The 142449-nt window shown below is 41.3% G+C and overlaps 6 protein-coding genes across 19 annotated transcripts in view; 3 read left to right on the top strand and 3 right to left on the bottom strand.

Annotated features, from left to right (window-relative positions):
* The window catches only part of mib1 (MIB E3 ubiquitin protein ligase 1), a 58355-nt gene extending 28133 nt beyond the window's left edge, over positions 1 to 30222 (bottom strand). For 4 of the 7 annotated variants that reach the window (XM_069157636.1, XM_069157637.1, XM_069157638.1 and 1 more), the window contains exons 1-12: positions 29232 to 30220; positions 27909 to 28080; positions 23927 to 24056; positions 19345 to 19449; positions 18282 to 18348; positions 17623 to 17827; positions 16142 to 16325; positions 15042 to 15186; positions 14784 to 14917; positions 13765 to 13872; positions 13452 to 13649; positions 13088 to 13239 (exon numbers count right to left, since the gene is read on the bottom strand). In XM_069157636.1, the coding sequence (XP_069013737.1) occupies positions 13088 to 13239; positions 13452 to 13649; positions 13765 to 13872; positions 14784 to 14917; positions 15042 to 15186; positions 16142 to 16325; positions 17623 to 17827; positions 18282 to 18348; positions 19345 to 19449; positions 23927 to 24056; positions 27909 to 28080; positions 29232 to 29460 (1829 nt within the window). In that variant the 5' untranslated portion in view covers positions 29461 to 30220. Of the gene's footprint in view, positions 1 to 13087; positions 13240 to 13451; positions 13650 to 13764; positions 13873 to 14783; positions 14918 to 15041; positions 15187 to 16141; positions 16326 to 17622; positions 17828 to 18281; positions 18349 to 19344; positions 19450 to 23926; positions 24057 to 27908; positions 28081 to 29231 lie in introns of all 7 variants that reach the window. The other 3 variants (XM_069157640.1, XM_069157641.1, XR_011178690.1) reach the window with 2 other exon arrangements.
* Positions 30223 to 32272: 2050 nt separating this feature from the next.
* On the top strand, positions 32273 to 44090 carry abhd3 (abhydrolase domain containing 3, phospholipase). 2 transcript variants are annotated; one of them, XM_069157630.1, is made up of 10 exons: positions 32464 to 32555; positions 33889 to 34052; positions 35717 to 35817; positions 35976 to 36158; positions 37126 to 37171; positions 39959 to 40071; positions 40502 to 40675; positions 41003 to 41051; positions 41140 to 41305; positions 41442 to 44090. In XM_069157630.1, the coding sequence occupies exons 2-10, from the start codon at positions 33942 to 33944 to the stop codon at positions 41621 to 41623; spliced, it is 1125 nt and encodes a 374-aa protein (XP_069013731.1). In that variant the 5' UTR covers positions 32464 to 32555; positions 33889 to 33941; the 3' UTR covers positions 41624 to 44090. The 2 variants fall into 2 exon arrangements, with proteins under 2 accessions (XP_069013730.1, XP_069013731.1); XM_069157629.1 differs by lacking the exon at positions 35717 to 35817 and having other exon boundaries at positions 32273 to 32555.
* Positions 44091 to 47228: 3138 nt separating this feature from the next.
* greb1l (GREB1 like retinoic acid receptor coactivator) lies at positions 47229 to 90246 on the bottom strand. Of its 4 annotated transcripts, none has more exons than XM_069157624.1 (34): positions 90165 to 90246; positions 71655 to 71766; positions 68619 to 68778; positions 67696 to 67875; positions 66642 to 66818; positions 66073 to 66249; positions 65803 to 65925; positions 64410 to 64526; positions 62729 to 62866; positions 62472 to 62624; positions 61834 to 61971; positions 60373 to 60558; positions 59835 to 60134; positions 59583 to 59711; positions 59135 to 59269; positions 58652 to 58849; positions 58327 to 58507; positions 57595 to 57784; positions 56875 to 57011; positions 56366 to 56708; positions 56059 to 56174; positions 55476 to 55708; positions 54662 to 55221; positions 54292 to 54397; positions 54041 to 54187; positions 53776 to 53915; positions 53422 to 53583; positions 53117 to 53321; positions 51990 to 52152; positions 51613 to 51840; positions 51394 to 51535; positions 51073 to 51273; positions 50273 to 50411; positions 47229 to 50026 (listed from the first exon to the last, which is right to left on the bottom strand). In XM_069157624.1, the coding sequence occupies exons 3-34, from the start codon at positions 68773 to 68775 to the stop codon at positions 49863 to 49865; spliced, it is 5865 nt and encodes a 1954-aa protein (XP_069013725.1). In that variant the 5' UTR covers positions 68776 to 68778; positions 71655 to 71766; positions 90165 to 90246; the 3' UTR covers positions 47229 to 49862. The 4 variants fall into 4 exon arrangements, with proteins under 4 accessions (XP_069013725.1, XP_069013726.1, XP_069013728.1 ...); XM_069157625.1 differs by having other exon boundaries at positions 56875 to 57008; XM_069157627.1 differs by having other exon boundaries at positions 62499 to 62624.
* Positions 90247 to 93260: 3014 nt separating this feature from the next.
* rock1 (Rho-associated, coiled-coil containing protein kinase 1) lies at positions 93261 to 121597 on the top strand. Of its 3 annotated transcripts, none has more exons than XM_069157621.1 (33): positions 93265 to 93406; positions 102857 to 102938; positions 105017 to 105117; positions 105253 to 105390; positions 105561 to 105736; positions 106493 to 106577; positions 106780 to 106924; positions 107025 to 107163; positions 107390 to 107481; positions 109018 to 109177; positions 109453 to 109525; positions 109632 to 109720; positions 110134 to 110182; positions 110345 to 110480; positions 110905 to 110996; positions 111096 to 111342; positions 111844 to 111950; positions 112070 to 112220; positions 112854 to 113014; positions 113100 to 113284; positions 113873 to 113942; positions 114031 to 114134; positions 114352 to 114517; positions 114649 to 114742; positions 114828 to 114916; positions 115016 to 115210; positions 115304 to 115469; positions 117330 to 117400; positions 117520 to 117608; positions 117729 to 117807; positions 117930 to 118191; positions 119023 to 119230; positions 119497 to 121597. In XM_069157621.1, the coding sequence occupies exons 1-33, from the start codon at positions 93314 to 93316 to the stop codon at positions 119546 to 119548; spliced, it is 4146 nt and encodes a 1381-aa protein (XP_069013722.1). In that variant the 5' UTR covers positions 93265 to 93313; the 3' UTR covers positions 119549 to 121597. The 3 variants fall into 3 exon arrangements, with proteins under 3 accessions (XP_069013724.1, XP_069013722.1, XP_069013723.1); XM_069157622.1 differs by having other exon boundaries at positions 93266 to 93406; positions 119960 to 121597; XM_069157623.1 differs by lacking the exons at positions 117330 to 117400; positions 117520 to 117608; positions 117729 to 117807; ... (1 more) ...; positions 119023 to 119230; positions 119497 to 121597 and adding an exon at positions 116221 to 117323 and having other exon boundaries at positions 93261 to 93406.
* Positions 121598 to 123170: 1573 nt separating this feature from the next.
* Positions 123171 to 131326, top strand: usp14 (ubiquitin specific peptidase 14 (tRNA-guanine transglycosylase)). The gene is made up of 16 exons (XM_069157620.1): positions 123171 to 123395; positions 124792 to 124937; positions 126548 to 126580; positions 126680 to 126784; positions 127101 to 127204; positions 127380 to 127438; positions 127526 to 127656; positions 127784 to 127861; positions 127983 to 128065; positions 128201 to 128315; positions 128462 to 128527; positions 128649 to 128741; positions 128857 to 128985; positions 129091 to 129151; positions 129504 to 129611; positions 130312 to 131326. Exons 1-16 carry the CDS (start codon positions 123380 to 123382, stop codon positions 130455 to 130457), a joined length of 1473 nt encoding a protein of 490 aa, XP_069013721.1. The 5' UTR covers positions 123171 to 123379; the 3' UTR covers positions 130458 to 131326.
* Positions 131327 to 131362: 36 nt separating this feature from the next.
* Positions 131363 to 136850, bottom strand: thoc1 (THO complex 1). 2 transcript variants are annotated; one of them, XM_069157618.1, is made up of 21 exons: positions 136771 to 136850; positions 136467 to 136540; positions 136312 to 136372; positions 136133 to 136202; positions 135488 to 135606; positions 135339 to 135387; positions 135149 to 135244; positions 134951 to 135033; positions 134790 to 134863; positions 134554 to 134662; positions 134275 to 134409; positions 134023 to 134123; positions 133868 to 133934; positions 133736 to 133786; positions 133576 to 133646; positions 133350 to 133445; positions 133104 to 133169; positions 132907 to 132990; positions 132629 to 132776; positions 132417 to 132501; positions 131363 to 131818 (listed from the first exon to the last, which is right to left on the bottom strand). In XM_069157618.1, exons 1-21 carry the CDS (start codon positions 136816 to 136818, stop codon positions 131541 to 131543), a joined length of 1965 nt encoding a protein of 654 aa, XP_069013719.1. In that variant the 5' UTR covers positions 136819 to 136850; the 3' UTR covers positions 131363 to 131540. The 2 variants fall into 2 exon arrangements, with proteins under 2 accessions (XP_069013719.1, XP_069013720.1); XM_069157619.1 differs by having other exon boundaries at positions 131705 to 131832.
* Positions 136851 to 142449: the final 5599 nt, after the last annotated feature.

The following is a 142449-nucleotide window of genomic DNA, read 5'->3' as shown; positions in this document are numbered from 1 at the left end:
TCAGGCGTGCACCCGGCACACACGATGGCTGCAGCAGCTGGAGCGCTCTCTAGGTCATTATGGCTCTCTTCACTACGGGGAAGAGGAGGAGAGGAGGGGAAGAGAGGAGGAGCAGCTCAGATAAGAAACTGATCTGACAGGTAATATATGCTCTTCTCTTCGCTTTTGGACGGAGTTTACCCCTGATGGGCCTCGATGTCTCCCGTCCTGTTTCTTTGCTCTCTCTTCTTCGGATGCGATCAGTTATTAACCGCATGGCTTGCCTGTGAGTCGCGTAGTCGAAAGGGGGAGTGGAATGTACTGTTCTGCAGCAGCAGCAGCAGCAGCAGCAGCAGCTGCAGCTGCAGTAGCAGCAGCACTGGGACAGAACTTAACCAGAACCACCTTTGGGCTTTTTTTTTCTCCTCCTTCTCTTGTTCCTCTTGTCTTAGAAGAATGGAAGAATTCAAGGCTTTGCATATAAAAAAAAAAAAAAAAAAAAAAAAAAAAAAATTAAAAAAAAAAAAGTATGGAAAGGAAGAGGATGCAGGAGGAGGTGAAAAGGGAGGCTGGGGAGTTGCTATGGTCCACATGGATTTTTTTTTTTTTGCACTCTCCACTCTATCTCTCTGATCTTGTTCTTTCTCCCTCCCTCCCTCCCTCCCTCTCTCTCTTGTCTTGCTCCCTCTCCCTCTCCCTCTCTTGTGTTCCTGGCACTGGCCGGACATGCTGCAGCAGCAGAGCTCTTTGGCTCATTAGGCTTCATGGTTGCAGCCCTGCCGCTATCTAATGACGGACTCGTTAACTCAGACCTGCACTGGTGTGGAGACACATTCCCGTATCAACAATGCGCCCTCTGCATCCGACACCTTCCAAGATGTTTTTTGTCACCATGACTAAAGGATACTATAATTACTGGGACTTTCAATGTGTTATTTTTTTTTTAAATTTTTTTTTTTTTTTTTTTTTTTTTTATATATATGTATATTTTTGGTTCTTTCTCGGTAGTCTCACCGGACCAATTGTTAATTAAACTGAGGGGCGGGGGTGTCCACTGCCATTCTTAATTGACGGGAGGTAAGTTTGAGGAGACGTTGCACTTTTGAGACCAAGGTTGGCCGACTGGAGAGGAAGGATGGAGTGTGGCGACCAGAGCGATGACGAAGCATCAGAATAGTGAACAGCGGGCAGGTCATGAGTTCGGGACAGGAGGAAAAGCGGATTGACGGCACACAGCTGTGAGAAGTGTATTAAAACAGATGTGGGTGGTGGGGGGATGAGAAAGGGTGGGAGGGGATATTGGGCAGCGATGGCTGACTGAGTAGATGTGTGTCACCGGCTTGAACCCACAGCACTTAGGGTAGTAACCCAGATTCTCTCTCTGTGTGTGTGTGTGTGTGTGTGTGTGTGTGTGTGTGTGTGTGTGTGTCTCTCTCTCTCTGTCTCTCTCTCCCTATGTCTCTCTCTCTCTCTCTCTGTGTGTGTGTGTGTGTGTGTGTGTGTGTGTGTGTGTGTGTGTGTGTGTGTGTGTGTGTGTGTGTGTGTGTGTGTAACAGACTTCTATAGGCTAGGCAGGGCATGCAGGGCACACAGTACTGCAGTACTATCGCCCAAACCAGAACAGACACAACAACCACCGGGCCAATTCGCTGGCTCACGTTCCCCAACCTCCATCCAGCGTGTAGGAAGGAATTTCACCCCCTCGCTCTCCTATTTGCTCACCCTCTCGGGCAGATGTGACATTTCCTAAACAGGACGTCACACCTTTAGGACCGGGCTCATCCACCTGCCCAACCCTATCTTTGTGCTGAGAGCAACGGCCACCTCCAGTTACACCTTCTCTCATTACTATTCCAAAACCCTTCCACTGCAAAAAAAACAAACAAACAAAAAAAAAAAACCCAACACTGCACCAGTTTTCCCATTTATTCACTTCTCTGCCACCCAGTCTCCAAACTCAAACGTGAGCTGGTCTGCCATAATCAATTCTTCATTTATACACCCATTGCCTCAGCGTTCAGCCAGCTGACTAGCTTAGCAATGGTTGCAGGCAGTGTCAACTTGTGGAATGTGCTGGTCTGGGGCAAAGATTCATTAGAGACTTGCTGAACAATTCTCGCCACCATGCAAATGCTTATTGATCTGTCCCACCCCCTCTGCAATAGAACAGCTGGTTTGGCTGTAAACACATGCTAGTGAGGTTTGATCAGAGGAAAAAGGAAGTGAGAAAAGATCATAAAAACGGTGATCTATGTGTTGGAAGGGACAGAACGCGCTACAGAGAGAAAGAGAGGGGAGAGGGAGAGGGAGAGGGAGTGGTGGTGACGGTGGGTGGGGGGGTATAACCAGGACCAATCCACAAGTGCTGAGTGGGCATTAGCGCCTTCATGTGACCTATGGCCTGCCTCTGTGCCTAAAGCCCAAATCCTGCTCACAATAGTTTCCTGTTCAACTTGGATCACCCTCATTTTCAAACATCAGCAAGCACTCCGGTTAGCCGCTGGGGACGTTGCTGACACAAGAGAGACGAGGGACGGGCAAGAGAGGGGCGCATACTGGTATGAGTGAGACGCAGGAAAGGAGAACGGATACAGAAAGTGGGGGTGAAATAAGAGAACCAAATCACGGTGAGGAAGACCGACTGAGAGAGAAATGGGCGGAGAGAAGAGAAAATGTTTAGTATGTCAGCGGGACCATTCAGCTTATAGGTGCACCCCTGCTCCCGGGACACGGCATATGATCGTCATACAAGACTGGGTGCACCTTACGACAAGGACTTTTTCATCAAGGAGAAAACTCTTCCCTCCTTTGCTGCTGTTTTTTTTTTTTTTTGTCCAACTCATTAATCTATCTCCTCAACATTTTTTCCTGGAAAGAGAAAAAGACAACCTTCTAACTGCTGTGAAAAAAAAAAAAGAAAAAAAAAAAAAGAAGAAGAAAAAAAAAAAAAAGCCATATTCCTCCCCCCTGAACATCCTGGTTTCTCCAGCTGCCTGGAAGACAGCGGGGGTCACTGGGACGGTCGACTATGATATGGACTGCAAAACTTCTGCTATGTTCAGGGGCGGGGGGACTGGCTGTTCAGCCTTACATGGCAACCAGAGGAAAGCCTTGAGTGTTGAACTGAATTTACACTCAAAGTCACCTTACAGTGCAGACTACCATACTTGGGAGAGAGACCGGTGAGGAAAAACGTTCCGCTCATAACTTCGTGACCTTGGAAAAAGGTGAGGAAAATTTCATACCTAAGAATACCTCCTTGGTGTACATACTTCTTTATGTACCCATATGGACATATGATAGCTATGGAATGTAAAGAAGTATGTATTCTTGGTGAGGTGCGAGTCTTCGTTCTGGAAAATTGATGTTGGGCAGCGCTGTCTCGGGATAGGTTTGTGTTTAGTAGGCTGTTAACATGTCTGTGATCATGCTGAAAGAAAGAAATTGCGAGCAAAGCAGAAGTGAGGGAGGGAGAGAGGAAAAGAGAGAATGAATGCGAGTGGTGAGGCACATACTGTACATTTCCTATACTGTCTCTGGGCAGTCTCACTGCAGCAATAATCGCTGTAGGGAACTTACTGCTTTCTCAAACCGGCTGACTTGGCCAATAAAAATCTCTCATCCAAGATACGGCAACAATTCATTGGACAATTACGTAAGTTAGCATAAAATTATAACAATCATGTTTTAGGCTTCCTCTGACAGCAGTATGGTTAGCTCACCACTTTAGCCACCCATGCCAGCTATAGGCAGTCGCCTTGTGACATTGCCATACTAACAGGGCCTCCTTTCATTATTGGGTGATTTTGCTGCATTACAGCCCTTGAAATTCAGCCAGCTGCAACTTAGCATCAACTTCAGCAAGCAGTGAGTGGTGTGCTGGAGCTGTTCCTGACCATTAATACCATAATCTTTTCCAGTGCTCCTACATGGCTCAACAGGGCAAAGAAAGCAAGGTGAATTGGACCAAAACTCTGCCATTGCAGTTAAGAAACATGCATCTGAAAGAGCAATAAATAAACAGTTGCTGAGGTGGCAGAAAGAGGCTGCTACTGCTGCCATGAGCTGACTCTGTCCTATCGCTGTAACATATGGATTCTATGTTAACGGTCTTGTGTGTTTAACTATGGCTGCCCTCCCTCCATGCCACTGCCCTTATCCACCCCCCCACATCAACCCGGCTGCCCCATGCTCACCCCCCCCTTTCTCTGATTCCTGCTCTCATTGTTCACGTTTGCTATGCTTGCCAAATGCTTTGCTGGGCTGCATGGCAGCCAGATTAGACCATCAAAAAGTGACAATGCAGGATCAGGGTCAACTTTGGCCTGTCAGCTGATTCCAATTGTCCACTGCTTCAAACAAATAAAGGCAACAGAATATGGACAGAGGCACAGGGAGAAATGAAGCGAGGGGGGAGGTGGGGAGGAGTTTGCATGGCAAGCTATTCATATCTAGCACTTTCGCCTATTGCGACCCCCTTTCTGGCCTATGCCTGGGTCACAAATAAGGCCTTTCCAATTTTAGCACAGGTTTACCTCTCTTTAAAACCCTTTAATGTAGATTCTCTGATGAAGGTTAATTTCTACCAAATTTGGTCCCAGTTTGAAAAAGTACAATTCAGTTAATGTAAGCACATAATGGTCATGTGCATTTCAATCATTCTCTCCAACAAACCATATGCCGCTGTAGTACAGACAGCTCTTCTCTAATGACATACCAGGCACTTCATTCTGAATTAATCAATATGACAAATGTGGAGCTGATTTATTCTATTTCCCTTGAATAAAACTAATATCTCTGCTGAGATGACAGGAGTGACACCAGCAATCTCCATTCTTTTTATTGAGTTTACTAATATGGTTAACAATTTAAGTCAGAAATAGTTTGTATCCCGCAAATCCCTTTCCACTGTGCCTTATTTTGCTTTTTCTTTGATGAAGTCGTGTTTATCCGTGAAGAATAACACTAAATCTCCCGACGAGCGCTGTACCAAATCCATAGGAATTTACACAAAGTTAAATTATTGACTGTGATTCTTAACAGCTGCTAAATAGAATCAAATTATGTTATGATACGTCAGCAGGGAAAATTGGCCACCTCAGACCAAATTAAAATTTAAAATGCAACAAATATTTTTGGTTAAAATTTAAGAAAAGCATAAAAGCGAAGCTGCCTCTTCAGTCCTTTCAGTTTTCGCCCATTTATACCCATCTGCATGATATTCTGTCAGTCTCGACATCAGAGGCGTGTGGGCCTGTGCGGCTTGCGCTGCATGTTTCACCCGGGCCCTCAATAGCAATGACCTGCTGTCTGTCTGAGTGACAAACACAGCAGATGCTGACATTATCAAATGCTAAGTGCCTGTCGTCCCCCCCTGCTTTTGCCCTGTTATGGCCCTTAGATGAGGTGAGAAGCCTGGCCACCTGACTCTGAGCGACTGTGTGTGTGTGTGTGTGTGTGTGTGTGTGTGTGTGTGTGTGTGTGTGTGTGTGTGTGTGTGTGTGTGTGTGTGTGTGTGTGTGTGAGTAAGCATGAATGTGCATGTGTATGTTACAAATAGACCTGCGCCTGGTGTGCCATATCAAGCCGGCCCTGTGCTGACCTCCATCCTGTCTACAAGCAGTGCCGTCTATCCGTCAGCTGTCGCCGGCCACTCTGAGAGCCTAATTCGTGCCTTGGCAAAAGAAGTCAATAATTATAACGGCTCACTACATTTCGTAGCCCCTCTACAAAACAGAGTTAAAGGAACATTTATTGGGAAGAAATGAAAGCTGAAAAAAATGCCAAATAAATGTCTCTTAACTGCAACTCAATGCATGGACCAAGTGACACAGTAACTTTTTGGGAGCTGGCACGGGAGCTTGAGTTGAGTGTTTTATAGTGCAGCAATGAGATTAAAAAGGAAAAAAAATATATAGAGCAACACCAGCAGGTCTAAAATATGGGAAATGTTTGATGTTTTTCTAATAGCAGAATTGGTTTACTGATCGTATGATTAACTACAAATACCATAAGCCTAAAAAAAAAAAACATACCTAGGAGCACAATCAAAGTGATCTTCTTTTTTTTTTTTTTTTTTTTTTTACTAACACGGGGATGACTTTTAGTAAAAAATGTTACAGTACTGTCCAACTGTAGAGCCCTCGAGACAGACGTAAAATAATCTGCCCTCAGTCACTGTTCAAACACCACCCTCGCCACTGCAAATCAGTCTCTACGACTTAAATGACTGGTTTAAATTAATGTTGTGACTTGACACCCCTGAGTACAGCTGTAGGAGTATGAGTGAGAGAGCTTGTGTATGTGGTTGTGCCCCTGCATTTGTCTGTTGGCCGTCTCAGTGACCGGAGCGGCAGCGTGCTTGCAGCAGGGCCCATCTGTCAGAGCCTGTAATTGCTTCATGACTCCGGGACATTTGACTCAAGTGCACTGCCACAGATTATTATTATCCTTTTCTCGGGGAACAATTTTTCTCACTCTCTGAGAGGGGGGTGGGGGGAAAGCATAAAACTTAAAAAGATAGCGAGGAAGGATAAATAGACTGCCCGGGAGGCAGCAAAGGAGAAAGTTAGGTAGGGTTGATCAACTGTACCTGTGTGTTATTGGTGTGGTGGTAAATGGGGTGTAGGGTGCTAAATGTGCCTGCGTGTCACAGAGTGGGTGAAGGTGAACAGGCAAAGGGAAAAGTAGACATGGTGGACATGGTGTCACGAACCACATCGAGAGTTTCAAAAAGGTGTTCAAATGCAACTCAATGTTGATCTATTCTTTTTTTTTCCTTTCTTGTTTATCACTTCACTGCAATGGTGTTTGAGCCGGTTTACTTCACAACAGCAGTTTTGGTGTCTGCCTCTGAAACAGGGATTTCCCACAATGCTTTGCTAAAGCTGGTAAAATGGAACCAAATCACCTCTTGAATGGATTTGGTCCCCTTCAACCAGCTGTAGCTATGCTTTGATGACTACAGGAGCCCCCTTTTGCTGTGATGCCTTCAACACGATCCCTGTTAATAACAGCAGGCAACCTCTTGATGATGACTGGCTCATGGCTTTTCCTCTCCCAACATCTGTTGTGTTCGGTGCTTGTCATATTCACTGTTAAAAACCTGTCTCATGTTTGACTAATAAAGAAACCAATCCTAGCCTCCAAACTCTTGTATGGTCCCCTTTTCCTGACTGAGTGTTGCCTGTCCGCCTCTAGAGGCATTGATATTCTGACTAGACTATCAACGGCTGTTTCAAAAATAGCAGGGGTAGACGTGTGCGGCGTGCGCTATATCAGAAACACAGCGCTCACATGTCTGTGTGAGAATGTGCGGCTGTCTTGCCGAAACACTTTCTAAACCGACTGTCACTGGATGCTAAGAGTCAATTACACCGTGGGTGGGAATGGGCAAAAGAAAAATAAATAAAAGAGACAGCTAATGCAGCTCAGCAGGGGTACAATGGAAGTGGTTCTAAGGAAGTAACACAACAATAAGACGGCAAGAAACCAAGAAGGGGGCAAAACATCGGGGGGGGGGGGGGGGGGGGGGGTTTAGAGGATGTACACAAAACACATGATCTCTTTGGCCTCCTTCCCCCTCAAGCCTCCTGCAGCAGTGTTGGACATGCCGGGGTAGACGAAAGCCAGATGCTTCGGAGGACAGAAGCCGAACGCACAAATCACAAGAGCAGACACTCGCGAACACTCACGGTCTCACACATTTGCCCGCTGCTGCCGCAGAACAAGCAGGCAGATCAAACTAAGCTCCCTTCACACAGTTGTCTCCTGCCCTCCCTAATTTTCTACTCTATGTAGGTCTTTTGCTTTCCTAATTTGGCACTTAACGCTACGTCAAACTGATCTCTTTTTAAACGCAACATAACCACCAAAAAAACACTCCCAGAATCATTTGTTGCAACACGGATCTAAAAGTTTTAATTTGTCTCATTACTCAAACCAATTTGAGGATGTGGCTATAGCATATAGACATTGATTATTAATTTGGATTTAAAGGGTTTGCCGTTGGACCAATAACCATGAAATCCATTTGCGCACTGTAACAAGCGCTAGTTTACTCAATCACAGGGGGCTGACCTGATTAGATTAGACTGAAATGAGCATGAGAGGGTAAAAACCTCCTGTTCTAGCAATGCCAGCCATGAATAACAGCATCAAACCTCTAGAAATCAAACATTTCACCTTTGTACTCTGAAGGCCAACAACACTATTTTCTACCTAATTGTGATCCCTATGAGAATACTACAACGACACCGTTGCCTATTAGTACTGACATTATATTGGAAATAGTTGTCTGTGTTTCAGAGCACAGTGTGAAAGTTTGCAGAGCTCTCCGCTCTCCTCAGGTGAGACAATTACTATACGGGGGTGGGGTGGGGGGGGTGGGGGGGGGTTGCCTGTATGTTACCACATTAAATGAAAGCCGAGAAGTATGCGGAAGAAGGAGGAGGGCAAATATTACAAGGAGGTGACACGTAAAAGGGTACAGACGGCCGCCGAAGGGCTTGTTTGGAGCCCGTTTATGAGTCACGGGCTATTAATCGTATTGTTTACAGTATTGTAGTAGCTACTGGCTTCTAGCAGCCCGAGGGAAAGACACATAGATGAGCCAGGCTCCTCTTGCAGGCTGAGGCTGCGGTAAACACACAGGGAGAACCACACAACGCGGATGCCCACGAAAATCCTGTCCTGCACACCGCTGGTTATATCAGCGCTTTTTAATTTACCAGCAAATGTAAAAACCTTAACAAGTAGGTGTAATTTATGAGGGAAATGCCTTTACACTCTGTAGTGGTGAGTATGTGAGTAATGAACAAGGTAAAATGTAGTAAAACTCCCTGGTTCCTGCCGCTCCCCTGCCGGTAGAGTTGATTTGTCTCCGTATTTGGGGGCCTCAAGTTGAAAGATTCATCCGTCACCCACAGGGTTCTTCCTATGTGTCTTCCTCAATCTTGTTTCCACTGCTGGAAGACCCACCCACGCTCTTAAAACACCCAGGCACATAACACATTACACACACACCAGGGACTCTAACGCATTCTCCACTTGAACCCGAAAGCTGGCATCTGATGTTGATAACTTACATCACTTAACAGAACACAAAGAGGAGACACATTTTGCTTCCTGTTATCCAGCGGTTGTTGAGAAATTATATTCTAAACTTGTTTAGGCCACGAATGCCAGAACAGTGCGTGTCGATAATCAACCTAAACACAAGGAAAACAGCAGACCAGCTTGTAAAAGTCACCAACAGGAAGCAATGAAAAAAAAGTCATATCTTTTATCTGAAGCCTTCTGATTAGCTTTTTATCTGCAATCATCGAGTAGTGCGCAACGGGTACTTTTTTAGAAATATGGCTCCATGTTAAGAATTCCTCTGAGCACTTTATCGAAAACAACTGCCTCTCCACTAAAAACACACCGGACGAGGTACTTTCACTTCAACCTGGGGAGAGATTTTCGAAGGCTTTAGGACTCGCGGACTGTCTTCCCGATATTGCGGGAACTCGAGTGTGAAATAAAAGTAAATGGGCAGACTGGAGCAGGCGACATATATCTTCGTTTCTCTGAAGGCGAGGGGACAGAGCGCGGACGAAAGCGAGCAATGTACACACAACACGGCAGGGCCCCTGATACAGAAAATACTCTACTTCAGCACTTTTCGTCTGCGAATCAATGAGCCCTGCAGCAGACCATCTCTCTCCTGCGCGCTCCTACACCTGGTTTAAATACACACATTGCTTTTAAATATTTAAAAAGCAAACAATTTTTGTATGAACTCATTCTGTGACCTTTCCTAAGTATGTTTACTGATACTCATTAAAGTTTTAAAGGCTGTACAATAAAAGACAACACAGTGGCTTTCTAATATATTTTTTTTCTCTCTTCGAAGTCCGGCTGCTGACCATATGGGCAATTTTTTTGGGTGTGATTTTCATCTCTTGCTTTCATTTTTATATATATATATATATATATATTTAATTCAGAAGAAGAAAAAAAAAACACAGACCAACCTGGATCTATATGATTACACTTAATTGGAGAACAACAGTGATCATCATCTCTGTAATTACATGCTGGAGCAAACCAGGGGAAATAAATGTATATCGTTTGAAAATATAAATAAACACAAAAAAAGAACACATTACATTAATTAACTGAAATTGTTTTAATTTATGTATTTTATCTGCACTGCAGTTGCTTTTCGTAAAAGGCCAATTCATTTATAAATTAATGTTATTTGTAGTCTATACATTTATAATATGCAATTTGCTTTTGAAAAGTATCACAGAATTACTATTACTATTACTAATATTAATATTATTATAATTTGATCATTTGACCCACAAACTGCTGACACTTATTTGAAATGTATTTGCCGATACAGTCGAAATACAGAAAACCCTACTTGATAACTGATCTGTATTGGTATAGTCAATCTGCAGATCAGACTGATGGACACAGTAAACGGGCCCTGGCTTCAGATCATCTATTCTGCACCATCGAGGAGGGCCGGGTCTGTCCGGGCTTGCAGCAGGTGACGGGGGCTCTACGGCCCTCTGACCTCAATTCCATTTGTCCTCATGCCAAAGAAATAAATTCCGGTGAAGGGGAATGACATTTCAGCCAGTGATAACCACGCTCACGCGCAAACACACGCACACGCACACGCACACACACACGCACACGCACACACACACACACACACATCAAAAGCACTCAGCACAGGAAGCAGCTGTTAACTATTCTAAAAACCGTCATGTAACATCAATATCCATCACCTTAAGAGACCCTGGGTGATCAACCTGATACAGGCAGTCATCTCTCTGAGCCATCTCTCATCTCCCATGTTTGAGAGACAAGAATAAAACAGCCGAAGAGTGGAATAGCAACCTGCTGGCCAGAAATAGCAGTGGCCAAGGACAAGATGAACTAATGCTGCTGCTGCTGCTGCTGCTGCTGCTGCTGCTGCTGCTGCTGCTGCACAGGCCAGCCACCTCGGGCCAGACTCTGCTCTCAACACATGGTGATGGACTAGCATAACAGTAAAAGGAAACAACAAATGAACTTTAAAAGGCTATTAGCGCTGCCAATAAAACAAAGTCAACATAAGGGACTATACCATCTGTTGGGAAGATGGATGAAGCCTATAGGCGCGCTCCAAACTTCAGTGAATGTCGAACCAAATTGAGACACCAAAGTAAAGCTAATAGGTGCATAAAATGCCTTCATTGAGGCAGTGGAAATAAACTTACTTCAGTGTTAATGGTTTTAAACTACTTTAAAGTTGAAGTGTAATCTGTGGTGAAAATGTCCGCATCCATTCACACAAGACTGTTGGAAATGTTTGGAAGATGCTGGAAAGACTTTAAATTGTTAAATTTAAATCTTTACAACAAACACGACTATATGTGAAATGAAGCACTTTCTCTCTGCCAGGTCATCTAAATGTTGTGACTGTCTCCTAGTTCAGACCTGTGGGTGGTGAGTCCACATCTTTCACTCCAAGGGAGGATGATTAAGTAACAGATTAGTGATTCTGCCGTGGCCTCTGTCCTCCGGCTGCTAAGATGCAGAAACTCTAGTAGTTTGTAGTTTATTATGAGCTTTTTTCAATAACATATTATTCAATGCTTGTGGCTAAATACATTTTCCTGGAGTCCTGTGTTTTTTTTCCTCGATACGATTTTATATAATCACAACCATGTACGATTGCAGAATACATGTTCCTGCTCAAAATGTTTTTACCTTTTCTGATTCAGGTTTGATCTCATGCCGGGAAGTACAAATACGATTTCTCAAAATAATCCTCTGACAATAAATAAGCAAAGAAAGGGAAATAAAATGCATTCTCCAAATAAGACAGGTTAAAGAAATACAATTTGTAAATAAAACTGAAACCTAAAATAATACAGAAATAGTCCAAACTTCTAGCTGCCAGCTACTATATGGAGATGATCAAGTGCAGAGTCAAAAAGCAACTGGGCTTAAAACTTGAACAATCAGCTCACTACAAAAAAAATATCAAGTCAGGCTGAATTTGGTGCAGGGCAGAGGAACAGAGTTACTAAACTCAACACGTGAACTCGCTTAATTTCTTAAATCAGAAAATTAAAAGATACCTTCAATACTATTCAGTGGGCATTTCATCCATAGCCAAGCCTCCTGGCAAATAGTCTGTCTTATTTTGCTAGAAAACTAAATGGTCCTCATTATGGATCAGCAGCAGACACTTTAGCGAGTTAATTTCTTAATGTAGAAATATGGCATATGGAAACTAGCCCTTGTTCCTGACTACAGAAAAAAGCTGTGGGCTGGTTGTAATAAAGTTACAAACTGCTTTATTTATTTCTTAAACTTTTACACTGGTTTGTGGAAGAGAGGTAGCAAATGATTTTAGATCTGTTGTTTGATCACGTCAGTCTTTTCTGTGTGTCCTTTGTTACCGGGGAAGATGAGTATTCATGTTTGTTGTGTTAGCTGTTATGTTTAACATCATGTACTGTAATCCTTGCACAACATACACATAGTGTTGTCAGCAACACTTTCAATATATTTCTCCATGTTTTACAGGAAAGCTGCAATACTGCCACACCCACAACTCCAATAGAGTGGAGCATTTTCTATCTCACTATTATGAGGGTTGCCTCCTACTGCAGCCACCTTTGCGGAGTGTAAGGTCTACAGACACAGCTTGTATAATAAATGCGATTCTGCTACTTGAACAGTTCTACCGAGTACAGAATAGGTGAGAAAAAAGATGTGCATTTGACTGATTATCATGAGTTTGGATTTTTGTTACCGAGAGACTGCATCGTAAGACTCTCTGCATCAGGGCTAAATCTTTCAAGACAAAATCAGAAACTCCCCAAGAAACAATCCCTTTTCTCACCTTACTCATTATCAATGAATGTCATGTGTGGAAAGTAGAAATGTCCAAGGATTCTGAAGTAAATATAAATCTTGACTTTACTGAGAACATTAAGCAGACGCGTATCGTGATCCTGAGGATACTGCCTCCACAGATTCCACTTAAACGTGCCTTTACTCCTCGTAGACACCAGATAAGCGCGCCAGCTTGCAGCGGCAGCCAAGTGTCACATACCTGGGGTTTCCTCGTAGGGCAGCATGATGCAAGGCGTTGAACCCGTTGTTGTTGGTGATGGTGACGTCAGCGCCGGCCTCCAGCAGCACTGACAACATGTCATCTCTCTTCTTGCTAATGGCATCATGCAGAGGTGTGTCCCCTTCTGAATCCTAGAGGGACAACCTTGTGTTACTTACAACTCTTTAAACTAATTCATGTTTAGTGAACACTACACCATCATATCATGCTTCCAAAACATGTCATTTACAATCAATGAATAGCAGACGCTCTATTTTTGACAGTGCTGTTTTATATATAGTCATTCTAAATTGCTTCTCTTGTATTTTTTTCAATAGGTAAATAAGTGAAAGTGATAAGATACCTGGAGGCTGGGGTGGCAGCCGAAGTCCAGCAGGGTTTTAACCACCTGTAGATGGCCCTTGTTGACGGCTATGTGTAGTGGAGTCTGCCTCCGCTTGTTCCTTGCGTTCAAGTCGGCCCCACCTCTCTGCAGCACCTCAATCACGGAGCCCTCATCTCCAAAGGCTGCGTGGTGCACTGCCCGGTCTCCGTCTTTGTCCTGTGTACAGAGACACAGCCAATTAATGTTAAACCTATGAGTGGATTTTACACCTTTGCTGTGAAATGCCATATAAATTAGATGAGGAAGAACATACGAGTTAAAATATACCAACCTCAGCCTCCAGGTCCACGTTGTGCTTGAGGAGCAGCTTGAGGACATCGACGTGCCCATTCTGACTGGCTGCCTGCATAGCAGTGTGTCCAGCACACTGCCCGTTCACCTGCACACACATCGAGAGCCAGTCAGAACATGGCTACTTGTCAATGCCAGGTTTTATGAGTAGATCTGCATCTACTGAATCAGTTGTTAGGAGAGAAGCGATTGCTGAGCGCGTGCTTAAGCGTATGAGTGTGTCGATGTGCATGCACGGCTCTGTGTGCATGTTTCATCACCAACTGCAGCACAGCAAAAACTGAGAGCATAAATATTAATGTGGGCTCCTTTGGGAGTCTCGAGACGTCTCTTGTCCTGGCAGTCGGATCACTTGGCCAGGCTTAGTGTGCTCGGCTTTAAGCAAATAATTCCACTGAAAGGCAACAGGGCATCTGGCCAGCTTTCACCGATGACACACACAGACACACACACACACACACACACACACACACACACACACACACACACACACACACACAGACAGACACAGACACACACAGAGTCTTTCTCTGAGTGAAGACAGTATTGCAGACTTGACGTAACCATTTCTAATAACCTCTGCAAGGCAACGATTTTATGTCCTGTGGCAAACGGGTGTTTTCTCTGTCCTGCAGCCTGTGTCAGAACAACCGACAACCATGTGGGGTTTGTAGAGCTCCACTTGATTCCGAGAGCGAATCAGGGCCCGTGCTGCAGTGCACACCAGCGCTCCTTGGTGCCTCCTCTGGGCCCAGCCTTAATGCTTTTCAGATTGAGAGAGGTGCAGTGGTGGGAGGATCTTAGAGACCTTTCCTGGGAGACTCTCAGCTTCCTCAATACACTGAGAGAAGCGCAGAGCACAGCCAGGGGTTTTCAAGCTCCAATTATAAAGCTACTCAGATCTTCTGTGGATGTTTAAGGGTAAAAATCATTTGGTCTTCTTAAAAAACGAATCTAGAAATCCAGCAGTTGTTTATCCCAAAATGCTGGAGCACTTACATCCACGTCAGGTCTCTTCAGAATGTCCTCCACTTTGGCCAGGTCCCCGTTGGCTGCTGCCTTGACCAGCTCCTCATTGATGTCTCCAGATTCTTGTGTCTCGAAAAGTTTCTTCAGCAACTGAGAGAGACGCTCTGGCCAAACAAAGGGGGAAACCTCAGAGATTGATTGCATGTAGGTGCCAGAAAACAGAGAGCAGTGAGGACAAAGAATTAAAATGATACTCTCTCTGTGTCACTAGTTCATGTTCACACATACCTCCAGAGGCATTGCTGACAGCAGAGCCAGAGGGGGCGATCTTGGTGACAGCGGCGGGGTTGTACGTCCAAGAAGTCCCACAGACCTCGACCTTCAGGTCACTGTCGGAATAGATTTGCTGCACACGGCCCACCTTGCCAAGGGTCTGTTCATAAATATTGGGACGAACTCATTAGTATATGCAGGGTTTTTGGGTCTATGTGCTGTGTAACACAGTCTGTAAGTGGCAGAGGACAAATGGGGAGAGACTGGGAGGAAGAGGAGGTGGGCGGTACGGATAAAGTGGAGAAAACATCAACTAAACAAAGCAATTATCCTACAAGGAGCAGAAACTAAGCTCATTGCAAAAATAAAAAAAAGGGACAGGAAATATAATCTTGTGCTGTGTTCTTGTTATTCAGAGGACAATCACTCGCCCAACAAAGAAGATGGATGTAAACGAAACAGAGCCTTCTACTTGCTGAGACTATTCCTCATCTATAAAGGCAATATGGGAGGACAGAGCATAATGCTTTCCAATTTTGAAATATAGCATCTCGATCCTGGCTATACGGGAAAGAGGCACTTTGAGTGTGTTGAGCCGGGTCTGGTGCTGTCCTGGAGGATGTCATCAATAACAGCGACTGCTGCAGTAGAAGCAGCAGCAGGCGGCAAACAGCCATGGTTAGTGATCAAAGCTACAACCCATCTCAGGGTTTTAAGGCTCATTAGCTGCTGAGGGGGGCCAGTTTGGCAGGGACAAGTGGCATATTGGAGTAGACTGGCGTTACATAACCCACGGCAATGCTGGGCAGCAATGAATAAACTTCATAATATGGGAAGAATAAAAGTCGTGTCAAAACAGCAAAAGACTGATTTAAGGGGAGGAACTGTGTCGCTGCATGTTGACATTGATGTCAAATCCTGTAATACTTTATGTCGTTCACACAACTTTAGAGACACAGTTTCATGAGATGTTGTACTTCATCGATAAATCCAATTATTCAACACACATTTTCTGAAAACAAAATAGTTACATATTCATATTCACATACATAGGGCTGATTGTGAGCATGGTCAAATGTGCACAAATCAGCGTGAACACCTATTAAAACTCTTACAGGCAGCATGGCCTCAGCCCACTCTCCATGGCCTCTTTGTAGCAGCTTGATGCGGTCGATGTCGTAGCAGATCTGGACCAGGTCTCCCACTAGGAACTGCGAGCTGCCTCCCTCTGCACCGGCTGCAACTTCACCACTGCGCACCACATTGGCCTTCGTCAGCACTGCGGGGTTGAACGTCCATCTGGGGATACAGGAATTGATGTATTCAAGCAACACAGACTAACTTACAATTCATAAGCACTGATAGCTGACCGAGTATAGATCTTATGAAAAAAATTATACAAAAGAAAAAAAGAGCATTGTTTAGAAAATGCATCAGTAATAGGAGACATCCCAGGGTGGTCCTCAGTAGAGGGGCATATTTTAATATAACATATTTATATAGAATTGATCCAAATCCTATCCTTTCTGTACTGATGTTCACTGTGTGAAGTCTGCTGCTGTGCTTCTCTTCAGAATGACCGCCGGTCTCTTTATTGCGAGTGTTTCCCTTCACATGTGAGTGAATGATTGTGAAAAATGTTGGCAGAATTTGCTCACCTTCTGATCGTTAAAACAAATCTGCCATATCTTGTCCACAAAATGCTCAGCTTTAGCCGTGGGGAACACTGAACAAAGTTAACGAGTTAATATAACACCCACAGCCAGCAGCAGTTCATATCATCCATCACTGATGTTAATTCTATGAGTAACTTAACAACAGACCAAAATACAACTCGGCTGATGTTGGCTTTGCAACTTTGCTTGCTCTCTGTACGTTGTATTCTGTGCTCAGAATTGATCTTTATATTGCCTATAAAGTGAAAAAAGCATCAGTGTAACACTGAGTGCTTCTGTACTTCCAACAATCAAAGCAGTGTGATATGTCTTCTCTCTAGCAGATTGCATGGTATCAGTTTCAGGAGTCACAATCTTCTGGGTTAATGTTCCTCATCAACTTATTACTTTTGAACCAGGTCCTTTAAGTGGCTTGTGAAATATAAGGCGTGTTAAATTTAAATGGCTTTCACATTCTATCCATGTGTTGGATACATATTCTAAAAACATTTAGGTAATTATAAGTCTTGGATTGGTCCCACCAGATGCACATATTAAAGGACTTAAAAGGGCCCAAGAACAACTTGAACAAGACATATCTATGATCAGTTTTTATGAATACTAAAAGCAGCCTGATAATTAGCCACTAAGGTGCTAAGATTAAGAGGCATTTTTCCATTATCAGAAAATCCACTAATTATATATTTTATTACAAATTGACCCAAATATTTTTTTTGAGTCTCTTCTCTTGAGTGTTATAAACCATAATTATATCTTCGAATGAAGATGCACGGAGAGGTGTTTTGCCATTTTTGACTGACCTGAGGTGAAAAGGGTTATATAAAACTCCACGCATCACGTGGTGATGAAATGATCACGTGGTGATGAAATGATTACGTTTCATTAGGAGATAATATGAGTGAGTCTATAAAAGGACTCACCTGTTCCCACTTGGGTACTGAACCACAATGTCATGATCCTCATCGATGCCGCACACTGTGCCGGTGGTGGTGAGGGTCTCAAACATGCCGTCAGTCCATCCCCCATGGCCGTGTTGGAGCGACTGAACGATCTCGAGATCCAGATCAATGTTGACCAGGTCTCCGATCTGAAGACCGCCTGGATTTCTGTTCCCATTCTGCTCACCTGCGAGATAAAGGTAACGAATGGTTTGTCAATAATATAATTGCATTTATAAAAGTGTTTCACAGCAAGATTTAGAGTCTGCAGGTGACTTTAAACAGGAAAGGACATTTCAGATAAAGAATTATTACACTGTCCGACGCTGCACTGCATTACTACCTGTACTATATATAGTAATGTTAAATGTTAATGACAAAATCAAAACTAATGAGGGGCCTCAGCTGTAGTATTAAATCCAGAGATTTATTCCTGTAATATTTGCAACACTGTAACTGCATGACATGAGTCTGTACCTGGATTTGGTAGCCAGGTGACTATGCAGTGCTGACATCTAGTGGCCAAACAGACTCAACTACAAGTAAAACTCCCCTAATGCCCTTGAATTCACTGCACCACAACGATAGGTGAGAGAATTGGTGCAATAATGACGATAGACACAGATCACGGCCTTACTTACCTAAAACAGGACAGTGGTCTCTGTAAAACGAGCCTCCTTTGGCATCCTGGACACATTTCAGATCCGACTGAAAGGAGAAAATAAAAGAGGGAAAGGGTGAGATAATTACCAAAGGTAATTCCATTAGAAGGGCATGATCATGAATAATGAAACTGAGAATTTACACACTTCAGCTGCAGTGGCATAGGAGTTGCCTAGAATACCAACAATATCAGTGCCCTCAGGGTAAGGCAGGACAATGAAACACTATACTGCTACAGAGAGAAAGCGTCATATCATTTGTGATGAGTCAGATTCGCAACCACTGTGGCAGAGTTAGAGGGCAGAGATGATCATAAGGCGGAGCAAACACTCCTCTGAACACTAAAGTCCTGACTACAACAAGTCTCAACAGATTAATAACTCATGTCTATCACACTGTAGGACATGTTAGATCTCAAGGTACTTTGCACACAAAGCAAACGTTACAAAAAGAGGAAAGGTTGCGGCCTCTCGAGCTGCATTCGGAACGTGCACTGAGCTGCAGTTCCTGCAGGATTTGCCCACTGTCTTAATAAAAAACAAAGCCAAAATAAAACAGTCAAGATGGGGGGTCTAATCCATGATTGACTTAATCCAGAGGCAGATGCCATCCACCTTCCTTTCAGCCTATTAGAATAACAAAGGACAAATCTGTTAGACAACTGAGACGCCCGATTGGCCCCTTTCGTAAAAAGGCAAGGGCAGTCTCCACCAATGGAGGAAAAGCTTTTCATGTGGGACTCGTGTGTAGCCGTGCCCACAACAGCCCCAACAGAATGGCCCCCTCCTCTAAAGTTGACCTCCATGTTCACTCTCTCCCCCGAAAAAAGCAGAAGGAACAGATTGCCTTTATCATGCAGATACCTTCCCCTTCCAGCTGCCCGCACAATGCTGCCTTCCTCATACTGGCTGCATGGCTCTCACAAAGGCCTGGCAGCCAAAGAAAGAGCCTGAGCGCAACGGTCGAAGACAAAAGCCACCTGACAGCTGATCCTTTGTGCGAGTTGAGTAAGTGACTGAGCGCGAGGGCCAGTTTGCTCACCATTCCCTCGAAGCCAACTCTGTACAGGTTCTTGGCCCCGTTGTCCCACAGTACGTAGGCAGCGCTGTGAGGGCTGGCCGCGCTCCAGTCCTGGATCTCTGTCACCTGTGGAGGCGGAGGAGGGATCAGATGAGGAACAGAAGGACACACTGAAAGCAAAGTGTTTCAAATTGTTAATCAAAATATTAGGAAAATTAAAAGTTTCTGCCTACTATATGTGAAAATAAAACATTGATCAGAAGGGGACTGTTTTCTCAGTGGGAGATTTCAAACAGGTGTTTTTCATCTTCCTGAGACATTACAGTGATCTTAGAGACACTATTTTATTGATCCCTGTTGGGAAATTATCATTTCACCGGCTGCATTCAAATGAAAGGTCAGAGTGAAGCTTGAACTATTGAATAGCAACCCTGGAGCCTAGTAAGCATCCAGAGCCACACACGAAGACAAGATTTTTGCTCACACAAGAGTTGAACGTGAGATTCTCACAAGGGTGAAGTGTCAAGTTTCAACATTATATTTAGGTTTTATCCAAAATGGCGGTAGGTTACGCGTGTGACAGGAGAGAGCAAAACACATTGGCAAGTCGATGTAGCAAATCTATACAGTGTTATGTCAGATGCTCTACATGTTTCACAATGTCTCGAATTCAAGTAAAGATTAATCCCTTAAACACTGAGAAATAATAAGAGTGGGACTAATCGAGAGCAAATGTTATTAAGTTTTGATTCATGGGATCACAATTAGAATTTGTTTTAGTCCTCCCTGCAATGGATTCTTACAGTCAACACTAAACCTTTTATTGTTTTCCTTTTTGTTCACCAGTTAATCTCTGAGGATGTTTTAATTAAAATTTGTTCAGCAGTTACTGTTTGTTTGCAAAGAAAACAAAACAAGACAAATGCAAGCCGAGTTCAGCCAAATCGCAGACGGAGCCTTTGGGAGAAGTTGTTTATGAGAACAAGAACATTTTACGTGACCTTCTGTCCAAAAATGTTACTACATTTTTGTTTTCTTCCCCAAAACAAAAGTTTCAGAGGACTCTTCTTCCCTACTGACAGGCATTAAGTTGTCTTTCCATCAGACCCCAGGTTTGTGTAACAGATGGTGTTCTCTCTCCATCACAAGCAGCACGTTACTTTCACAACGCTGAGAAAGTGTCAAGAGAAGAGCTGCAGTGGAGTAAATGAATTCTTTAATTAAAAGCTGTGCCCTAAGTAAATACAGAACTCTAACGTAAGATTATTTTCAGGCCCCTTCCAGAGCTAATTGATTAATGGGCCTTAGGAGGTAATATTCATGCTAACCTAACAGAACATCTAAGCTGCAGGACCTGTAATAGTGGTTTTCTGGAGAGTGTATTGCTTACAGCATCATAAAACAGTAATGAGATATGCCATTAAATAACACAGCAAAATGAAGTCTTAAATTGCCTGGGGGGGGCTCTTAAATTGAATACTCAGGGGTCTGGATCAGCGTCAAAATACAAGCACTTTACGGCACGGTTACAGTATAAATCTAAATAGAAGGTGCTAAACAAATGCACCCTCATCAGACATTGTATTACTTTCTAATGATGTATTTAGGCCTTGAATAACCTGCAGCCAGAGGTCTGTTTATAGCCACAGCGAAGATGAATAGGAATCAACAAAATTAAAGCAAAGAAAAAAAAAGGGGGGCTTCAGTGAAGCGTTCCACAAGCTCTTATTACTATTCCCATGTCGAACGCCTGACAAGCAAACTGGAGGCTAAAGTTGTTTTTTGGAGAAACAAATCATGTTTCTCATTTACTAGTCGGGTATATACAGGCCTCCCTTTTCACTTTAAAAGCCCCTTTTTCACTGCTGGTACCGGCACAGCTCGACTCTACTTGCTCCTTTCCATTGGGCTTGAGAGGTGGATGACACCTGGTGCTATTTTTGGTATCGCTTCCGCTGCGGTTCCAAGTGAGCTGAGACGATACTACGAGTTGATGTGAAAATACTGCAGGCCTCCGATTGGTCAGATTCGTACCAATCACTGCGTCCCTGCATGCGCCGCACGGACATCCTGCACAAACCGGCTATTGTCAGTCCCTCCAGGAAATCTCGCGATCCCAATAATTAACGCAGATTCAAGCAAACTCGGTAATATTTGCGGGAGCTTGCAATCTTTTTTTAAATCCCGTGATTGTTTCCGCAGAAAATGTCGTTAGCAGAAGCTGTGCTGAAAGTATTGGGGCATGAAGTAAGTAACTCGCTTTATTAACACCAATAAATGCGCATTTACAGTCAGTACGGCTCTCCTCCTCTCATCTCCTCACCGAAACAAACTCCGTGGACCGGAGGAAACCGGAATAAGCGGAAACAATGGAAGTCGCCGGATTTGCAGAAAATGTGGCCTTCACAATAAAGTTTTCTGATGAAATGTTTATTATCAATGGAATTAATTACATATTACCGCATGCTACAGAATATTTATACACGCGTCAAGTTGTAAGAGACTGCACTTTGTTTTTGTGAAAACAGTAGGCCTGTGTTGAATTCACATCAATTAAACAGCCTCTAAATCTCTTATTTTGATGGCTGATGTCGTTGTTTCCATATTACAGTCACAGACTGTCTGTTCTGTAAAGCTGTGTCACTTTGCTGATTTATTTTTGTAACTTTTAGCCTCATGGTTCTCTAAGTATAATAAATAAATAAATAAAAAGATAATAACTCAAATATTTCTGTGATGTGTAGCATGATTATCATCACAGGCAGTGATTACATATTTATTCCTTTATCAGGTAGTGCTTAAAACCCCTTTTTCTACATCCCTCAATTTTACACCAAAAAACAAATTACGTCGCAGTTTTTGAGAAAATGGAGCATTTTTGATCGCAACAATTACAAAAAACTCCGCAAAATCCTGGAGGGACTGTATTATTAATTCGCCAAGCTTCTATAGCAGCAGCAATATTTATTTATTTGTATTCACTGGACTGCTCCATTAATGGCAACCAGCAAAACCACACTGTGGTAAATTGAGATGGTGTCTGGTGATCAATGAAAGGATCCGGGAAGTGTGTGCATGGTGGTGACAATGATGTCACCGCAGGTTCATGCACATTGAGGGAGTACTATCTGCAGTGGAAAAGGAAATCCAGAAAAAGTACCTGGTCACACAAAAACGAGCAGAGTCGAGTAGAGAAGAGCCGCAATGGAAAAGGGGCTAAGGACCACAGTACAATCAGCTTCATCACAGCTGATGAATTCCTCCTTCATCGCTGTATCTTATATGAAAAGGTGGGATGGCCCTCCATAGCTGACAAAAGAGCTGTATTGTGTATTATTTATCTATAAGGCTTTATTGGAAGAAATGCCTCATGAGTACTGCTCTCTGGTCACACGCTACTCTAACATTTGCTTTACCATATGTTCAAATTGAACTTCAAAGAAAAGGTTTCAGCTAATATTCTTCTTACAAACAGAATGAGCTGCAAAGAACGATTATCTCTATTCACCCGTAGATCTCAAAAGGCTAAACTGTAATTGCTTTTTGGAATGAACAAATGTAGCACGTGTGAGCAATTTCTCTGTCTATCTATACTTCATATGTAGATGTTCATTTTTCCTGTCCTCCCCTTGTTTAAGTAAAAAAAAAAAAAAAAAGTTTAGAAAATATTTTTCAAAATCCTTATGTCGACAAAAAAAGTCCACCTCTTAACAATATGAGGGTTACACGTGTTTCTATACAGAAATCTATTTATGGATTATTTGCAATAAATGTCTGTTTAATAGAGATATTCTTTTTAATCAAAAATAATGCAAAAACTTTACTGTCAACAGTCACTTTTTTCTAATTTTGCTTTTCTTTTATAAATTTGTTGGACTGAGCCACAAGAAAAGAACGAGTCATGTTCAGCTCATTTTCACTCTGTTCCAGTTATATTTGGTTGATTAATGAGTATAACACTGCCACTGACATCTCTATGTAACAAAATGTCGATTTTGGTTATTGCACTTTTCATCATAAAACATTCCACAAAAAGTATTTTTCTGAACTTAAAAAAAAGACTGCTGAACAATGGTAACGTTATGCTTAATACAGGAGTATAGCAACGTGAAATACAGAATAATGCAGCGCACACAGCTGGACGTAACACAACTGGTCAGTTTGTGTACTTGTTTATCTTTGTATGTCCTTGCTATGAACATGTTGAGTCAGGCAGTGCCCTTCCTGTTTTGGTCGAGGCTCTTGCACATTTTAATCAAGTCATATCCTGGGATGCAAGTTTGTTTTTTCCTTCCAAAGATTTTTTTTTTTGGGCAAAAGATCTTTGTCCCGTACGACTTATCATCCATTTAATTCTGCAGCTTTGAAATAATGTTGATACAACTTTTCCCATATTTTTCCAACAGTCCCCCCTCCCCCCAACCAACCATCTCAATGCTTCAAGCTCACTTTTAAAGTAGGATTTAGCAGAGACACATGTTCTTTGTTTTTACCACTGATCTTTGCATCAAGCACTCTTTACTTATACTTAATACTGATGCATTGTCTTCTACAAACAACTGTAAGTGACTGACAGGTTGTACTTCACTGGCTGATAGCTTACCTTCCCTCTCCTCCCGTTGCCTCCATCCTGGTCCTCCCATTGCCAGTCCACTCCTCTCACGACCCGGCCCCCGGTGAAGATCCCTCTGGCTGTGATTTTCTTTGACTTGCGACGTGACTCCAAAAGCACTCTGCTCAGATAAAAGGTTCATGAACAGAAACAATTACATTGATTTGGACTAAATGTTAATCACTCGCGTCAAACTGAGAACTGAACTGTGTATTTACAGGAGCTCTGTTTACATGGCTCAATTCACTTTCATTAGTAAATATGCATTGCAGAGGAGATGTCAGAGCTTACTCCACAATCTTTTTTTTTTTTATATTAAATATTACAAATCATCCCTTTGTCACCCTCCCTTCTGCCACCTCGTGTCCTTAGCCGCCTTTTCCTGTGTTCCCACTGTTCTGGAGTCAGGGTGTATATTACTTTCAGCAAATTGGACACGGCTGCAGATGAAATCTGACTGTGGCCACCAAATCTGCTGTATCAACCATGCAGTCCCTGACAACCAGAACAGTTTCGTCACTGAATGATGTTTGAGCGTAGAAAACCACATCAAACCAGAACCATTTGTCAAGAGTTGTTACAGATCTTTCCTGGCTGATCTTCGCAGTTGTTTGAAATCACAAACAACATTTCACAGTTGCAGGGAGCGTGGAGATGAGCCTTCTCAGGGTCAAAATAAAGTTTGGTTTTCTTTTGCTTTTAGGAGTTTCACTTTATCCAGTTAAATTCAGAAACACGCTGTGTGTCACCGAGTAGGTGTCATTTTGTAACATTATAAATAACAAGTATTTTTGTGGTAGCACAGCTTTACTGATAATCCCTTCTCTTTTCATCTGTACTCAACAATCCATGGCACCATAAATGCAAATGAAAAGGTAGTAGATAAGTGTTTTGAAATAGGGGTGTGCCATATCGTATCGTTCACATCAATATTGATATCATGTTTAATATGATTTAAAAAAAATACTTATATATTGATGATGGCAATAACTGGCAACCTGTAAAGGGTCTACATTGCCTTCGCCCACAGTCAGCTAGGATAAGCTCCAGCTTATCCAGAGAGTCACTCTCTACAGGATAAAGCAGGTATAGATAATGGAACGATGGATAATTGCAATATTCCAACCGTCATGCAGCGTAGCATCATGTATGACATACATTACATGCGCAACAACAACAAAGATGCTGGAAGCAGCTCCACAGTGGAGGAGCTCGTTCCAAAAAGGGGGAGTGACTTCAGAGTCATAGTTTTAACTGAGTATTTGAGGGCAAACTGTTACTTTTATGCTGACATTTAAAACACGTATTTCGTTGGCATTGCATGTTCTTGAAATGAATGATAAAAGACGTATCTTTATATCGTCATGACTATCGCCAAGACAGAAATACCCTGAAAAAAAAAAATCGCGATATGCTTTTACAGCCATATCACCCACCCTATTTTGAAATCCCTTCAGTGCTGCGACCTGCAGTCAAAACTCCAGCATAGCTACAAGTCTAAACAATTAATATATACAATATCCAGCTGAGTGCAAACCATCAAACAACAATGTGAGCCTCGGTAGACATAGCAGCTGGACGGTGGCGGTCTAACCAGCACAGACAGCTTGTGGCCTCTAACCACTCCCTCCGCCGGCAGTTAGTGAAAGAATCTAATGTGGTGTAACAAAACACCTCACCACGCTGCAGGAGCACTGAGTTAGGGAGACCTCCAGCACCCATTGTGAATTATGCAATGTCTGTCTCGGGGGGGGGAAATGAAGTCGCACTCAGTTGAAAAGGCTGCCAGCTGTTGGGCCATGTGTTCATTCACTAAACTATGGTGTTTAGCTGAAATGAATAAAGCATCATCACAGTACTGACAGTCAATTTGAAATCACAATCAAATCTAAGTTGTGCTATTTAGTAAGTGATGTGAATATGATACAAACGCGTACATTTCAATTCTTTGGCGATCGATTTGACTGCTTGTTTTTCCAATAACACGAGCTTCCTTAATCTCCACCTGGAGCACCCAGAACAATGCACAGAGTGAAACTGTCTTCAGCAGTTTGACTTAATCTTGAAATTGAGGAGCGGTGAGGAAAGAGGAGGTCATTTAAAAAAAAAAAAAAATAATAATAATAATTTGACTATTATTGGAAAGTGAGAGTAATAGCTCAAAATTAAATGAGTTACTCCATATGAATGAAGCCACCTGTAAACACCTGCAGTGGAACATCAATTTGTCTTGGCACTATTTTAACATTTTTGTAATATATTGGAGTGTAATGCACATATTTTTACTTTTTTATATATATATATATATATATACTGTGTATTGTACCTAAATACTGTGGTATGATTCACATATTTATACAAATTTCAAAATGTTCCTTTTTTCTATTTTTTAATTTATGTTAAATATATTTCTATTTTATAATATGAGCAGCTGTGACATGACCAAATTCCTCATTGGAGATCAATAAGGTATTTCTGGTAACTTTTTTTTTTTTTTTTACCATAAATTCTAAAAGATAGATTTACATCTGAACCAACTCTCATCTGTTTAATGCACACAGCTCCTCAGCTAGAATTAAAGCATTGCACACAGAGCCCTTGGTCTGATATGCAATTGATTGCGCTCCTTCCTGAGGTTTTTCCAAATTTTAAAAACATTTGCACCAACCTAAGATGTCCAGGCTAAAAACTCAGACAAAGTCCAATACAATTTACAGATAAACTTTCATGATGTCAAGTTTTGGTGATATTAAGTAAGCTTGCTGTCAGTCTCCAAATATTTCCTGCAGACTTTACAGCAATCCTACCATTACATTACATTACATTTAGCTGACGCTTTTATCCAAAGCGACTTACAATAAGTGCATTTCAACCAGAACAACAAGAATCAAGAAAATACACTTTCTTCAAGAAAGCCAAACTACAAAGTGCTATCAGTAAGTGCCATTTTAAGCGCTACTAAAGTTACTGCCTTCACAGTAAACCACGTGCACTCTAAAATACATATATTGTGTGAGGTACATGCAGGACATCCGTAGTTCATATAAAAGGTAGTTTTAGATGTCAAAATGAGCTTCGGGCTACAAATAAAGAGCAAAAGCGAAAACAAACGGGGCGCCCCCATTGACAATGCCCCTTGAGTGACAGAATGACTTCAGGCAGATAGTGATAAATAAAACAATATGAAGCAAATAAATTGCTTTGGCAGTTTCTGGCAACTGAATAATGTAAAAAAAAACAAAAAAAACACCGGGCTGTAAATGTCTAATCTTATTCTTTTTCCTTCTTGTGTTACTATCATTTGTATATGATTAGTCATTTCAGAGGTATTTATTACACACTTATGAGGCTTTCTATTTAAAAGAAGTTTGTTTCCATAATAATGTGAGAAGTTTTCACAATCTCTGTTCATCATGTGCAATTACAAGGTTTTCTGGAGAGTCAAATTCTCTCAAATTTTGAAACTTTAAACTCAGCTCCAAAACAGACTTTCAATCAATCTACCATTACCGTGTTTCACCTTACGCACACCAACGGGATGGAGCTGTATTATGCAATGGTTGCATGTAGACTTCAAAATAAAAAAAATTCTAATCAAAAGAGGAAATTCAGCACAAATTCACTCTATAAATGGGAAACACTACATTAATATCGTTTTTTTTTTTTTTTTTTTTTTTTTTTTTTTTTAAAAAGGTCTGAGTAAATCTTAAAACGAGGCTGAGTTGTTGCCTGGCAACTGAGGGCCGGGAGCGCAGAGCTAGATTCTGTCTGCCTGAGAGGCAGTGTGTACAAAAGACTTCTCAAATGTCACACACTCACATAAGGCAACATGAAGCCAAACTAAGGCCGTAAAAGGGACAGGCCAGCCGATCCCAATGAAGTGCAGGGATTACCTGGCTACTTTGTGTCTACTATATCAATGACAGGACTGAGCTGATGCACAATAATGGAAAATGTTGCAGAGCGAACTAACCTCTCACTGCCTGGGGTGGTGATCCTGTAGAACCGGTGTCTCAGGTGATGCTTGTCTCCATGGTAACAGGTTGTGCAGAGGTCGTAATTGGTGCATTCTGCACATTTCCAGCGAATACCAATGATGGGCTGTTGACGGCAGGTGTCACACATGGTCCCGTCATGCTTGATGCCTGAGGTAGGGAAGGGCAGTATTAGTCAAAGTGAGATAGTGATAGCGTGTGCAGTGCACATTAGGAATACTCCCAGAATAACTTTTCAACATTTTGCGATCTGTTAAAAAAAAAAAATACAGTTATTGAACATGCAATCTGAATTGTGCTTTTTACATATTGTATTCTGACATAGTGCATACACAATAAAACAAACCTCATGTATTCTCAATACCTTTTTAGAAGGCGGCATGCATCATTGTTAATGTTAACACAGTTTAACTAAATTTGTCTTTACAGCTTTTAAATCGTTTTCTTTCCAGATGTGTCGGACATTTGACAGATTATATAAATAACTAGGAGGAGGAAACCACTCTTCATCCAGTGATTGAATCATCGGGTACTGACGTGTGTCTGTATTGACATCTGTTGTGATGACAAGTATTAAGAGATTAAGCTAAAACAATAATGAAGAAGCCCTTCAGTGTTTATGTTTACATAGTGGACATCCCACTTTCAAACCTTCAAATATTAAGCAAAAAAAAACGTTTTTTCCTCTGTGTTTTAATTTAGAGTCATTAACAATGCAGACATATTCTTACACATCTTGTATATCTTCTAAAGAGAGCTGTCTTTGACATATTTTTTTTAGGCAGGTTGTATTTAAAAACTAATTTTGTTTACAAACAAATTGGGGGTAGTCAAACAGAAGTCGTTTAAGTTTTGCACACATTATAAACTAGAGTTTTCCCTCAAGTTTCTGGAGGGGTTTGACGAAAAACTATGTATTTTAACAAACTTTTGGACTATTATCATTACAAGCTTACAGTGACGCTACAGTGGCTTTTGTGATGTGGAAAAAAAAAAAAAAAAAATGCTAGGATGCTGCAATCCAGTGTTAAAATTGTAGGGGGAAAAAAACAACCACAAATGAACTACAAATAAGTTGCTGCTTACAAGAACTTTATACACACAAAGTTTCTTCAGCAACCTACACATTTTAAATGGCTGATACTATCATTGATTACAGAATCTACATCGAATTAATTCACACAAACACGAAAAGCCACAAACATCAAGGCCAAAAAAAAAAAAAAAAAAAGAAAAAGGACCCCTGTATCTTGTAACGCGAGTGCCGGCAAAAAAAAATAAATCAGCTGATGTAAAGTTACCTGTTGGAGCACTGTCTAATATCCTCACGTCGTAAGCTCCAGAACAACGATAGTTGGCAGCCGTCCCATTATCCCAGACAACCACCACCTCCTCCGGACTTTCAAAACTCCTCACGGTGCCGACATGTCCCTCTCCGCCGTCCTGCTTCCCCCACTTCCAGTCGGGTCCGCGGACCACCCTCGCCCCGACTCCCTCCATCATCGCCCGGTTATTCCTGCCGGTGGTCATCGAAGAAAAAGATCTCGCAACGCCACAACGGAACCTTCACGAGTTCACGAGCCGGGCGGTGGTTCCGCCAGCCAGCTGTTAAGGTGCGCTCGGTTTACAGTTCAAGTCCAAACAGGAAAGAGACGGGGGACGATCCACGGAGCCTAGCCTGCTAGCTAAGTTAGCTTCCCGAGGAGGCTGCTGGATCCTCTTCACACACACACACACAATAAAAACAACTATTACTACAAGCTAGCGTCAACTGTTAGCCAGTCAGCTCCTCGGCGTTGCTTCTAGGAACGAGAAACTAAACACCCCAAACCCGTATAAAGTGGCCACATCGCCGGCTCAGGCAGATCTCTCGACTGCCCTTCTCCTCCGGTTCAACACACGAGAAATGCCACCTCTTCAACTTAGCAAGCTAGCGAGCCGAGTGGCTAGGCTAAGCGAGATACACAAAAAAAAAAAAAACCACACACACACAACCTCTCCCGGCTCCGCGTCGCTGAAGGTAAATGTACTCTTGTTTTGGTGGTCGCTGGTCCTTTAATGTCGTTGTCTGCGGTTGCAGAAAGAAAAGAAAAGAAAAGAAAAGAAAAGAAAAGGGGAAAAAAAAAAAAAAAAAAAAAAAAACAGCATCCGATGTGTTCCCTTTTTGTCAGACAGAGAAGGTTTCCATGGACTCAACTCGGAATAAACGCGTCGCCATTATAGTCAATCATCGTTCAAAGCTCAGACGAGCAACAACTGAGCTCCGGAGATACACGACAAAGCACGAAGACGCGAGGCTTGGAAAACAAGCAGGGCCCCCCTCCTCACCCCTCCTCACCCCTCCCGGCGCATGCGCACCTGTCTCGTTCAGGACCACTGAAGTATGTTTTGAATAAATAAATGTAGATCCAGATTTGAAGTGGGGTTTTGGTTTTTTTTGTGACGTAGTCACAGAAATGTGAGTGGACATTTTTTTTAAATTTTTTTTTTCAAATAGTTTTACCAGTATTTTCCACTCAAAAAAATTTATTTTTTTTCTGATGCCATAATTTGCACAGACAAGTACAAATTTCATTTATTTGAAATTATTTCCTAAAAAAAAAACAACTTGCATATAATCTAGGCCTGTGAATATACATGAACTAGCATTGATAATCTGATAAAAAAAAAAAAGAAATGTTTAGGTTAGGTTAGGTAGTTACTTTATTAATCCCCGAGGGGAAGTTTTTTTTCGCTACAGCAGCATACAGAAGCAATAAGATAATAATAGAACAATAGAAAAGCAATAAAATAGCAGTAAAAATATAAAATGCACAGTATATACAGTGTATACAGTACAGTATATATCTATATATATTATATACAAACAACCAAGAAACACAGTCAACAGTATTATTGTTATGTGATGTATTTTGCCAGAGGTGAGTTATTGTACAGTCTAATTGCGGTCGGCAGGAATGATCTCCTGTATCTGTCCTTGTGACAGCGGAGCTGGAGGAGTCTTTTGGAGAACGTGCTTAGTAAATCAACTTTTTAAATATAACCTGTAAGAATTAGGACTCATGCTTATCAATATCGCCATACATAGATGCTACATGTGTTGTCTGCAGTTTATAGAATGGATTCATTTTGTGGCATCATTAGAGCTGATGGCAGATGACATTAATTAAAAGCTTCACTATTAAATGATATCCAACCCACGGAGAAGATTTGTCTTCTCCATTTATATGTGCACAATTATATTCATCTTTACACCATAATCCAAATGTTAACTCCATTCAAATGTTTTTCATGCTCATCACAATCATATCAGACTCAGCAGATCCTAATATTAACCTAATAACACTAAACCAAGTTTGGTTTTTTTAAATCAGACTAACTAATCTTCCAGTTGACCTGAATTAGATTAACCACCTATCATCTATAGGGTCCTATGCGCTCCTCCAACGCCATGTTTTCCTGCTTTTTGTGCAATTTGTAAAAGTTAGGCAGAAATTACATGTTAAAACACACCATATCAGCATAGTATAAACTGAAATAAAGCATGGATTATAACTCAGTCCCACTCTGTACAAGATGAGGCCCCAAGATAATAGTTTTGCCTTAAGGCTCCTTATAATTTCATAACATTTTCAGTTAATTAAATTACTGCAAATTGCCACGTGGAGAACCTGGGGCATTTGGGCCCCATGTGGGTCTGTATAGCCCCTGGGGCACCAGCGTGGTATGACTGGTTAGTAATTCAGTTTCACCGTGGACTATTTGCCGCAGTAAATCCAAACCTGTTTTTCAGAGGCTGAATGTATTCAGTGATGCTCGTGCTTTCTTTGCAAATTCTTCTTTATTCTTAATTTAGACCAGATCGTCATAGCTTCCACAAAGTGGTCGCTAGTCTTCCCTGGGGTCCACACCAAAACAGCAAACAAAAATCAACACTGCATAAATAAAACAGAAAAGAAAAGAAAAGTAAAAGAAAACTCAGAAAATGTGTTAAAAAAAAATTTACCCTGCATGAAATTTGAAAAAAAAATAAAAATAAAAAAAAAAAAAGAGAAATCTACACTCAAAACAAAGAAAAAAAAATAAATAGAAATAAATTTACACAACAACCATCAAAAAGTTCACAGACAGGAATAGAAACTCCTATTACTTTTAATTTATCAGTTATTTTTGTTTTGGCTCCCGCAGAAGACCTCCAGGCTTTATTGCTGGAGCAGAGTGCACGTCCCCTCTGCGGACGGCAGGGGGCGACTGAGTGACCCCCCCGAGCGGCTTTGCACTGATAGGCGGTCAAAGAGCGCCACCGCTCGCTCAGACTTCCACATATCTCCCCCCGTCATCAGTCCCCTTGACTGTCTCCTTCACAGCGGGCTCGCAGGCAAAAGACACGGCTGAATTCCAACCGGGCTGTCCGCTTGTCCGCTTGTCCTCGCAGTACTGGGAGACAAACAGGGACCTTTGCAATGATCTCGCTGGACTTAAATTTCAACATTTTGACAAGGGACCTGTCACATTATTTGGAAAACCAAGTGAAAGTTGGGCTGTTCGGCTCGGGAGTGGGTCTGTCTCTGGTGCTGGGCTTCAGCGCAGCGTACACCTGCTACTATTTAATTTCAGTGGCGAAGGTAAGTTATCGGTTTGTGACCTGGCGAGGCTGCTTTGAAGGGACTCTTCTTTGCCCACCTCCCCTGTGACTTGTAATTAAACCCGGTGTGTGGGTGAGTGCTTTTTCCACGGAGGAGCATCATGACGGTCGTGATGATGATGATGATGATGATGATGATGATGATGGTGGTGATGATGATGATACTCGACCGGTGTATTTGCTGATGGAGATTTAAGATTAGGTTGCATCTCTCTGCTCACCGGCGGGTTAACGTTACGAGCGCATGTGGACATGCGAAGCGAGACGCGCGCACTTTAATCAGCATTTAATAGATATGATCCACAAATGTCCACGTGCGTCACGTATTTAAGCAGGTTACATTATATAAATCCGATAAAAAAAAAAAAACAGTCAGTTTCTCTCAGTCAGTGATGTTGGCTAAGCTAGGCTAACATTACTGTATGTTAGCAATAAAAAATAAAAAATAAAAATGGTTTTATGTAATACATGGGAAGTTGCCCAGATGAAGACTCACGGCGACTCCACTTTGTGTCATAATTAATAATAGGTTTTGTCATGTATCGGTTTTAATATATAGATAGTATATAGATATATACTGTACTGTATATACTGTGCATTTTATATTTATATTTTATATTTTCTACTGCTATTTTATTGCTTTTCTATTGTTCTATTATTATCTTATTGCTTCCTGTATGCTGCTGTAGCGGAAAAAAAAAGTCCCCTCGGGGATTAATAAAGTAACTACCTAACCTAACCTAACCTTAATATTAATAGAAGATTAATTTAGTTTTAAGTTCAACTAAACGGGAATTTGTTTTTAAGTGAAATATAATGTGAGTGGATTGAATGCTAGTCAGAGCAACATTTTCTCTATTAAAAGGGTTTCCAAGCAAAATTAGCAGACTACACAATAAAGATTTTCATTCGTGATATGAAGTGCTAATGCATGCCTGACGTTTATAGTCAGTGTGTTCAACTGTAATAAAGGCTTGTAATTCACATTCATACACTAAGCCAGGCTAAAAGTTTGACTTTGCTTTCTGTTACGCTTAAATGCACAAACTCTTAATCATGTTTTGCTGCTAAATCCCTCTTTAGATACATTCTCAGGGATTTGACATCAATATCATGAGGATTTCATGTTAAGTTCAGAGCTAATAACCCAATAACTTGTGCAATTTTAAGAATATTTTTTTACAGCATTTGAGGTATCAAAACTTCAAGCTTTAATTGTTTTAACAGAGTGATGAATCTGTTGTCATTTTAAATAACATCATACTAAATGATCCCTCAGGTTACTCAACCCTTCACTCGTTTGTATTCTGCAGAAGCCACAGCTTATCTCTGGGGGTAAGAAGTTCTACCAGTTTCTGAGGGAGCAATGTCCCGTAGTGTCAGAGACCTACTACCCCACCTTTTGGTGCTGGGAGAGCCGCATCCAGACTCTGCTGAGACCCTTTGTCACAGCCAAACCTGGGGTTGTCTACAGAAAGTAAGTCCTCACCACACAAGGTTGTTTTTTTGTTTTTTTTCCCCCCATGCAGAGAATGTATTTCTCCTTCCCAAGCAGTTATGATTCACCTGGTTCAAGAGTCCATTAGAAGTAGTTAAAGTCAAAGAGCTTATCTCCAATAATACATTGTAAAGTAATTGTTAATTCAACATGCCAGCTGCCCTGTTCTAGCGTTCCAGAGTTATTGAATGTTATAGGAAAAACCCTCAGACATTTTCCACGCCAACTGTGCACAGCTTTATCAAGAAACCTTTCAAACTAGCTGGGTCAGTGAGAAACTGCTGTTGGCTGTTTCTTGATTTCTTCCTTTCCAGTGTCACAACTGGAAACAAATCCCAGTCTTGTTCTTAGCTAAACTCTAAAGCTCAGAGGAGAAAGAGATCTTTTGTGCCACCATGTTGGCTCGGGCCTCCCGACCAGCTGTGCGATAATGTACATTCTGTTAGAGATTAATTGGCACTGCATTCCTCACCCCCCACCTTTATAAAGAAGATTATTATGAATTAAGACAGATTTGTGTTTCATTATTACACATGTACAACTTATTTATTCATTTTTACTTTTTATTAAGTTCTTTAAATGTATTCCAACATAACATCATTGGTATGTGCATCTTTTCTGGTTAGGTCTTTGTGTATACTATAAAATGTACAAGTGATGTGACTGTGTGTGTGTTTGTGTGTGTCAGCCTCGTACTAAAGTTTGGACTGAAAGAGAAAAACATATCATAAATGTTTTCTCTTTTTGTTCTTCCGTGACATAAAACAAAAATAAAATGATTTATTTTCAATCAACGAGGACAGTGGAAGCAAAATAGTGTTCAATATTGTAGCTGGAAAAAATCTTTCTCAATCTATTTATTTGGATGTGTTCCATTTATATAAGTAAAAACTGACCCATTGGACTGTTTATATTGTTTTTTTTTGTTGTTTTTATTGGCATTTTGTGAATCCTCAGCTGAATTATTAGTCCCATCATTTGTCTGTCCCAAGGACACTCACACCACCTTTGCTTTGATGGTCCCCTTTGTCAAGGAGACAAATATTCCCATAATGCAGAGGGACTGTATCCATCCTGATGCAGATACATGTCATGAAACCCAGCAAGACTGATAGTCACATTCACTGAAGTTATTATCACATTTCTCCGGGGACAACCGGACACCCCCACCTACAATGAAGTTATCCAAGGTTGACCCAAGGACGGACACTGTGAAAACTGTCCTATTTATCGGAGGCTGTCTGGGTGAAATTCCACTCACCGCGTTGTCCGAGTGGAGGATTAGCACCAACGCCCCTCCCACTTGGTGCGCTGGTCACTCTGAACCGGCCCCTCTTTGGACTTTAAAGTCTCGCCTCAGGTGCATATTTCATGGCGGTTCTGTAATTTCATGCTGATGTCTTTACCGCTGGCCGGCCAAGTTGGCTCGGTGGCTGCTGTGTGTGTGTGTGTGTGTGTGTGTGTGTGTGTGTGTGTGTGTGTTTGTGTGAAGTGCAGGTTTTTTTTTTTCTTAATGCACTAGCGCTGGGACTCAATGACCTCATCTGCCAGGCACGAGCTGTATAGCCCAGAAATTGATTGACCATAAGAGCCCAGTGGTGCAATGCCCTCCTCTTCATCATGACCTGCTGTGTGTTGCAAAGTCCACTGACGAGATGATCACAAGGGAAATGAGGCAGCTGTCAGTGAGCGCTCTACTCACATATCCAATTCCCTGTTGGCAGTGTGTGATGGATACAATGAAGTAATCACTTTACCTGAAACTTACCTAACATTCATTAGCTTTACTTTTCGTCTGTGTCGCACGTGCATGAGTGAGACGAAGACATGGATAGACACAAATTGAAGATCATTTCCCCAAAGACCCGCGTTGCTGACTTGCGTGTTCACCCCTCTCCGCAGTGAGCTTATTAAGGCAGCAGATGGAGGACAGATATCTTTGGATTGGTTTGACAACGACGACAGCGTCTTTCATCCCGACCCCGCCACCAGGCCCACGGTCCTGCTTCTCCCCGGTCTGACTGGTACCAGCCGAGAGTCCTACATCTTGCACATGGTCCAACAGAGCCGGGATCTGGGCTATAGGTGGGTGGTCTTGGCCGGACACCCTGGCTGAGGTCCAACGCTGAGCTCACATTCAGGGCACGGAATCACAGAACTGACACTCTCTCGGCCTTTCTAATTTGCCATTCATCAGAAATACAGATTTCTTGTCTGGTCAAACTCAAAACACTTCCACAGTCATATTAATATCGATGGCACGGTATAACCCAACATCGACACTCGCACTGCTTTCGTCGTTCTTTTATATAATGGGCGCATTAGTGACAGGAGCGTGGGGTTATTTCAGGTGAAGTGCACACATAAAGTGAGCTCCGTGTCAAGAGCTGCTTTTGTAAATAGCCAAACGTAGCACAAGCTCAAAGAGTTGCAGAGGGAGGCAGTCCCCCCCCCTCCCTCCTATTTCCCCCCCTCTCCAGTTGGCCCTTTCTGTGTTCTCTGCAGTCATTCTTTCACCCACATTTGGGAAGAGAGCCGGCAAACTCAGCATCTTCCACCCCTCAGCCTTGTCTGTGTAGCTTAATTAATTACAGCTTATCCTCAGTACAAGCTTTGCAGCTTAGACCCAGACCAGCCCCCCCCCCCCTCCGTCACACACACACACACACACACACACACACACACACACCGTTTCTCAAAAACAGAGTAAAATGTGAATAATAGCTCAAATAGCTGCTGATTGATTCTCTGTTAATGAAGTCGGCAATCATTTCAGCGCAAAGTTTACAATTAACTTCATAATAACATTATCATGTTATATAATTATTTTCTTCATAAATCTATAAAAATGGCCAAGAAACAGCAGAAAATGCTGATTCCTGATTCTCTTCCCTAAACTCATGGTGATGTCTTGAAATGTTTACCATTTGACTGACTTATTATTTCAGCTGCTGCTGAACTTCTTTTAGTTGCAATCAGTTGAAGAATCGATTAAAAGAAGGATTTGGCAGACCATAATAATTTAAATAAGTGCCTGTTTTGTGTGTTTCAGATGTGCGGTATTCAACAACAGAGGGGTTTCTGGTGAAACACTACTGGTAAGGAGCGACGCGTGTCATAGTTTTCAACCTCTCCTTCCTTATTAATACATTTCTTTATTCACCTTGTCCACATTCAGAAAGACAGACATGTGTACAGCTTAGGAAAGGGACTGTTAAGGACACTAGGTTTTGCCTTCGGCGTCCCAGTAGAGTTGTTCTTTTCTTTGGTCCGGCCAGCACAGAGCACGTCTGCTGCACACGTGTCACGGAGCCCACGGGGAGCCTAAGTGGACGCCGCACAGACAATGTTGTCGCACAGCGGGGATTAAGTTGCAGGCAGATACTGTATTTTAATACCGATCCAGAGAAATATGACCTCGGCGAACACGTGCTGCTCCGACACCTTGCTTAATCTGTCCTCTTCCACCCGGGTATATTTAGCCATCAAAAAGGGCCCAAACTCTGATAGTGCATAGCATGCCACCTATGTTTCTCCTGTCTCCCCCTTCTCTGTCTGTACGTCTCTGCTTCAGAACAGAGGCACGTTCTTTACGGGCGACTGTATCACCCCGATCTAAACATACCATCACTACCAGACAGAGATTTCGTTACAGGTAGGGAGTACCCACAGTTGATCTAATGTTCATATTCTGTCTCACCTCTGAAACTAAAAAAAAAAAAAAAGGGGACACCAAAGCAAAGTGTCCTGTGTCACTGAGTGTGATTTAAACTTGTATTGTAGGTCACATCCAGAATTTAGTTGGCTCAGCTGTATTTAGAAGAAAAACAATGGAGTTGGACCCTGTAACCTCGGCACCGTACCAAGTGGTGGTGCTAAGGAAGGAATTTTCTCCCCCATTTCAGCTGGGATTTGTGATACAGTATATTCTATGCAAATGATTTAGCATTTGTATGCCTCTGTGAGTGTTTTCTCTGTGTCCAGTTAGTGTGAATAGCCTCCTTTGTTTAAATAGGCCAGTGCTTTAGAATGACCCGCTGTGTATAGAGATGCTCCCTGCTACAAAGACGATCCTAAGTGCTAGTGCCCTATTTCTAGACCTCGTAAAAAGCCTATTACATTACACTTTCCTGCGGAGTATATTTGCAGTGAAGAAGTTTCAATCTGCTCCCCTAACCATTGGTATTTCATTATTCTCATTCAAGTCATTATTAAATTTAATAAATTTTACTTAGTGAGTTCTGCTGTCCCTGTAAAATTCCACACTTAAATCTATTAGGTCTATTAAATGAAGGGTAATAGACGAGAAAAACAGGAATTCCCTTTGCCTGAGTTTCTTCTTGCATCTTAATGAGGAGCCTTGAAGAGTCGACACTACCCTGAGAAATTGGACTTGTTAAATAGGCTCCTTCAAGTTAGTGCAGGCTTGTTTCAAATGTTAAGTGACCTGCTCTGACAGATAACACAGCTTTAAGTTGAGAGAGATTTTACCCCTTTTCCCCCCAAAAAAACATTCTTATCACAGTCAGAAATAACCGACTAAACAATAATATTAAGGAATTTGTCACTATTGAGTTCAAATTTGCACCTGTGCAACATAAGAGGAAGAGGTAACCATTGATTGGCCTGCAAAAACTATTTTCTTTATATACAGTAGGTTGTATGTAATGAAACATAAATCCTATGCTCACGCCTTTATACATTTATAGAGTAGAAAACCAACTTTTGCAATCCAAAGGAGATGCTTCACACCAGTGTCAATGCAGAGAAAAACACAGTATAATTATGTCTATTATATGTAGTATATGTCCATAATATTTTGCTGTTCAAAATGCCCATAAGGTGACATCTTTAAATGTGTTGAACATAGACTATATAAAAATGGACGTAGCCAATGATAAGTGAAAGCAATTTAGATAAAGTGCAATGCCACTGAGGGCCACTAGGGGTTGGCTCTCAAAAACACCTCTGGCTCCAATAGATTCCCATTCAAAGGGTGTTATTAGCTAAATTCAATCTTTCTGGTTATTCCTGAAATTACTTCCATAATTAATTACATATTTGGCCTCAAAAAGAGCTATGTTTGGGGGCATGTCTTGTTTGATTTACATTCCTGGGGTGCAGTCAGTTTCTGGTATAGGTGGTTGGGTATAGTGTCCTCGAGTTCTCATTCAGACTGAATCACTCCTCTGCAGCTCTTCCAAATATGGTCACTTCTGGCTCCAAAAAAAACAAGATGGCGACCACCAAAATGCCAGACTTGGGGATTCGAAACGGCAGTTAAAAAAGTAATGTCATAGTGGGTTGCCACTTGGGTCAGACACATATATTTACACAGTGACTTTGTGTAAGGTAATACCAGGCTAGCAAATTACAGCAAAATCACAGCGTAGTCACAATGATGATAACCCCTAAACCGTTTTCTAGACATGTTACCTTGTGTCTCAGATGTACATAATATGTATATATTAAGTTGAAATTGCCTACGAAGTGATGTCCTGAAATGTCCTATTTCTAATGTGCCAAAAGTATTCTGTTAATATAGAAGAGGAGGGTATTCATTTAGTCTTTGTAGTTGCTTCTCAACTACTCACCCCAGATGCGAATGAACCCACAATCCCTGGTTTAGGAGGCCGATGCCTTCTCCATTAGGCCACTGGGGCTGCTGCAGGTGCCGGGGAGCTACTTTAATAAAGGCAGTAAGGTGGTGTCTTTGGAAGCAATGTTGGAACAACAGTCAAGAAGATATTCAGATTACTATCGCAGAAAACGAAGGAAAAAAAAAAAAAAAAAAAAAATCCAACGATGGGTCTTTATTATCATTTTAACATTGATAGAGAAACACAGAGATAAGAGGGACTGTGTTGTCTTGCTGTCCCTCCCAGACGCCGAGGACCTACTGCGCAGCCAACACAGAGGATCTGGAGACTGTTATTGAGCACATCCAGAAAAACAATGAAGCTGCTCCAATCATTGCTGCTGGAGTTTCCATGGGCGGGTAAAGATGCTGCGCACCACCAGCCGGCCGCACATTTCAGTACCGACTCCCGAATCGTGCTGCAAATGCATCTGAGAATGTGAAAGTTTAAAGACAGCTTTACACGTTTGTTGGTGACTCAACGGCAGCTAAACCTGAATCTTAAACATGAACAGGAACACCCTGAGTAACGTAATGCAACATTAGCAAACAAAAAGATATTACACATTCGCTCAGTGTTGGTTTGGGCTTGTCAGTGCTTAAATTTAGTTCCGGTCGTCCAGTGCAGCATGCCAAAGAAAGTGTTTTTTTTTTTTTTTTTGCACAGCACTAATCCCTTGAATTGAGGGATTGGTCCGAAATGGAATCCCTGTTTTTTTTCCCTGTCTGTCCCTTCATCCCTTTCTCTCTCTCTCTCTCTCTCTCTCTCTCTCTCTCTGGCCACATTCAGGATGATGCTGGCCAACTACTTGGGGCGAAAGGGCCGGGAAACCTGTCTGAAAGGGGTTGTGGTCTTCTCAGCAGGCTGGGATGTGTTTGAGTGCACCGCTTCACTGGAAAAACCCCTGGACCGTTTCCTCTTCAACTCCTACCTCACCAGCTGCCTGCAAGCCTCTGTGCACAGGTCAGCCAGGGTCACAGCGGGATTAACACGGCCGCAAACTCGCTTCCTAGCGCAAGAGGCTGCACGTTTCACAAGCTTGAGTAACTAGGTTTTATGTTTTAAATTCTGATCTAAAGTTTGCCTTTTAAAAAAAATACTGCACTGCTGCTGTATTTCTAATGCCCACAACATACGCTCATCTGCGTGTGCGCGTGATGTATGCGCAGCCCGGTCGCTCCTTCAGTATGTCGCTGCAGCCTCGTCAGCATTTTTGAGAGACGTTTTCGGATGCTAATCATTCAACCTGACAGCGGTTAGTGACAGTTTTATTCTTAATCCCCCCTGCAGACACCGACCCGTGCTCGAAAAGTGTTACGACATTGATCATGTCATGAAGGTGGGGATTATTCACAGTGACGTTTAAGCCATGCTAATATAAGTAAACCAAGCGGACAGGATTGAATCGTTCGACTTGATCCCCGCAGGCAAGGACCATCCGAGAGTTCGATGAGAGGTTCACCTCCATAATGTTTGGTTACCCCACCAACGACGACTACTACCACGATGCCAGTCCTGTCCACAGGCTGAAATCTGTCCAGGTGCCAATGCTGTGTCTGAACGCTGCTGATGATGTCTTTTCTCCATCTCATGGTGAGTCTCGACAACCTCACAAGATTTCCACTCCTCGTTTTTTCAGAAAAAACGATGACATGAATATTAACTGCCACGAATACTGAGAATTTAGTCCACAGAAAACAAGAACTGAATCCTGTGCTTTTGTGTGCAGCCATTCCAGTGGAGGCAGTGAAGCAGAATCCTAACCTGGCCCTGCTCATTACCGGTCACGGCGGCCATATTGGCTTCCTGGAGGGCCTGTGGCCACGACAGAGCACTTACATGGACCGAGTCTTCAAGCAGTTTGTGAAGGCGGTCATCGAACAAGGCAGCCGACTCAACGACCTCTCCTGATAAGAGAACTTAGCGAAGTGTTCCTACTTTTATTCCTTTCGTCTTTCTTTCCTTTCATTCCTTTCATCCATCTTTCCTCGCTGCATTCCTTCTTTTAATTCTTCAATTTCTGACTCGTTTTCTTCCCACCATTGTCCCTCCCTTTGAACATTTTACGTCTCATTATTCCGACCGCACTCCATCACATCCATCCATTATTTTTTCTTTCTTCTCCATAAAATCCTATTCTACCTTTTCCCTTCCTTCCATTGACTTTCCTTTATCTCTGCCCTTCATCCTTCCGTCCCATTCTTCCTCCTGCCGGGAGCAAAAAAAAAAAAAAAATCATTCTCTCTCACTTGAAGGGCACATCTTATTGAAAGCAGCATTTGTGTTGCATTCAACGTTCAGTTATTTATTCCATGCAGTTAACAAGTCTGTAATCATGCTCTCCAAGGCAAACCTAGCTGTTAGTGTCACTGTTAAAAAGCTATGTCTGCGCCCATAATGTTTAGTTGCATTAGCTAGCTGAAGAATTCTGTGATTTCCTCGTGCAATCGTTTTCAGTTGAAGTCAATATAAGTACTGTAAATGAAAATCCATTCATTTTTGTTCATAAAGCATCCTTTAGCACTTAAATCAGTAGGATTTTAGCCCTCAGGGATTTTCTTTATTTACTCATAATTCTTTTCTTCCTGCGTAGTATTTGTTTTGTCAATTATTGTCCTTTTTTGTTTTCCGCACTCATTTAAAGGTATGTTTTAATTACCGGTTGACATATAGTAATTTATTTTCTTTAAAGTTATAATTTGATATAGTTGGAAATACACTTGTTTGCTTTCTTTTGGAGAGTTGGGAAGATTCATTCCAATCAATGTGAAGCTAATGTCAGGAGAGGGTTAGTGTAGAACAGTATAAAGACTGGAAGCAGGAAAAAGCAGCGAGCCTGTCAACCAGCACCTTCAGTGCTGCCTTCTAAAATTCCGTTAGAACGGCTTGGCTTCTTGACGCCGTCCACGTTGCCGGTCCTTGGCAACGACGTTCTCGCGACTTAACCACTTGAACATCAAGCAGGCCGTGCACGCCGTGACTTCCTGTTGTAACCGCAAGAGCACGAGTTCCATTTGAAGTCAGCATTAAAACTACGTTGATGATGACGATGAACACCGTGTTGTTCATCATATTTTCAGCTTTCTTGACAGCCATTTTTTACAAATTCAAAAATACTTTCCATTCTGCTATGCAGCCATGATGGCGACCGTAACGGGTGAGAAATGACCCAGCGTTTCACACTTGCAACTTTTTTTTCGACCGTCATGAGTACAACTTACGGGTACTCAGAGCGCAACATGAGCGCAACGTGATCGCACGTATGCTCAAAATGGCAAGCGTGAGTACGGAAGAACACGAGATGAGACGCAGTACTAATAACGTGGTATATCGTCATCACGTCGTGGAAGTGGCTGGACTGTTTCCAGCCTGGAACAGCGACGTAAAGTCTAAAGTCGAGTTTCAATTAAAGAAACTAGTTCTAACATCTTAATTAGGCAGCTTCAGAGGGGCAAAAGAGCCCGGCTAGTTTCCGCCTGCTTCCAGTTGGTATGCTAAGCTTACTAACCTGTGGTGTCAAGCTCCTCATGTGAGTCTCGGCAAGAAAGCAAATAAGTGTATTTCAAACTGCTCTATGCACTTTTATTTTCACCCATCCGACCTTCGCGCACATGAAATACTTTTAAAAATGTATAATAAGGAGAATAATTCATAAATGACAAGGAATGTATAATTGCTCTATTTTAGTTGATACTACCATGCCTCTAATTCCTTAATGCAAAGCACTTAATTTCATTCAAAATATGAAAGCACATCCCAAAGGCTGAACAGAGCCGTGTGTAAATTACACGTCAGTGGTTCCTTCTGTGAGTAAGATGATGCTAGATCCAGTGATGTGAATGACGTAATGCACACAGGAAGACAGAGAATGTACATATTGGCTGTCTGAAGCTGTCGCTTTACAAGATGCACAGCTCACATCGTTAGTGTTTTCTCTCCGCCAACAATGATCAAGGGACTGGCTTCCATATATGAGTTGGCATCAATGAAACAAGCAGAACCTGACTGGTGGCCAGACTTTGGGTAATGCACTGCATGAATGATTTTGACTTCCCGTTCCTGTGGAATTTCAGTGTTTGTTTGTTCTGCCAAGTGTCCATCGAGTAGCATGTGTCCCATCGGCGTCATCATGTCTTGAACCTTAACATCACTTTGTAATCTGTAGCACAAAGGACAGGTTTGTTTTTTTCATAGGATGCTGCATTTCATTTTGTACACGACGTAAGAAGAAGAAAAACAAACACTCTGTTTAACATGTGCAGCAATACGATTTTAAATTGAAAATTTGTCTCTATAGTATAAGTACTAGTATATTCACATTATTGACATGACTGTAATATGCTGTATTTAATAAATGATCAAACAAAGTCTAGCTCCATTTGTCTCCAGTGCTTTTGCTTGTGATACATTTCCTCAGCAGAGTATATTGAATTGCCAGGTTGACCATGCGCTGCTGGTTAAAATAATTGACTGCAGTTTGCTTTTGTCAGCATTTCTTTTCTCTCTTTCCACCCGTGGCTAAACACTGTTCATAATCCGACTACACGGTCAGATACCGGCCGGTCGCGTGAGGCGTTCAGCTCGCACAGGACCCTCTCGGTGTCAGACTCATTCCCTGAAGGCAACACATTTTGACCATCTACTGTTTGAGCTGGCGTACTGCAAGACCAGCATGTCACTGCGGGGTCACAATCCCTCCCCTCTCACGTCACCGTATTGGTTTTTTTTAGTGGCTGGAATTGACTCACTCCACACTCACGGGCTTAGCCGCTGATAGGATATGCATCGCCGCAGTGATGGATGTGATCCACCAAAGGCAAACTGTAATCTCCCAGCACTCTACTTACCTACAGTCCAACACCCCCCTCAATAAGCCCACAGACAGATGAGCTTTGGTTTTTAGCTTGATGGGTTATGGAAGCCTGAGAGTAATTAGAGTAGACTGCCAATGGGTGATGAGTAATTTACTCCTGGTTACGAGAATTGATATAATGTGTCAGCAATCCTTCTATTACGAATTCTGATATATCTGCTCATACTTAAGTACACTTAGTATATATATATATATATCTATATATCCAGTAAAGCACCTGTATTTTCAGTGTTAAGACCATGTAAAATATATTTCACTGTAGTATCTGTGATGCATTTAAGCATGCCATAGTTTAAATGTAGTTTAACATCAAGCTCTGTGTTAGCTGAGGCCTTAAAACGGAGAGAAATGAGCCAGAAGAAATTATTAAGATCGTCACAGAATTTGCTGAAATATTAATAAAAAGATCAGATTAGACAATGAAATCAGCTTGGGAAACTGCACCACAAGAAAAATGACAGCATTACTGAGAGAAGCCAAATAAGCCAATATGTACACAGTGTATGTTTGTAGTTATAAAACAGTCAATTAACCAGTTGCCGTCTTTGTAAGCTTTGGAATTTTAATCACTTCGGGACATCGGAAATCTTTTGAGGCAAACCTGTTTTGGGATTTGCGTGCAATTTCGCTTCGCTTTTCCCAAAAGAGCAATTATGAGGTGCAAGACTCAGCATGCCATCCATTCTTTCTTGCCCTCTCTTTCTCATCCTATCCTGACAGCAGCTGGGTGAAAATAGCCTTGTGTTATATCACACAGGGGTGGTAGGTTGATGGAAAGTGTGCTCTAATATTACCTCACAGGAGCTGAAATAGTCCTGTCCCTGGACCAACAATGCCCCTGTGCCCTTACAGGGATGCCAGAGAGGATCCCAGCGTTCATTATGAAGCCATTTCTCTTCTTGATAGTGAAGGAGGTCATTGTGCATAGTTACAGCATGGCTGCAGAGGTGTTGAGGTGAGAAAAACATCAGGACAGATAGAGCTCAGGGAACAAGCAAGGAACCTGGGCTTTACTCTTTAGCAGAATAAAATGATCCAGGATTGAATGGATGCCGAAGAGCAACTTGAGAGCATTATTAATCACAGGATAAACACGGGGGTGCGCATGCATTTAAACAACACAGCTCAAGCTTTGTATTTATGCACTTGCAACACACTTCAAAAATACTGAGAAGGTAAACGGGAAGCACACTAAAACCATTAATACAAATGGAAAGCAGAGCTTAAAGGAGATCTCCACCACTTTTACACATGAAGTCCAGCTTATTAACTTTGACGAGTACTCAGCAGCATGTGGAAACACTTTTATGTCTTTTGTTCGGGGGAGCTGTCTAAAGTTTGATTAAAAATAGAATCACCTGTTTACTTTTGCCAACCAATCAAATTGCAGTTTATATCCACACCTGTCCAGACACATGCAATAAATGTAGTGAAGACTTAGAAGAAATCCTTTCATTTATTCATATTTGGCCAGTAATGATGATTCTTATTGAACACAAAGTTGTAACTATGACAGTACGAGACAATGCTTCAAATATGGAGGTTGATGCAAAAAAGCTATAGATTCTGAAATGTGGATGCTTCACAAACAACCTGACAGTACAGAAGGTCTATACAATCAGCACAGTTTCATGGTAGATACCCTAAATTTGAGTCACCAATTCAGTATCTGACCATAACTGAAATATGGTCACTATTTCCCCTTCTGTTCCTGAGTTATGGCATTAACTAATGTCCAGAAACGTGTTTTTGGAGCTCATTCTAATGCCACAGTGAAGATAACCTTTGACCTTTTGGATATAAAAGGCAATCACTTCATCATTTTATCCTATTATGCATTTGTGTGATCTTGTCATAGGTTGTGTAGAAGTTCTTGAACACAAACTATATATATATATATACTGTATATACACACAGTATATAGTCTGTTGTTATGATCAGGATGAAGGAAGGAGAGAAGGATACAGGTTCATTCAGCCTTGGTTATGAGGAGTAATTTGCTGCACCTATGATGTTCTCTCTCAGCTAGTGACAATCACCGTGTGTGTGTGTGTGTGTGTGTGTGTGTGTGTGTGTGTGTGTGTGTGTGTGTGTTTTGTCTTTGTTGCAAATAGCGGGAACGTTGCTACCTCCAGCCCGCCATAGATTTATGTTTCTGTTCCCCTTTCCCAGTGACTGCCAACTTTGTTTTTTTTTGTTTTGGGTGTAATTCTTTTATTATTGTCATTTTGATAGACTTAGTGGGAGTTGTTGTCCTACAGCCTCCTTTCCAGCGCCCAAAAGGGAAAAATGTCATTGGTTTATTACTTTTTTCCCGCAGACGCAGTTTTTTTTGTTAGTTTACAAACTAGTGACCCCTGTTAAAATCTGGGGAAATGTAATGATGTCCACTGACTGAGTCTCACTCACTGAGCTCAACGTTTTCACCAAGTAAAATATCCAAACCTGAGATTAATATTGGCTTTCTGGAGGAGGATGGAGAATGTCCACTAAAAACAAAAATGTATTTCTTGAGTGTCCCCTGTGACAACTATTTGTGTTATACTGTGTTTGTTCTAATATAATTTTTTTTTTTACAAATGTCCAGGTAAAACTATGAAAAGTCAGGCAATAAAAAGAAAAACAACAACAACAACAAAGAAATGAATTTAGAAGTCATTTTATTACATTCATTAATTTTCAACAACGATAGCATGGCTGGAATGTTATTATATTATTCACAGCCTGCAACCACGATGGTAAACATGAGGTAGATCAATCCGGCACCAAGGCTACCACTGGTCTGCACATGGTTATCAAACACATCTCAGTGAAGATTGTGAGAGCAAGTTGCATATTAAGTATTAAATTATCAAAAAGAAAGACAGTCTACGGACCATTGGAGTTGGACAAAAACCTTTTGATCACCAGTCTCACATCTGGACTATTTCTGGGGGTTAGGGGAACTCAATTACATTTTTTATTTTTTGCTTATATGGAAATGTTTTATTCCTTAACCGGCAACTTGTATAGTGCAAGTTCACATTTCCTCCCCCCATTGACATTCAGTAGATCGAAGAATCATTCGTTTGGGTCTTGTGCAAAGCCTTTGTGTATGGTTCTGAAGAGGATGCGCTCCCTTGGTTTAGGCGAGCTGAGCATGCAATCAAATATTACACTTCAACATGATTATCAGTCCAAAAATGCTTATCAAATAAATAAGAATCCCTTTTGGACCTGATTTTCATTTTCAATAAAAATCCAACACAAGAACAGAAAGGGATACAGACATATGGTTAAAGATATATCTAGGTAGATTCTTCTTGTCTTAGCAACATAAAAATGCCAAAAGACACAACCAAACATATACTGGCAAAAAAGTTACACAAGACTAAAAAAAACATCAGGAACCCTCAGTGGTTAAGTGGGTGATATAATATATTAATAATGTAAACAAAGCTTTAAAGAGTACAGTATTCCAAAATCTAATTATTTCATCTCTCCTCTCAGACATTTCCTTGCCTCACAGTTGAATGGTTTCTTCACTCTCATTGGTCCGAAAAATGAGTGGCTTGAGCAGTGACAGTGTGAAACATTGCTTAAGGCATATTCTTTGGACAACCCTGTGGAGACGGATATAAAAACATTCTACTTTCAAGTATTGGAGTTGACCAGGTTAGCTGCTTTTGACAGTGTGTCATCTTTTTCTTGGATTACTCATTAATTCACGGGGAGTTAAAGAACATTACAAGAGGAGGAGAAACCCAGGCACAGTCAGGAGCGAGATCATTGGCAGTGAGGGAGCTTGTTTGTTACATCACATTTAATGACTTCATGTGATTATGACCTAGCATTTAAGTCACCAAATGGCTACATGTAAATGATCTAGTTTGGGATATTTGTGCATGTTGCTCTCGGCATTAGTCATTATTCGATGAGGTGTAAAAATAAAACCCTGTGGAGAGTCATCTATGTCGGTCTGAGTCAGTGTTTTAAACGACAGACCAGTTTCATAGATCCATATTTAAGCCATAATGGAATCCGGACATTCTTAAAAAGACTTTTCTTTCGTTGTGGATAAATTCACGTGAAATGTGAAACTACAACTACCCGTCTTTTGTGTATTTTTGCACCCCGAATCCAAATCTGGTTTTCAGAATTTCTGTATCAACTGTAGGTTTTTTTTGGTCCGGTATGCTCATATGCTCATGAAAAAGGAAAGAAAAAGGAAACCTCTATGTTGGCAGACGATTGCAGGACACTTAAGAGGGATGTTCCTCAGGCCAAATACAGGCCAAAAACCACACACCTGTACATGAAGGTAAGTTTGTACATATTTAAGTGTAACAGCCTTATTTAAGAATAAGTAATGAGCACTCTATCATTAAAAAACTAAGCCTGATAGAAAAATGCTTAAAACAGATTATAATACAGTTTAAAAAAGTAGTATATGGTCCAATTATTTGAGTTTGTGCAACAAATAAAAGGTACATTTTTGATGCCCAGTGTTATTGATGTCACATTTACAGTTTTTAGGACAGAGTAACAAGTAAAGTGGTCCCCATTTGCAGTTTAAATGTGCTTACTTAACAATACTACTGGTGTTAGAGTAGACTCTGATACTCTTCATCATACAAATCTAATACAGGCCAACCTCTATGTATTTTCTTGCTTTGGTGTTACTTCATGGAGTTTGAGAGGCAGAGCAGGTGAGAAGGGTGAAGGAAAGCAAAGGAAAAAGGCAAGGTGCAGCTGAGGATGTTTTTGGTGCCAACATAAGTTAATGCCAAACATACACTGTGAGCAGGGAGAGAAACTTAGGCGACCTCCCCCAGATCTCCCTTTTGAAACCCTGAGATAAAACACATATGTCCGGGATTGAACACAACGTATTAAAAGTCCATGTACACATACAATCTTCAAATAGTCACATTATCGATCGGAGAGCATCCATTTTTGCAAAATACAACAAAACAAAGTTCAATCTCAGCTGTGCTTTTTTCCCCCCAGCAAAGTATTTCTCAGTAGAACACAAGTGGAGACGAGTCCAGCAAGAAGCAAGAGTTTTAAAACATGCACTGACCCTCTTCAGAGCCAGGCATAGTGCACTGTGGTAGTACAGATGTCAGGAAAGCCACGTCAGGTGGCCACGTGTCCTCTGGTGGGGCACTTGGGACCTTGTGCTCTCCAGCACATCTGCCACTGGCCTGGCAAGAAGTGTGACTGCTGGATGGTTTGGAATCAAATTCACCCTCATTTCTTATTTCAGCTGAACAGCAGATTTAAGCTATTACAGCTTCAAACGTGGCAGCCAGTGAGAAAGTAGAGGGGCCGATCCTCGCTGCAGTTGGCCGTCTGAAACTCGTCCCTCAGGCGGAACTGCCACTCATCCTCCAGCTCTAGTCGGACAATGGTCTGACGCAGGGAACTTCGGTCCTGACAGATCACACAGAGGGTGGCACCTGTGGACACAATCAGGATCAAAACTTGGATCCTTTTTCTACGTATAATTTCTCTACCACAGTGAGTTACTGTGATCACAAGAACATGTCAAAACACACAGGAACATATTTACAGAAATCCCACTGTGACAACATAAAATCCCACACTGCCTGCCCCACTTTGGTGTAAACAGGACAAAATCAAATACAGTAGGTGGCATAACAATAGAAGCTGTTTCAATAACTACAACAACACTGATGCGTCACCTTTGAGGAAGCGGAACTTCTTCAGGAGTCCAGAGACAACGAAGGAGTCACAGAGGTAAAGCAGCAGGCCACTGAACACCAGGCCCTGATGGTCCAGGTTGGTGGAGTGTGGACGAGAGTTGATGTAGCACATAGAAATCTGTGACAAAACACATGACAAGATAAACATCATTAACGCAGCAAACTAAAGCAAACATTAAACGCTCATCTTTTAGGCTAGAATTAAGTGAAATAACTGTTATAAAACCAATCCCCGTGGGTAGCTAACACTAGGGTCTGTGTAAGCAAATTTGTAGTTTGCACTGTGTGCACAGAGTAGAAAATCCAAACAATAAAAATGTGTCAAGGTATGCAGATAATGTAAGCTGAGCACAGTGTGTGCAGTGAGACAGGTATGTTTTCATCTCCCCTGCACAAATGTACAGTATATAAATTGTTAGCAGTCATTGTCTGCATGTACGTGTATGCAGGTCACAGTGTTCCGAGCTAAACAGATGGCTAAATCATGCGGCATTCTGCTGCGAGGGTAAAAAAAATTCTACAAACTTTAATCTTGTGAAAAAAAGATGAAATAGAGTCCGTCAGCAGGTTTCTCTAGTTTTTATAACAGCTAACACTGGCCGGACAAGAGATTCCCCTGAAACCGAGGTGCAGTATGTCAAAAGATATAAAGGACTTTTATCCAAAAATACTCTTTCAGAGAAGCCTTGTAAATCAGTCTTCAGGCAGGTTAGAGTTGAAGAGTTGACGCTAACGGGGTTCTTTCCTGCTTTCAACTGCAACCCACTGGGAGCTCTTACCTCCGGGCTGATGTTGAGGTAGCTGTCGATGGACAGAACTGGGTTGTTTCTGTTCTGAACAGCCTTTGGAAACAGTCTGTGACTGCAGCTCTGCAGGAATCTTTCCAGCAGGAACTGGGCCGGGGCGTCAAGGAGGGTCTGCTCGCTGTCTGGGGCGCAAACATACTGTGACGGGCTGATTGGAGCGGGGTTTTCTATTTCCTGACGAGAGAAACGAGAAGTTTAGTGTTAGATGGTGTTCCAGAACAGAAGAAATTTTTCCCTAAAAAGTAGTTCATTTTAAACCCACTGTGGCCTTTAATGTATGAAGGAGACACCCACCATGAGTTTAGGTTTGACCAAGAAGTCTTTGTTTCCCCCTACTAGAATGCATTTCTTCATCAGGCAGAAGTTGTTGAAGCGGCATAGCAGCAACCCGCTGCTGTTAACCCTCAGATTAAAGTCCACCTCCTCACAGTCGTACCTGCACATGACAGCAAATAATAAAGACACTGCACACATTATTGAGCCGCCGACTGACACGGTCTTCCACTCACTCACCGGTTGAGGTCATACTGAACGTTCTGCGTCAGGTCCACGTTGAGCATGACGAAGTCGTGGAGGTGACACTGACTGAAGGGATTGCTGGGAGACCTGTTAGCCAGGCTGCTGCTCCACTTGCGCATGCCGCACATTGCATACAAGGAGATCTTTGGTGTGTTCTCCATGCACTGCAGCACCATTTTCAGAGACACGCCAGTGAGAGTAGAGCTTCCATCTGATGTCTCACTAGGAAATAGAAAAAAGGAAGACAAGATTGAGAAAACACAATTTAAAAGTCCACAATTTAACTACTGTAAAAATAATAACAATTGTGAAGAATTATAATGCTTAAGAGCCTCTCCCCTTAAATTTCATGAATCCAAAACAATTTCTACCTTCCATCTGGTGAGTGGTGGGCGTTCCACAGCACGCAGGAGTCATCCATCATGACGATGAAAGGCCATACGTCTTGTCTCTTGACACCTTGCTCCTCCAGCCGGTTTCTCTCTAGCTCCAGGTTATGGTATGACAGCTCTTTGATCATGAAGCGAGTGGCACCTTAAATAAGCGTGAGAGTATTTGTCTTTCTTATACCGACGATGTCCTACGACCAAAACACATCGCTGTGCAAATTACAATAAACTGAATATGCCAAATTTACACAGGGCGTGTATACATTACAAACATACTGATGAACTCTTTACAGTTTAGAAAAGGCTGTGAGTCTTTAGGGTAGGGTACATAAGTTATGTTTGTGTATTCAGTACAATGTTTTTTTCTTGAACATAAATATTAGCAAGTCATGGCAGGACCTTTGCCTTCTATCTGAGAGTATCTTAGGTTAGTTACACCCATTTCAGACAGGCCGTTCACTTGGTTAGCTGTCTTGCAAATCAGACTATTGGACTGCTGATGTTCTCATACTGGCTAAGGCAACATTTAACCTTTCCCCTACTGTAAACAGTAAAGCATGACTGTAATAAATATAAGCGACAAGTATGGCTCATCAGTGTAATAAATCACTCATTATCACGATCGTGATTAGCTGCAAAGTGACGTAGACTTGAAGCAACCCTATGAATTTCTGACCACTTGTAGTGCTATGGAAAAATGCTAGTATGAGCGGGTCCCTGTTTGGTTAGTAATGTAGGAATCAAGATACAACTTCCTGCCGCCAGTTTGAACCTATTTCACTGATCAATAGTTGCTGGCATGTAAATAAGTGCAACAATATGCCAGCAAAGGCAAGAAAAAAGAAAGACTGCAAGGTAGAAGACATGGTCATAAACAATGCAAGACAACAACAACAAAAAAATCTACTTTGCAATTGTTTTACATTCTAAAACAATTGCAAAGTAGATTTTTTTGTTGTTGTTGTAAAACATCTAAAATTTAGATGAAAGAAACTTTGGTCAACACATTTGTTTGTCCTTGCAATACATTTTAGTTGAAATCAGAAGTATTTAATTTCTACACACTATAAAAAAACAGCTCAGTTCAGTTAAGCCAGTAAGCTGCTCACCAACTCCAGCGTTATTGAACATAGCTGGCAGGACAAGTAGGATGTGGTTGGGCCAATACTTCCTGTACTGCGGCATCTCAAACTGTTTAACCACTAGGATGTGCAGATGAGAGGCTCCCTCCATTGCATGGAAAATGTTGAGCAGGCCGTGCTCCTGGCGTCCTGTGGTCGGGGTGAAGATTGGACTCTTCAAGAGATCGGGGTCCTACAGACAGACACGCAGGAAGAAAAGTAAAAATGTGACTCTCCAGACATGTACCTAAATCTACCAAACCCTTCCTCCCACATGTATACAGCACACTGACCTTGGTGGAGACCAGAGGCAGATGCATGCTCTCCAGGTGGCTGCCCTGCTGACCGAAAACAAAGTGCTGTTCCTTGGCTTTGGGAATGACAAACTGGAGCTGGACCTCCTCCCCCAGCATGGACGAGCAGAAGGTGAAAGCATGGAAGGTGCACTCCGACAGCTGTAGCGCACACACACATGCATTATTAATGGAGAGATCACCATTAGACATGACTCCAAAGAGCAAAAAGCTTTCAAGCTCAGAAGTGTCAAAGTATTTTGACAGGAAAGGATCTGTGCATTTATAAATCTGCAGTAAAGCAGCAACTGAACGCCTCAGTTGTTGGATGCAAGTCAGCATGCTGGATCTCACCTGTGTGGCAGGGCCTGCTTCACAGTAGTAGTGACATTGCTCACAGTGATGAAAGGCATTGTGGGCAGCAAACCGACTCAACCGTATTGACTTGGTCACCCGTCTGGGTTGGGTTTGTCTCTCTCCTTCTTGCTTAAAATCTACGTAGAAATACATGTATTTTTTTAAGTTCATATAAAACTTAACATCTATGAATTTACGATGGCAAATTCAAATGTTTAACTCTGACAGACACTGTGTTGTGTGTTTGCGTATTTTTGCTGACCTTTTATGCAATTTGGCATCTTGTCAGAGTAAACAGGGCTGGCATTCTGGAATTTAGGATCTCGGGGGTTGGGGTCAAAGGGCACCTTCCGAACTTCCTCAATGTCAGGCCACTGGGTATTCACTGGAGTTGCAACCTCTGAATTTGCTACAGGTTAGAAACATCACGTTCGTTTCCTCAGCATGTATCTGGCATCTTTAACAACGCACAAGGTCTATTTAAAAAAATCTGTAAATCCCAATAATCCTCACCTTCCTCCTCCACTTCTTCCTCATCATACACATCTACCTCCAACAGTCTGATGAGCATACGAAACAGGATACGGAGAAACTGAAGGTAGGCACCAGTTTTTCCAACCTAGCAAAGGACAAAGAACAATGACACTTTTATTTCCATGGAGCTAAACATAAAATATGCAACAATATCCTGTATCATCACATTAACATGTATTACCTAAATAACATATTCAAAAAGCAAAACCGGTTTGTATTTTCAAAATAAAAGCCTTACTTATCACAGACTCATCATCATTTGTCCTCATAATTTGTGAGTATTTTGTTACATACATCTAAACTGTTTATGATGCACTCGTAGGGTAAAAAAGTACTTGTGTTTTGTTACCTGCGGGGGCCCACTGAGCAGCAGGCGCCGTGGATGTGGCCCAGGTGGCGCTTCATAATCAGCGTGATGCTGCCTGGCGACAGTCCACTGGCGGTAGTACATGCTCTGCTCCTCCCCCTGCAGGTTGTGAGTGATGAGGGGCCTCAGCGGACTGTTCCAGGCCATGTCTGCATGAGGCAGCAGCGAGAAGGAGCTCAGCTGACTCCCCGACTCCCCCGCCAGCAGGTTGTACGCCGCTCGAGACATGATGATCGTCCGCGGTGAGACTCTTGTGGACTTTCTACCGCACTGCGTGGACTGGCTGGGCCTCTGGGTGGAGGAGGAAGACGGGGAGGCGGAGGAAGATGAGGAGCTAGAGTAAAGGGACGGAGGGGCCTTGGAGGATTTGGAAGGGTTGGAAGGGAGCTGGCTTCCCACAGAGTCACACTCCTGCTTGAATCCTTGTGTAAGGGTGCCCACGTCGGCAGTGACGGCTCCTTCAGGTTGGGAGGTGGAGGTGGAGGGCCTCTGGAGAGTGTCGGCTACGTCGGATGAGCTGACACCGTTCTCTACCAAAGAGCCTGAGTGAGGACATGAAGAGAGTAAAACATGAAAGAGAAATACAAGTAAAGTTAACTTAGAAGTGTTTCTTTTCTCCAAATTGCAACCATATTTTTGGAAACCAGACTCTTTACTGTTAAAAGGGGAAAACAAAAATACCAGATTACTTTACTAAAATCTCAAATACAGAATACAGACTGTTAGAGGTTAATCTCCCGTTATGGTGTGCGTTTGCATCTTTAATGCTGCGTTCCAGGATTTCAGAGAGACTCACCAGAAGTTCTGGTTGCGGCGCTGCCGTTGCTCTGAGGTCTTTCCAGCTCGTCTCCATCATTCAAACTGGTGGTGGCCTTCTCTCTGTCTGACTCCCGAGGGACCATGGCCTTCTTGGGCTCCTGCACCACGCCCATGAACACGTAGGTGCAGGCCAGACCCACCTCCTGCTCCAGAGCTGTACGAGTTAGGTAGCTGGAGTCTATCAGACGCAGGTCACTGTATTTCAGAGATCTACAGGAATGAAGACAAAGATTGCAGCTTAGAAAAGATCATGTATTTATTTTGCTTTTTTTAAAGCTTTGCAACAGATCTTTAATTTTGTGAAATCATTTTCAGCCCAAAATATTTTGAAGTGAATTCAAATCACCAAGTTTAAAGCTGGTGCTGTCAATATATAGTACAGATGTTGACTTAACAGACGACTAAATGTGGACGTGTAAAACAATACTTTGATAAACAACAGATGAGGCAACAGTGCACCAAGAGCGACTATATTTGAGCTCAAATTAATTGCCCTATGAAATAATCTGATATACTGTGACCTTTTATGAGTGGTGGGGTGTTGTGGAGCATGACATTACCTGGGGAAAGTCTCTCCAAGCGGGTCTTTCCCTGTGAGGATGATGATGCAGGGCAGACCTTCCAGATCCTCATAGGTGTGAGGTACCCAGTCTTCATTCTCAAAGCCTCTCCACGCCTGCAGCAAAACACAAAACACAGTTGTTGTATAGTGTTTACTCTTAAGTTAAAGATGTGCCACTTAAAACTAGACAAGCGATCCAAGTTGGGCTGAGACTGGACTTAGATTTCAAACAGGAAGAGAATTTCAAAGTTGATAAGAAAACCCAATAAAATGAAATGCCTCATGTGACTCAGGTTTATTATCACCTTGAGGCGGTTGGTGAAGTTCCTGGGCAGATTGAGTTCAGAGGCGGGGCTTCCTAGCAGCACGGCGAAGCACAGCTGGAGTCCCAGCTTGTCCCTCACATCCTCTAGTCTCTCTCGGGCCAACATGGCCAACTGCAGCGAGGGGACACGGACCAGCAGCATGTGGCCGCGGCCCTGGGACCCTTCTCTGCCAGGGGCATTGATCAGGTCCTCCACCATGGCCAGGGTCTCTGGGGTTATGTGGTCTCTCAGGGACGGGGAAGAAGTCAGGGCCATCATGGCCTCAGTGTACTGCTGAATCAGCAGGTAGCTGCGGATCACCATGCTGTGCAGGTGGGGATGTCTGAGATACATGTGGGAGAGTTTGTTTAGTTTGGGCTGATTATTATGCCACTTATTATTGCAGGCATCGCTTTGATGTGCTTTCTCACACTCTTAAACCTTCTTACTACCAGTCAATACAGAGAACACTTGATGTTGGATGTTGTAGTTTTGATTCTGATACTAACCTTTCCAGCAGAGCCTGAACCATCTTCTCAAAGGCATCATCACAGCGCAGGATGGGGCTGGCCACGCCCCATTGCAGGGAGCTGCTGTAGTCCCTCAGGCCAAAGTAGATCAACTCATTAGCAGACTGCTCCCTCTGCTGGAAGACAGCGATAACAACATGACTGAGTGTTAACAACGGTCAACCTTGTGAGAACTGGCATAGAGAAATGTCCATACCTAGTACTTTGTCTTATATTTACACAATCACTACACTTCCTGTGAATCCAGTGTGTTGAAAAGCAGAGCAAAGTTACAAAACATATAATATTGTCTCATGCAGAATGTTTGATTGGCAGGTCAGTGGTATGTGTCCTATAATGCAGCAGCTCCCAGTCTCTTCCATGATTCCATAAAATGAAGCATGATCCTTGAGACCCTTTTATCAACAGTTGCACGAGTCAATTGTAGGTACAGTTTTAGTTCAGCAGATGAGTAGCTGAGCTCCAGCTGCTAAAAACAGGTCTCTGTGCGCAGCAGACAGGTGAAATTTAACAATATTTTAACTCAAATATATCAAAATAATGTTCTCTGACAGTTCCGAAAACTTTTTGTGTTGTATCATTTTAAACACTACACAATAAAACAGTATTTGTTATTCCAATGAAACTCTATAGTGGCGACTTGTCAGGATTTCTCAGGCTTTTCGTTGTTATTACTCAAATAAATAATTCTGTACTCACGACATGTTCTTTGGCCGGCCAGTGAACTTCATTAAGAATGCTGATGCGGGAGTGGCGGGTCTGCAGGGTGTAAGGGAAGCAGCTGACCTGCAGAACCAAGAGGTTCATGGCATCTAAAACTTCCTGGCAGTTCACCACACGGTCAGCCAAACCCTGCAGCTCCCCATGGCACACAGATCCTGACAGGGCACTGAAAATAGAGTGAGATGGGTTTTAAATACTAGTAATTATCCTACCATAGCTGTTAATAAGATTAAACATGGTTTGTAACTTGATTAGGGCCATTGCTCAAGCTTTTAAATTTGCTGGTGTGACTGTCCAGGTCATTTGCAAGATAAATCCTCAGGAAAACAGGAAGTGATCACTTTTATATTTCTGGCAGTAAAAACAACACTTTTCTTTGAATAAACAGATGATCTTTGCATGCTCAGCATTTGCAACTATCTCAGCCACTTAGAGCCAAGTATGTCTAAAAAAACAATAAAGAAAAAAACAGGGAACTAATATTGTCTGGCCTACATTAAACCAAAACTCAAGGTTATGGACACTCTGTGGTGTGTTTGTTTTCACTAGCTTGCAGCTGTTCGCCTGTCCCCAATTTAATCAGTGTTTAATAAGGACAAGGCTACAACTCATCTTTTCACACAGCTTTCAATGATCAGCAGAGCAAAAACAAGGTCAGTTCTCATGACGTTTATCCGTGACTCCCTGGGTTTCGAGCATCATCTTTACCTTGTGAGGTCGACATGGGAGTTGTCATGAATGAGTACAAACAGGGTGTAGGGGTTCTGCTTGACTTTCTTCATGAAGGCCTCCATCTTGGCGTGAACATCGCCATCCAGACGCACCACGTACTTGTCTGATTTCTGGTGGGCCGTGGAGACATCTTCGTTTCCCAGGTCCACAAGCACCCCTGAGCCAAAAAAACAAACAAGGAATGATCAATAAATGTGTGTCAACTCAAACAACACAGCTTGAACTCTTTAATAGACACTTAGTAGCAGGTGGAAAAGTCACCCTTCAGTCTTTGTTACTGACACTTGCACTTGACATTTACCTGATTGTCGGATGCGCTGTGCCGTCTGGTGCACCAGGATGTGAGAGGGCGGGACCAAAACCAGAAAGTCCACCTTAGAAAAACGGCCCAAGTCCAGGTTCTGGGTCCCTGAGTCAGCGATGGAGCAGACTTGAGAGAGGAGGCTCCGAGCCACGGTCAGCTGGGGCGGATAGATCTGGAAGACCTTGCTTAAAAGCTCTGCGGCAAGAAAACAAATATATAGCATCATTGTGGTTGTCAATATTATGAAAAGCTTAATTTAACAGTGATAAACCTCAAAGTTTACTTTGAATTAACCCACATCCATCAGATGCCAGTAACATTCTGATAAGTCACCACAGTGGTCAGCAACATATGGATCGACTGACATTTTCATGCTTTACTTTTGCCTGGCTGAAAAAAAATAAAACAATTTTGCCCACTAATGAGTGAGCCAAACACTTCAGTGCCGACAGCAACGAGCATGCTCGAGAGCGGTCTAACCTGCGTTTGAGGGCGGTGACATGCTGGCAGCCTCCTGCGAGTGGATGTGCTCATTAACATCGGCCTGAAAGGGCTGGATGACCTGTCCTTTCCGTCTGCGTTGGTATCGCACCAGCTGCTTGTCCAGATTGTCCCCTGGAAACAACCGTCACCATAGTCACACAGAGGTGGGGACACAGCTGTGCTCAAATGCAGTACACTCAGCATTAAAAACATCAAGGAGTAATTATGATATTCATAATGAATTTGTTGTTCTACTGTATTTTCATCTTTCTTTTCTTTTCCTCCTTTTAAAATATTTTGTATTGGCAGCAAAAGAGCAATAAGAGACACATTCACATAAAATATCTTGCAAAAATCACATTACTACAGGTAGTGTTTATTCCGCCACAACATTTCTGTCTTTTTTCAGACAATTAGCATAGGTTTTTATGGACAAACAACTTACCTAGAGAGGTGGTTTTGAAGTGAGACGCCAAAACACTGACTTTCCCTGTGATGAGTTCATAACTGATTTCCTTCAGAAACTCATTGGTTGTCAGCATGCCTTCAGCTAACGCCCTTGCTTGGTACTTTCCTGCATCCGATAGGTAAATTTATATCAGAGCTCAGACCACATATTTTTCACATTTTGGTCAAAACAATAATGTAGGCATGTTAAATGATTACTAAAATGCTTTAGGCAGACTGCAACACTCACCCAGAACCAGCACACAGAACTCGTTGCAACTCATCTTTGAGGCACATATAATAACCACGTAGGTGGGCAGGTACTGCTGATGGTGAGGACCCTCGCTGAGAGAACGCAGCGACTCGGAGATGCCCTCGCCCAGAGAGTTATGGGTAACCACGACTTGGACGCTGCCACCGGAGACGCTTGCTTCCAGCCGAGCCAGCCAGGGCAGCTGGTTCGGGGAGATGGCAGGACCCCCGGGACAGCACAGCATGGCCTTCAGAACGATCTGCTCCAGCTCCTCTCTCAGAGGAATCTGCTCTGAACCTGCAGTAAAAATCTAAGCATGAAACCCAAAACCTGTTTTCGTTTACAGGTGCACCTAAGTTCGCCTCAGTCATCAGAGTATACAATCTTAAATATACACCAAAGTCAGACATTTGTGTGTTTGAACAAGATACCATTACTTCACGTTCATCCACCCCACTACCCTGTGTGACCTGCAACATTTATGTATAAACATAGAAGTCATTTTTGTGTGTGAGAGTTTGCGTTGGCTGCTTACCTAAACGTGCAAGGTACTGTAAAGTGAGCAGAATCATCATCTCCACACTGGGTAACTGATTGCTGTTGAGGCCAAGAGTGTCCAATGTTTTTTCTGTGAGCTGGCTGCTCTTATAGCAGCTGACCAGCAGGGGGCTAACCACTATATCACCAATGTTCCCATAGAAATAAGGCAAAGTGCCGTGCCCTAAAAAACAGAAAAGCTGTTATTAGATAAAACTGAAATTGAAAAGGGCAAGTAAGTACATTCTAATATTTGTTTTGGTGGATAAAAAAAACTTTCACAGCTGGCATACATGAACAGAAAGTAACTTGTATATTCCAAAACAGGTACTACAGGTCGATGGCAGTGATGAGATAATTGAGTTTGTTTAAATATAGTTGTGACGGTCAAACAGGGGCTTAAATAAAGACAAAAAAACTGTTATTCATTCGAGGAACGGATTAAATATTTTTATAATACTGTTGGTATTTGGAGAAAGAGTGCTGTACTTAATGTCAAATCACATGTAGGGAAGGTAAACCTACCTGAGCTCACTTTACTCATCTCTTTACACCCTGAAACTTAGTTTAACTGGTCTAACTTTTACAGTTGAACTCTCTGAACTCTGAGCAGTTTCTGGTGTGTTTTATCTCACTGTAGGCTCATTTTTCACGCCACCATTAAGTCTTGCACCTCTGTGAAAAAAATCACGATCACGGCTAGAAGACGGGAGAACTACAAAATGTCCTTTGCGTAGTATAACACAGTTTTAATGTCATAAATCATAAGAGAATAAAAAAAACAAAAGTAGGAGAAATTTCTTTGCTAATTTATTTACAAAAAAAAGAAAAATTATAGAATCTATACTTCCAGCGTTTTTCATAAGTGTTACCAATATTGGAAAAAAGAAGGGCTCCACTTGCTATACCTAGTGAACTATTTACATTGTTGCAACCTCTGTAAAACATCTGTGTCCTCCTCTGAGCTCCAGCGTGCACTAATTAAACATTTATGGAATTTTTGTCACGTGACTTTTGGTCTCAGCCAAGTCATATAAGATTTCACAGTTGTGCTGAGGCGGCAGAATTTTGTTCTTTTCCAGAATATTGATCGTGCAAAATTATTGGCATAATTTGAAATAAGACATGTAGAATAAAGTGATGTCTATTAAATAGCACTATGTTTAGCATGTTGGTTATTTCTCCTGATGGAAGCACTTACTGCAGATGATTTGTTTAAGGATTGTCGGAAATTTATATTTTTGCAGTTTCTGGCTATGATAAATGATGTAATTTTGGCATATAAAAAAAAAAGAAAGAAAACAAGCCTTTCAAACCCACAGGGTTAAACAAAAGAAAAACAAACAAAAAAGAGTTATATCACAGTATATTCCCGTATTTATCACTATTGTTCGATACTGTATGCCCTTCAGGATGATGCTTAACATGCTGGCTGAAGAAGAAGCGGATCCGTTCATACCGATGAGGATGACAGGGCGAACTCCTGACAAGTTGAGCAGGTTGTCGGGAATGATGACCGTCTCACCAGCGGTGACAGGCTGGGGTTGAATGACACCTGGGACTGGCGGCTGAAGAGAGGATGCTCCTAATACAGACCCTTGGGGACGATAAAGGAGTTACATATCGAGATATAGTTTACATAATTCACATAAGTTAGATCTGGGTGAAATTTCAACATGCTAGTGTTCACATTTGACAGTGGTATTCATGGTTGTATTTTGGTCACAGAAATGTTGCACATTGAGGAACAAAATGAGGGCAGATGCCTTATTTGAAATGATGGTAGTGTTTGACTACGATTACATGATGCCTCAGAAATCTTCTTCAATCATGCAATTTTTTTTTTAAAATCATTTCTGCAACAAAATGTCCATCTCCATCTCCATGGAGATACCTGGTGAATCATCCTTAACAACCAGAGAATATCAGGGCATACTCATCCCAAAACCAGAGGGAGAGGAGAAAGATAAACAACAGTCTGTGCTTCTCAGGGCAGACACACTCACAAACACAGTGAAAACAGATAAACAGACTAAACATATCAGTCAATTTAAAGCTCATACTGATTCATGCAGAATACATTATAGCTCAACATACTCCCTCCAGCTGGGATGAGGAACGAACCTGAAGAACAAACTATCGATCGAATAGCTGGCACAGGGACGGCTGTTGGTGGGACTGGAACCAGTGAGCTGGGATGCCAGCTCCGGTGTCGCTTCTTTGGAGGACCAGAGTTCATAACAGAAGATACTGAGAATCAAGACACAAAAACAGGAAAAAAAAACGTAAAGACAGAAAATACAGAGTAAACAACTGCAAAATACAAGACTTTGACTTTCGACAGAAGGGCTTACCTGGACTGTCTCCTAAATCAGGAGTGCGGTACCCCTGACTTTGAGGCCCTAAGGAGACCTGGGAGGGGCTCAGTAGGAGAGGACGCCCATCAACACCCAGGCCGTTAGTTGGTCCATTCACCCTAAGAGCTGTGGGTACTGGAAACGCACACATTAATACAGTAGAGTAAGATGAAACAATATATTTTTGTATACACAGGAAGTATTTTTAATGACGCTGAAAAAAAAGACCAAGTCTACATGTGTGCTGTCTGTGAGGCATAGATGTGTGTGAGCTGAATAGAAACATCAGGATGTTAACAACGACAAAGCTGATACACGTCTTCGTGCTTTGCAGGTATGATGCATCTTTTTGTGCAGTGTTAGCGTGCTGCTAAGTTTTGCTAACAGCTCTAAGAGCAAAGTACACAACTGAGGCTGTTTGACAGGTATTCGGTCGTAAACCGAAGCCTCGGGGGACTGTCAATGTCTGTAAATAACTTCATGGCAATCCTGTTGTGTCAAGAGTTCAGCTGTGAGCCATTGTTTTCTATGGATCACCACCACTACATTCTGTCAGTCCACGCCCAGACTCCTGTCAACTACACTCACCTCACCTGCTCCCACTCCCCCACTCAGCTCACCCACCTCCACTCTCCTCATGTGCCCTGCAGGTTACACAGTATAGCAGGGCGGTGCACATAACTCTCCAGATTGTAGTTGTGTGTTCAGCAAAGCATTCCTGGCTCGTTTTCCTGCCTGTTTCTAACTACCTGTTCTGACCTCTTGCATGTTTTGTGGACTTTAATATATGCTTTGCCCTCTGGTTTTCATGTGTTTGAACAACCTGCCACCCAGCCTGTGAAATTCTGATTTGTGCATTTGTCGATAAAGCACCTCAAAACTGCTCCTGTCTACCACGGTTTGTCTGTTTCTGGGTCCTCCTTCCTGCTTTCCTGACGTGACCATGGCACGTAGAGAAATTTTTGTCTGCACCAATGAGGTTAACCAACCAACTTAGCCATCTGCCAACGTTCTAAAAAATGATGGCTAACGGCTAATAAAAAAACAGAACAATTATAATGTAAATCTAAAAAATATTTTTCCTATCTGTAACTGTCTGCAGAGATCAGGCAATAAATAAAAATGAGTCAGTGCTAACAGTGGGTTATTGATTTCCTATATTGCTGCGATTGCACGTACCCCCATCTCATATTCACTGTGTACGCAATACACTAAAACATTGATTGTTATGTGTAGCCTTTGCTTGTCAATAACACAACCTTGTGAAGGAGCTAATGAATAGCAAGGCCTTAAAAAGTCATTACAGCATTTCTTCCTTCAGTATTGATTGCTGCATACACACATGTATGTGTTTGTGTCGGCATGTTACATGTGTGTTTGTCCGTGTGAGAGTCAAAGCAGAGGTTAATCTTGGCTCCACGGTCAGCCAAGGCTTCTTGTGCCTTACGCTGAACCACTTAAAATAAAAAATAAAAACTGTAACAAAGCAACCCTATTCAGCCTAAGCACAGAGGCAGAGGCTCGTCAGCATCTGGATGCAACCAGGTGACTAAATCTTATGTAGTGCATGTTGTCTTGTTTGTTTCTTAAATCAGCCATCAAATGCAGAGTGAAATTAAACGTATTATTTAGCTGATAAAAACACAAAAGCTACAGATGTACTGACAAAAATCTGCACCTATTGGTAGAGTCTTGTTTACAGAGGCCAGAGGTTTGAGGAAACTACAGCCTCTGCCAAGGTCCTGACTCCCAAAAAAGACAGAGTTTACTTGCGTCGTTCTGGTGGGTGGAGAATCTAAAGATGAAAAACAGAAGTATAATATTATCAGAACAAATGTACCACTCACCAGACCCTTGCCATGCTGATGCACAGTGTTACCTGCTTGCAAATCTTTCGGGTAGCTCAGAAATGCATCTTTAACTCCCACCATTCCACTGATCATCATTTTTTGCAGCCTTTGGCCTTCAAACAAAAGTCAAATACTAACAGGGTTGTGTGTGTCTGTATGAAATGTCCATTACAGAGCAAACAGCCCATACCTGTCTTTTTCATTCATTATTTCAAGGTAAACCTTCATTGAGCGAAGAGAAGGAGAGATGCATGTTATGGATCCCAACCTCTTGGGTTTCTAAGTGTCAGTGACTTCTTTGGGAGAAAGACGGACCCGAAGGTCGCGGTCATGAGATTTCTTGCAGGAGTAATGCCAATACAGAGCTCCACAGCTCAGCTGTCTCACACATTAACGTGTGAGATTTGTGCTGACAGGCAGCTTCCAGGTTCAGGACAAATCAATACTATAGGCCCAGGAGCATTATTTTCAATCCAAGAGGAAACAGGCCCTCCTGCTTTGAGAGGTCAGAGGAGAACAACATTTCTTTGAAGAGAAGCCAAATCTGTCCCAGAGTCATATGACATTTAGAAAAGATCCAGGTTTACATTGGATTACATTGAAATTTCACTTTCACTTTTATTTGTCTTACAACAAAAAGGGGAAAAAAATGATGCTTCTTAAAAGTAAAAAAAAAAAAAAAAAAAAAAAAAAAAAAATCCTTTTTAGCGTACTATATAATGATATGCAACTGACATCAAATACTACAACTACCACTGTTAAAAATAACAATAAAAAATATAGGGAAAAGGATATTTATTTATTATAAAATGCCACCAGAATACGCATCAAAGCATTGATGCATCCAAAGGAGATTGACACACAAACAACAAAGCCCCCTCTTTGTCACGGACTGACTCATAAACAGCCCAATGATGTGGACTGGTTCAAGCATCAGACTATGCTCACCTCATAAATTTCAGGGCTTTGAAGCTGTCCCTATGGCAACGACATAAGCCTGCCAGCATATATCAACAGATGTTGTGACTGTTTGGTGACATATACAAAGATATTGTCGTTTTAATCAGAATGAAAACAAGAAATTCTACATAACGATGGCCTGCCCACAGTTTTTAGTCAACCTTTTTAATGTTAGTAATTTCATCTGTGTTTATTGTGTCAGCCTGAACCGGCTCATGATCATACAATAAGAGCATCTGTGCTGCAAGTGTGCAGCCTCACCTGAAAGGGAAAAGGGAGAGGAGCCGTGTCCGCTGGCGCCACCGTTTTCTTTACTGCTAAGAGAGGAGGATGAGCTGGGTTTGGAGGTTGATGCGTTGCTGGAGAACTGACGGGTTTTACTGTCTGAGAGCACAAAGAGAGGAGTGACAAAAAAATACATTACATACAGTAGATGACAGCACATAATCAGAAAATAAATTAATGTACATAGATAATGTAATATATCTGCAGATATCTGCATAATGTCTGGAGTTTAATTGGTGATTTTACCTTTCCAGCAGATAAGGGGTCCTTTGCACAGAGCACCCTGAGAATTCTTCACCAGGTAGTATTTTAAGTGCTTCTGCTTCTTGGGCTGGGTGGATAACTTCAGGTTGATGTGATTTGAAAACTCAGTGAAGTATCTGAAACCCTTTTCACCGCAGCCCACACAGTTTCCTGAAAAACCTGGAAGTAATGCAGCGAAAATTGAATTCTTGCATTATTTTACTGACATATTTCACAGATATTTACAGTCTAGACAGGCACAACTGCAGAGCGTATTCATTTAACCATGAATTTAACCCTCCCGTTGTCCTTGGGTCAAAATGACCCGCAGCTGTGTTCAACCAAGTTCTATTTTATTTTTATATTTTTTTGGGATCGTTGGTGACAAGGAGGCTGTGAGGGTTTCTTTAAAGAAACCCTCACAGCCTCCTATAAAAATAAAAATAAAAAAGATAAAAAATAAAATAGAACTTGGTTGAACACAGCTGCGGGTCATTTTGACCCAAGGACAACAGGAGTGTTAAAATGAAACTGGCCGCTACAATGTCTCCTTCACTTGGTCTAAGACTGACCTAAAAGTGCATTTTTCCCATTCTCATCAGGCAAAAAGCGCCGGTCCACGGCACACACCAGGATGTTCTCGGGTACGCCGGGGGTCTTGGCACCGACCAGGTCAAAGCCTGCTGGGACTTCGATGGGCTCTGTTGCTACGGAGACCAGGCGGATGTCCTTCCCAGTCTGACAGAACCCTGAGAGGAAAAAGGATTTGTTCAGTCAGCGGACGAATCAGATGAGATATGTAAAGCCATAAAGAGGGACTTTAGTTTAATTAAATTGACAGTTTATTTTGAGCTGCCGAGTTTTGCCTGCTCTCCAAAAATTGCATGCACTTTGTGAGATACTCCTCTGCCAAATGACACAACCACACCAATTATGCTTCCAAAGATATAGAAAGAAAGATATTGCAGTAAAATATTAATAATTATGTATAAATATTGACAGATTAATCAAGGAAACCTAGTGAATTTCAGACCATTCTTATCAGGAAATGCTTTGAGTCTAATAAAACATTGACGAGAGAACTACAGACTTCAGATCATTCTTCATCCTTCATGAACCTGACAAAGAAAGTTTTTTTGTTTTAAAATCTTAAACCCACTTCTTTGCCAAACAAATGGGCTACATGTTTTGGTAGTTTTCCCTTTAGCGGCGCAATTTTATGTACAGCAATCTGCTAGCAACATCAACAAAAACACCCGTGGCTAGAAATCAGCTGAAACCCAGAACTTACTGTGAACATATTAGTACTGTTGTTTTTCCTCCAAAACATGTCTAGTGCTGGCTGAATTGTTACTACCAGTATTGCCCACTGCATATTAAAAGCCTTCTAACATTTCATCCATCTATTTTATTCACTGTGTAAATCCATAATGTGATACATCATAATTTACTGATACTAGCTGATACACGCACCAGCATGTGACTAAGGGGCGTAGGAGCACTTGTTTTTTTCCCCCACTTGGAGTATTGTTTATAATCATTTAATATTGTCAGTAAGCTTGTATTTTCTTCTGACATGCTTTTGAAAAGTGTCTATCCTTTAATATAAATGTGATGAGAATTTACCGTCTATTAAGCAGCAGCCGTCTGGTGCAGGAGCTTGTAGGTAGGGAAGTGGAGGGCTGCTGCTGTCCGAGTCATCTTCATCCTCCATCTCCTCCGTATCGTTGGACGAGTGGCCATTCATGAGCTCCTGCCCTGATTGCTCCGTGCTTTGGAGCCCAGTGTCAGGTTTCGACTTCACATCTACCGGACAAATAAAATCGGAATATTTTTACGACAGCGTGATAAGAATTATTAGTAACATTTTATTTAACAGATCCATAAATTCCTTATAATTTGCTTTTACGCTTTCTCAAAATAAATACAACATTAGATAATAATAATAATAATAATAATAATAATGATAAGGAATCACATGGATTAAGGGAAGAATAGGGGGTCTTTTAGTTGGTTTATTAATTGATTATGTGACGTGACCCATCACCAATGTTGCTCCAAGACAAGTAATACAATTAAATGAATAAGAAATGAATGATTGTATTAAATGGAGATTATCTTTAAAGGAAATGTTTGTTTTTCCCTCGAAATTAGTACCTAATTTAATAGTTCTTTTCAGTAAAAAAAAAAAAAAAGTACGGCCAACTTAAAATAGCAACACGACCACAGCTTTGACTCAATATTACCATATTGACAACAAGTCAACATAGTATTTTGTTATAAAATTGATGCCTGTTTTAAAAAAAATCTAAGTCAAATAGTGTGAAATAATTAGTAATGTAGAGATTACAATTGCGCTGACATCAGTCAATACTTTTGTAATGACAGCAATTTCAGACAATTCTCCCAAATAATTTTACAACAGACCAGAAAAGACATTTAAAGGTTTAGTGAACCTGAAGCTAAACAGTTTTTGAAGCACTTGTCCTATAATACAGTAAAATAGATAAAATCAGATCTTGTTTTGCTGTTTCCTGTGAGGTTCCTACCTTCCGTGGTACCAGGATACTGCTCAGGCTCTAAGTAGAGCTGTGTGAAGATGGGCTGTGGATCATCGCTGCTCGAGCGCAGTGATGCCTCAATTGAGTTATGGAGAGCCTCCTCAAATCGAGCAGACTTCAGCTGCCCAGAATATGAATTCCCCATTACCTGCGGGAGCAACGGGGGGAAAAAATGGTGCGATAAGCAAATATGCACAGTCATGGCACTGTTTATCTCTATCTATTGTTTAGTTCCTTACGTAATAACGACAAACTCAACAGACAGCAAAACAGCAACAGGTAAGTGACATTCATCTTTTTACATGAGCACAGCTGTGTTTCTATAAAGATTAGGTACAATTTTCTTTTTTTTTTAATTAGATTTTAAGCCAGTGCATTTTGCAAATTGTTTAATTATTTTTTATTAACAGTTAGTTAATCAGTGGTTATGCAGTATGCTTTACATATCAAGATGTAGATTCCTGAAATGTCAGCACATACTCATAATTCATTAAAGCCTTAATGTGTTTTGCCTTCTTGAGCTGTGCCATATATTTAAACATATTTTAACTCAAATAAATGAATACTTAAAGAACAGGATTAGTCCTGGAAATGTTTTGCTTTGTTAGAACACAAAATGCAAAATATTTCTGACGTTATTGAGAATGGAAAAATTACTGATATTTATGTAAACAGAAATTGGTCCAAACATACTTAAATTTTGCTCGCTCCAGCTGCTCAAATCTAAAGATTTGCTGTTTTTCTTTATTTTATATGATACTAAATTAAATGTGTTTACATTCTGGACTGTTGGTCAGGCAAACATACCATATAAAGATATCACATTTAACAGGATGGGCCAAACTATTGGTGAATCATTAAAATAACCTCACATTTATCAATCGTCAAAATAATCTTTAGTTGCAGCCTCAGAAGCATGTTTTGCTATTGATATTATCTGCCAGCTTCTATGATAACAATGATGTTTGGTTTATCAAAAGGCACTGCCAGTTAAAACACACACACTCACAAAACACACTCACTTTGTCTATGTCAGTCAAAACATAATGGCCACGGCCAATGGCTTTTTTTCCCCTATCTTTATTTGGCCTCTTTCTCCTTTCTGTTTGTTGTGTCACTCTGCCTGCTCTGCCCCCGTACCCCCTCCACCCCAGTGTCCACTCAGGGACATCTGCCGAGGTCGGCTGTGTGGGCCGGTGGTTGGCTGGCTCTCTGGTGGCAGGTGGCAGCTGGACAGAGGGCTAAGCATGTGGTCTCAAAGAAGAGAGCAAGAGAAGGAGACACGGACTCGGAGGGAGAAAAAACACTACAAATGTGGTGAAAAAAGCAACGCTGACCAACGGCCATGCTGCATACAACGAGATTCCTAGTCAAACTCCCATTTTTCATCACCACATCTGTTTTTAACACCAAGCCAGTAATCAGGAGTGTTCAAACTTTGTGAGATGAGAAGTAAAAAAAAAAAAAAATCACATAAAAGGGAGGTTTGGCTGCTTTCCTGACAGTTTAGCCAAAAAGCTCTCTTTTATGTTTGTCCTTGGACTATGATTGACTGGTGTAGACCAGTGTTGTGGTCAACAGCAGCCAAGTGAAAGCCCAGGTTGAAGACTTCAGCGGTTTGGGAAAAGCTCCATCTCCTCATTACGGTCTAAAAACAGATATGACTGAGGTAATTTACAACTTAGCCTTTACTTAAAGTTTTGATTAATTTATCAATTAAAAATGAATTATGTTTTTGACTGATTAACAACAACAACATTTAAAAAATCATGGCTGGCAACTTTCATTGGAAAATGAACGGAAAATGAACACTTTGTCAAAACAACTTTGTTTTGGTTGAGTATTTAAGTATTATTTTAGTCCAGACTTTAGTCAACATCTTTAAGTTGTGATGTAAAGGTAGACATTTCCTAATTTACACATTTATCATCCTTACACTCATTCAGGATTGGAGAATAAAATAAGATACTCTGTGGGTATTAAATAACTAAATAGAAACAATGAAATACTTTCTCTTCATTTTAACACATTCTGAATATGTCAATCAATGAATTACTATCTACTAAATACAGTTTCCAGTTGTTGGCCACACACGAACCCTGCGCCTTTTTATTTTGTCAATAATAGGCAAGGTGGGAATTAAGTTGCAGATGCCTTTTGCCTCCCAGGTTTCATTTTGCCTACGCCTGGACAGGTTCCAGACCATGTGTTTACTTAACAACCATCCTGGGAGGAATCTGACCAACCCAGACAAAAGACAAGATTAACAGTGCCTGACTGTGTTGTCAAAGAGATAAGAAGCTTAAGAGAACGCAGCTACAGTATTTCTTGCTTAACTGATGGAGGAAGGTGACTGCATAGAGACAAAAACACAGTGAGAGGGGGGAAGAAAGAAAATGAGAGCCTGAGGGCATTTGTATGTAACCTGTTCGATTGGGAAGTCAAAGGAGGCTCCGGAGCCGTCTTTGCCTGGCTGACCATCAAACCCCAACGGACAGATTTGTCATTAACCTGGCGTAGGCTGGACGTGAACACAGAGACTGACCTTATATCACCTGTGTAACTTAAAACAAAGTGTAACTGTGGCAGAAGTCGCTTAACGGATGTTTCTGGGGTGTGACTCAGGTGGTTGCTAAGGTCAGTTGTAGTGGCGGGGGTATTTCAGGTCAGTCAGCAGCTTCAGTGTGACTGATGGATGTTCAAACATAATGAGAAGAATCTACTGGGGAAGAAGCAGTTTAATGTTCAAAGACTAATGGAAAAAAAAGGGTCGTTCATGTCCGTGAGTGGTGACTTTAAAAAATGCCTTTCAGCGAGTCAGATGGTCAGTCAAGGCCACTCCACAGCTCCTGGGTGGCATCAACAGATTGTATGAATGTGACCCCAGGTCAGTAAGAGCTACACTAATCTTCACTCAGTGGAATAGAGGAAACCACAGCAGAGAAAATGTGAGAACACAGATTTCGAATTCTGAATATCTCACAGACGACACATTAGCGCTGCATTTAAAACCAGGTGACTTACGTTGTTGGACTGTTCCCAGGCGTGACGGGACTTGTTCTCCTCGGCTACATGCTGGATCACTACCACTCAGCAGAAACTTTCAGCAAAGACATGTCACTCACTGCTTCAAGACCTGGGGGAGAATAAGGAGATTGCTGATTAGCTCACAGTGCGTCACTGTCAGTAATACAAAAAAACATTTAACATTTTCTCTAAGTAGCTACAAATTTTATTTTCTTCAAGTCCAGTTCATTAAAATCATCTGAACAGCTAATTTTGTGTAAATCTTTCAAAAATCTTGTAAAAAATAAAAGCAAGTTCGGCACATCATCCAAACTAGTTTTTCCCACTGCTATTTCAAAATACAGAAATTATTCAAGAATTCAGCTTTATCAGGACGACAAGACACACATTTCTTTAAAAAAAAACAAAAAAAATGCCCGAAACGTAATGTGAAATAACAGATTTAGACAGATTGCAGTAGTATATCTCAAGAAAATAGCAAATTATTCAGAAAATGTATTGAAATTGAAATTTGGATTGAAATTTAAACAAACAAATCCATCCATAACAAATAATCATTTCCATTGTCCATTTCAGTTTTTAATTATATCAATAAAATATGAATATAGGACTCTGATGTAGAATCATCTAATGCACCAGTATACAGAAAGCCCAAAACTCTGACACATGTATGATCCAGATAGTTTGATACGACAGATCACCACAGTCCAACGAACACGCTCATTCACAAAATTAATGGGAGCCCTTCCAGCCACTCAAACATTAAGTGCAGCTCAGACCATGACATATGCACTCCCTTTTACCAGGCCAAAAATGCGTTACGTGACACCGTCCCCCCCCCCCCGGGCTATTTTCATGAAACACAATTGGGTGTTTTAGTTTGTAGCAGCAGTCACTACACACACAGTCACTCTACTGTTACTTTGACCTTTTGACAAAGTATTGTTCAGCCACTCGGGCTCTGATATAACAGAAGCAAAGTTCCCCTCATCACCTCTGACTGTGCTGCTATTCTGTATGAGGGCGGCTGGTCTGGGGTCCAAGTCCTTCAAATAGCAAGTGTACACAGGCTGGTTCAACTTGCATTTACTGACCACACTGGAACGTCTTTTGTGAATGATTAGCCAGCTTGATACAGCACATCAGAGTAAAGAGTTAAAAAAAAAAAAAACATCAATATGTCAGAGCAGAAACGTGCGCTCCTTTACCTTCAGGGCAGAACTAAATCACATAGTGACACATTTGTTAAAGGTAGAAGAAAATTTGCTTCATAACACAAGTTCACACTTTATCCTCCACTGGAAAAACCAGAGCTTTCACACACACCCACTGAGCAGAGTCTTGAAATATTTTGATGCTTATCTAGTTGTGAAGGGTAGACGACACAGAAGGAGACGCAGATGGCTTTGGAGATGAAGATGAAGGAGCCGTAAATCTAGACACCATTACAAGCCAAGCCCCAGGTGCTTAATCAGGTCCTGTTTTTCCAGTGATGAGGTTTGAGGGACTGTTTAGCCTGACATGCTGGTTTAGTTTCTTACCTGAGGAACGTAAAGTCAGACTGGATTTAAGGCGAAGGTTAAACATTTATCATTCTTCTCCCATGCACTGTTTCATACAAGTGAAATGAATGCAAACCATTTTAAATTATAAACCTTACAGCTATTTGTTGTATATAATGTGAAAATGTATATTTCTAAGTATTTCCTTAAATGCTGTATATAGACTGTACCCCTTACACTAGGTTCATTTCATAGAAATATCGAATTCAATTTTTTTTAATCAGTTTTGACTCAAAAACAGAATCCTTGAAAGATTGTACATGAAGTCAACCACCCTCTGTGCTATTAATGTATTTTTACACTAAAGACTACATTCAAATATCATATCTGAATGTTTTCTTTGTGCCCTTTTTTGAAAAAATAACGTAGTTTTTTGCAGTTATTGAAAAAAAGCAAAGAATTGAATGTTAAATTAGTGGTATTAGTATTATTACAATGTTTACAGCAGTAAACATGCTGCTGTTAGTTCAGGTTGTTGACAATTACACACTAAAATAAGTAAGTGAAACTTAATGAAAATAGTATAAATCGTGATTTTATTCTGTAATCGGTCTCGTTTTTGGTGCAGTTGATCACAATTTTGGATTGTCTGAGATCTTTACTGAAACCACATGTTGTCAATTAAATCAAGAACATAACAGACCTTTATAAAAAAAAAAAAGGGGAACAACACATTTAAATGTGTCCATCTGAGTTGATCTTACTTTTTACCCTGGCTTCTCTCTTTCTCTTCAGTCTTTTTCAACAGTATAATTACATTACAATGTTTCCAACAGAGAGAGAGAGAGAGAGAGAGAGAGAGATAGAGAGAGCGAGCGAGCAAGAGAGAGAGAGAGAGCGAGAGAGAGAGAGAGAGAGTAGTTTATACTTCACATCGAAGCCAAATACATGTCAAGAAATACTTTTACAGTTTTTTTATATTCCATATCAAAATCTGACAAAGAGACAAAAGATGTTGACAGCATGTATGCAGGTAACTTTGACAGGTGTCCATTGTTTAATGTTTGCTAATTAAAGAGCAACTAAAACTGAGTTAATCCAGGATTTACTTAAATTTAAACTAAAGAGTGACTGAATGAGCTTTTCTCTTCTTTTGCCCTTCAGAATAAAAGTACATAAAATGTTAATGGGAATTTGATAAATATCTAAATCGTTTTCATCTCATTGTTATGCTTTAACCTTTCAGGTCAATAGCATTAGTTGAAATGCGGGAAAGAGCTCAGCACACTCTTAACATTAGAAAAGACACTGGCCATCAGACATGAGAGAAAGGGGAGGAGAGGGGTAAGAAAAGAGGAAGAAAAAGAAAAGACAAACATCTCTCCCATGTTCTCTAAGTGAGGTGCTAAAAGCCCATATCATTAATGCTGCATCAGGGCCACATGTGACACACAGCAAGCAGTTTAAGAGGCTTCTCCTGTACCTTCCATGACTCTTCCAGCTGATGAACCCTTTAAAATCCAAATCAAATGCAGTAAATCCCAAAAGTGCAGGCAGCTTTTCAAATATAGTCCACGTTAAATAGTAAATCCCTTCGTGGATAATTTTGTTGATACACCGGCAGCATATGTAGATTCAATCCTTTCTGGTAGTCACTTTTGTCATGATCCTTACAGAAAGAAATGGGACTCCCAACTCTTTCCCTCAGTACAGCAGAAACCCTCCCTCTCTCTCTTGCCCTCTCTCTCTCACTCACATGCAAACAAACACACACACACACACACACACACACACACGCACACACGCACGCACGCACGCACGCACGCACGCACACACACACACACACACACACACACACACACACAGACACACACACACACAGACCCCTCCCCCTGCAGGCCCCTGTGCCCTCCTCTGTGCTGTGCCATTTGCCAAGGAGGGAGGGAATCCACCGGGGGCTCATTCATCTTGGCCCTTCTGATCCCCTATGGTGACAGATGCTCTTGGAGGCCTGCGGAGCTGTGCGGGGAAACAAAGAGGGCCCACATCTCCCCGTTGTCGCGCAGCCCCAGCGGCCCGCCACGCGTGACCCCCATCACGTCAAGACATCCGCCATGGGCACTGCGTCATGTGGAAGTTTTCATTTTCAAGAACCTGGAGAGGAGCCAGGAGGGGGGGCGTTTTCAAAATCAAACTTTGCTCTCAGCTCAGTTCAACCTCTCGCAGCCACACCCAGCGTTTTATTGGGGGCCAATTCAGAGACAGGAGAATCCATCCCCGGCAAAATGGGGACAAGAATGTCAGCCTGAGCATTTTGTCTTCATAGCCTTACCCAGGATTGACCCCACACTAGGCTTTTACTCCCGCTATAAATACCAGGGGCTCATCTGGTCAAAATAAATAAACAGAAATGCACCACAAATCAACAGCGCTGGCAGATGTTGGGGATTATTTGTCATTATAACCTAGTGATCAATTCTAGCACCTTTTCATGATGTTGCCAAGAGGAGAGCATTTCCAGGAAATAACCAAGAGGCTCGAGGCTGACGACACTTAAAGTTAAGTAGGCTAAAACCTGCACAAGTACTGCAAAATGCCAAACTTACATCAAAATGTAAGATCATATAAATAATCTTTCCCTTGAGTTTTCTCATACTGTATGTAAGAATTTGACACTGTTTTTAACAATTTAAAATCCAATATAAACAACTAGCAGTTTAAAAAAAAATTCGATTTAGGGTAACTTAAATTTAACACACTTATTTCCTGACTTTGAATGGAAAACACAACTGGCTGTCATATTGTCAAGTCTAACTGTACTGCCGGGACATTGTTTAGACTGCAGCTCATAGTAAAGCTACAAAATAACTCGTACGGCAGCCTGATGCTTCTGTGCCTGTTTTTCCTTCAATCTAATTAATGCCAAGAGAAGTCAGCAAGAATTTGTCAGGTAAACAGTAAGTCTGAGTAAACTCACATCTACCTGATGGCCGGGAAGATGCAGTCACCACTCACCAAGAGTTTTTAGGTCTCTCTTTAATACCAAAATGTTTCCCCTCAAAAGTTTGACCAAAAATAGAATTATTGAGATGAGATTAATGATAAAGTGTGGCGTGTAATAATCCAGAAATTTTGTTTTTGTGTGAATTTTAAAGAATCGTAAATCTTTAAATGTAAAATAACTACAGAAAGTAATGTTTTAAACAGATTCTGAGAGACCTGTTAAATTTATATTGTCATAAATGATCTCATTATAACAATATCTGCCTTTACTGGCCCAAGTTTCTCGCTTTGCTGAGTCGTGGGACTGACGTTCCAGTTCATTATCACAGACACGGTCAACAGTTGTTTTAAAAAAAGTTGTTGGCAGCTCTTCTCACCTCCTCTCCAATGGTTATATTGCGGCACATTCAGCGTGAGGGCTGCTGTAAACCACCACGCGAGCCAATCAGGGCCTTCATTAGTCCTTATGGAGCTTCCGTGCACTCATTTCTCTCAATCGGCACATTTGTCTAAACATTGGGCTTGAGTTTGACTGTGAAATTTGCCTGACTATTGCTGATTTAGACCACACATGGTAATTGTCTGTGACTGTCAGGGCAGTGCATTAGATCATATTTGACATTTTTAAAGTGATTGATAGTAGCTAACTGTAGTTATCGGGTTAAACAAAAGTGAAATCTTTACAATGATCCGGCACAGCCACAAGTTCAACTGAGGGAAAAGAGCTGTCAGTGTGATTTATGTCAAAGCCCCTGACTTTGACATGGCTTGTCTTAAATAGCCCATTTAAAATGGGGATAATGAGTAAACCCTGCATTTTCTTTGGGCTCAAAAGACACTGTGCAAAAAAAACAAAGGAGCGTGGATTGAATACTTTCCCGCCCCTGAGCCCATCCTTCACCGCTGCAATGAGGTCCAAAGTGGACAAAGGGGAAGTATCCCTGCCACTGCCACCTGAGGAAAGACAGGTCACATGACCAGCAGTGGGGGGTTCTGGGAGAGATTGGGCTCAGAGCTCTTAAATTTGGAGGGGGTCGGGGAGGGGGGGTCTTCCTTTCTTAGGATTCCCAGAGGAGCGCCGCAGCTTTGTCTTAGCTGACTCAGCAGCTGCTGAACACATGAAGGTTGTTTGGAGGAGCTTGAACAACAGAAGAATAATCTACCTAAACTTGTAACTGTTCTTATTCTAACATTCATGATCTGACCTAATCAACCTATCAAACCCATTAAAGTACATTCAATAAATGGAAGCACACAGGGTCGCATAGCACAGCAGAAACTGAGGGTCTTCTGCAAAAGGAGGTTCAACCAACAAGTAAGGAGCTGAGAGATCAGTGGGAAGGAAGTACAGTAACCAAGGTGCTATTAAGGATGTTATAATAATAAAACAGACCTGCAGCTCAACTGTCAAAAACCAAAACAAGAAAACAAAATGGCCCCCATGTGAAAATTCCCGTAACAGAATTTGCTTTTCTACTAGCGTCCCTTGGGCTTTCTGACACCAAGGGTGTGAGGACTCGCACCGTTGTTTACTATCCGGGTGGCAGTCCACAGCTCTAATTTCCTTATTAAAGCCCCACAACCATCTCCAAAACCTCCTCCTCCTCCTACTCGGGACTACCTGCTGGGCCCTGAAGTGCAAATCAGTGCTAGTGAGGATAGCAGATGAGCTAAGGTCATTCATTGCTTTCCAGTGAGTCAAACAAACAAAGCCAAACATTCCCGTTGAATGCCATTGCTGAAGTCGGCAGCAACGGAGAGAAAGACCGGGAGAAAGAGACAGAGCAGGGCTCAGTGGAGATCATGGCCTGAGGGTATGTGTGTGTGTGTGTGTGTGTGTGTGTGTGTGTGTGTGTGTGTGTGTGTGTGTGTGTGTGTGTGTGTGTGTGTGTGTGTGTGTGTGCATGCTTGGTTTGCGTGTGCGTTCTAGGAGATTATCTGTGGAACTATAAAGTGGGGTGAACCAGGGTTTAAAGCCTGGTGTGACCAGAGGGAGCGGGGGCAGGGACTTGGGCCTGAGGAGGGGTGGACAAAAGGAGCATTTGGGCAGATGAAGAAGTCATCATCATTAAGCCACTGGAAGTTTACTGTCCAGTTATAAAACTCATTTCAAAATTAGGGGCTTGGGGGTACGTGTGAAAGGGCAGCAGGACCGAGAAGGCTAGCGAGGGGTTGGAGACAGGTGTGGTAACTCGCTGAAGAACTGTAGAGCTAATTCATTAGGGGACAAGCAGCCTTTGTGTTAACACTGCGTTGATTGGAGTGGTGACCTTGCCACACATTGTGGCCCAGAGAATGAGTTTAAGGGCAAGGCATTTAACCTTAAACTAAATCTCAGCCACGGACAAAGGCCAGCGTCATTTAATAGCAAAGGCCTACCGAATGGATAACTGACACAGCACAAATTGAAAACAAGCTTAATTAAAAGAAGTCAATTCTGAAGAACACGGTAGACCTTCAGCTTCTTAAAAAATCTCAACTATAGTAACTAAGATTTTAGCATATAGCTTGAAAGATACGTCTAAATATGTAACTACAGCTGTAACAATTATTGAATGCATTGATTAGTAAATCAAATTAGAATGAAACTGCAACTACTTTGAGGCTGTTTGAATCATTTTAATGCAATTTTTTTCATTTCTAAATCCCGATCTAAGCGTCTCATCTGGCTATTCTTTAGGTTTTAGACTGTTTTGTCAGACAAAGCAACACTTTTGTTGTTCGGCATCACTAAAATTGTAATTGGCACTATTTACCTTTTGTCTGACATTCTATAAACCGAGCGATTAATCAACAACCAATAAGTGACACATTTATTGATTGGTCATGGCAGGAACAATAACCCAAATGTGATATCTTAATGTTTTAATCAATATATTGAAATATTTTCATTGATCGATCGAGCTAGGCAAATCTCACCAGATCCGTCAGTTTTGATAATTAGTTTCTTTAAATGCAAACAGAGAAGCCTAAAACTTAGATTTTTTTTTTTTAATTTTATTATTCAAACTATTGCTTTCCCAACAGTTTCTGACATGTTTGATGAAAACAATGCAAATAGAAAAACACTAGTCACAAAGTATTGCAACCTTAACCCAACAACAGGCACAGCTATTATTGCTATTATTGTTGTAGAAGCTGAACCCTCTAAATAACAAACTAAATGCCAAATTTAAACTGATGGATTTACTTTCGGCATATTTTCCATAAACCAGAGAACCCGACTTTTACAGATTAAAAAAACATTCAAATAGCAAATGCCAGTTCTGGATGAATGTTATCCCTGATAAATGAATGAAAGTGAAGGACAAGTGACAGTTTACAATGCTGTTCAAGACTGATAATAAAACAGAAGGCCTGTCAGTGAACCCAATCTGCATTTTACAACACAGCTGGGTTGAACGCCAGTTCACCTAAGTTGGAACAACGAGGAGAGACACAGGAACCTAATACATTTATAGACTTATTCAGGAAAGCCATATTGAATAAGACAACAATGAGTTCTATTTCATAGTTAACCTGTCACTGGCAGTGGTCAAACACCGGTCAATGCTAAAGGGCAGGAGGAGGGAAAGAGAGAAACAACAACAGGTCTAAATGCACTCTCTAGAAATTATTTTATTTTTTTATCCAAAGACATCACTGACCTTTTATGAAAGAAAAGTCAAATTAAGCTTATTATACAATAAATTCAAATATTTACCAGTATATTAATGCTAGCATGTACTTTCTCCCATTCTGAGATAGGAATTGATACTCGACCATCATCACAGCTTCTTCTAACATCTGGTTCCCACCTAATGGCTCATCACAGAGAAGATCTTTGATGATGGTTGACCAGGCCTTGTCCTGGCCATAAACTGTTGTTTAGACAGCCCTATTTGTTATGGGGTGTAAAAGGAGAGCCATGGATCACGTTGAAAGGGCCAACGCTATCAAAACATTTGCTCTTATCAGATGACAAACCTAGCAAAGGGGTCAGGTTCCAGTTCCAGGAGCTGGCCTGAGCTGCAGTCCACCCTGCTTCTACATCATATGTCACTCAAATGGAGGCGCAGAGAATGTGATACTAATCGGAGACTTTAGAGATGATCACTGCAAAGGCTATAAAAATCGGATGGGCCCAGTTCTAGATTGTGATACCAGCAATAATATGATAGCAATGTTTCAAATACCAAAATATGTGTGGCAAAAAATTCTAGACTTAAGGTCCACTTATAGCATTTTTGGAGCTCAATCACATATTACTATATTCATCAGCAAATGAAATAGACTTTTTCCAAATATTTGGTACAACTCATCTTAAACGTGGAGTTTTAATTTCCTTTAAACAAAAGCCGCATTTAAACTAATGCAAATTTGACTTCAGTACATAATAAAGTATATGCCTACCTGTAAATAATACATTGTACAAACACTTTTCTAAATTAAATATAATGCAGCATGACCAAAATTCTGAAATGAGGAAATGTTGTATCAAGTATGAATCTTATCAATAATTCAGCTTTCGATATTTGCCAGTTTTTTGTTGTTATTGATTTACAGCAGAAAAAGAAGCAAACTATAACTGATTTAATATCTATCTACTTTAAAAATCAATAAGTCACTTAATTTAAAAAGAAAACAATAAAATAACACCTACTTTCAACTTTTCAAATGTGAGTAGTTTCTGCTTTTCTTTCTTATGTCATGGCAAAATTAATGCATTTGTGTTTTTTTTTTTAACTTTTTTTTTATTGCAAAACAAGACAAAATTTGAAAACAGCAATAGATGTTTTTTTCACAATGTCCTGACTGACTATAGACTTACTAACTGACATTAATGGATAATGAAAATAATCGTGAACCCTGGTTTCACTCAATTTTAACAAAGGAAAGTCCTACTCTCAACTTTCCTCCCTGAATAGTTCACACATCTGGCACAGTAACTTAATTTTACCACGCAGGAGTACCAAGCACTCACAGAGAGAACATAACAAAGAGGCCTGTTGTGTTCATCAGGCGTCCAGAGAGATCCACCTTCCACAATGGAACCTCTCCTTTCTTTTCCTCTCTGAAAAAGGTCTAAGCCACCTTGAATCCATTTGAGTGACAGCGCGACAAAGAGGCTTCTTATGGTCCTGACGAAGGAGCCTCCTCCTCCTTCCCTCTAAACTTCCTTACAGAGCGATCAGCTGTATCCATCACGCCCCTCTTCCTGACCTCAGGCGCCACTGCTGCATCAGCAGCACCCCACCCCCGACACCCCCCTCACTCTCTGGTCACATCTCCTCGATTACCCCCCACAGTCCAGATTAATAAGCACCAGGTTGCCCTCGGTGACAGGACCCACACTTAAATCCCATCAGTCCTCCTTACTTCAGCGAGAGCCACAGCATCAGCAGGACTCTTTTTTTTTTATCTTAATGGGACAATGGAAGCAGAGTCATCCTTTGTTCTGGGTTTGACCCCACACACAAACCTCGCTGATGAGAAAGAGTGACAGTAAACCTATTCAGGGCTGTTGCCACTTCATCCTGCACTGATCCCTCCGAGAGATGGGATACTTTACCAACTAGCAGATGTGACAGTTAGAGAGGGCCCTTTGGACAATGTGGTGCACTAGGCAGAGACGGTGGTACATAAAGCCCTCAGGTGCCACGTGACAGAATAAGACAAAAATGTTTTGACTTTAAATGTCCTACAGTCACCTTCATTAAAACAGCCTGTTCAGTATAATTAATAGATGTAAATATTCTCAAAAACTGAAAAAACTAAGCCCAAGTGTACTACAATATTACAAGCATAGCCAAGTATTGTTTAAGCAAACCCTGCAGCTCTTATGTGGGCAACAGGGCTGGGTATCTTTTAAAACTTTTCAATACCAGTACCAGTGCCTTAACTTTGATACCGGTTTCTGAATGATACTTTTCTTTTTTACTAATTTCCATAATTCCAGTGTAAGAAAAACAAAATAACATGACACATTACGATAAAAGTATTTCGTTTTCATGCAGTTTAGAGAAGAAGAATGGAACTCAAGTTGCTTTACGTGGCTACAATTAACAGATGTCCCTAAAATGCCTCACAAGTAAGCTTTCGCTCGATCCTCCAATTTACCAACATTTCCAAAACGCCTTGAATGGAATCTATCACTAGACGCTACAATTTACGATGTGTCCTAAACGCCTCACATGCTATCAGTAGATGCTAGTCTTCCAGCTGCATACAGCACGCGGAAGCCGGCCAAAAATTTTAAACAGTAAAATAAGGCGTCCTATGCTAAGATTTACTTTCCTGAGTTAAATCTGAGTGATTTTATCTATGCAGGCAGACTGTATAAGTAGAAGGTATGGTGTGGTTCACTGACACGGATGAGAGTTACTCATCAAAAGTTGTGTTTTAAAACCAAAAAATAGTGTTATTGTGGATGTAGCATAGGTATGGAAATTTGGTACCAAATGACAAGTACAGTTCAGTACCCACCTCGACAAAGACATACAGAGAGCTCGATGCAGGTAAATATGTGCCTAGGTATTTTGTAATTTTCATATCAAAACATGTAGGTGAGATTCTGTAGGTTTGCTGCAGTCAGGAAAAGTTAAGACACAATATTTTGCCTTTTCCTGCTGGTAAAATTAACACACAGATCTAGTCAGAAAATCAAAAAAGCCTTCCTTATCGTCAATACTTTTCTATTTAACGTTTGGCTATTTTATTTCTGGTTGTACTTGAGTTGAAAACTTGCACACAGAATAGAGAAGAGAGGGTGAGAGAGATACAAAGAGAGGGAGAATGACCTCCACTGCCACATGGGAACGTTGAGTCCTCGCAGCTCAGGGCTGGGTCTTGGTCACCGTAGCCTTGGACAAGCTGTGACAGTCTATGAAAGCCTGCTGCTACAGTCATCTCTCTCCCCCATAATCCTGGCAGCATCAACACACATTGACCTTGTGTTTCAATACAAAGAGGGAGAGCTTGTTTGAGAGTGAATGTCCTGTTTGTGCATCTGTGCAGAAAGGGAGATTTTGGAACAACATACTGTATGTGGGCAAAAGGCATTGCTGCTGCTGTGATGAAGTGCGAAATCTGGCTTCAAGCCTGAGAGCTTCCAGCTGTTGTTAGCACACATTCGATCCTTTCACATCAATAATACTAAACACACAACACTGCAGGACGTTTAATGTTTTATCACTGGTGAATACAGAAATAGTTTTTGTGATGAATATTTTTTTAAGATGTCCATAAAACAATAAAAACAAGTCTTGTTCTATCTGACTAACAAAAAATTACTCAAAGCAAAAAAAAATAAAAAAATCAGTATTTGTAATTTTTCATGATAAATGACTAATATTAACTATAAATGTATATCTCCAGCAGCTATTGATTAACTAACTAATCATATTATTCCTCTAATGAAACACCAATCAAAAGAAACACGACAAAAAACATGCATCATCACATATTGCTATATGTGATAAGTCTAAAATTGAACAAGGCTGATATAATAATTAATATTTGGTTATGTTTTGCACAATGTTTCACCTGTGTACTCTCTCTGTGTCCCACTACAGTTGTCTAACACATTAAATAAGACTTACAATCAAAAACAGAGCCCTCCTATAAACGTTGAGAAGCGCTATTACAGCTGGTACAGAATTTAAAAAAAAGAAATCTAAAAAATAAATCAAATAATAAATCGAGATGATCATCAGTGTGTCTAACTACAATGGTAATCAAACAATTTTAGAAACGAAGGCAAAAAGAATGGAACAATAGAATTCAACCTAAAAAAACAACAACACAGATTTATCCCCATTAACCCCTATTGTGCGAAGAGCCAGTCTGTGGCACAGCACACATTGTACCCTGTAAAAATAACACATAAGCTGCAGGCCGACATTTCTGGCTGCAGGTACTGTTCCACTGGAGTGCATGAGGGGGGAAATACAGCAGTACACCCTGTGAGAACACGCTGTTCCATAACAGTGCTGTGCAAAACGGGATTCTCAGCCGGATGCTTTCCGGGTTTCAATAGCAAGAATGAGAGTATATTATTACTGAGTGCTCTACACGCACACTTCATGCTCTTCACGAGTTCTTAACGGTGTAATAGCCCACGAGAATCCAAGACATTGATCTAAAAAAAGGACGACCGTCGACATGAGTCTGCGTCACGCAACGATCCTGCTGTGATGTGATGCAACATGCAACGTCATCAGTTTATCATTAAGAGTTTGACTCAGGGAACAAAAGGCTGAAATTCCTCCTTCACCTTGACATGCCACCATTCCCCCGCAAACACATGTATGTCGCGCCTTATGGTGACCCTTTGACTTTGCTGTGGACACGCTTCCTGATGGACGACTTGGGGGCACAACCAGAAAGGCTCCATTCATTTCTGTCAGGCAGCTATTTCAGCTTTGATCTGGTGCAGAGAAATAGGGTGCAGTGGAGGTACAAATTTAAATCTTTTAACCTCCTTACGACTATTTTAGCTTTGCATTTGTAGGCCTTTGAAAATTATTTGGTATCAGTGGCACAAAAAGAGGTGTGTAAAAAAGAATAAGCATTAATTATGCTGTAGAGACACAGGGCTCCAATAGACTGGGGATTTAGGTTCATTGAGTCATTCAGCTAGTCAACCAAGACATCGAGCAGTGACAGATAAGAACCTGCCCTGCATGTCAGACTCACAGATAACAGGACAGGAGGAAGTGCCATCTACTGGGGTCGTGTTCCACTCATGCATGAATGTACACACACACACACACACACACACACACACACACACACACACACACACACACACACACACACACACACACACACACACACACACACACACCAAATTAGCATCTCAAACCTCCCCTGCAACAAAGAGCAGGATGTTACAGCCATGCTTTTTGGCTGTACTCCTACGTATCGCCTGTCCTACCTTCCTGACTGTAAGTTCCTTTCATCCATCACTAAAAGCCACATTCTTGGACTGTGAGAAAGAAAGGCATGTTTTAGCTGAGAGGAATTTCATCCTCAGAGGCTTTCCCTTGCCCCGTCATTCCCGAGCAGGCCGTAAACACAGAGGTGTGAAGCAGACTCAACCAACAGCACAATTTCATGGTCAGACACATATAGTCGAGAGTGATTTGTACTGGTATAAGTAGTTAATGCGCAGCAACAAGTGTGTTCATGCAAGCTCAGCCTTAGGTTAAAATGCACTCTTAATTTGATGTCCTTCTTGAAAGGTTTATTGCTGTGTTATTTGTTCAAATGCATACTTAAAACACTATCCAAAATTCCTTTAAAATGCTTCTATATAAATATTATTCGCTCATTCGTGTCTACTAAACTGATTGATAGAGGAAATGTGTACTAAATTGGAATATTACAGCCAATAGAGGGAGCAAAAAACGGAATACTTCTCAATTAATCAGTTACTCCGATAATAACATTTCCAAAAATGGTCCAAAACAGTCTAAAACCCAAGAATTAAATAACATTTGAGATGCTGGAGCCAGTAAACTTTTGACATATTTGCTTAAAAATTCTTCAGGTCAAATAAATGTAGTCTGTATACTGGAATACTTGCCATGTAAATAAATACACAATACACTTTCTACAGTTTCTATGCAGTGTGACATTGGAACAGTTACAGCAAATGAAATATAATAATTTGTCCACTTCCTGCAGGTGAAACTAAGATATAACAGCTGATGGTGGAGGGCTTTGAGGAGGAGGCCCCTCCCCCATCAGAGAGATCAATGCACATAAATGGGAGAGGTCGCAGACCTTTGACATCTCCTTTCAGCTGGGGGAGGGGCTCAGGCTTTTGTGAGATTGGCTTTAATGATCCAATTGTCGAGTGTGTCGTACACCTTCATACAGTACTTACAGTTGGACTCACATTTCGCTCGACCCTGCGCACGCTCCACCCTTATGTTCATTTACTAATCCTATCAGAAACAAGTGTGAAGTTTGGATTAAAAAAAAGTGTTGTCTTGTGTTGACTTGCTGTCTGCATCCAGCTGCCTTGTTTTGCTCTTCATCACTCCCACCTCTGTTTTAACCTCCCATCTCTTCTCCACTGTAGTCTCTCTACTCCTCTTCAGACATTATCTGTGCTTTCCCTCCCTCTGCTTTCATGCTGCATTTCTGAAGACAGATTTGGTCACATAAAAGGAAAAGAAAATGGCCATTTTCCATGGTTCTGTAGAAATTATGTCAACCAAATAGCAAGAAGCAAGATATACACACTCAGTTTATAGTGAGGTATTCGGACTACTGCTTGTAAGTAATCAAACATTATTCAACAGCGTACAGATGTGATTCCAAGTAAAAGAAGTATAAACATGACATTGCCCATACAGTCTGTGAATATTTTCTTTCATTTAATTAGAGAAAATGTTCCTGGCATTCTTGGTCCTCAGTAAAAAAGGACAGGTTAAAAGTTTACAAGCATCCATGTGGAACGCATTTGGCTGCACACGTCAGTGCTGAGATGCTCTTTTTAATTTTAATGTACTGTTGAAAATTACTATTGATTGTTCTGGTCTGATTGCGCCTACATAACTTAATTAAATGCCTCTCATTAGACTCAGTAACTGCTAAAGCACTAAATATGTCCCACTAGGAGTCATAAAATATCTTTGACACTGGAGAAATCCAGGATTTCTGTGATTTATATACATATGAAATAAACATACAGTTTAATCCAGTTTTGTATGAAAATGGACCTTTGTGGTATTTTTTTTTTACTTAAATACTGAGTTAAATTTAAAAAATGTTGAGGTATTTTATTGAATATTTACATTTAATGCTACTTTTTTGTTTTACTTCTAACTTTTTACTCCACTAAATTTACAGTTACTGTACAGGTTAATATTTTACACACAAAATATGATCTTGTATTTATAAAATATGATGTAATGTGATGACAGTTATCTCGAACCCCTGATAACTACACCCTTAACATGCTGCTCAGATGTTAATACAAATACATAATAATGAATAATAGGATTATTAAAAAAACAAATACACTCTGAAGAGGCCAAGTTTTATTTCATGAATACCTTTATTTTTTTAGATTTTCGGGCATTTTACTGATAAAACTTACAGACTTTTATTTGAGTAAGTAGATTTTGAATGCAGGACTTTACTTGCAATGGAGTATTTTTGTACAGGGGGTTGCAGCTTTTAAAAAAAACACTTGTTCTACCACTGGTATTTAATTTGCTATGTTCAGATCACAGAATGAGTTTTAAAGACAGAATTGTGTCAACAACATTGGCCATAAGGAAAAAACTGAAAAGAGGTTCCTGACTACTGCCTCAGCTATTTTGATGAATGGCGCCTATTTTGAGGACCACCTGTTAACTGGGTCCTGTCACACTGCGCTCAAAAAGTGTGAAACAATAGCACTGATCTCTATAGTTGGGATTTTGTCTTTTGTACCATCTGCACTCGTGTTCAGAAAAGCCCACAATCACTAAGAAGTTCCTCTGAAAGGATCAACAGAAGCATCTGTCTGCACTGCTGACAAGTCCCTGTGGTGTTTTTGTGATCTAAATCCGTATCACCATGAGCTGCGAAGTTGTTTTATGTTAAAAGATTTTACCTGATGGATTAATTATCTAAAATGATATGGTTCTTGGAGCTGGCCGAAGCCACAGTAGAAACTGAAACCTCTGTGTTACTGACTGAATTGGTAATCAATAGCTATGTATGCCTTTTTGTTTTGACACTAAATACAGATCTCAGTGATCTATCACACGCTGGTTTGTCACAACAGAAAGCAATAATTAGAAAGATGTTGGCTTCCAAAAAAAAAAGGCATCTTCTATCTTTCCCCAGGAAATAAAACAAAGGCAGAGGGCCATCTGAGCAGAAAGAGCAAGAGCAGAGTCCTGATGTGCTCAAACTTATAGTGAGAGAATATAGAGAAAAAAATAAATCAATCGGTTACTCTGGTGACAATTACCTTATGTACAAATGCACGTGAAAGAGTCATCTATCCACTGGTTGATTGAGCTTTTTAATGAGAGAAATGTCATGTTGCATGTTTGGAAAACCTCTTTGCCTCACAGCAGGGCTTCTACACAATAAAACAACTGGCAGGCAGAAGTGGGGCCAAAAACACAACAACATAAAGGGTTGACAAAATACTATTTGAGCATTATAAAAAGATGTTATTATTTCAAATAAGTCATCTTTTGAGGGTAAATGGAAATGAGCCACAACTAACTACTTAGGTAGGTAGGTAGGTAGGTAGGTAGGTATTTACTTTATTAATCCCCGAGGGGAAATTTTTTAAACTTATTACTTATTTACTTATTACTTATTGTTTTGTTTTGAATCGCTGAAGGTGCTTTTTTTTTTTAATTGAAAAACGAGGGTACCTGAATCATGCTGCAACTCCAAACATGCGGGAACTCATCAATCAGAATGAATAATAGATGTTTAAAAAAAAAAAAAAAAAAAAGACTGGAAAGGGGGATAATGAGGGCTGGATACATTTTAATCACAGTTTTCAGTTTTAAAATCTATCCAATTCAATTACAATATTTCCAGGACCGATGTGTCACTTGTGTTTAGGAGTTAAAACATTCAGATGCAGCAGTCACTCAAAGAAAATCACCAGCACCAAACCATGACCAACTCAAGACCTTCACAAAGCAACATGGGAAAGAGACGTCTCCTTCAAGGCTGAAGAGAGAAACCTGCCCGAGTCCAGGAGTGGTCTCACGGGGCCTTACTTATCTCCTCCCAGATTAAGTCCCAATTGTTAGCTGGGAACAAAGGCAGCCAGTGAGGAAACCAGCCCCCCAAGGGCCAGATGGTCAGCGTTCAGAGCCCCCTGACCCCTCCAGCCCTTGCCCTCTCTGACAGGGCTGCGCGTGCTTTAGGTGAGACAGGCCACCCAGCTAACTCACAATTCGCACAAGTCCTACTGAACGTGCACTCACGTCTTACTGAGCTACCTGTGTGACCTGTTAGGGGTTATTTTTTTACACACTGTACAGTTGCAGAAGACAGTAACATCAGATCTATAGCGTTTAAAGCCACAACATGTGAATTTATGGGCCAAGGTTAGAATTTCCCCTAAAACAAAAAAGCAGCAACCCAGTATTTGAGATTACAGTTTTCTATTGACTGCCTCTTTGCATCTGTTAAAAAGAACATCTCAGCTGCTATGATGTGAATGCAATACTCATTAGCTCTAATGACATTTTGGAAGTACAGAAGAGCTCAGTGCAGATACAAGGAATGCAACCTTTGGGTCATGAAACGTGAGGAATAGCAGATTAGATGTGGTCAAGACTGACTGGTTTGCTTGTAATTACAATGACAACCCACCAAATACATCTCCTGCTCCCCCTTATCTGATATGACTTTATCTAAGCTGCTGAAGACTGTTTCAACACCAAGCCTGAGGCAACTGTAACAGTCCTCAACAGACAACAGGCATTAGTGGCCTCGTTCCAGACATGACTTTCTTAACCAAGATTAATTCACATTGGAAGAATTAAAATATCCAAAAGATTAATTAAATGGCTGCTCTTTTAAAATTAAATATCTTTATGGATGAAAAATAGCCTACTTTGCATGAATGGCTATTTAATCTCCCGAGCAACACATATTTGTTAATTTGCGCAATAATGAAGCACACAAAAGAGGGCAATGAAAATACGCGTTGTAAAAAGGCACATTCAAACAGGTTCCATGACACTTCGCATTTTAATTGATTACAATTTTTCGTAATTTAACAGCCCCCGTCACAGTCACAGTATCCTGCACTGTGCCGTCGCTTGAAATTTAAAATTTGTAAATTTACCGATGATTCAAACTTTACGCATCTGTTTCAGGCTCGCTGACTGACCGACAGGCTGCGGTGCGACCATCACCCGGATACAGCGTGAACAGCGTTATTCTGTTAACCACGATAAACGTGCAATAGCGGCACTCGACGTTTAACAGGTGTTTTTAAACGTGGAGACGCAGAAAACGCAGTCCCATGCAAGCCTACCTTGTGCACACCGAAACGCGTTGCACGGCCAGGTCCGTGAAGAATCGGGTCTCTGGGTGGGTTCGCGTCCCTGTATCCCGCTCCGTGGCTGCTCTGGGCGCTCTGCTGCGCGGCCACAGCTGATCTGCGCACAGTGGACGAGCCGTGTCGAGTGACGTCAGGAGAATACTGTAAATCCCGTTTGTTTCAGTTCAACGGAAGTTCAGTTCACTTTGTGCCTCTTATGGGAGGCAAAATAAAACATAGGACGGTAAAAAAAAAAATGGTAAACAGAAATACATTTTGAAAAATCACTATATTCAACCGTGCAAATAACCAAAATTAACTTTAAAAGTGAATACAGAGTTACACGGCAGATCTTTTAGTTTATGCAATTTATGCAAGGATTTGAAAAGCATAACTCCACTGTGGCATGGATAGCCAGAACATTTAATAGCTATATTCAAACAAAGCCACACGGAATCAATAAGGAAATTAATTGATAAACAAATAGCATGGTTCCCAAACTAAGCAAAAGTAGCTAATATATGAATAAATACTGTAAATGAATACAAAAAGTAGCCTAACGCATTAAGGAGTCATTAGTTTGGTGATACAAAGCATAAAGACAAACAAACAATGTCTACGCATCAAGTTACATTGAGGCTACACTTGGCCACTATAAAAGAATGTGTTAAAAGTTATTTTCTTTTTCACGTGCAGACAGTGGTGGTTTTTAACTTGCAGATAGCCTTTTCCTGATTGAATTTTTTGAGTACAACTACTAATGTTCTTGCTGTGAGTTTTCAAGTTAAAATACGTTCCTGTGTTGGCAGAATGGCAGAAATGATACACGAAGGTGAACTGGCTGAACTGTAGGTGTAGAATCTACAGCTGGTGTAAACTAATGTAGTAAAAATGCAGCATGTTGAATCAGCCCTTTATTAATGTGCCATAAGAGGCAAGACAATCCTTATTCATGTTCCTGGAAACAAGTGGGTTCGCGCTCTCACCATAAATGATAGAACAGCGCCCTCTGTTGGGTAACATGAGGTACAAGCAGATTTAATTCACGATAGTTTCCACAGCAATTGTAACAAGCAAGCAATCCTTTAGTATTTGAAATTGTGACAACCATTGTCTTTAAAATGTGCAGAATTTGCAGAAATCCAATATAAAAAAAAAAAAACGGGAACAACTGGCAGCACGTCTTTCCTGTTTGGCATTTTCTTATTTAGAGAGCTGATCACATAAGAAACGTAAAGCATCAATAAATAGACTGAAAAGGGGGATTTAATCTTATCTTATCCACCACCAAACTGAGAAAAGAAAACAACCAACTGGGGGTTATTATGGGATATCTATAACCTGAATATTAACGCTTTAATTACCAGAAGAAAAAAAATATTACCCTGTGGTGGCTGAATCTTACACAAAATCTATTACTAAAGACTTTGTGGGACATTAGGGTTTCAAGTGAGTTATGTTAACATTGTAGGAACTGTTTCCCTAAAACCTTTACATGTTAAAATGATTATTATTACCAATATTCAATCATATTCAATGATGTGTGTGTTTGTATGATTAGCTTTCACTGTCAGTGTTATCTACTGATAATGATGATAATGATAACTGGAGAATTAAAGGTGATTATGGTCCAACTTAGATTTTTATGATCTAATGGGACATAACTAGAATAGAACAGAATATGCAATATAGGATGGAATATAATAGGCTATAATATAATGACACAGTATTATTGTCCATAAGGAAGAGCATCAGTAATAAAAAAAAAAAAAACAATGTATAATAGGTCTGCAAATAACTATTATTTTCATTATTGATCCATTAATTGATCAGCTGTTTGGTCTAAAAATATAGGAAAATGGTGAAAAATGTCAACAGTCTACAGCCAGAGGATAATCAGTTTATAGACTGAAAATAGTCACATTTAAGAAGCTGAATTAGAGAATTTTTGCATTTTCTTTCATTAAAAATGAGTCAAAACGTTTGAAAATACCATACAGTACCACGCAATACCAATACAGGTGATTACCTATCTGTTAATCGACTAATTGATTCATTTACAATACTCAATAGAGCAGAATAGAGTTTTCAATGAGACGTTCACGTCGTAACATTTGGGAGCAGCAACGTGTTGCCTCTGAACGCTTTCCGAATGCGCCTCGGAACGGCGCATGCGCAGTACTTGACATTTTGAAGTCGCTTCTCCGGGGTGTTTGAACAGGAAGGCGGACATGTTGGCCAGACTGTGGAAGAAAATCAGGCATCGTCTGCGATTGTTTTCCGAAAACTAACACGCGTCGAACCCCGATTTACGCGTCTTCAATCGGAGAGATAAAGCAGTCGGGACCGGAGACCAAGCCCGTCGGTCAGTGACAGCTCGCGGGACGCGGCGGGAAGGACCTGCCGTTAAACGTTGAAACGACTCCGGTTTTAAACTGGTCGAAATTTGGAAGAAGCAGAAGTTTTTTTTTTTTTTTTTTTTTTTTTTTCCACCACTTCTACTTTTGAGCTGTCAGATTCGTTTGTCCTTTTTGTTGTTTTTTACAAGGGCCCTGGCACAGATATGGGAACGGGCCCGGACTAGCTTCTCTCTCCACCACACACAAACTGTGCTTTTTTTTTTTCTTCTTTTTTTTCAAATAGACATCACATTTTACGTTTTTAATTTCCTTTTTGTTTGGATGCAGCGAAAACATTTTTTTAAGCTCTTTCTCCTCAGCGGCATCCCCCGCGGAGGGAGGCTGACTAATCTCGGTCGCCGCGTTTATCTTTGCCACTGAAGTCGTTTTTGCCACTCAAAGACTGGAGGGGGAAGAAGAAGAAGAAGAAGAAGAAGAAGAAGAAAAAAAACATCTTTCGACTCCGAAAATGCGGCTTTTGCATGTTCAACGCGCCCTGAAAGCCTCCGTCGTGTGTGAAAGGACAACGATGTGTTTTCTTTGAAGCGCGGCGGAAAGTTCACACGAAGAAAGGGACGTTTGGCTAGCTAGCTACCGCTGGCTGCTAAAGCTAGCTAGCCAGCCTCGCCGAGTGAGCTGTGTTTTTTTTTTTTTTTTTTTTTTTTTTTGGGTTTTTTTTTTTTTTTTTTTTTTTTTTTTTGGTTCATAACTCAACGTCGGGACTGAGTTTTTGGACAAGCAAAAATGTCTGCTGGGGAAAGTATGGTGGCTCGATTTGAGAAAATCGATGCCATGTTGAAGGACCCGAAGTCCGAAATAAACACGGATTGTCTGCTGGTAAGTTGTTGTGTTAGCTCGTTAGCTGGCTTAAACTTAGCGAAGTCAAACCCTTTCGGGGTCGGTCTACTCCTTGGAGCAGGACTTCTTTCGTCTCGGTTGTCCCGAGTGAAAGAAACGCTTTGACATTGACGCCGACGGGCCGGTTTGGCTCTCAAATTGATCCGAGTCCAAACACCTTTTGCAAAACAACGTATTCAAAAAAAAAAAAAAAGTAAAAGAGAAAGACGTTTCCGAGCTTTCTTTCCCTCCAGTTGCATCAAGTCCTGGTTCAAACTTCATTCAAGTGTAATAAAGGGGAATCCAAAAAAAAAAAAAAAAAAAAAAAAAAAAAAAAAACCACATTGCTGGCATGTTGTCTTCGGTGTTTAATAACCGGCATCAACAAAGGAGAAGTTCAACATCAGTTACCTACTAAATTACACTTTGACAGGTGGCAACCCTCAAATACAGACACTCCTTTTTGTTTTTTGTGTGAAGTAGGTTTTTGGTTTTGAGGACAGTTACAACAAACCGTTTACTATCTGACCAGCCGGTTGGGTTTTTTTTTTCTTGTCAGTCGCTGCACACAACGTGTCATGAATGGCTTTGAGCTGTCACTGCTGCGGTGCTCGTGTAGATCGGTGAGTGCTCACGTGTGCTGTTCTGTCTACGTTTCCTTATCTAAAGCGAAGCGACACGGGCCTCCTCCTGCGAGCCTGTATTGTAATTGTAACCCGCAGGCCTCCCAACTGCATCGCTACACCTGTTGACTGGAGTTTTGCCCTGGTCGCTTCCTGTCTAAATGGGTGACAACCCCCCCCCCACCCCACCCCTCCCCCCACCCGTGAAGAGACTCTCCTCTCTGAGGAAAAAACAAGGCGGCTGCTGCCACGTGCTTAAACCCCTCAAGCAACACCTTCACAGGTTTTTTTTATTTTTTTTTTATTACACACAGCGATCCCAGGAACTGACTCACTATGAGGTGGATGCCAAAGGGGGGCTGTTGTTGTGTGGGGGGGGGGGGGGTTGTTGATATCAGGAGCATTTGCAGCTCGGGTGACAGTAGCGCTTAGCTGGGTTTTTGTTTTTTGTTTTCTCGCAAGGATCTGGCTTTTGGTGTCTCATTGCAGCAATTTGTGCTTCGATGTTTGGTGTGATTTTTTTTTTTAAAGCAAAATTCAATTGGGTTAATAAGGTGGGGAAAACTTTGCCCTTCATTTCCAGGGACTGACCTCCGTTTTCTGGTTGCAGGTATGACGGAGTTCAAGGTTTACCGCTCCAACTAACAATGAATGAACGGTAGCTGTAGGTTCGTGTACAGTAGTTTCCCTGCAACTCATTCAGATGTTGTGTACATATACCCATACTCGTGATTTATTCTTGCATCTTGACGGTGTGATATGGGATGTATGAGCGGGTTGTATGATTTTCTCAGCACATCAGGGAAGCTGTCTGCTTTGGGAAGGGGGGCAGGTCCTTAAACCACACCCACAGAAGTTGGAGTGTTTGTGTACAGGCTGCTACAGATAGCTGTCTTTTGAAAAGAAAACTTGCTTAGTCTCTGTGAACTTCCATCATGTTGCAGGAAGAGGCTATTAAAGGCACCTAAAAGAGCACACTCTCTGCATTTTTAATGGCAAAAAGCTGTGGGGACTGTTCCTACTGGCAGCCACACACACAAGAGTGTTGTTAGTCTCCCCCCCCTCACTGCAATCTTCCCTGATCAATGAATGGAGGCCTTTTGCTCAGGCTCTCTCTGCCACCATGCAACTCCACCCACAGCTTAATAAAATTCCATGCTAATCAAATAACCTCTTGTCTTTGACTGGCCTGGAGTTCCCTGTGTGTCCCAAAGCCATTCTGCATGTCTGGAGAGAGTTGAGAAGAGGCAGGCAGCTCTGAGGTAGCTGGGTGTGGGCTCTGCTCTCTACCCATAAACCAAAATTATGTGGACTGAAGACTCATGTTTCTGAGGGCTGTGAATCAGGACATTTAACTCATAAAGCAGCCAGCATGCTCGGCTATGAGTAATAGGTTCCATCAGAATGCACAATACAAGCCTTTTACTGGCCGTGTTTCTGTACCTGGCATTGCCTTCTGTCTGATGTATAGCACTGTCTGGATTATACTTCTTTTCAGAAGCTTGGCCCGTGTTGTGTGATGGTGGTGTTTGGCCTGTACCTCAGCACTCAGCTCTGGTCTTGCATATCTATTCACTGTTTTCCAACCCTGTTGCTCTTATCTTCACCCTCTAAATAAATCCTGCTTGGAGTGAAGAGGGCCTTATCTGGATTGGCGGCCCCCTCCCCAGTCATTGTGCTCTCGATTGGCTTCGAAAGAGCCAATCTGAACAGACAGAATTCCTGACATTGTGATACGAAAGCTCAGTGCCATTAAGGGTCTGAGCATTGTCCGTGTTGTTCTTTTGGCAACGATAAATATCTTGTATCATTTCATCAAATAATAAGTTCAGAGTGTACATCTTCATCTCAACAAGGTGTAGCAGAAAAAAATGTTGTTTGTCTATTTCTGAAAGTATTGACGAGATTATTCTAGCTGCTCTTACACTTGGTCCCAAAGTGTTAAAGAGGAGCCTCTTCATCATCTGGTAAATTAGAAAGGCTGAATTGATGCGTTGGAACTTGTTTTGCTCAGGCTTTGCCTCTATTTGAGATATTTAAAGGCTTCCTGACATAGTCTTTGTTCTTACTTTGACACTCAGAGTGTGTTAGCATCTCTGTGTTTGATCCCTCTTTCATCTGTTATTTGGACTTAAAATCTGTAATAAGAGTAATTACAGGAAACGGCAAGGCCAATAAACCAGTAGTGTAGACGGTGATTGTGTGTGTACTGCATCTACATGTCAGGGTGGATGCTCTTACTTTGAGGGGATTTACACTGTAAATAGTTCAGTTCATGTAGGTCACTGAAACAAACCAATGTTGTGGAAATACACATATATTTTTAAAAGTTTTCATCATAAAGTACTACTGCTGGGAGCCAGAGTACAAATGACAAACTGCATCTGTATTAATTTAATACGATTTAATGTGCTAAAATCCTTTTGCAAGGTAACACTTTATGTTCCTCTTGATATTAAATTTCCTCCCACAACGTCAGTGTTGATTGATTGAAGGATTTACTGATTACTGCTTATGCCTTTTAACTAAATAACGGTGCTAAGCGGCATGTGGAACCTGTGGAACAAAAATCACCAGTGCGAAAAGCTTTGCTATGTTTTTTTAGTTTGTTTATCACCAACTATGAGCCCCATTTACCGCAATCACAAAGTGGCACGGTTTCCATTCAGTTGTCAGGGTTCAGACTTGGTAAGGAAGCAGTCATAGAGCAAGACCCGGATCAAGAGAAACTTACCTTGAAAAACGTTTGCTCGAGCAAAGTGACTGAATACTTCTACAACTGTCTGCGGAATAATTTGATGAAACGTGTTACTGGCAGGCTTCCTAATTTCTTTGCACAGTTCATCTGCTCCGGCCCAACTTGAGTAGCAGCCAGAGTACAGTGAGTCCCTGTCTTGCCAATATTGAGTGCCTGCCCTTGTTTCAGAAACATTTGCCTTTTAATGGACAAACCTCACCTGTAACGTGGCGACGGCGCTGCTGACACTGATTGTCAGGCTTTCATGGAATTCTCGATCAGCATGGAGGCCTGTGTCAGGTTATTGTGGCTGTGATGGCTGAATATTAAGTCCATGTATGTTTACACTACAATAGTTTTACAGTGTGACTCCAGCGCTTCTGTCTTCACATAGAACCCATATTGTTGAGTTTCTATGTTGAAGCTGGTTAACTGTGTACTGTGCTTTTATTTTACAATAGGCAGCTGCTGTTGTCAGGTCATGCTCGTCCACTAACCTGCTTCGGTTTGTTATTGCTCTGCATGTTCAATCAAAAACAGAGTGTGCAGCATGATGACCTTTAATGCTAAATCAAAATTAAGCATTTATAGCTTGTACGTAACTTTTTAACATGGCCCAATTCAATGATAATTGGGGCATATTAGTAATGCCCTTTCTTTTTAGTCAGATGGTAATATATGTAATTGCAGCAACCTGGACTCCACCAGCATTTTTTTCTTCTGACAAATGGTCCTCACAGATCAATTATATCCTGCAAGGGTGTAACAAATGAAAATAACTACATTTTTATGGTGGTGGATCACCTACAACATTCAGCCTAAGTGGGGTTTCCTGAAAGCAACAAAAGTGCTCAAATAACTTGTATTAACTTTGTTAATAACCCATGAATGGTGTAAACCATATTTGATTTGTATATATTTGCTAAAATGTGGAAAACCACTTGTCTGGGCCTGTTAATGAATTGCATCTTCTTCAGTTGAAAAACATGTATTTTGTGGTTGAGCTTATAGTCAGCGTTTGATCCGTCCCTATTGTCAGAAAGGTCCAGGGCTGTCAGTTGTAAACTGCTCTCATCAGCTATTCAGTTATGGGAACAACAATTGGCTGAGCTATTTGTAGCTCTGCATTCCCTCAACCGACTGATTATGTGCAGGAATGCATACCAAAATTATCCAGTCTTTTAATAATGGAACGATGTTACCTTTTATTTAACCCGTTGAGCTTTAAAACTCACTGCTTTTCTTATATCTTATTTCTTAAGGGCTAACAACCCAGTTAGTTTGTCCCACATAGAGTATGATGGTTCAGGTGACCTGAATAGATGTTTATGGGATGGTTATTTGTCGGGGTGATGTCAAAAATCCTGTGCAGTGCAGACAGTTTTCTGAGTTTTGCTTGAGAATTCAGAGCTCAGTGAGTTGAAACACGTGAGCGCTCTCCACTGTTGGAATAACTCAATTATATTTTCACATGAAAGCATTTGTGACAGTCATTCTCGCTCACTGGGACCTCATAAGGGAATGCCCCTGTTATGCCACCCCTGGGTTCACTGTCACTGCCATTTATTCAATATTGTTAGATATTCAGTCTTTCCAGATAAGTAGGGTTTCCTGTCAGTAGATATTATCTGCAGCAGGAGTGTGGAAAAGGAGCTTGGACAAAGTGCTTAAAAACTCAAGTGAAAGTCTTACTGGTGCGTTTCGGTGTGTAAAATAAGAATTTCTGTCTGGCTGCCGACACCTGAGGGGTAGCGGTGAGGAAGAGTGTGTTACTTCATGCTTTGAATGGCTTCATTGGTTTGTACGATGACATTTATGTTTACGCTGGCACAGCCTGCACTGGAACTGCCTTTATTTGCATGGCGGACCAAATGGCTGACTGCACAATTGCTCACATGTGGAAAGCATATTGTCTAGAAGAGGTGGCAGAAAAGGAAGTGAGAAGCAGGGCTCGACTTAGGCCAGTCCACATGCCTTGTGCTGGCATGCAGAAAGGGATGATGTGGCTGAGTCTCTCATGGAAATTTTAACTCAGACTTTAATGTCTGGAAAAGAGCTTGTGTCTTGTGTGGATTTCTCTCCCTTGCAGCTTAAGAAATAAGGAAGAGAAGAGATAATTGCCATATGTAATGTCAACCACTGGCTTAGTGTGTTTTGTGTAGCTATACATTTAATTTTTTTTTTTTTTTTTTTTTTTTTTTTTTAACATAACTACCATATAAATGAAATGTGGTAGTTATGTTTTATGAGCTGTTTTTTTATATTATTATTATTATTATTATTATTATTATTATTCAGTAATCCCAGGGATGTGTCACCCTCTGGCTGGAGTAGCATCAGCAGAAATAGGATGAGAGGGAGCCCTGCAAGCTCTGGTTTGTTTTCCTTGTGATCCCGCCCCCCCCAAGACTGCCACATAATGAAACATAGTCTGTGGACTGCTACCGCCCTGCGCTTGTTGCACGAAGTAAATCATACGCATGATTTCACTCTGTTACTAATAAAGTAGATTGATAGCATATCTTTTATGTAGGTTTTTTAACAGCATATAATCGCAGCAATGCTTTGATTGTAATTAATAGTGTGTCATACATTTGTGCCCGATGTCTGTAGGCGCTCTTCATAATTCACATTACAGATCTTGATGTATTAATTTCTATGTGCACATGGGTTGCTTTTTTTTTTTTTTCCATTTTGTGCTGCACATTCATGCCCTTTTCCTTCTTTTGGCTGCAAGCAGACAGAAGCTCGTAAGCGCTTGGAAATTTCAGAGCTGCAAGAAGTGTGGCAGAAGTGCTTATCCAGGAACAGTTTGACCTCTGGAAATTACTCTGAATTACTAGCTCAGAAAAAGCCCCGTCAGTGTTCCCGCACCGTCAGCCTCATATTTGTCAGCGAAGCCTGGAGCAAATTTTTAGCTGATCCGTGTCTCGGTGGTTTGATAGCTAAAACCAAACCGAGGCAGATGTTGTTTGGTGCCGACCCACAACTTTGATGATCACAGATCAGTCACCAGAGGCATCTTACATTTCTGATGTCTGCTTTAAATCTGATGACTCTGTGGGTTTATAGCCATTTCAAACAAAAAATAAAAAAGTGTAAATAAATGCTGAAGACGCATTTCACTGCAGATAAGAATGCTCACACACTGCTGTGTGAGGCATTCAAGTTCACCTCTTTGTCTACAGGTAGATAATTTACAGTGCCACAATGTTTATACTGAACAACCTTTGGCTTAAATACTGTATGACTGGCAGGTCATTGTAAATAGTTTTGCATCTGAGTGCACATGACGGCTTTCTTTTTGTGCCAGATTTTTATTTGCGTCATCATACTTGTTATATAATCCAGAAACGGACAATTCTGTCTATTTATTGTATTCATGAATAGTTTGTCAATTGATTTTCCCAGAAAATGTACTTTGTATTATAATATATAATTACATATATCATCACAGAGGATTTAATCTACATTGCCCACCTTTTGTATTTCTGAATATAACTGCCCCATATATCTTTCTGAGGATAGATGACCCCGCAGCAGAGGTGCAAATGTTGAGATTCCAACAGTTGCTGCTCACACACACCCAGTGATAATTACTTTTACTTTTTCAAACTCAATTTATGTTGTGAATGTTGTTTCTTAAATCATCTATATTCTATTTAGCAGTATATCCATGGCTTAAATTTTTTTTTTCTCACTTGCCAAAGCTGGCTCTTTTGTTACTCTAGTGGTTCACTCGAAGTGTCTGAGCATGGCTGTAATGCACTCTGACTTTGCTTTGTTTTTTTCCTTTATTTGTTCTCCTATTGGACTAGCTGGCCCCACATCCAACCACCCTCCACTCCCTCCAACTTTCCGTCATAGTGTTAAACACTAGTCCTGTTTGAAACTAAGGCTCACTTTGTGACTCTACTTTGGGATGGATTTTTTTTGTTTTTTTCTCTCCCTGCCTTCACTTTTTGTTGAGAACTTGTTTGGCCACATACCTAAAATAGCTCTCTGACGTGTACAGTCCTGTTAAGGAATGTTACTGTGGCTGTCCAGAGTTCTCTGCGGCAGGAAGTTATGCAAACGTGCATTGCTGAGCAAAGAGCCTTGTGATTAGGGTCCTGAAGGACTCGGTTCTTCCGTGTTTTTTTTTTTTTTTTTTTTTTCCCCAGTGTAGGCTGGCTGGATACTGTATGGCTAACTAGGCCCCCCTTTCCTCCCAGCCTATGGCCTGTCTTGTGTAAATACTCCCTCCTGAACAGTTGGCCCCTAAAGTTTTTTTTTTTTTTTTTTTTAAAGCTGAGATGGAGATGGCTCTATGTCTTCATCACATCCTTCCCACTCAATAATTTCCCATATTCTGATCCAGTGAATGTCTAAATTGCTTTTGTTCTTCTGACCAACCATTGACCACCTCCCACTTTTCTTTTCCCCCACCCACTTGCCTTTTCCCTGGCTCCACCCATCCTGCAGGGCACTTGCTTGTCTGAGGTGGCGTGGCCCTGACCTCCACTGTGGAGCTGAAACAGCAAAGTTACTTAAGAGGATTCCTTGCTTTGTCTGAGCTGTGTTTACTGAGCTTCGCTGTGTGTCATCTTGGCTTTGCTCAGAGATGCAAAGAGAAATTTGCTGTTGACATAAAGTCATTCACAATACTGAAATGTCAACATTCTTGCTATGATGGTGAGCTCAGAGATGATGTATCTTATTTCAACAAGTAGAGGTTCTCTTGTATTTTAATAGCAGCTGAGCTGGAACATGTACGGCACCTCGGACCTTTCGGAAGACAGAAAATGTGGGCTAGCTGACCTGTGATGGTGTCATAAGATGCTCACATCTGGCTCACACCTGCTAGCGGCACTGCATAGCAGTACGTGTGTTCAAGTGTTTCTGTGCCTGTATTCTTTCAGCCATTCTGGATTATGGAAGATTAGATTAAACCTTGCCAGTGGCACTTATGCTCCTTCCAAGCCTGAGGCAAGATAAAGTAGCTTCTCTTTTACAGTTCTTTGAAATCCAATCTGAGAATGTACATTCGTATTTATTTATTTATTATTATTTTTTTTTTATTAGTGTCATTATTCTCAGCCTTGTTTCTACAACTGACAGAGATAATGCTGTTCCAAGTTGTTTCGATAGAGATAGTTGGGACGGTCAGAAACTAGGGAGAAGGGAGTTGTTTCTATGACTTCAGTGGGTGTTGCAGAACTGTGTTGTAAAGTCTCACAATTGACCTCTGTTATGGTCTACTCTGTTGCCTTAATCATCACAGGGTGTTTACTTTCTTCAGTTGTCTTTGTCAGAAACGCTTTGCCCAGAGTGGGAAATTCAGCTTTTGGGCATCCAGTCAGCGTCGTCTAAAATCAAAATTTGGCACTTTCTTTTTACATTAGCTATATTTAATGGAAGATATGTTGCAGAAAAGCTGCAAAACTGTGAATCACTCCTCCCTATCACAATCACTGTCCACATTTGCTTATTGGCCTCAAGATTTTTCAACTGCACTGCTCATAAAAGCATTTCTAGTTTTCAACTAGCAGTCTTTGGATATTTATCAGAATACATAGTTTCAGTGAGTGAGTTACAGATATGCACTTTCAACTGCATGACTATCAATAACATAACCTTGAAAACAATAAAACTAAGCATGTTTCTTCCATGTGTGGTTTGCTGTTAACTTTGTCACGGTAAGCGATGTCGTGGCTTCTTATAGAAACACAAATGAGTTCTTGATATAGCTGTTCAGCCCAATCAAACTTTTTATTTTTATTTAAAGGGATACAATTTTATTTATTTTTTTTTTTTTTTACATTCATTTATAGATTGACACCACGAAATTAAAAGATGTTCATCCTGAGTTTAAAGAGGTTTACCAAAAATAATTATGTTTTGAGCTCCTTTGAAAAATGGTAGAAAGTGCAACCCACCGTGATATTATTAATGTACCAGACTTGAAGCCGACCGCTAGCCGTGTGCAGACATCTACAGCCTGACAGGACACTTTGTTTGCTTCTCACATGTTGTCTGTGATGTTATTGAATTAGCATTAACTGTATAGTTATGTTTTCCTGCTTGTTAACCCTCCTCCTCTTCCTTCAGGATGGCTTGGATGCACTGGTATACGACCTTGACTTCCCTGCCCTGAGGAAAAACAAGAGCATTGACAACTTTTTGAATAGATGTAAGTACTTTGCATCCTACGTCGTCCTCTTGTGGTCTCCTTTAGCCTCGCTCTCTCCGTGTCTTTCACTTTAACCATTAGTGTTTGCCGAGCCCTGTTACATTAGGGTACAAGCCTAGGCTCAGAAAAGAGGTCTGTTTTTGGGTCACTGCCTCCATGTTGGCTCGGACACAATAGGTGTCTGCTGCTTAGTGTCCCCAACAAAGGGGCTTTCATAAATGGCTGGTGACCCACATGATGCCTATCAAGGTTGGCTTCTCTTTTTCACAGTGTGCTCAGACTGGGGAACCCCTACAACTATGTTTTAGACGTGATAAAAAAAAATAAAAAAATCAATCCAAGGCTGACGGTGAGCATGCATCTTTTTCCTTAACCGATCCAGCGTAACTGCCCAATCCAATGCAATTACATTTGTAGGAAATACCAACTATCATGTTTCAGTATTTATTCCAGAGCTTGTCTGCTTAAAGCCAGCGCTGCCTGAGGTGGGGGCAGTGCATCAGTGTTGTGACGTTGAGCATATATGTCTTTAATTTTCTGAATTACATGTACACAAACGTATAATTTAACCAAAACACCTATAGCCAAACTAAACAAAACAAGAGGTGACTACTCTCCCTCTTCTGTTAGAACTCAGCATATTCTCCCTCCCTATTGTGGAATGTTTCGTAGCCCTCACTTTGCATTTTACTCAGTTTCTCATCGAGTTCTTCTCCAGTAAATAAACTTTGCACTGAAATCTATTGAGATCTGCATTCTGGTGCAGTATTGAATAAGTAGCGGAGGCTTTTATGGGGAAATGACTGGCATTCTGCATGCACTGTGCTCTCTGTGGTGTGGAAATGCACAGCTTGCTGCTGCTGATAAAGTGGAGAGATAAGTCTATTTTTGTTCATGTAAGGATGCCTTCTCCACAGAGCTTTTTAAATTTTTAAATTTTAAAAAAGTGTTTTTGTTAGTTTGAGGAAAACTAAAAAAAAATCTGTTTCAGATTTGAATATCAACCCAAGATACTATAAACCCTTGGGCAAAAACTGCCATTAGGAATCTCCTCAATTACTCTTGGTCCTCTACGTTTGTGTAAAGCATTGATGGATATGGACTAATGGACCAGAGACTCTGGTCCTCAATAGCACGAGTTGCCTGAAGGGCTTTTTACTCTGAATCCTCCCCTTGCATTGTGCCTTGCACCGCAATCAGATCAACTGATTGACTGAAAATAATCCTCCACCTACACACACACACACACACACACACACACACACACACACACACACACATACACATACATACACACGCAAATATATCCACACAGTATATTTTCCGTAACAGCAACAGAAAATCCTATTTGCAGCTTTTCTGAACATGGTTTAAAAGTCTTCATGGTTATCTGGTATTATGATCCCAGGAAGCTATGCTTAGAGTGGAAGTGACTCACTTCCCAAATGTTCTTATTCTAATAGTTTAGGACTTTTATTTTTGGATTACTTGAACTCGGATGCCCCCACACCTCCCTTTTCCATGCTTTCCCGTGCCAGTTGTGACCCGTGTGAATTGAAAATGATCCCCCTTAGTACAACTGTGACCAAATTTGGCGGAATAGTGGATACTATCTCCCCTAGGGGAGCTTGAATTATTACATCAGGGAGAGGCCAGCTCTCACTAAGCTCCAAACTTTCCCTGAACGGCATCTTTCAGCTGTGCAGTAACGCTGTCGGCTTTTTCTGGTTTGTTTGCCAACAGGCAGGATGTTGCTATGAAAGCAAATTGTTTGATATGTAGATGTTACATGACTTCCAAATGCGATTTGATTGTAAAAACAGGGTATGCGGAGCTTTCAAAAGAAATACTAACAAAAAGTACAAAATGGAAAACGCATTCTGCGACCTCTCAGATGTCACACTGAATTCACCTCAAGTTACCGATTTTGCCATCTACCTTTGGCTCTTATGCCTCGATGCACAAGGCAGAGGATAAAGCCTTCTCTTTAACGGTCACAACAATAGCTGAGTATAGTATAGCTTTTTACATAGCTACTGTTTACTATTAACGTCCATGTTTGCTTGTTTTGTTTTCAGACAAAGAAACCATTAGTAAAATTCGTGATCTTCGGATGAAAGCCGAGGACTATGAGGTGGTTAAAGTCATTGGGAGGGGTGCGTTTGGAGAGGTGCAGTTGGTAAGGATGTGATTTTGTCTTACTCTTGAATAAACAAGATCTTTTAACATTTTAACAGCATTTCTAAAACAACTGAAGTCTGTGAAGAGTACATGAATATGTCTGACTTCATTATGACCTCACCATCATTTTCAGGTAAGACACAAAGCCACCAACAAAGTATACGCCATGAAGCTGCTGAGCAAGTTTGAGATGATCAAAAGGTCGGACTCTGCTTTCTTCTGGGAGGAGAGGGACATCATGGCTTTCGCCAACAGTTCATGGGTGGTGCAGGTATGATGTGATAAGAGAAGCATCTAAAACGCACTTATTTTGGTTCAATATTACTTGTGCAGGCCATACAGACATGATCCCAGCCTCCTGTATGAGTTTGAAATCAATTAGTAAGAGGTTTGTTTGCTTTTGAGGGACACTTTATATTCACCGTCTTTTCTATTCCACAGCTCTTCTTTGCTTTCCAAGATGACCGCTACCTCTACATGGTGATGGAATACATGCCTGGCGGCGACTTGGTTAATTTGATGAGCAACTATGACGTCCCAGAGAAGTGGGCCCGCTTTTACACGGCTGAGGTGGTTCTGGCCCTGGATGGAATCCACTCAATGGGCTTCATTCACAGGTGACAGTGCAACGTCTGTCTTCTGAGAGATATGTATTAAGATCTAGAGGGTGTGGTGGCAACCTTTGATATAAGGAGGCATTGGAGTCCTGCCAGCTGCTTGTGCCTTTAGTCTAATGCTGCATTTCTAATTGTTTTGAAGCTGAGTCTGTTTAATCAAACACACAATTTTTTTAAAATTTACTTTATTTACATCAAAACAAAAACTATCTACCTGTATCTCAAATGACTTAATGCCTTATAAGTTGTAGTTGGTGTCAGCACCACATTCTATAAAAGAATTTCTGCACACAACGGGCCTGAAATATTTTTTTTTCTTATTAAGGAATAATTAATAATAATATTCTTAATAATACTATTTTGCACACCTAAGCTTTGTGCTCATATGCAGGGATAGAAAATTCCCACCATGACAGTTTTGTTAATATAATTGATTTTTGGCCATTAGCTTGCTGGAAATTGTAGAGAAAGGACATTTTATTAAAATGTAATTTCTGCTCTACTCTCACTGCACCGGTTGCAGCATCTACAGACAGCTCTAATTTAAGGTGTAATTTTTACACACACACACACACACACACACACACACACACACACACACACACACAGGTTCAATAGGACCATTAGAACACAGGTGGACATTTTGAATGCTATAGATGTGCTTTGTTCACCAGGTTTTCTTGCGATGCGTGCGTTCCATTTCGAGGTGTTGTTGGTATGTGTTGCACTGATGTCACTTTGTTGTTGTCTCCTCAGGGATGTGAAGCCTGATAACATGTTGCTAGACAAAGCAGGCCACCTAAAACTAGCTGACTTTGGAACCTGCATGAAAATGAACAAGGTATCACATTCAGCTTCCTTCAACACAATTATGTCATCACACCACGTACATAAAATGTATTTCTGTATGTACGATCTCCTTTTTATGAAGACTGTCTTAAGCTGTAATCCATTTTGTCCAAAAAAAAACATGTATGTTGAGGGAATTATTTTGACAAAGTCCTGGAAATATTATGATTTTGAAAATGTTTTTCCTTCTTCAGGATGGTATGGTACGATGCGACACAGCAGTGGGAACTCCAGACTACATTTCCCCTGAGGTACTGAAATCCCAAGGAGGAGATGGATATTACGGCAGAGAGTGTGACTGGTGGTCAGTGGGAGTCTTCCTGTACGAAATGCTAGTCGGTGAGTTTAAAAAAAACAACTAAATTCTGTGAAAGACAACTATTTTACACATTTTCAGGAGAACGTGTCGGTCACGACGTTTGTCTCGTGCTGTCCGTAGGCGATACTCCTTTCTATGCAGACTCACTGGTGGGGACCTACAGCAAGATTATGAACCACAAGAACGCCCTGACCTTCCCCGACGACAGCGACATCTCCAACGATGCCAAGAATCTTATCTGTGCTTTCCTGACTGACAGGTTAGATAGCGGCAGACCGAGCACTGGATCATGAAGTGAAGACCTTTTCCATGTTTAGGCATGAATTGTGTTCAGGTGCAGACGACCTAGTGTGGAATGAATCTGCATGGAAACATACATAATAGCATAGATAATGAGCTTTTTTCTTCTGCTATTATGAAAATACCACTCAGAATTATTGAAATTATGAACAATCTAACCATGTATGTCCTCCTGACCCCTACAGGGAAGTTCGACTCGGTCGTAATGGTGTAGATGAGATCAAGAGGCATCCTTTCTTCAAGAATGACCAGTGGACATGGGAGAACATCAGAGAGAGTAAGATAATTTTCACTGAACAGATTACTGATTATTTTCACAGCTCCCATTTCATCTGGCACTCTGCTCCCTGTCATGTAGCCAGCGATCATGTTTTCCATTTGACCTACTAGAGACAGTTGCAGGAAATTCTTGTAGACGAGCCATTCATTCAGTATCCTTTCCAAGACTAAACGTGATTCCTGCTCCGAGCAATAATTGGCAACAGAGCATTTTTTTAAGGCCAACAATGGGGAAGCAAATGTTAATGCGTTGGGATTGACACTGGAGTAGAGAGAGATTAGAAGTTTAGGGCTAAATCCAGTAGCTATAGTCAGTTCTGTCACGGCTTTATATTTAATACTTTACTAAGCTGAAGTCAGCACTTTGGTATTGACCACCCCTGTTGTTTCAATGGGTAAGCAGCTGCTAGCTGGCTGCTTTCCCTTTTTTTAAATTTTTTTTTTTTTTTTTTTAAAGAGGGTTTTAAAATAGACCTGTTATCCTGAAAAAAGTTTGTACAGAGAAAACTGAAATGCTTGTTTTTGTGTCTCGTATATCTGGAGGTAATGTCCTCAAAATTATAGATAAAAAAATATTTATTGAATACCACAGGCAGGAAATACATAAGACAAAAACATTTTTTTGATAGGGGTTAATTTACCAAGTAAATTACAGATATATATTTACATGCATAATAACGAGTGAGCATTTTAATTTACAAATCTTTATTACAATTTTACAGTTATTTGTTTTGTGTTTCACAAGGATGTTGAGATACCAGAAATTTGATAGTCAGTACTAATAACATGGATCTTCCACGACTCCTGAGACCAAATTCTAGACCAAAAATAAAAAAGATCAAATCAAATAAACTGTTCTAAAAACTGCTGAACACGTAGTGTGCTAACAAACACAATCACACAAGGTTATATTTTGACAGACTGCACGACAATTACGGAAGTCTACTGATGTTTATGTTTTTAACAACTGAAGCTCGCCTGCTTTAAATCTTGTGTACAAAAGTTTGAGAGGGATCCCCCTTTTGTTAGAAATGCTCTGTGACACCTTTTGCACACTGACTTTTGATTGTCTATAACTTGTCCCTGGCTCCCCACCCCCCTCCCCCCACCACCACCACCACCACCACCACCACCACATACAAGTCACAGTGGACCTGCTGCTGCTGTACCATACGTTGTTCAGTATCTCCAGTACTTTCAGCAGATATATACATTACTAAAAAACAATTATCACGTTTTTAGAATTTTGCTATCGAAATATCAGTCCTCATGACATCCCTAATGTAATCAAAACTTAAATTATGTAAGGGAACATTATTCACTCCGGTTTATGTTTTCTGCCTCCGTAGGAAGAGATTTCAATACTAGTCATGACTTGTGGGAGTTTGTTCTGAGACCAGTATTTTGATTATTGTCGACTCATTATTTTGGTGTTTAACACACAGCGAATCACTGTATTATGTGAAATGAATTGTCATGGATCTATTGTTCCAGTGCCATCATTAATCTTTGCCTCTCTTGTGCTCATGTGCAGCGGCTGCCCCTGTAGTGCCTGAACTGAGCAGTGACGTCGACACCAGTAACTTTGATGACATAGAAGAGGACCGGGGAGAAGAGGAGACCTTCCCCATACCAAAGGCCTTTGTGGGCAACCAGCTCCCCTTTGTTGGCTTCACCTATTACAGCAATCAACAGTTAGTCTTCCAGACTTCGCTTCACACCATGTTCATAATCAAACTGCAGAACTGTTCATCTAATTCCGTTTACCACCAAATTGTCCACATAATTAGACAAATATGAAAATACAGGAATTGCCCGTAAATGCTCTGATTTTTTTCCCCATATATATATATATATATATATACTTTTTATTCATCAAAGAAATAGCCCCAGTTATTAGTTTATACTTTAAGAGGTTTAAATTTAATTGTTGTGGTTTGATGTTTATAATGAAGTATTCTTTTTGCAGCCTTGTGCGCAGCTCCACAGCCGCAAAGACCTGTGACAAACGTAGCAGCTCCACAAAAGAAGACAAGAGTCAAGTGAGTTGAAGACCGCTGTGAAGCGGAATGTCTTTGAGATTTAGAGTATCTGGAAATTTTCCGTCTTTGATAATCCGATAAATTCAAATTGTGTGTTTTTGTTTAGCTGGAGAGCCTGCAAAAACGGATCTACCAGCTCGAGGAGCAGCTCCACAGTGAAATGCAGTTGAAGGACGAGTTGGAACAGAAATGCAGGTAAGGAGTAGATTATTTATTCTTGTATAAAAAGGAACTGCTTACTGAGTCAAAGTAAAGGCGTGATGCAAATTCTTTGGTCTGATGGATAGCTTTAAACTAGACAACAGCAGTGCAGCGATATGGGAGGAAGGAGGAGTTGAATTTAGTGAGAGTACACACAAGTGCATTTCTAAAAAGCATCATTGTTTCTAGGTAAATTGTGATATTTGTGGATAGAAAAAGTCCATAGAGAAGTTATTATGGCGTAGTCCTCATGTGTTCTCTGCCCACTGGTTGTTTGTACCTTTTCGATTTCATTATTATGAGGAAACAAAGCATGCAGCAATGTACATGCGATTTTATTAACTTCAATTTATTGTTGCAGGAGACATTCAGTGTGATGAAGTATTTCTCTCATTCTGTTTTTCTAGGACGTCAAACACCAAGATCGAAAAGCTCATGAAAGAACTGGATGAAGAGGTGAAATTATAAATTTATGATGCCGCTTTGATTGTAATTATATCCATAAAAATACACCTTCAGCTCTTAAATGAAGAGGAACATATTACTGTTTGAAATCAGTAGCTAGATTAAGCATTTGTTTCTGCCACATCACAGCTGTTCGCTTGTTTCTTGCTACAGGCAAACCTGAGGAAGAGTGCTGAGGCCAGCATATCTCTGCTGGAGAAGGACAAGATCATGCTGCAGCACAGATTCACCGAGTACCAAAGGAAAGCTGACCAGGAGGCAGAGAAGAGATGCAATTTGGAGAATGAGGGTAAAGATAATGAAGTGCTGCTGATGTATGATTCATACACTTTGCAATTAAAGTATAATTGCAGAGTGAGGTTGCAGATGCAGTCAGGATATGAACGTAGTTTTATTGCATGGTCTTCCTCGCAGTATCAAGATATGATGTACGTCCCGGACAGGTTAACTGGTATCCTGGTGTCATCCTCATCTTCCTCACTGCCAAATGGTAGTTTACTGTTGAACCAACCAAGCACATGTTCCTCTAACTTTTCTATTGACTTACTACGGAAAGACAGCTCTGGATTGATTGGGTGGATTGATGTGTAGTTGCAAACTGTGACAAAGTCTAAAGATTTTAATCAGGAAATTGAGAAAGATCTGTTTGGATTTGAAACTGGAGCTTAAATGAGGCCTCGTCGTTGAACTACTTTCTTTTTGTCTTTTTCTAGTGTCAACGTTGAGGGAGCAGCTTGAAGATATGAAGAAGATCAGTCAGAACTCGCAGGCCTCGAATGACAAGATTGCCCAGCTGCAGAATCAGGTATATACTAAACACACACACACACACACACAGAGAGAGAGTCTGGACCAGTGGAGCAAAATGCATGACGCTTTATTTTCCCTCATTTTTGATCACCAGCTGGAAGAGGCCAACGACTTTCTGCGCGCTGAGTCGGACACGGCAGCGCGACTAAGGAAGAGCCACACGGAGATGGCAAAGTCAATGAGCCAGTTGGAGAGTTTGAACCGCGAGCTTCAGGAGAGGAGCCGCGCAGTGGACGGAGAGAAGGCGCAGCTGGAGAAGGAGCTTCTGCTCCTTCAGAGCACCCTGGACTCAGAACGGAGGAACTACAGTCAGGGCTCAGAGGAGATCAGGGAGCTGCAAGGTGACCTGATAACACAAATCTAACAGCCAAAATTAGTGAAAGCTCGACTTAATCATAGTTTTCATTTTTTGAAATCTAGTTTGAGGTAAAAAGCTATTTACAAACACCCCAAATTTTCAGTTTATTAAACCAACTCAGTGGGATACCACATATCTTCCAAAGTAATCTCACTTTCATTCGGACATATGACACATCTGCACAAATTCCTCAAGCCATAGCACCGAAAACACCCACATCATTCAAATCAGTTTCAGATTTCTCTGTCAGTCAGTTATCTTTTATGGATATGAAATAAATAATCACATAAATTAGTGGGAAATGAGGAACCGTGATCGATGGCATTAAAGTAATTTATTTAAAGTCAAGCAAACTGAGAGACAGACTGTGAAGCTCTATGATCTATCTGAATTTGTTGGGAATAAAAAAACAAAACAGATTTTGCAATGAAAATACTAGATGCATATTGAAAACACCACAATTCTGTTTTCCTTTGCCTTTCAGCGAGAATGGCAGGGATGCAAGAAGACAACAAAAACTTGAAGCTCAGCCTCTCCAAAGTGGAGACTGAACGCAAACAGGCCCAGGAAAGGACAAATAACCTGGAGAAGGTACGTACAAGTAGTAATTCTATTAGTATTTTCTTGCATACAGTACCCTGCTGTTAATTTGTGTATTTGTGACGAGATAAATTGCTTCATGTTGTTTGGTTTTGCTCCCCATCCTCCAGGAAAAGAACAACCTGGAGATTGACCTGAATTACAAGCTGAAGACGCTACAGCAGCGTCTGGAGCAGGAGCAGACTGAGCACAGGGTGACGCGGGCGCAGCTCACTGACAAATACGAGTCTATTGAAGAAGCCAAATCAGCTGCCATGAACGGTACGCCGGTCCTGTGTCGCAGCATGCCCTTATCCACTTTCTGTCGTTCTCCTGTTTCTATGATTCTTGTTTTTCTTTCTCTCTGCCATCCTGCTTTGGCCTCGCTGGCTTACGTTCGAATGCCCTTCATCCTTCATTTTATTTAACTTCTCCTTCACCCCATCAACCTCTATCTGCCGCGCCTCTCTCTCCTACTATCTGATCAGAAGTCGCCTCCAGGTGCTGCTTGGGTGGTGAGAGGAATTCAGGGAGTGTAAGCCAGCGAGCATGTCAGGACACTGCCTCATTGCATATTAAAGCTGGACTGTAAAGCTGTTTTTTTGCAATAGAAATATGATCTGTCCAAGTTACTTCTTGCCATACTGAATATCTTCTACGGCAAAATGCCTTTACTTACAATGAACCTTCATGTCTGTCCCTTTTCGCTCTTTTTTTTTTTTTTTTTTTTTTCTTTCTTATAATTTACATCAAACATTACATTTTTTTCAAAGTTTTTAAAATTAGAGCAGTGCGAGTCGATAACTGTTCAATGTAAATTTGCGGTTACCGCCTGAATACCAAGTGGCTCAACGCTTAACACCCTCCAAAGTAGAAAACGAGAATAACTCTTTCACTGTGTCTGTTTTGCTGCAGCCGTTCAGCAGAAGATGTCCGAGGAGAACGGAGCGAGGATGAGAGCGGAGAGCCGGATCGTGGAGGTCGAGAAGCAGTGCTCAATGTTGGAGTTTGACCTCAAGCAGTCTGTGCAGAAAATGGAGCAGCTGATGAAGCAAAAGGAAAGGCTGGAGGATGAGGTGAAGGAAACCACTTGCATACATTTGGTGTTGTCTCTTTCTTTGCCCACACAGCTCCTTCAATTCTCGCACCTTCGTCCTCCAGGTGAAGAATCTGCGGATACAAATAGAGCAGGAGTCGAGCAAGCGCGTCCTGTCTCAGAACGACCTGAAGATCCGCACGCAGGAGGTCGACCGTCTTCGGTGTTCAGAGAAGCAGCTCAAGCAGGAGATCAACACGGCACTAGAGAATAAACGCTCACTGGAGTTCCAGCTGGCACAGCTAACCAAGTAAGTGGACTTTCTGAATTAGAATATTGTAATCGTAAAATTGATTACTTGTTTATTATTTCTTATCTATGCACTAATCGTATTGCTCGAGACCTTGTCTAACATGATGTGGAAAAGAATATAAAAGTAATCATTGATATAATGAATTTATTTTTACAGTTATTAGAGTAATATTTGAGCTACATGATTGTTCCAGTCGGTTTTACTCGGAAACTGGTCGCGGCTCCAGCCAGGAGTTGTAATTTTTCTGTTGTTGCTGCTCTGGCCGGTAATTCTCTTTGGAAGTCGAGGCGTAAATTGCCTTAAAATTGCCTGCTATTTTCATATAAATGCTATTATTCCAGCTTAGTGCCGAAGCTGTTCTGCGACTGTTTACACCACAAGATTAGGGTTTACTCTCAGTCCAGCTCTGTCCACTCCATAACTAATCCTCTGGCCTGCTCGTTCCAATCCATTCTACTACACGGGCAGATATGGGTGCTGGCTCTGTTTTTTCTTACTGGAGAGTATTATTTTGAAAGTACTTGGATCATGGATTTAATCAAATGATAAGGAAGGTCCTAACGTGTTTGGTTGGTGTGTTAATAGACAATACAGAGGCAACGAGGGACAGATGAGGGAACTTCAGGACCAGCTTGAGGCCGAACAGTATTTTTCTGTAAGTATAAAGTCCTAGTTTGAGGATCTCCACCCTCCTCCTTCAGTGTGAAAACCACCAGCTGAACCGTTTGTCTTTCCTCCTTCAGACGCTTTACAAAACTCAGGTCAAGGAACTAAAAGAGGAGATTGAGGAAAGGAACCGGCAGGTACAAGAGACTCAGAAAAAGGTGCAGGATTTGTGCAATGAAAGGTAAGAAACTGAATTCTCTTTATGCACACTGCAGACCAAAGATTTAACCATACAAATAATGAGTATTTAGCAGCTAATGGCTGCTGTCCCTATTTATTTTTTTGAGCTTTTATTGTTTTTTTGATGGGGAAAAAACTATCAAAAAAGCCAAAGTTACATGGATTTTTTTTTTTTTTTTTTTAAACTAACCATCAAATTTTCTTTATCCTGTCCAAAGGGACTCCCTGTCTGCCCAGCTGGATCTGACGGTGACCAAGGCCGAGTCAGAACAGCTTGCCCGGGCACTTCAGGAGGAGCAGTACTTTGAGCTCAGCCAGGAGAACAAGAAAGCGTTGACCAGACACAAGCAGGATATTGGGGAAAAGGAGGCTACTATTGCACGGGTGAGCAGAACATGAAGTGTCCCTCTAACTACAGTTCACTGTCCTCCTCAACATGATCTTGTTCTTACAGCACCGCTGGATCAGTTCTAGCTTTGAGATGGTAAAATTACAATTCTCTACTTTCTATGCAGCTTGAGGAATCCAATAAAACTCTGACCAAAGATGTGGAGAACCTCAGCAAAGAGAAGACGGAGTTAAATGAGAAGCTCCGTACTCAGGATGAAGGTACTGTCCTTTTGTTGACCTCCATGTCTCCCTGCTACCTTCTAATTATGTTGTTATGCGAGCTCAGTCCTCTTTTCCCTTTCAGAGTATATAGCTCAGAAGGACGAGATTTCAAATGCAATCAAGGCTAACTACGACAAGATCCTCAACACAGAGCGCACACTGAAGACTCAGGTAAAGATCCGCCTTCTTTCTGTTCGAAGTTATTTCCAAACACTTGAGTGAGTGCCGAACCCCACCGGTCAAACTATTGCACCTACCTCCATCTGTCAGGCGGTGAACAAGCTGGCGGAGATCATGAATCGCAAAGACATGAAGCTGGACCAGAAGAAGAAAGGCGGCAGCACGGCCGACCTGCGGAAGAAGGAGAAGGAGAACCGCAAGCTTCAGCTGGAGCTCAATCAGGAGAAAGAGAAGTTCAACCAACTGGCCATCAAATACCAGAAGGAGCAAGGCGAGATGCAGGCGGTGGGTTCACGTCTCGACATGCCGCGGCCTAGTGTGATGGTTTTAAGAGTATCTCTTGGCCCTAACCCAAATGTCTTGACCTTTCCATCACAGCAACTTGCAGAGGAAAGCACATATCGCAACGAGCTGCAGATGCAACTGGACAGCAAGGAGAGCGACATCGAGCAGCTCCGGGAGAAGCTGAACGACCTGCAGCAGCGCATGGATAACTCCAGTGTCACCAGCTTGCAGACAGACGAGACGGACAGTAATATCGCAGGTATGGTCACAGCTGTGCGGAACTGGACGCGGCGACAGTTACTTTAATTGTCCATGGCAACAATTTATAAAAAAAAAAAATCTACGACTTACTTTCATCTTCCTCTTTGTGTTTTCTGTTAGTAACATAATATCTCTTTAAATATGTTGCGCGTTTAGGATTTCTACTCTTAACAATATTAAATTGACTTTGTTTTGATTCATGTAGGTTGTATGTGGACATATTTCCTAAATAACAAATGTCTCTATGTGGTGATTTTGTTTTATGTTTTTTTTTTATTATTATTTTTTTTTTATTCTCATTAACAAAAGTTGGACTTGACATTTTGAGAGATGCTACCTTTCAGTTCATTTGGCACAGTGTTGCTTCAGGTAACATCGTTTGTTGCTGAAATCAGTTTATATCCCGGCTTTGTTACTTTTTGTTTGATGTTTGTGGCTTTAAGGAGTTAAAAGAAAGGATTTAGCATCACAATAATGGTGTATTTTTAGATCATATTGGGTGGAATTATCAGACAGTTGAGCTTGTGCATTGGGTTTTAAGTTAAGCACATTAAAGTCACGAAAGCAGACACGATCATAGTTTCATTTAAGTCAAAGTGTTTTACTTAGCTGGTATATGCTGATGTGATGCAGCATCTTTTTCTTATGCAAGATCTAACAAGAAAATGAATGTACCTTGTCCTAGGTGTGTTTCATGTGTGTTGGCGTCTGTGGTTAAACGATTCTCTCTTTATTTCCCTCATGTCCAGTTGGTTCTCCTTGCTCTTCTTATCTTTGTAACTTCCATTCATTTTCCTCTGTGAGTAACTGAGTGGACTTTTTGCCCGGCCTGTGCTGCAGCTGTCGTTTGTCTTTTTTGTTGTTGTCTTTTTTGTTTTGTTTTTTGCACCTGATTTTCTTGAAGTATTCTTTTGCCAGAGGCGCGACAGCCATCTCTGTGGGGAGAATTTCAGCAACACTTTTGAAAGAGTGAACGAGTGTAAATGACCTTTTGAAAATTGTCAAAATATAAATGACTAACATACACAGGGTGTTAAATAAAAGCGCTGGCAGTGTCTTTGTTTAATGTCACTCGGGCCAGCCCCAAACAGTAAAGCAACCGAACTAGAGCAGAGTTTACTGACACCACCCTGTGTGAGGTTTAGCACGTCACTCTCGGCACCTTTCAAACGTGTCCTGGAACTGAAACTAGCTGCTTCTAATTGACGGTACTGTCTTCTTTAAACACGTTAACACTCTTGTTGTGTCTTTGTTGGCATGTTCACCAGAAGTGCTGCTCGTTTGGACACGAAGACCTCCCCTCACTATGTAGACAAGTAGTAGACGAGCCCCATTCGGTTCACTGACCCCGTTCAGCTTGTGATGTTTCAGCAGCATGCACTTGGATTTATGATTTTAACACCAAATGATGTAAAAATGTAACTTGCAATGCACATTTTGTTTTTGTGAAAGGAGTGAGTTATCATACTAATTCGATTGCTGCTGCAAAACTTATTATTTTTAATAATTGGCGACGGAAAATCTTACATGCTCTCTTTACATGCTGTAAGAAGTTGCCATTGCCCAATATTCTCCTCTTGGATGGGAGTGTAAAGTAGCAGCAAGGGATACCACTAGTCATCTCCTGTCACCTACTCCAGTGCTGTTACTGTAACACGGGCAAAACTCTGAAGAGTTCATGTGGTGTTTTAAGACCGTTACAACTTTGGACTTTTTGGTGTTTTAATGTCACCCAGTTGAGTTTGGATTTAATCGCTGCATGGCCTTCTCCCACTGTCTTTAATTGACTGTGCAGATTTAAACTTTTTGTGTGTGTGTGTGTGTGTGTGTGTGTGTGTGTGTGTCTGCTGCCTTTCAGAGTCCAGATTGGAGGGTTGGCTGTCAATTCCTAATCGTGCTAATATCAAGCGATACGGATGGAAGAAGCAGGTATGCTGCGTGTTTCCATCGCTCCACCTGCATTCTGTTAAACTTTGTACACAACAAAAGCCGCCCGGCCCCTCGAGGACTCCACCGGGCTTCCTCTTATTGTCTTTTCAATATTGCAGTACGTGGTGGTGAGCAGTAAGAAGATTCTGTTCTACAATGATGAACAGGATAAGGAACAGTCCAACCCCTCAATGGTACTAGATATCGAGTAAGTATTCCGTTTTTTTTTTTTTTTTTTCCTTCCTTTCATCTGCTACTTTCTCCACCATCATAATTTACCTACAAGAAAATAAGTTATCTACAGATCATTTTCTATTTTCTTGTGCAGCAAACTATTTCACGTGAGACCAGTCACACAAGGAGACGTGTACCGAGCTGAGACGGAGGAGATCCCGAGGATATTCCAGGTGGGAGGCTCAGCTCTATCTTGGAGTTTTACTTTGACTTTCATTTCCATTCAGCCCGGACTTAGATTCTCCTCAGCCTCCAGAAAGAATTTCTGACACCCACCCCCGATCCGTCTATTTAGATTTTGTATGCCAACGAGGGAGAGTGCAGGAAGGAGGCGGACGTGGAGACGGTCCCTCAGGGCGACAAGACCAACTGTCTCCCACACAAAGGCCACGAGTTCATCCCCACGCTATATCACTTCCCTTCCAACTGTGAGGCCTGCGCCAAGCCTCTGTGGCATGTCTTCAAGCCACCTCCGGCCCTGGAGTGTCGCCGCTGCCACGTCAAGTGCCACAAAGACCATCTCGACAAAAAGGAGGATGTTATTGCTCCTTGCAAAGGTAAAAGACCTTTCCTTTGGGATTTGCTGCTGGTGTAATGAATGTATATTTTCATTTTCTTTAAGATGAGCAGTCATTAGCTGCAAAATCTTTCAAGGTACTTTTCTAGTTGCTGTTGAGGCCTTAATATCGAAAGTACTGCACAAGCGTCGGCGATATTCACGCGGACTCTTGAAGAGTTATATGTAAACATGACAAGTGGGTTATTATTGCAGCTGACTTACAACTCGCATCCATTTTACAGTTACAAGAAAACGACCTTCATCTTTTCTGCTTGCGTTGGCGATGGCAGCACATTGTGGCGCATTACTGCCACTTGTTGATTAGTGAAATAGTGTTAAACAACTGGCATGAACATGTATCACACTGCCATACATTACCAACACCAGTCACCAACACCATCAGTTTATTTGGTGTTTGTAAAGAGGTTTACTGAATTTTTTTTTAGTAAGTTCATAGAGTTCGAATCCTTAAACTTCACCAAGAAATTACTTTAAAAAAATCAAAATACTAAAAAGTTTTAGCTCTCCTTAAATGTAAATATTTTCTACTTTTCTACGGTTTTTTTTATGATAGTAAACTGAATCTGAAATTATCTTGGGATCTGGAAAATTGCAATGGGCATTTAAAAAAAAAAAAAAAAAAAAAAAAAAATCTTGTCTAAAACTTAATAGCCCAAAGAAATGAAAATACAATCAGATTAATTAATATTGAAGCTGACCATTATTTGGTATATTTTAGGGGTGCGTCTTTGAGATGAAGGGTAGTTTGAGGTCATATTTATCACACTGGATTGTTTTTCCTGCAACAATGTGTGCCGTCCCCCTGCAGTTAACTACGATGTGACCTCTGCCCGGGACATGCTACTGCTGGCCCTGACCCAAGATGAGCAGAAGAAATGGATTGGCCATCTTGGAAAGAAGATTCCTAAGACCCCACCATCGACATTTTCAAGAGCGTCACCTCGTTCCATGTCAACTCGCTCGGGACCCAACCAGTCCTTCCGCAAGAACCCTAAAAGCAATACGGGAAAGCTGAGGTAACTTCACAATTTGGGACTAATATTTACGTTTTTAATTAAAAAAAAAAAATAATAATTCAACTCTGCTTGCATGTAAATATTTTTTCAGACACTAATGTTGAAATAACGCCAATGCTTTATTGTACATTATGCAGTAGTTTTTCAGGCAGTAAGTGAGGGTGTGTTGCGGTCACAAGCCTTTTTTTTTTTTTTTAATTCCTTCTTGTGGGCTGCGATGTGGTCAAACCAGTCACGTGACCTGCTGTTTGTCTCCTGTGTTGTAGCAGAGCGCAGTCCACCCTCCAAGCAGCAGACACAACATCCAGCACTTGTTGACAGGAACTTCTTCAGAAAGTGTTGATGTGTTTCTTTTTTAGACTTTTCTCTTCAACTTTAAACGTGTCTATTTATTAATTGTGTGACTGAGTGTTTCTAACTTGAGACACTTCCTGGTTGGTTGGTTGACTCGACTCCTTGGCTCTATCCAGTTGATACTTGGGATTTTTCTAATTGTCACTAATGTGTTGTTGGGTTCAGTAACTAACTTCATAGACTTACTTTGCAACTCTCATTAGATTGGTCCACATTGAGGATTTTTACATCACCCGTCAAACATAATGCAAAGCTGTTAACGGTGTCACAGTGTCTGTTTACCAGCTTTTCTGTTAGACTGGGTCACTAACCAAAGTAGTAAACGTGTTGCCTTTCTTTTACTGGACACCTGTCTCTGTTCTTTCTTTCTTTCAGCTAACCATCTGAACCGTTGGGATTTTTTTTCTGGACTCTAAATTTCCCCTCCTTCCTCATCATCAAAAATGGAGAAAAAACAAACAAACAAAAAAACTGTATTACATAGAAAATTCATTAAAAACAACAAAAAAAAATATATCGATAAATAACCAGCGCTGGAGTATTGCAACACATGTCAGACACAAGGCATCATGGACATTAAAAAGCCTGATAGCCCCCCCCCCCCCCCCCATCTCCACCCCTCCCCTAGCCACATTTCTACATTCAACAGAAGAGCTTCATCATTCAACTTGACAAACTCGCAGCTCTCCATCTCCACCAGGAGATGGCGCACTCATCGTGAATTAAAGATGGACAACAGAGATGGAAGGATTCGTGTCATAACATTCTGTGCTTCATATCATATGACAGTTGGAACAGAAACTGGAAAGTAAAAGGGGGTTTTGCTGTGACTCCTGCAAGTATGTGTTCAGTTTAAGGTACTGTCATACAGGGATTGTTGATCTGCAGTGAGAGATTGTGTCTCAGGGCGGAAAAACAAATATCTATTTCGTAATTTCTTTCCCCACCCGACAGATACATGAACTAAATGCAAGCATACTTTTGTTTCCAGCTAAAAAGAAATGACAGATGCCTTCATCTAAGGTCTCTGGCCTTTTTGCCTTCATTTGTATCACTCTGCAAGTCAGTTATCAGGTTTGGGACCGAGTATTGGGACATGAGTATTAGATGTTTTGAGTATTGAGTGAGGAGCATGCAAGATCATCATTTAAATCTATGCATTATTTTTATTATAATTATTTTTATTGCTCCAAGCCATAAGGAAAATTCCATTGTAATGGCATATAGGAGTCCTAAAACTTAATGGATTTTTTTTTTTTCTGTTTATTTGGTACATTGTCTCTGTAATATTTTTTTCTTGTATTGTTTATTTTTTTCTTTATTTTTTGTTGTTGTTGTAATGTATTGCCTTACATTGATTCATAGATAAATGGTTCAAAAGGAAAACATTAAGTTAACAAATGTAAAACTGCACTGTTTGACTTGACTTGTAAATTATTTGTAGAAGACTAAACAGGTGTAGCATTTGGCCCACCTAGTGCCTTAACGTTTGGATATTGATTTTACTGCCATATTTGTTTTTCTTTTTGTTCCAAAACAAGACAAATCTTAACTCTTCCATCATTTATTTTTTAAGAAATTGCCACGCTGTTGTGGTTTTATCAGAACGTAACTTTCTCTGGTTTGAGTATATAAAATATATATATTAGATTACCTCTTTATGGACACATTGCAATAGAATTTGTGTCAAAACAAAATCCCCAGACTTGGTTCATATCACATGCTAAATTTCAGCAGGGTGAGGTGTCAAAGATTGTCCTCGTTAACAATTACAAGTTGTTTCTCTAACATTGTAATGTCCCGTTAATGCAAAACCCCCACAGTGTATATAATGAGAGTGACATAAGGATTATGGAATACCTCCGCAGTCTTTTTATTCGTAACTTTTTTGTTCAGTTTAAAAGAAAAAGCACTGGAAACTATGATCTACTCTTGTCTTGGATAATTTGCATGGTTAAATTGCATTGGAGTCCGCACTGATGGATATGTCAATAAACATATCTTTATCACTCATTGTATACTCGTTTTCACTACGGCTACTCATCATGACTTTCATATTTTTTCCATCAGGCTATAAATGGGGCCGAAAGAGCTCTGAACATGACTTTTGTTAATATTTTTAGAGCGTGAGACGGTAAGGTTTACTAGAAGGCAAAATATTTAAAGGGTATAAATACAAAAAAAAAAATGAATGATCAGTTGGTAGTTATGATCAGGATTGAGTTAAGGAAAAAAGTGAAAAATGATAATTATTTGTGTGGCAGGTTTTTGATGCGTATATGTTTCACCTCTAAGTTACTGATTTGATCTTATTTGAAGAGAAGCACGAGGGTTAAAAAGTATTCCAAAAGAAAATCAATGTACAAGCACTCATAGTTTTGAGACTACGGAAAGGAGAGTGATACTTTTATATTGAAGTTTTGTAACTTGCCACCAGGTGGTGCTATTGTATAAATATTTGTGAAGTCAAGTTTCACTTTTACTGTACAAACAATTTATCAGAATAAGAATTGGAATTCCATTATTTATATTGGACACCGTTTAAAAAATTAGAAACAACCCAAGTTGGCGTAGCACAGGACAAAAAGGAGGATAGAAAAACGAAGTAAAAACAGACATAAATGGGATTTTTGGGGATAAAGTTTGTTAGTTGAGACCAAATTCCAAATAAATCAGTCAATACTACATTAAATTTTAATAATTTACAAGCATAAATTGTAAAAAAACAACAACAACAAGTAACACATTCACATAGTGGAATATCTAAATTGCACTTCCCTTAATATGTAGTATGAATTTTACATAGTACCTGATATAGTAGATATATACTGTACTGTATATACTGTGCATTTTATATTTATATTTTATACTTTTTACTGCTATTTTACTGCTTTTCTATTGTTCTATTATTATTATCTTATTGCTTCTGTATGCTGCTGTGGCGAAAAAAAATTCCCCTCGGGGATGAATAAAGTAACTACCTGGTATCGATATAGTAGCTCAATCATTTAGCAGAATTGTTACCTTAGATATTTAAACCCTGAACCATTTGCTCCCCGGCAAGAGCCGTACCGACGATCTCATAAAACATCATGCATTGATGTAGACTAAATGAACCAACTTGTATATAAAGCTGTTAAAATCATCTCTGCAGCAGTAAAATGCATATTAATGTAGCAGGTGTGGGGGAGGGGGGGGCATTTTACTAGGTAGGTGGGTAGGTAGGTATTTACTTTATTAATCCCCGAGGGGAAATATTTTCGCTACAGCAGCATACAGAAGCAATAAGATAATAATAGAAATAATAGAATAAAATAATAGAATAGAATAATAGAAAAGCAATAAAATAGCAGTAAAAATATAAAATATAATTATATATACACAGTGTGTACTTTTACTTTTTCATACTTTAAAGTACATTTGCTGATAACGCTAAAACAACGCAATATTTAAATCCTTTTACTTGAAAAAATAGGACCTGGATACTTCCCCAATCTACGTTCATGTTTCCGCATCGGCGGAAGATCCTCTCGGGCGCGGCGCGGCGCGGCACGGCACGGCGCGGCACGGCGCGGCGTTCCGCGCAGCGCGGCAGGACGACGAGCAGATGTCAGAGCGCACCGATCAGCTCCCAGCGTGTTGTTGCAGCGTCATTCTGTTTGAATGAAGTTCAGACCGAGAACTGAGCAACTCTCCGTTGGCGCCCCGGTGAACTGAAAACAGGGACAAAAAAAAAACAAGAGAGTATCGGAAGTAAAAAAAAAAAAAAAAAGAAAAAAAAAAGGTCTCCAAAACATGCCGGTGTTTACAGGTAACGTGGTTTTAATACAACACGTGCGTTTGCTTTGAGGAAAACGAGTTAAATCGCGGATCTTTTACACGTGTTGTGGTGCGGCAGCCTGCGTTAGCTCGTTAGCTTCGCGTGCTAACTGGCAGCCTTCTTCCTCGTAGGCCGGCGGGGAAGTTATGTCGGGAAAAAAAAACAACGGCGTCGTCAGACAGGATAACGAGCGAGATTGTTTACACTGAAGTGACCTGGTTGCTTTCTGTCGGCGCTGTTTGCGGATCGTGTTTGTCGGAGTTCACCGCGACCGAAACCAGAAATCAAGCAACCGCCGCTAACTGTCAGCTAGCTTAGCTAGCCCGGTAGCATCTAGGTGATTTTTTTTTTTTTTTTTTTTTTTTTTTTTTTTTAACTATTCATTTAAAGCCATCGATTATCGCCTCAACATTCACACACACACACTGCGGTGTTTTTCCTCGCCTTCTTTTCTTTTTAATCTATATTTTAAACCATTCGTCTTGTTTCTTAGTAGTTTGAAAATAAACTGAATCACGCCTTTTGAAGCAGCGGAGGTTAGCCGAGCTAGCCGAGCTAGCCGGATCATGAGTGTACAGTTTCTATGTTTACTGCAGTCGCGAGAAAAACAAACACAAATAAAAACAAACCTAAAATGAACACGACTTTTACCGTTTGTTTACGCGACGCTTTAATCACGCTGAAGGGTTCTCTTAATTAGCTAATTAAGCAATTCGTGGCTTTTAAATAAGCAGTGAAACAGATGCATATTTTTTTTGTATTTTTGTGTTTTTTTTGTATTTTGTATTTTTTTTTTTGGACACTTAAGCTGCTTTTATTCCTCGATGCACTTCACTGTTGCTGATTAGATGCTGTGTCATACACGGCAGCAGGTTGACAGCGATGGCCGTCTCCCCCAGCTCTCCCTCCTCCTCCCTCCACCTCCTCCTCTACCTCCTCCACCTCCTCCTTTACCTCCTCCCCCCCTAGACGTCTTCATTTGTGTTTCTTCTGTTTCTTCTTAATTTGTGTTTCTTCTGTTTCTTCTTAATTTGTTCTAGTCTTCTGTGTTTCTTCTTAATTTGTGTTTCTTCTGAATTTTTTCTATTCTTCTGTGTTTCTTCTTAATTTGTGTTTCTTCTGTTTCTTCTGAATTTTTTCTATTCTTCTGTGTTTCTTCTTAATTTGTGTTTCTTCTGTTTCTTCTGAATTTTTTCTAGTCTTCTGTGTTTCTTCTTAATTTGTGTTTCTTCTGTTTCTTCTGAATTTTTTCTATTCTTCTGTGTTTCTTCTTAATTTGTGTTTCTTCTGTTTCTTCTTAATTTTTTCTATTCTTCTGTGTTTCTTCTTAATTTGTGTTTCTTCTGTTTCTTCTGAATTTGTTCTATTCTTCTGTGTTTCTTTCCAGTGAATGTGAAATGGGGCAAAGAGAAGTTCGATGCGGTGGAGCTGAACACGGAGGAGCCTCCCATGGTGTTCAAGGCTCAGCTCTTCGCCCTGACGGGAGTTCAGCCAGACAGACAGAAGGTCATGGTGAAGGGAGGCACTCTAAAGGTAACTCGTTATAAACCCTTAAATCTGTAGGTGTTGGTTTATTTAAGAGCAAAAAAAAAAAAGAAAGAGAGGGGGTTGGCGATCCATTTATTTCTTTTTCTTCTTGTAAACGAATTCAAAACCAATTAACTTAATTGATCCTCCCGATGCCCGTGTGAGCAGGGCCGTTTTTTTTTTTTTTATAACTGCAGAATCCCGTCGTCGCCCCAAATAAACAAACGAATAAATAAACCACAGCATTAAATGCGGCGACACGTCCCCCATATTATGTGACGGGGTGTTTTTTTTTTCCTCCTGCCGTGACGGGCTTAGATGCCATTTTGGGCACCACGCCGCTTCCCGGTGGTCATTTTGAAGCTTTTTCGGGTGTTGTTAATTTTATCTGCTCAAGCTTTTTTTTTTTTTTTTTCTAAATTTTGGAAGGTTTTGCACAGAAAACATTTTTTTTTTTTTAATGGACATGCAACATTTAATCGAGGGATGTCCCTGAAAACCGCCGACAAGTAGGTGTTTGTTTGAAGTTGGTCCTTTTTTGTGTTTCACCGAACCCCAACCAGTTCCTGGGCGTTGTGGTTTATTTTTTTTCCCCTCATCTCACAGTTTTACTCACTGTGGACTCATTTTTCAATGCACCTCTATGAAAACAGCACAATCACCAGGAAGAAGAAGGGAGAACTCAAAAATGTCTTTAATGCCGTATAATGCAATTATAATGGCATAAATAATGTTGAATTCTTTGATCATTTATTCTTCAAAAATGGAGCAACGATGGAATCTATATGTCGGACAGTTTTCTGAATATCCACGTTACCAATATTGCAAAAAATAGGGCTTGGGAGCTCCACATGCGATACATATTGTTAAGTTTTTACAATGTCTACAAACCTCTCTGTGCTGTCCGTCCTCTCTGAGCTCCAGTCTGCAGTTTTGTATAAAATGTCTTCAATTCTTGTCATGTGACTTTTGGTCACGGCCGAGTCGTTCAAGGCTCCCAATGTGCATTGAGGAGTGCAGACATTTTTTTTTTTTTTTTTTTTTTTTCCATTTTTAAATTCTCTTTCAGAATTTGGATCACGCACAACGGTTTTATTTTGAAACGTGTAGATTAAAGTGCGTTCAATAAAATGTCACGATTTTAAGATTAGGTTTGTTATTTTTCCTGAAAGAATCATTTGGTACACAGAATTAGTTCAAGGACTGTTGGAAATGAAAAAATTCACTGATAATTTGCATCTTTTTCAATGAAATCGTGTAATTTAGGTGTTTTTTTTGTTTTGTTTTGTTAAAAAAAAACATGCCTGTCAAGCTCGTTGGCAGGTTTTGGGAGTTCAGAGGATTAATTCATAGCTAACAGTAACCTACAAATAAACTTTATTCCTGTTGGGGTATTGTTTGTCAAAAATGTGTTTCAGGAGATTTTTTTTTGGGCCATCTTTTAAAAAGGCATGAAACAATATTTGTTGCGTGTTTTGATTGAGAAGGCAACAAGGACATAAATAGATTTGAGCTTTTTCAAGATTTGCCGTTGGAGAGCTAAATAAAGGACCAACACTTGTGATATCCGCGGCGTGTTTTTAAACGAGCTAATCGATGTTTCTCTTCCGCTCCAGGACGACGAGTGGGGAAACATTAAACTGAAAAATGTGAGTATTTAAGCTGTTTAGATGCATATAACGCATGAATGAGCTGCACCGCAAAAAGTAGGAGATTGAATTGTGGTGTATTTCCTTTTGTCTCCGTAGGGAATGACCCTGCTGATGATGGGCTCTGCGGAGGCTCTGCCCGAGGAGCCCGCTGTCCGGCCCATGTTCGTGGAGGACATGACTGAGGAGCAGCTGGCCTCGGCGGTGAGTCGGCCTGAAAACGACCCGCACGCCTTAAATGAATGCCGCTCCCTGCGCCGACGTCAGCACTTTTAAATGCGTTCTCCTCGAACGCGACGTTTACCAAGAGGATCAACCGAACCCGCCGTGTCTACCGTTTTGAGGACGTCGGCCGCTGGAAACGCGCAATTTCCTCAGCTCGGCGTTTGCGCGGCCAGTCGGAGATCGCTTGTTCGGCCTTCCCGCACCACCGGGTGGCGCCACACGCGTGCCACGGTTTGGGGAATCACTGCCGCAGAGGTGCTCATCCCCGCTCTCTCTCGCGTTTTGTCTTTTTCAGATGGAGCTGCCTTGTGGGCTGACAAACCTGGGCAACACCTGCTACATGAACGCCACAGTGCAGTGTCTACGCTCTGTGCCGGAGCTCAAAACCGCACTGAAGAGGTCTGTTTTTGCGCCGTTACCGGCTCTCGGGGCTGAATTTCTCCTTTCTTTTGAAATCATCTTTTTTTCTTTTCAGATTAAAAGCCCACTTGTCCCTTTCCCTGTTTTTTTTTTTTTTTTTTTTTTTTTTTTTTTTTGTAGTTTTGTGTCTGTTAAAATCCGTCTCCCTCTGCAGGTATGCAGGCGCTCTGCGATCTTCAGGGGCGAATGCACCATCACAATACATCACAGCAGGTAACCCGTGTGAAACAACGGCCACGTATTAATGTCCAGAAGTCACCGACGCATACGGTGTTAACGCGGTTGTTCTTGCATCCCCAGCCCTTCGTGACTTATACGAGACCATGGACAAGACCTCGTCCAGCCTCCCGCCCATTATTTTGCTGCAGTTCCTTCACATGGCCTTTCCACAGTTTGCCGAGAAGGGGGACCAGGGACAGTACCTCCAGCAGGTGAGAAACTCTGCGCCGCCATCCTACGCTCCTTTACCGCCCACCGCGCGTCCTGTACTTTAGTCTGATAACAGCACCAAGCGCAGGGTTGCACATCTTGACATTTGATTTTTTTTTTTGCTCTCAGGATGCCAACGAGTGCTGGCTGCAGATGATGAGAGTGCTTCAGCAAAAGTTGGAGCCGGTAGCGCTAGAGACCATGGAGGTAAATCCTTTTTACCTTGTGTGTTGTTGTTTTTTTTTTTTCTTTTCTTTTCTTTAATAATAAAAGAATGACTGTGTATTCGACAAGTTCCAGACACATAAAGATTTCTTCCAATCTTTAGACCGACTCCGAGACTGGAGCTGCCGCTGCCTCCGCCAAGAAGAACTTCATCGATCAGTATTTTGGAGTGGAATTTGAAACTTCGTATCCTTGCAGTTTGTCTTTGTCGATCTCATCTTCTGGCGCGCCATTTCTTCCGCCGGCGTGCTTTTGACTCGTAAAAGAGCTGCAGTCCGACATCAATCTCTTGTCGGGCTTTTTCTTAACTCTACCGTTCAGCATGAAATGCACAGAGTCTGAGGAGGAAGAGCCAATCAAGGGCAAAGAGAACCAGCTCCAGCTCAGCTGCTTCATTAACCAAGAAGTCAAATACCTCGCAACGGGACTGAGGCTGGTATGTATCGGACAGCACCGCGGCTATTTTAAACTCGTCTCGTGATGGCGCGGGCCCGAGCGATGGAAATGAATACAACTTGCGTGACGTATAGTTAGCGTGTCGCCACGGTAATGAAGATCTCATCATGTCTGTGCCCCCTCCAGAGACTGCAGGAAGAAATCACAAAAATGTCTCCATCCTTGGACAGAAACGCCCTGTATATAAAATCTGTAAGTGTTTCTTTGTCATTTTGAAAGATGGAGTATCGTCTCTTACGTTTTACACACTTGAATGAGAAATTTAGTTACGCTCTTGTTGTTGTTTTTTGGGGGTTTTTTTCTCTCCCGCCAGTCAAAACTTAGCCGTCTCCCCGCCTACTTGACCGTTCAGATGGTCCGATTTTTCTACAAAGAGAAGGAGTCCGTAAATGCGAAAGTTCTAAAGGTTTGTCGTCATTTCTGATTCCCAACAGGGACCAATCGCATTCACTGGCCATTCATATCTGTAACTCACATGTTGATGTGTATATATATATTTTTTTTTTTTTTTTTTTTTAAAGGATGTCAAGTTCCCGCTCATGTTGGACGTGTACGAGCTGTGCACCGCAGAGGTTCAGGAGAAGATGTTGACCGTCAGGTCAAAGTTCAAGGTGGTCGAGGACAAGAAGCTGGAGAAACAGCAGCAGAAGGTGACGCGGCGGCTGTCGGTCACGGTTGCAGATGAACTCGCACGTAATTCGTTCAGCGTAGTTACCCGTTCTCTCCGTCTCTCTCTCTCTCTCTTCTCGCATTAGTTGGTGAAGAAGCCGGATGCAGCAAAGGAAGTGAAATATGAGCCGTTCTCGTTCCCGGACGGTACGTTGACACGGACACCGTCCGCGGGCAGGGCTTTAACGTGCCGCGAACGACGGTCGCGGTCACTTCCTGTTTGTAGAGAACCCCCGCCGCCAGTCAGGAGAAAAATACCTGCCTTCAGCCACGCAGAGGGCGACATTATAACACCATCAGATTACATACAGCACCTCAACTGGAGGAACGATCAAATATGGACTAATTACACCCACACTCAGCAAAAATCACAGTCATATCTTTTGAGTGTATTTGTGTCTTCAGCAGCGCGATAGTATCTGAGGTTGTATATTTCCCTGCGAGATCATTTTTCAATCCCGAGTCCCGATTTTTGAAGAACTGTAACCGTCTTCTTTAGATCTCGGTTCCAACAACAGCGGCTACTACGACCTGCAGGCCGTGCTGACGCACCAGGGCCGCTCCAGCTCCTCAGGCCACTACGTGGGATGGGTCAAAAGGAAAGAAGGTAAGCCGTGTGACAAGAACGCCGCGTATTCAGCTCGTATCTCGGCGTGTACTGGAGCCGTACGATTCTGGATGAAATGACCATCACAATTTTTTTTTTTTTTTTTTTTTTTTTTTTTTGCGGTATAATTGTTTATTGCTTCATTTATCAAAAATATGACAGAGCCTTATGTTATTAAGATTATGTAAAATAATATAAACGTTCTGATCAGTCGAGGAAACCTTTTACATTTCGGATCAACGTTATCAGTGGAAAAACGGAGAAAATGAAGTTACTTTTAAACGGTAGGCGAATCGGTCTGCAGTTTTCCTGCAGCTCCTTTAAACGGTCCCCCCGAGGTGAACCGATACCCGTTACGATACCTGCATATCGACGCCGGACAACGGAAACAGCGCTCCGTTTTAAACTTAATGAATCACTGAACATGGAAACAGCTCCCGTCTCTCGTTGCCTCGACTTTTCGTCGTTCCTCTCACCGTTTGCTCTGCTGCCGATTTCCGCTGCTGCTCTGCATCACGTGGTGTAACGCTGCGTTGTTCCGGGTTTTTTTTTTTTTTTTTTTTTGGAGGGGGGGGGAGAAAGTAGGAGCGCTCGTTTCGATGTAGCTGATGTCCCGAATGAAAATGAGGATTGCGATGAATTGCGCAGCCCTGACGGAGGTATAATATTCAGGAACTCTCCTCTGGTTTCCCCCCGACAGATGAGTGGGTCAAGTTTGACGACGACAAGGTGAGTGTGGTGTCTCCGGAGGACATCCTGCGACTGTCAGGAGGCGGAGACTGGCATATAGCGTACGTTCTACTGTACGGGCCCCGGCGGCTGGAAATACTTGAAGAGGAACAGTAGCTGTGGCAGATTTCTTAGAAAACAAAACACCCAACACGTACAAAATTGCCATTTCCAAGCACTGTCTGCATAGATGTGCAATAAAACTGGTGTCTTTAAAGATTTGATGACCTTAATTTTGTTTTTTTTGTTTATGTTTTTGTAACCAACATGGATGCTTGTAAAAAAAACAACCTAAAAAAACAAATTCTGTCAAATGGTGTTAAATATTCAACCATAGTGGGCTTTGGAGATATGATGAGAGGCAATCTGTGGACTGGATCCTTCGAGGTTTTTAAGTCTGGCTGTGCAGTTTCATTAAATGTTTTATACACATTGTATATTTTTTAAAGCCTTTGGTAAGGTGCTCATATCATAAAAGCAAAAATATTTCTCTTTAGTCATTTAATCAACCTTGTAAAAAAAAAAAGGAAAAAAAAAGAAAGAAGCCTGGCCAAGCTGTGGTCCTCGACATTCTGGCTTGTATCTTCTCCGATGTATTAGAGAACACCGTAAAGACTTTTAAGCGCTCGGCTCACGTCCTCTCCTGAAACTGTTCTCAAGTGTAAATGACGGATGAGGCTCTTTCTGCCAAAATCTTCACCGATGCTCTTTTCGGGGGGGAGGGGATGGGAGAGGGGAAATGTTTCAGGACATGTTGCCGTGAACTGTGTGGTTAAATAAAGATTCGACTATGATGGCTTTTTTTGCTCAGTAAGCTTTGAACATTTTTCTTGCCGACACTGATGTTTAACATCCCTACTTTCGAAATGCTCGGCTTTTTCCTGATCGCCCTGCCACAACGTGTAAGACCTGAACATCAACACTCTGTAATAAGTTATTGACTGATTGCTTTTCATAGGTGGTGAAAATAAACTGTTATACCAACACGTGAGATTCTTTGATGCGAGTATGTGGTCGAAAAACAAAAAGGTCAAAAACTTCTGCAGAAGGAAACGGACATTTATTGGCTTTTCTACAGTGGAAAAAAAACTGGACCTATACTAAATACAAAATTTCAGTTTCCAATTGTTTTTGGTATGAAAAACGATGCTGCGACGGCGGTGCGGATTATTCGCTATTTATGTAAGAAACGGATGTATTTTACGCCTCGCTGAGGTTGTCCGCTATCTCGGAGAACCCTGCAGCATTGAGGGCCGTGACCAGGTTCTCCACCGTAGCTTGTATTCCCTCTCTGTCCTGCCAGGCAACCAGCAGCAGTTTGGCCTGCATCTCCACGTCTTCGCTGTCCGTCTCGATTTCACGCAGCTCGGCAGCCTTCATGTCCAAACGAGAAGCCAGCGTCTTCCACTGAGCGCCCAGTTTGGCTGCGATGTCGTCCATCTGCTGGTTCGTCACAAGTTTGCTCTGAATGCCCGGACCTCGAAGAAAAGACATAATGGGAGGAATAAAAACACTCTTAAAATATGAACTCGGAACTCGGCTGTAGCAGCAGGAGGCATTGTTGTGTTTTCGGGTCGTCCGTCCATTTATCCCGTTCCCGTGAACACGATCTCTCGAGAACGCCTCGAGGGAATTTTTTTTCAAACGGCAGAAACATTTACTTGATAGCGAGAAGGAACAGATTCCATTTTGAAACATTCACTTGCGAACGGCACGGAAGGACGAGAGGGATATGACGTCACGGCGACCTTGAACTTCCCCCCCCTTTTGCCCACCAATCGGTTCATCCTTGAGGCCGAGTGAATAATTATGTAACATTGGAGAAATTCCATCCGGGCATTCCTTAGATATCGTATGAATGTGTTGAATTGGGGCCACGGTAATCTTAACCTTTGACCCCCAAAATCTCATCAGTTCATTCCACCCCCCCCCCCCAGTGAAAGTTTTTGCCAAGCTTGAACAAAACTCCCTCGAGGCATTCTTGAGATATTTTGTTCACAAACGGGACCGACGGACAACCCAAAAACATAAAGCCTCTGGCGATTAAGATGAATTAAACGAGTGATTCAAACTCACTGTCATTGCTGTCTTTGAGAAGGTTGTCTCCATTATCGTCGTCGTCGTCCTCTCCCGTCTTGATCTCTTCAGAGGGGATGTCCTTCTGCAGGCACGGAACAAAAATCAGTCGGTCCACATAAGCATCGCATCGCACACACGTACACACACACACTCCTTTTGTGATGATAAAAACATACGTTATTTTTCTGAAAGGTAAATCAATTCCTCACCGGCAGCTCTTTAGCCAGTTTGCTGACCATGCTGTCGAGGTAGTCTGCCAGGCTCTTGAACTTCTGGTTCGTCGGCTGAAAGAAGTGTGGACTTCTCCTGGACAGCAGCCTCAAAGCGCGCCAGCCGTAGTTTGGGTTCCGCACAACCCTACGGGGATTCACAGGAGGAGAGGAAAACGTAAATCCGATGCTGGGAAGAGAGCAGGAATCAAACACTGGCTGTCTAAAAGAGCTTTCCTTCGAAGTTTTGAGCGCACGCGTTAAAACTGACAACTTACTTGTACTCATCCTCCACCATGTTTGTGGGGTCGGCCTGTTCGATGGCTTCGGCAAAGAACTCATCCAGTGACGGCATGAACTCTCTGAAAGACAGACATCACATGTATAAAAAAAACAAAAAAAAAACAACAACTAATTTTTGACATTCACAAAAAAAAAAGGTGAGGACGGGAACTTTGCTCTCTGAAGCACCGACCTGCTGTCTGACTTGCAGGCCTCCATGTTGTCCTGGTTCAGGTTCCACAAGCGCGTCAACTCGTCACTAAACAAAACACAGAAGACCTTGAAATCGGGGAGGAACCTCCGTAGGCTGATGCTCGCCTCACTGTAGCTTCAGTCGCAGGCGGCGACTGCTTATCAAAGAAAGATCGCCCAGCGTTCAGCTCCACATACTGGAGACCAACACAAAAACACTCGACTTCCGCCGTATCGGATCACATACTTTCCCATAAAAATCTTGCGGTCTGGCCCTTTTCCGAGGAAGTCTTCCGGAGCTTGTCTTTTCCTGGTGGGTCTTTTGGGCTTGTCGTCTACTGTTCTGTTAAAAGAGGAAAACAAGTGGTCACGGTTGGCGCGCTGGTCCGAGCTCACACCACTGCGAGCGGGCTAAATCAATCAAAGAAAATGATTGTCTGCCGTGGCCGCTTTGTAACATTGCGCTGCAGTACCTTTCTTTCACAAAGCTCGGACATCCCTCGTTTTTCCAGGAGTTCCAGTTCTCTTCCGTGTTCAGGATGTGCTGTCAAAAAGACGAGAGACAGTTCGACTGACTCGTGTGCGCAGATGGGCTTCATTTGACGACGTGGCTATTCCTGAAGCTCGGCTTACCTCCACCATGGTGGCAAATTTGTCTCCGTCGGGAGGGATTTCCTTCAGCAGCTGCGAGAGCAGAGCACAGATTAATACGGGTTCAACGTTTAACGAGGAAGTCCCCGGTGTCCGTCTTGACTTCTGACCGACCTGATAAACCAGTTTAGTCGTGTCTTCGATCCACGCGGTCTGGTCGTCGTTCAGAATACAGTTGGAGCTGTATGAGGACAAAGACATGGAAATAAACGTGGCTTCCCAACAGCTGAAATGTTGTTTCCTGCTGTCGGCCCCGAGGCGCGCTTCACCTTTTGAACTTGACCTGACCCTTCAGGTACTGGAAGAGGATGAGGTACTGCAGCAGGATGTGTCGCCTGAAGTTGCTGTCGCTGAGCTGCAAGTCCATCAGCTGGAGACGAAGAGGGGAGAAATGAAGAGCGGACGTGTCTTCACTCACGGTACGAAAGGACACGTTCCGTACGGACGTAATCAGTGGTACGTGAGCACGTTTGAGAGCATAACGTATTTTAACACGGGTCGGATATTTCAAATTTTCCCACCTTCTCACTCGTGAGAAACTTGGCAAAGTAAACATGTTCTCCACCAGATGCTCTCAGCTCCTCCAGCTTCCTCTTAGATGCCTGCATGTCATCCAACTTGTAGCTCTTGAACACTGCCAGCGTCTCATCCGAGTACTGCGCAGGACAGAAATTCACATCAGCAGCGAGTCGTCATTTTTTTTTTTTTTTTTTGGACACTTATGATCTGACAATTGCACAGCAAAGGCATCTAAAGTAGGATTTTTTTTTTTCTTCTGCTTTTGTGTTATAGTGCGTTACCTTAAGGAATGTCATCCATGAGAATTTGTCATAACACTGCACCGGGTTTCTGAAGTAGTCCTGCAGCATCCAGAACTTTCTGTACAAGTTGTAGTCGATTGGGATGGAACTGAAAGCAACATTTGATTCAGTTTTAGTCGATGCAAAAACAGAGACAAGCCACGGGGTCATTTCAATAATGGAAGAAAAAAAAGAGCGAACCTTGTGGTATACTTCAGAGCAGGACTTCAACTTACCACGGCGCAGGTGCATCATCCTCTCCCATCTCTCCTTCCTCCACTTCCATACCATCTTCTTTTTCTTCTGTGTGCTACAAACGCGATGCCACGAGGTTAAACAGAAAGTTTGCGATTGATTTTAAAATGCAAACACTCGTCACCAGGTGTCGACTTTTTACCTTCTGGCTCAGGGTGCTTTCTTGTTCGTTTTTGTTGAACACCGTTATATTTTCCAAGTTGAACTGACTCTGTAGGTTGAGACCTGAATTTTTTTAAAAAAGAGAAGGAGAATACGAATGTTATCAGAGAAGACGAGAGCGAATTGTTATAAACTGCATCTCTTGAGAGCTCGATGATGAAGATATCGCTGTTCTTACCCGATTTTTCCGACAGAGGGAAGAGACGTGCCAGGAAGAGCTGGATTCTCCCACAGAACACCGTATTCTGAGATTTGGAAAGCCTCCTTAAAAGATCTACACAGACAGAAAAGTACGTCACAGACCGATCTGCCCTGTGAAGATAGAAAGTCTTGTGCATCAAAAAAAAAGAACGAGGCAAGAGCCTTACCGTTGCACATCCTTAACAGATAGTTCTTCCCTGCAGTGTAAAAGGAGCTCTGGGAGAGGAGAAGAGCACGGGTTTAGTGATAAAAAAAAAGAAAAAGATCCAAACTACGGCGGACACATATTTCAGCTGAACGCCAGCAGCTTATTTACCGATTTCCAGGTGGAGACATTTTCCTCGACAAAGGAGAATATTTTGTCACACAGGTCCAGAGGAAGGCAGTCCAGCACGTCTCCCAGCAGGAGGAAAGGGGTCGTAGCAGAGCAGATACCTGCATGGAGAGACGGAAACACAACGTTGGGCGCAATAAGAGACTTTACGCCCTTGCAGTCTGCCCAAAAAAAATAAAACACTTTATGTACGATCAATAGTCACCAGTTTTTCCAAACTTGGGTGTGAACTAAAACTCTGAGGTTTTATCCTGATCAGTGACGATCATCCAGCTGAGCTGCGGTGCGGTTTGCAGGTGACAAGACAAAAGGTCTCGGCCGTAAAAACGCAAAGATGCAATTTTAAGATGAACCTCAAATCAGGACTCGCATGTTTAAAAGACAGAGAAGTGCAAGCACGAAAGCGTCCCAGAACTCTGGCTCCGTCGGAAGTTTCCGATTTGTTAAAAGATCTTTTTTTTTTTTCCCCTTCCCGTAATTGGAAGTTTTCTTCCTGTTAAAAGGGAAGTCTTTTTATTTTTTTTCCATCCCGCTTGTGGAGGTTTTCTATAATTTAAAGGTTAAAGAAAAAAAAAAAAAAAAAATCATTTTATGTTCCTTTGAAATCACCCTGGTTGAGTAACATACCCTCTGTGACGGCATCGATACTCAGGTAAATGAGAGACAGGTAGTCGTCACAGATCACCTTCTGCTCAACCTGCAGACAAAACACTTTTATTTTAGGCATTTTGTGGTCCATTTCAATTCATTTGATTGACTGATCAAAATGGGACAACGGCCAAATATATCCATATATATATTCTTACTATCTGATCACCGAGGAGACCCCTCAGAGCCTGGTCGAGCGTGGTCTTCTTCTCCGCCTCGCTGTAAACAAACGAGATTAAACAAACAATAAATAACGCGGATGATACGTTTCCTCAACTGGACGACAACAGGGCGCCGGACGAGCATCACTTACTTGCCGGGGAGCTGATTAAACACGTTGGTTAGCGCTTTGCTGCTTTTACCAACGAGGGCATGTTTGGCCGAATCCTGCAGTCGTGTTGAGAGAGAAGGAAGAAGGAAGAAGAAGAATATAAAAACAAAACACGACGAGACGTCAGGCAGCGTTTACGTTAGCTTAGCTTCATTTGGTAGCGGCCACGGTAAGGGAACAATAACTTGTAGGAGCAAACCTGCCACCTAACCGCGACTTTAGTTAGGGCTTAAAGTCTATAGTTACACGTGTTTTTGAAGAAGAAGTTATTTACGTGATTTCTCACCGTAAATTTGTCTTTAGCGTCGATAAAATTAAATAAGGACGGCGACATCTTTACGGTTGCACAGCCGGAACTGTCGTTAAACTTCCGGTTTCTGTGAACGTGTTGGGACGGTTGCGTTCAAGGAGCTTGTCACAACATCGGAATATTTTGGGCGCCCCAGCACACGAAAATAACACGTCTAATATTCATGTTCAAAATGAACGTGTTAACACAAGATTTTAGGTCTTCTCAGGATATTAAACGTATGGATAACCATTTCGTTTTGCACGTATTTTAGACGTGGTAATGTTTCGTCTATGTTAACGTGTTCAAAATGAACGTGTCAATTAACTTATTTGCACCGCTAACTATTTACATTCACAATATTTAACTGTCAAATTTGGTCTCGGCTTCCAACCAAACATGAGGCAGCTATGTCAGAGGAACCGAACAATCATTTTTACAAATAAATAAATGTACATTTTTACAAATCACATCTTTTCATGCATGCATGTAGCGCGGTTGAAAAATATCTAAAAACCTGTAAATTCAATATTTGTGAAACTATTTTATTGTAACATGCAGGAGAGCCATGACACTGAGCGTTTGGGGCCAAGTTCCTTCAAGCATTTTTAGTTGGAGCATATCCGGGATTAGTTTGGGTCTGGATTGCCTGCATGAGATGTAAAATGCAATTTCGGGTAAATTAAGCTTAATTCTCATATTAGAAAGAGAAAGATGTCAATCTAACTTTAATGTGTTACTTATAGATGACCTTCTGTGTGACCAATGGCATGGAGGTGTAGATTTAAATCCAACCACAGGGAAGCAGTGTTGCACACCATTTTTGCCCACTATACAGTCGCTAAAGTCGGATGATACACCGCCGTGTTTGCACACATAATACTAAGTGACTGTATGTCAAGTTAAGTTCATCATAACCTTGATCAACAACTGTTTCTTAAAAGTAGTATTTTGTCACCCATTTATTACATGCTTTTACACACCTTTCTGGTGTTGTTGATAGATAATAAAATTGTTGAAATTAATGCAGTTTTGAATGTGCAATAAAAGTATTTATAAGCTATCCCCCTAAGTTTTATAGTGTTAATGGTGCATTTCTGGTATTAAGTTTGGCAATAGCAACATGCAAAGTATTGTTATACAAGTACACATCTTTTGAGGTTTTGCCAGAATTTGAACAAAATTAAAATTTAACAAACATAGAAATGGCTAAAAAAAAATTGCGGTCTTTGAACATTGGCAGAGAGATCCGAACACAGATATGAGAGTTTGTTCTTTCCTTGTGTGTCTCATGGATTTATGTATGTGTATGTTTGTATTTGTATTTGTGTTTGTTACTACATTTTCAACGACCCTAATGAGGTCTTGGTTAAGGTTTGGGTTTTGGCTGTCCACAATAAATGGAATTCAGTGCAATTTCCTGAAAAGGACACACAAACTTGTTTTCAAAACTTCACTGTAATTAAAGGACTCTTTGTCAAATATTGGTCGAATGAAGATATGTTCTCTGTGTCCCCACTTGTCAGAATTCTGGTTAAAGACAATGATATTATGGTCATTTTTGGCACCCTGGAGGTCACAGCATTAGTGTGTTTTCTACGTGTGTGCAATCGCACATGAGAGCACATTACCATGTGTTGTGGACATGTGCTGCAGGGCTTGAACTCATATCTACAGTTCAACAATGTCACACAGCCCATTGGAACCAGCGAGGCCTTACGCTGTGATGTCAATCATTAAAGACCCAAGCCATAATTTCCTTTGATGAAACACTTCAGGCTGAAATCACATACATGATTGATTTATTCATCATTTTATGGGCTTAGCTAAAAATAAAAGTTATATTGCGACACATAGTATACATATTTTTTTTTGAGTGTCCTTGCATTAAACTGTCGGTCATTTGAGAGCGATAGCAGGTTTGAAGACATGTTGGTTCACGTATGTATCGCAGATTATATAAGTACCGTTAACTTTTAAAGAACCAATGAGAACACTGTGGCCTGACCTGTGTTTACAGGCAGTTTTACAGTTTAGGACCTCTGAGGTAGTTTGTAGTCGTGGAACCACTCACCCTATGACAACTGTTTATAACCCTGCTTTTCCAATGTCTCAAACCACGGCTGTTCTGTTGATGTTTGAAAAAAAACCTGACAACACTAAAGCTGTGAAAATGTAGGCCAGTAGTGTCATGTAAAAAGAGCTCAGGGATCATTTTCATCACACCCGTGTGGTTGAAGTGGTCATAAAAAGCACAAAGTGAGACGTGTTTTATTCCAGCGGTTTTGATTGGGACCTTGTTTCTCGTACGCAGAGTTCTGCACACAGTTCACCAGATATCTGACTGTGCCCACCGCCCCTCATTCTAACACAGCGGTTATTCAAACGTTTGCCAAAAGGTGATGAAAAGCAGAAAGGGAGTGAGCATGGAAAGACACTCTTGGGTTGTGGATAAGGCCCCAGTATCAGTCTGGAGACAGGGTGAAGAGGGCAAGAGGGGTTAAGGTTAAAAGCAAGTAGTCTTCAAGTTTGAGATGGTGCTCTATATGGTGAGTAGAAAGAAGGCATACATATATAAATATTTTATTTGAATCTCAGTGATACCCTGCCTTGTCAGTGTCACCGAAGCTCTTAACCTTTAAGGTCAGGTCTCAAATTGTATTTTTCATTAATAATGGCACTGTAGTTTTTAGGAAACAATATTCAAACAGGTATAGGCAATGCATTTGTTGCGGACTATTTTTTTGCCACAAAACAAGATAATATATTTGGTATTCTAGTGATTATTTACTGCATCGTAAAGGTAGGACTGACTTGAAATAAAGTTCAGTGCTCAGCTTCGCTCTAAGAAAGGAACGTGTCTATGTGACAATGTGACACAATGTTGTGTTTTTGGTGGAGGTCAAGGAGGAATAAAGTGTATCAGGCATTGGATACACAGACATTTCTTTCTATTTTTTAAAGAAAGATCAATTGTTGGTTGTTGATTTTAAGAAAAATTCAATATTGCCAGCCATTTCCTTTAATGTATTTTTAAAAGTGAAAATAACGGATACAATGTGAAGAAATGATCATTTGCAGGGCGTCCTTGGGTTGAATATTTCATGTGTCACTCTGAAATCAGCTTAAACCAGGTCAGACCTCCATTCTCAATTGTTTATTTTGTCGAGATAAATATAATGAGAGGACTGCAGAACACTCGTCAATGCCAAGTTATGGAATAATCAAGCTTCAGCACAAGAGCCAAATAATTTGATGAGCACTCTCAGACAAAATGACCGAGGGGCAACAAAAAGAGCATTGTCCGTGTTGTTGGGGAAATAACTTCAAAACAGGGCGCTAAACACAATGCCCTGACCCCCGAGGTTAAGAACACAAAGAAAGGAGAATTTAGACCGTCACATGACTGGCCTCTGAGATTCCACCATAAAAACAATCATGTGAAGAAGTGTCATCATGCCATATAAGTGAGATAAACCGATCAGCGCAGCTACCTGTCATTGATACATTTAAAAGCACAGAGCACCTTAGCAGTTAGAGAAGGGAACCAAACTGAGTGAGTCGTGCAAACATACACGAGGGTAGTGGAACATGCTTCCTTAAAGGGAGAAAACCCTTTAAAACCACAGATGCTGATGTGTTTATCATCAGTACTTCTATTGAATTCATGATTATAGTTGCATTAAAGTTACTACCAGAGTGATTTTCCATCATCTACCTCACTGTGTCACAATAAGTAAACCATTACTGCTTCATGGGGCATTGTAAAATTATTTGGGACACAGACATTTTGTTAATGATGATTTCACAGAGAGCTGACTAAAGTGAATGCTCAACAAGGGGACGTGCATCCAACCACAGCAGTTATCCCGCCCCTGATTAGAGCTCCGGCTAACAACAAGTTGCACGTCGTTAAAACAACCTTGGCTTGGACAGCCCTGGGGTTTCTCTTTGAGACGTGGATTTTAAAGTCACTTGATGGTTATTCAATGATTAGCTCAGGCTGTGGGAGACCGTCAAATATCCACAGGCCATAAAACGGGATGTAAGAGGGGCCGTCTGCGTAGATGGAGAAACCACATTCTTGTGACACAGCCAAACAGGAAATCTCTGTGATGGCCACATCTTGTCTAATCATGCATTTTCTTCTGAAGAATTTAATGCGCAATTACCTGATCCACATCCTTGTGTTGTTTTACTACAATACAGAGACATTTTTGGGACAGTTGCCAAACACCTTGAATAGAATAGTAATATACACAGTTTGTGATACATTATACAGAAAGTAATGTCAAGGTCATCCAGATCTAAATAATTGCCAGTAACTACATAATATAAACAAGGATAGGATCACCGTACTTTGAACTTTGCCTCTTACAAAACACAGAAACTGAATGAAAAGGTTGGAGATGTTCATTGGTCCAAAAAACACACATTAAGTGAAAGGCAATAAAAACACCAACTGCAAATTTAAAAATTCAAGTATCCAATTTAGGTTATTATTTTATTATTATCATCGCTGTGAATATGTTTTATTTTTTGATGTTCAGGCAGCTGAAATATTTAATGTTTAATGTTTTGGCTTCTGACTTAAACATTAATTTTCTTCTGTTGTTATCTGTCTTCACCTGCATTTTTATTTTATTTTAATGCAGCGACTAAAGTTTTATATTTGTGGATGCAGAAGGAAATCAATCATAAAGATAAGGGATGCTGCTGTGCCACCACATGTCGTCCCTGGCTGATACACGAAATAAAAGTAGAGATCAGCTGCATTTGTCTTTGACAAAATAAAACTAATAAAAAGAAAAACGGCTTTAAGATGAAAAACTTTACACTGACTTCTAACACTACCCTCCTTGATCATGTATCAAAGCTGGTCAAAAGCAGCAAGCAGGATTGATGCACATCCAGTAAAAGTTATCTAAATGTCAACACATAGAGACGGAGTTATTTGATTAATTATGACATTGAATAATTAATATTAGTGCTCATGCATGTCGAATGTCATTTATGCTGACAAATCTTGCATCTTCTAAAAAATATAAATCTGTAAATAATTACAAAAAAACCTTTAAAGAATATTCGCTCAGTCAGACCACAATTCTATTTCTAAAAAGTTTTTATATACCTCAAAGTTTAAAAAAAAAAGTTGTCCACAGTATTGTGACCTTTCTTGTTGGCCACATTAGATTAGTTTGTTCGTTTTACCACCAGTGATCAAGTACCTCTGTAAATTATCTTATGTTGCCTGGCAAACACTGTTAGAAAAATTGCTGGTTGCCCTTTATTGAGGGTGACACTGATTTGTGACATTTGTGTAGCTTCCTTTACAGTTGTGATTTACTGCACCCACTTCCTGAACTGATAGCACACCAGCCTGACACACACCGCTGGATTATGTTATGTCGCAGGGAGGAGAAGTCTGAATCACGAGCACCACTTTCCAAACAGGGAGAACTGGGTTGCCGAAGAGAAACAGTGGATCCTCACTGGCACTACCTGAGCAGGATGCCGCTGACTGTAAGTTCTCTGCGACCAAGCACGTAAACATCATGTCTGAAGAGGTTGGAGTTGGCAAGCAGTACATACTTGGGTGTCCGGTTGAACAACAGACTGTAGAGGACAAACACTGATGCTGTGTACAAGAAAAGGATGAGCAGAATCTGTTTTCTT

The sequence above is a fragment of the Embiotoca jacksoni genome, unplaced genomic scaffold (genome assembly GCF_022577435.1).
Source record: "Embiotoca jacksoni isolate LCO1_2020_lvr unplaced genomic scaffold, fEmbJac1.0.p SCAF_22, whole genome shotgun sequence".
In the NCBI taxonomy this organism is placed as follows: Eukaryota; Metazoa; Chordata; class Actinopteri; family Embiotocidae; genus Embiotoca; species Embiotoca jacksoni.
The sequence above is the reverse complement of the archived record's forward strand: the minus strand, read 5'-3'. Positions and strand labels throughout refer to the sequence as shown.

Excerpts from the sequence above, each read along its gene's own strand:
- abhd3 (XM_069157629.1), top strand. The coding sequence starts at position 32,394 with ATGATCTCGCTGGACTTAAATTTCAACATTTTGACAAGGGACCTGTCA. Across the intron at positions 36,159-37,125 it reads AGCCGGGATCTGGGCTATAG|ATGTGCGGTATTCAACAACA; the intron begins GTGGGTGGTCTT and ends TGTGTGTTTCAG. Across the intron at positions 40,072-40,501 it reads GCTGGAGTTTCCATGGGCGG|GATGATGCTGGCCAACTACT; the intron begins GTAAAGATGCTG and ends GGCCACATTCAG.
- greb1l (XM_069157624.1), bottom strand. The coding sequence starts at position 68,775 with ATGGGGAATTCATATTCTGGGCAGCTGAAGTCTGCTCGATTTGAGGAG. Across the intron at positions 62,867-64,409 it reads AAACAAGACTCTACCAATAG|TACCCACAGCTCTTAGGGTG; the intron begins GTGCAGATTTTT and ends GTGCGTTTCCAG. Across the intron at positions 52,153-53,116 it reads GTTCAATAACGCTGGAGTTG|GTGCCACTCGCTTCATGATC; the intron begins GTGAGCAGCTTA and ends CGCTTATTTAAG.
- rock1 (XM_069157621.1), top strand. The coding sequence starts at position 93,314 with ATGTCTGCTGGGGAAAGTATGGTGGCTCGATTTGAGAAAATCGATGCC. Across the intron at positions 102,939-105,016 it reads TGACAACTTTTTGAATAGAT|ACAAAGAAACCATTAGTAAA; the intron begins GTAAGTACTTTG and ends TTTTGTTTTCAG. Across the intron at positions 105,118-105,252 it reads CGTTTGGAGAGGTGCAGTTG|GTAAGACACAAAGCCACCAA; the intron begins GTAAGGATGTGA and ends CATCATTTTCAG.
- usp14 (XM_069157620.1), top strand. Across the intron at positions 127,439-127,525 it reads ATCACAATACATCACAGCAG|CCCTTCGTGACTTATACGAG; the intron begins GTAACCCGTGTG and ends TTGCATCCCCAG. Across the intron at positions 127,657-127,783 it reads AGGGACAGTACCTCCAGCAG|GATGCCAACGAGTGCTGGCT; the intron begins GTGAGAAACTCT and ends TTTTGCTCTCAG.
- thoc1 (XM_069157618.1), bottom strand. The coding sequence starts at position 136,818 with ATGTCGCCGTCCTTATTTAATTTTATCGACGCTAAAGACAAATTTACG. Across the intron at positions 134,663-134,789 it reads GATGATGCACCTGCGCCGTG|TTCCATCCCAATCGACTACA; the intron begins GTAAGTTGAAGT and ends TGTTGCTTTCAG. Across the intron at positions 134,410-134,553 it reads CATGGATGACATTCCTTAAG|TACTCGGATGAGACGCTGGC; the intron begins GTAACGCACTAT and ends TGTCCTGCGCAG.